The sequence below is a fragment of the Saimiri boliviensis genome, chromosome 5 (genome assembly GCF_048565385.1).
Source record: "Saimiri boliviensis isolate mSaiBol1 chromosome 5, mSaiBol1.pri, whole genome shotgun sequence".
Lineage (NCBI taxonomy): Eukaryota > Metazoa > Chordata > Mammalia > Primates > Cebidae > Saimiri > Saimiri boliviensis.
Window position 1 is genome coordinate 139,069,617 of NC_133453.1, and position 144,179 is coordinate 139,213,795.

The window sequence follows — 144,179 nt, forward strand, 5'->3', positions numbered from 1 at the left end:
CTAGCTTTGTCACAGCAAATGCTCCCAAGAGAACTCTGAAGACAGATATTTAGTGTGAGGTTTCATTTTTCCTAAGTACCCAGGCTCTCCAAGTCTTTTAGTCCAATGGCATAAAACAGATATTTTCTCAAGAAAAATTCCACATCACTTAAGAATTTATTAACAATTTACATAATTGCTTAAGTAATCTGCATAATTGACAGAAAGTTTAATTTGACCCTAGTTCAACTGTAACACTTATGGTTTTAAACTGAAATTGGTATAATTCATTTATGAGAGTAATTAAGCCATGGTGTCTAATAAATACATCACATGCTGCCTGAGGCCCCCAAGACCAGAACATGCTATTAGAATGTTTTATTTAAATACGTCAAATCTGTTCATCTCCTCAGTCACCCATGTTAAACTAGAGCAAATGGCTTATTTGACCTTGAGCTTCATGCTTTTGAGAAAAGGGTATTTGAGGCACACAATTCAACTATTTTTCTAGTCGATTCCAAAAGCCAAAGTGCCTAAAGAAAGGCTAAGATTTGCTTATTTTTCACCTTTGGAAAGTGTTCACATTCTATGATAATCACAAAAGTTCTTAAACATAAATTTTTTATAATAGCAAGGCAAATAAAATCCCCCAAATAATGAATTCTTAGGTTATAACAAGATGACTAATATTCACAAGCATTATAAGTGGTGAACCTGTCTACCTTCCCTGAAATCCATACTTCTTATATTGAAATGCTTAATTAATTTAATTAATTGAAGGATAGTCATCTCAAACAGACAATAATAGTACTGCAAAGAGCCACTGCATACCCCTATGGAATGGCAGAGATTAATTTGACCAAGAGTTGGTCGTACCTAACATCTCTTCACTTGGAAAACATCAGATCTCAATTTCACTTTGTCGCTGCCATTGGTGCAGTGTTAGGGACCTGAAGAATACGGATGTGGGCCGGCCTTCAGGGCATGGTTAGATAGACAGAATCATTCTTGGGAACACTCAAGGTGTATCCTTCTGAAACACGCCCATGAATATTCCAAAGAAAATCCTATAATGCAGCATCATGCTGGGTAACAGATTCCAACTCTCTAGGCATCTTCAGTCCCTATTCCATTCCATCCCTTGGACTTTTTTTTTTTTTTAATGTTCCTTTTTGCTCAGTGATCCTTCAATCTCTTGCTCAAGTTTTCCATTGCCTTCAATTCTCATTTTATCTCAGATTATTCACTTCCTTCTGAATCTAGATTCTCTACCCCGCCCTTAAGTTCCACTAGTTAGTTGATAGTTACAGTTATCATTCAATGAGCATTTCTCCAATGCCAAACGCCACATGAGGTATTTGGCATAATTTATCTTGTTTAGTCATCACTGCAGTTCTGTAGTGTTTATTGTGAAGATGAGAAAGTAGAGACTGTAGGGGAGTTAATGACATGCCCAAAGTGTATAAACATATCCTGAGTTGCACCATGATCTTGTAACCATATACACAGTTGGAGAGTTCTACTCTGTTACATAACATCTGTGATTATGGCATCATTTCTATTTTATTGTAAAATAAAATAGGCCAGGTACAGCGGCTCATGCCTGTAATTCCAGCACTTTGGGAGACCAAGGCAGGTGGATCACCTGAGGTCAGGAGTTGGAGACCAGCCTGACCAACATGGAGAAACTCCAACTCTATGAAAAATACAAAAACTTAGGTGTGGTGGCACATGCCTGTAATTCAAGCTACTTGGGAGTCTGAGGAAGGAGATTAGCTTGAACTCGGGAGGTAGAGGATGCAGTGAGCCAAGGTAGTACCATTGTACTCCAGCCTGGGCAACAAAAGCAAAACTCTGTCTCAATAAATAAATAAATAAACAAATAAATGTAATAATTGCTATTATAGTAATTTAAACAAATACAAATAAGGAAAACCACATAAAATAAACTTACAGCTTAATAAATGGTTGTAAGTTGAACAGCCTTCTATTTATCCTCTTCATCAAGAAATAGAACATTAGTCAGACACACGAGAAATCCCTTCCATGTATTAGGCCCAAACACAGTCTCTCTCCCACACCACCACATCATCACACCACCTTCTGACTTATAAGGATCACTTCTTTGAGTTTCTTTACAGTTTTATCATCCAAGTGGTTATCTTTATATACTATAATTTCTTTTAAAATTTTATGTCTTTTAAATTTCTTTTAGTCTATTGATTTTCTTTCTATCTCTTACTCTTAAACTATTGAAGACTTAACAGTTTCCAACAGTCTACATGTTGCAGGTTGCATATTCACAGTATGGCATTTCAGGCTTCCATGTCCTCTGAATTTTGAAAAGTGTCAGGTGGACCCACAGACGTGATGAGAGTCAGGATTGATTCCCTTGGCAAGAGCAAAAGTGATACTCTGCTCTTTTGACAAAAGCTTTCTAGTCTCTACTTGTCTTTTTATGATGTTACCAATCATTGATGATCAATGTCCAGATTCATTCATTCACTGTAGATTTACAATATGAGAGCTATTCTAATTCTTTTATTTATTTTTTTATGTGTTATCTAAAATATTCTTTATAAAGATATATTTTTTCCTTTGGTCATGTAATGGAACCATTCATGTAATAAAGCAGGATAAATGCTTGATTCTTTCTCTTTATCACTTTTTATAAAATGAGTATGCTCTTATTCTTTTGAAGCAACCAATTACTTTGTTTTTAATATCCCTATGAACTAATAGATTTAAAACTATTTGATAGGTTTCAATCCATTGTATTTATTATCTTTGCTGATGCTCACATTTTCGCTTCTTTGGCAGTGTGAGTTTTTAAAAATTGACTCTGCAGTCCCTTTGACTCAATCTTGGTAATATTTAGTGAACTTTAATAATTTTCATATTATTTGGCAAAGCAAAATGTTTGAGACTCATATTATATATTTCTTGTCCCAAATCTGGAATCACCCATTTTTCCTTTAGTGAGTGTTATGAATTTGTTTCCACCCACAATTCATGTGAAATCCTAATCCCAATGTGGGTGTATTTAGAGGCAGGACCTATAGGGAGGTAATTAAGACTAAATTAGGTCATAAAAGTGGGATCCTGATACAACAAAATTAGAGTCCTTGCAAAAAGAGGAAGAGACACCAGTCTCTGTTTCTGAAAGACCACGTAAGGATGCAGTGAAAAGATGGCCATCCACAAGCCAGGAACAGAGCCCTCACCAGAAACCAAGTCTGCTGACACCTTGATCTGAGACTTCCAGCCTCCAGAACCATGATAAAAATATATTTCTGTTGTTTGAGGCACTCAGTTTGTGGGATTTTATTATGGCAGTCCTAACAGACAATCACAGTGGGAAAAAAATGTTTCAACATATGATCTGTGTATTCAAGATAATTACTACTCCTGGGATGGTCACTGTTTCAAAACCTGTTCGGTGGACAGAGCTAGACAAGCTGGAGAGGTAGGTAGGTAGGTAGGTAGGTAGTAGGTAGAGAAATACATCAATTCATATTAATAATTCCAATTAAAATCTAGCACTACGAGATTTTACTTAACTGATCTTTGCTATTATATCATTCTACCTTTTTTACAAAACAAAAATTATGGCTCCTAAGGGTATAAGAAATGACAGAAGTGTGCTGAGTACAATAATTCACATCTGTAATCCCAGCACTTTTTGAGTCAATGTGGGCAGATTGCTTGAGTCCAGAAGTTCAGGACCAGCATGGGCAACATGGCAAAACCTCATTTCTACAAACGCGCACACACACACACACACACACACACACACACACACACACACACACAAAATAGCCAGGAGTGGTGGCATATGCTTTTAGTTCCAACTACTAGGAAGTCTGAAGCTTGAGCTCAGGAGTTTGAGGCTTCAGTGAGCCATGATTGTGCCTCTGTACTTCAGCCTGGGCAATAGAGTGAAAACCTGTCTCAAAAAAAAAAAAAAAAAAAAAAAAAAAAAGGTGAAATTCTCTAGATTAACTACATTATGTACATTTTTCTCTCAAAATAATAATACAAATATCAACACTCATATGATTACTGAAAACAGTTTGTATTTTGCATATGTTCTTATTTTTCCCAGTTTTTATTTTTATATGGTACTGCTTTTATAACATTTGAGCATATTTTTGTTACATACTACACTTTCTGCTTTTTAACTCTCATTAGTCATGGTTATCCAATAACTGCATATTTAATGCTCACAGCCAGTCTTACATCAGCACCTCTCTAGTAATTCTAGACATTTTAAACTCAGTTTCCAGTCTACTCAACAGGAAGATTTTATTAAAAATTTCCTGAGTTCTTGAATGTTAGTTAAAGATTATTTATGCCACTTGTTATATGTATTTAAAAGGTAATTTCTCTGGAAAATGGAAACTTTTCTTTTTATCTTTTGAATGATTACCCCATTTCCCTCTGAATAAGCATTGATTTTAAAATGATAAGAATCTAACTTTATTTCCGATGGAAGTGACTTGCAACATTTTAGTTTTTAATTTGATTCCTCTATTCTGTATTTCATGTTATTTTTAAAATGTTAATCTTCTTGTGAAATAGTAGAATATAAATGGAATCTCTTGTGAACATATCTTTCTGATATACTTTAATTGTCTATAGGAATGCTATTACTTTTCTTATGACTTTTTTTCTCTCTGCATTGCATGGTCTTCAAACTAGATAATTTTGTATTATTTACTTTTATGTGACACTGATTTTATGAACATTCAAAAGGAAGTGCAGTATAAATTTGCTGAGTCCAGTATCCAAAATATATAAAGAACACTTAAAACTCAACAATAACAACAAAAAACCCCCCACATTATTTAAAAATAGGCAAATTTGACTTCAAACTATACTACAATTCCAAAGTAACCAAAACAGCTGATACTGGTACAAAAACAGACACATAGACCATTGGAACAAGTTAGAGAATCAAGAAATAAAGCCGCAAATGGACAACCATCTGATCTTCGACAAAGAAGTCAGAAACAAATCATGGAGAAAAAACTCCCTAGTCAATAAATGTTGCTGAGATAACTGGATAGCCTTATGCAGAAGATTCAAACTGGGCCCCTACTTTATACCATATAAAAAAATCCCTACTTTATACCATATAAAAAAAATCAACCCAAGGTGGATTAAAGATTTATATGTAAAACCTGAAATTACAAAACGAAATAAAGGAAAAGGAGAAAACCTAGGAAATACCATTTTAGATATCATCCCTGGAAAAGATTTCATGACAAAGACTGCAAAACAATTGCAATGAAAACAAAAATTGACTAGTTGGACCTAATTAAATAAAGAGCTGCTGCATAGCAAAAGAAACTATCAACAGAGTAAACAGACAACCTATAGAATGGGAGAAAAAATTTACAAACCATGCATCTAACACAAGTCTAATATCCAGAATCTATAAGGAAGTTAAACAAATCAAGCAATAAACAAATGACCCCATTAAAAATACAGGCAAAAGATATGAACAGACACTTCTCAAATGATATTCAAATCCCAGCAAACATATGTGCTCATCATCACTGATGATTAGAGAAATGCAAATCAAAACCACAGTGACATACCATCTCACGCCAGTCAGAATGGCTATTATTGAAAAGTCAAAAAATAACAGATGCTGGCAAGGTTGCAGAAAAAAGGGAACACATACACACTGCTGGGGAGACTATAAACTAATTCAGCCACTGTGTAAAGCAGTTTGGAGATTTCTCAGAGAACTATTTGGTACTATACTTATTACCTATACAATGAAATAATCTGTGCACCAAACCCCCATGACATGCAATTTATCTATGTAACAAACATGGACATGTACCCTTGAATCTAAAAGTTGGAAATTTTTTTTAAACTAAAACTAAAAAATGAGCAAATTAATTGAATAGACATTTTTTTCAAAGAAAGTATACAAATGGCCAATTAGCACATGGAAAAAATGTTCAGGATCGTTAGTCATTAGGGAAATGCAAATCAAAACTGTAATGGGATACCTATTTAGACCCACTAGGATGGTAAAAACAACAGGAAATAGAAAGTACCATGTGTGAGCAAGAATGAGAGAAACTGGAACCCTCTTCCATTGCTGGTGAGAATGCAAAAGATGCTACCGCTGTGGAATACAGTTTGGTGGTTTCTCAAAAGCTTTCTCATAAAGGTTCTTGAAAGTTTTCACTCTTGCTTTCTAGTTGCTCTGTTTGTAATGAAGGAGTTTGGGGGAGGTCAAGAACTATGCCTCCTAAAAAGAAGATAATCTGTCTTCACTCTTTGAATTTAGTGCAAGTTTCTTCCCAAATTTTTTCTTACCTCTGCCTCTCTTATGTGCAAGCATTTTCACTGACTTCTCTTCCTCTCAAGTGTTCATGCTCATCAAAGCACAGTAATCATTTATATATGTTTAATACATACATTATTTTCTTTTTTTCTGTATATTTTCACATCTTTCCAATTGTTTCCTTGCATACACATTCCAATTTTTATGTGTTTTCTCGTGGTTTTCTAACAACATCACATACTTTAATTATACACAAATGTTTTTAGCTATGACCGTAAGCTTAATACTTTATCTCTCAAAGCTTTTTAAAACAGAAGTAAAATTTGACAGCTAAGAGGACACTTAAATTCTACCTCAAATTCTAGTTCCAATACTTTTTTCTGGCAACCAAGGTTACCAGAATTAGTTGCTTCAATTTCATTAGTCTCTATTTAATCTGTAAGTTGAGAAAAATCATCTTCTATTAACAATCTATATGACTATTTCACGTGTAAAAAAGAATTTACTCTTATTTTCAACTAGCTCTTCGTAAGCTCATCACATTAACACCAGGTATGCCGGGCTATGTATTGGTAAGTTTATACTATTCTATGTCTTCTTTGTTCTCTCCTGTATTGTGGGGCTGAAAACATGAGAACCACACCTCCCAGAATCATTGAAGCAAATGTGGTTTTAGAGTCAGTCAGAAAAATTAAGATGCCACATAGAATATTTGGAAGGAAGAAGTAAAGCAGAAACAGTTTTTCAATGGCAGCTGGCAGGTAAGGGGCTTTGGTAGAAACAATCAGGTATTAGGAATTGCTGATGGCTTACAGGAATTCTGCTCATCAACCACGTCAGCACAGAAGGGTGCTGAGATCATTGGTGACTGTTTCCTTTAGTTTCCACTACTTCTTAAACTGAAGACCAAAGAGTGTTTCTCCTGAGATTTCTTTCCACAAATCTTCTAAACGTTTTGTAAGTAACTACAGTCATGCATAGCATAATGATGTTTCAGTCAACAACAGTATAGATGTCTGTGGTCCCATAAGATTATTTTTATTGTACCTTTTGTACATTTAGACGTGTTTAGATATGCAAATATTTTCCACTGTGTTACATTGCCTACAATATTCAGTGCGATTACATGCTATATACATTTGGAGCTTGGATGCAATAGTGTACAGCAGACTATACCATCTCCATTTGTACAGGTAAGCACACTTGATAATGTGTGCACAATGACGAAACTGCCCAACGATGCATTTCCAGGAACATATTCCTATCCTTAAGTGACCCACGACTATACATCCATCTATTTAATATCTTCCTGCCTGGATCATCTAGGGAACTTTCTGTTTCTGTAAGAAATTCAAATGGCACACACAGCAAGCTTTTCTTCTGGGCTGGTACATTTCCATTAGCCTGCATTTTACCAAACAGACCAGTTTTGTTAACACTGGAAATCAACTGAAGCATGCATCCCTCTTCTTTTGTGAATTCCACAAACTTTATCAGCAATGTGTTAACAGCTACAGCTTCCCAATTGGTGCTTTCATCAAAGCAGTTTCACATTTAAAAGGGCTTTGAATCTGTAAAACTTTCACTGTTAGTCTTTAAGTTCTCAAATTCCAGATTTCTCCAGAATTATCATCAGAAAAGCAGACATCCAGTGTTGAAACTGACTTTCTAGTCACACCCTTAGAAAGTTTTCTTTTTCCTTTTTGAAAATCCCTTGTTTATATATTTTTTTATTACTGGCTGTTGCACAGATTAACACATTTTATGTGTTTTATGATTTGTGTCCTTCAAAATATTTCTCGTCACTTTTCAGCTTCAAATTATGTCTTGGAGGATTTCAAAATACAACTGAAAGCCCTGGGCATTATGTAGAGAACAAATAAAAGAAGACCCTGAAATGTCAGAGTGGAAGGTAGACAGGCTAGGAACCTCAGGTCTTAAGGAACAGTACATTGGGGAGCTCCCTGAGTTTTCTTTTTGCTTCATTATCACAAACCAGGAGCTAAAAACACCAGCAACCCAGAAATGCCAAAGGTCCAGAAAGTAAATACTCTAACAAAGCCCTTGAGATGTCAAACTGAATTCTAAAAGAATAGCCAAAAGAACTCATTTAAACAGAAAAAGCAATAAAGAAGAAACATTAAATATAAGAAAAGAAGAAAGTATATGATAAGCTAAAATATGAGTACGTTCTACGGATGTGCTTTTTTCTGTTTCCTGTGTTATTTCTCCTTCCTGCTTGTGTGTTAAGAAAATATTTTTCTTAAGAAAATATTTAGGATAATTATATTCTAAATGGGAGAAAGTAAAGAAATCTAAAGATAGGCAAGGTTTCTATAATCAATGTCCTAAGATCAGTAGACTCCTATTAATCATGTATATTTAATGTAATACCTAGAGAAAACACTTAAATAGCTGTAAAGGAGACATATTCAAAACACCATAAGTATATCAAAAGGGAATTCTAAAATATGTTCAAGTAACTCACAGGAAGATAGAAAAGCTATAACAGAAACAAAAAACAGAACGAAAAGAATGCAAAACAACAACATTTCAGACATCATCCTAACATACCAATAATTACATTAAATATGAATGATCTAAATGCACCAGTTAAAGTAGAGTGATAGTAAAAGGAAGAAAAAATAGATTATACAAACGTTAATTAAAGTAAAGCAGTAGTGGTTATATCAATATCAGATAATGTCAATTTTAGAGCAAGGAAAACTACCAGATATAGAAAGGGACGTTAATAATAAAAAAGTTTATACAAGACTCTTAAAGAGTCAGTACAAGAAGATATAACACTACTAAATGTGCATGTATCAAATAGCAAAGCTGCAAAATATGTGAAGCAAAAACTAATAGAACTGAAAAGACAAAGACAAATTCACAATTGTAGTTAAAAAGCTCAACATTCCCCTATTCAACAACTGATAGAACAGCTCAACAGGAAATCAGCGATGTTACAGAATAACTCAACAATGTCATCAACCAACAGAAGTTTCTATTGACATTCATAGAAACTTCATGAAACAGCATGATATACATTCCTTTCAAGTACTCACAGAACATACACTAAGATAAAGCATATCCTTAACCAAAAAGCAAACCTCAACAAATTCAAAAATAATAAAATCATATGTAATGTGACATAAGATTACAATAGAACCTAACTAGAAATCAACACAAGAAAGATGACAGTAAAATCTTCAAACACTCAAAAACTAAATAATGCATTTCTAGATAGAGGCTTGAAGAGAAAGTCTCAAAAGAAATTCTTTAAAAAAACTAAATTGAACCAAATTAAAATGAAAAACAAAAAAATCAACCTAATGGGAACAGCTAAAGCAGTATTGACAGGAAAATTTGTAAATCTAAATGCATACATTAAGAAAGAAGAAAATTCTCAAAATAATAATCTCATCTCTCACCTCAAGGACTTGAAAATACAAAGAGCAAAGTAAACACAAAACAAAAGGAAGAAAATAATAAACATAAAAATAGAAAATGAAACTGGAAAAAAAGACGATAGAGAAAATCAATGAAACATAGCTGGTTCTTCACAAAAAGTCAAACAAAACTCTAGCATGACTAATAATGATAGAAGAGAGAAGACACAAATTACAAATATTAGGAGTGGAACAGGAAATATTACTACAGATCCTACAAATATCCAAATAATAAGGAAATATTTTCCATAATTTTATACACATAACTATGACAACTTAGTGAAATGGACCAGTTATTGGGAAAACACAAACTACCGGAAGGTACTCAATATATCATAGACAATTTGAATAGTCCTATAAATATTAATAAAATTATCTTCAAGTTAATTAACTCTCAGAAAAGAAATAGCTAGGCATGGATAACCAAGAGAGGTTTATTCTAAGGATACAGAGTGGTTTAGTATTCTGACATTAATCCATGTAAGCCATCATATTAACAATCTAAAGAAGAACATATTGCATGACTGTATCAGCCCATGCAGGAAAAAGCATTTTACAAAATTCAACACCCTCTCATGATTAAACAGATAGACAACTCTCAGATTAGTAGGAATAGAGGAAAAATTTCTCAATTCAAGATCATGTACCAAGAAAAAATCTACAGCTAACATTTTACTTCGTGATCAATAAGTCAGGGCAGAGAACTCAGAAATAGACCCACACAAATATGCTCAATTAATTTTTGACAAAGGTGCAAAGGGAATTCAATGGAGGAAATATAGCCTTTTCAAGAAATGGTGCTAAGGAAATTAGCATACAGAGAGAAAACAGAAAAATGAGCTTTTATCTAATTCTCACATCTTATACAAAACTTAAATGGGTCAAGGATTTAAATGTGAAATGTAAGACTATAAAACTTTTAAGAAAAAGAAACAGGAGATTTTTGGAATCTAGGGCTAGGCAAATAGATCTGAAACTAGACACTAAAATCAAGTTTTATAAAAGAAAAAATTGATAAATTGAACCTCCCAAAAATTAAAAACTTTTTTTCTGTGGAACATCTTGTTAAGAGCACGAAAAAACAAGCTTCAGATGGGAGAAAATATTTGCAAACTGACAAATGACTGGTATCTAAAAATATGTTAAGCACTCTCAAAACTCAACAGTAAATAATAATGATAATCCATTTACAAAATGTTGGGAAAAAATATGAAGAGACATTTTACCTAAGAGAATATATGGATGGCACAAACATATGAAAAAATGTTCAGTTTGATTAGTCTTTGGGGAAATATAAATTAAAATCACAAGGTAGCCACTGTAGACTTGACAGAATGGCTAAAACTTGAAAACTGTATGTGTGTGTGTGTAGACACAAACATATAGATATATACACACAATACACATATATGATGATTGTGTGTATGTATATATTCAAAAGCAAAAGATAGTCAAAAGCATATATATATAGAGAGAGAGAGAGAGAGAGAGAAAGAGAGAGAGAGAGAGAGTCAAAAACAAATGTATGTATATATTTTGACTAGGTAGAGAAACAGGGAGAGAGAGTGTCAAAAGCAAATACTGGCAATGCTGCAGAGATCCTTGATCAGTGCCAGTGAGAATGTTAGATGTTACAGCCATTCTAGAAAACATTTTGGTACTTTCTAAAGAAACTAAACATGCTATTAACATGTGAACAAGTGCTGGATTTATACCAGAAACAGGAAGACTTATACTCACACAAAAACCTGTACATGAATGTTTGTGGCCAATTTATTTATAATAGATTAAAACTGGATATAACCCTGAATATTCTTCAGTGAGTGATTAAGCTAACTGTGGTTTACAGATACAAAGAAGTATTACAAAGCAATGAAAAGGAATTAATTATTGACACACTCAACCTGGTTGAATTTCCACAGAATTATGTTGAGTTTTAAAAAACAAAACAAAACAAAAAACCCACAAGCCGGGCACAGTGGCTTATGCCTGTAATTCCAGCACTTGGGGAGGCTGAGGTGGGTGGATCATCTGAGGTCAGGAGTTTGAGGCCAGCCTGACCAACATAGAGAAACCCCATCTGTACTAAAAATATAAAAATTAGCCAGACGTGGTGTTGTGTGCCTGTAATCCTAGCTACTTGGGAGGCTGAGGCTGAGGCCGGAGAATCGCTTGAACCCAGGAGGCAGAGGTTGCCATTATAAATCTTTTAGTGATGAAAATGTTCTACATTTTGACTGTTATCAATGCCAGTCTCCTGGTTATAATATAATAGTTTCCAATATGTTACCATGGGAGGGAAACTGGATAAAAGGTGCAAGATATCTCTCTGTATCTCAACATTTTTAAAAGTTTAGTTAAAAAATAAAATCCTTGATTTTTGTTATTAAGAGTATTTTCTTCACCGGTAGTTCCACTACTCGCAATGCTTTTGCACTTCTCACACATGAGAAGCTTAAGAATGCTAAGAAAATGCTTCACATCTAAGCCCAAGTACAATGCACATGCTATAAACTAGAAAGCACGACAGACCCACATAAAATTGCTCTTGCTGCCTGTGAGTGGTAGCCAGAGGTGGCAAGCTGTTGCTGAGGTAGAGCTTGATGTATACAACTGACTGATTTCAGTTTTTAAGTGTATGATCTTTAGTGTATGTGAAATGCTATTATGCCTAGTGCAGACTGAATTTCAAAAATGGGAGTATTATTACTATTATTGATTATCAGGAGTCTCTTAAAAGAAGCAAATAATACAAAATGTGCTTAAGGTTCCCATCATTATGTTTAGGAATTTCTCTGTCTATGCACATTCAATAAATAGCTTTCTACTTGCTGTTCTGGGTCCCCCACTTGCCTCTCATGGATCCATTTCCCATTCTTCTGGCAGGACTTCAACTCCTAGGCACTCTCTGTAATTATCTTATCCTTGGTAAATCCTTTTGATCATCTGTGGCGATGTGCTCCCCTGCTTCATTTGCTCTGCTTACTACCCCACCCCACATTCCCAACCAACACACACATGCCCAAATGTGCACACACATACACCACTTACTGCCAACCCTGCTTTACGTGACTATCCTTTACTCATATCTCAGGGCTCAGGTTATATGACTTCACAACAGCTACCTCTTTATTAGGTCAAGTGTTCCTGATAATATTTTAATTATGGATTTTTATTTATTTATCAGATGAGGTTTTGCTCTTGTTGCCCAGACTGGAGTGCAATGACACTATCTTGACTCACTGCAACCTCTGCCTCCCGGGTTCAAGTGATTCTCCTTTCTCAGCCTCCCAAGTAGCTGGGATTATAGGCATACCTCACCACACTCAGCTAATTTTCGTATTTTTAGTAGAAGCAGGGTCACCATGTTGGTCAAGTTGGTCTCAAACTCCTGACCTCACCTCCCAGGGTGAACTGCCCTCCTCACCTCCCAGAGTGCTGGGATTACAGGAGTGAGCCACCACACCTGCCCTAATTAAGGGTTTTTATATGACTTCTTTGCTAGAGTGTAAGCTTTTGGAGGGTAGATTCCATAACTCTTCGTCATCACTGTGTTCCAAGTCCGTACGTAGGTCAAGGTCTGTCTTAGAAAGGCAGTCAACATGAAGATACCCAGTGATGTATCACGCTATTCTGCAGAGGATGAGGGTGACATGATGCTGCGGTGCCAGTGGTTGGGAGTGAACCATGAGTAGTTTGAAAGTGTCAAAGGAAAAAAGTTTAGTTCACATACCACAGAAGTTTAAAATGTAATCTTTATTGTTCTTTCTATAGAAATTTTGTTGCCTTATTAATATGTTTCTTATCATATGAGTGAATTAGTAGACAATGTTTATTTGTATCAATTTACCAAGGTACAACTCAACCCTGCTAACATTTTACAAGTCATTTGAAGTTTTATTTTCTCTGTTTCATTAACTACATAGGTTTTAATTTTTGCCATCATAACTGCATTAGGTTGTTCTTGTGAGGCTATAAAGACCTGGGGCTATATAATTTAAAAAGAAAAGCAGCTCAACTGGCTCACAGTTCTGCAGGCTATGCAAGCATGGCACCAGCTCTGCTAAGCCTCTGAAGGCTTCAGGAAGCTTTTTACTCATGGCAGAAGGCCAAGCAGGAGGAGGAATAGAGCAGGAATGTTACATTCAAAAGCAGGACCAAGGGGGTGCCACATATTTAAACAACCAAATCTTGCAAGAACTTACTCACTATCAAGAGGACAGATCAAGCCATGAGGAATCTGTCCTCATGACTGAGTCACCATCTTCAACACTGAGGATTACGTTTCAACAAGAGACTCAGACGAGGACAAATATTCAAACTATATCAATGACTATATTGCCTTGTATCTTCAACTGTCCAAAATAGATATTTGGCTAGTTCATTGAGATGTAAAAAGTAGTGAAGTAGTACAATCTAGAATAACAGCATAAATAGAAACAATACCTGGTTCTCCAGTGTGAATACATATTGTGAACCTATATGTACTGCTATCACTGAATTTGACCCAGTGGCCAAAAAGAAGTGTGATTAAAAGCATGACAATGAATATCTGAAATTTGAATTTTATAGTACAAACTAACCTTTCATTGGTCCCCAGAGTGTTAACTAGTGCAAAGTTCAGTCAACGAGTAACAAGAAACAGGAGCTTTGTGGTCTTAGAAAACATAATCTATAAGCTTTACGATAAGCCAATCTAGTTCTGTTATTTTTCTCTCTAAAATAAGCACAAAATACCTGTAATGCTTTTTAGTAAAAATAAAGAATAAACTGGAACGACAGAAGGGTCTTTTAAAGTTATGCAATTTTCACCTTGAATAGCTAGTAGTTACATAGGAGACTTGTGAAATTGATCACATGTAAAAAATTTATTCTTGGAAGAAAAACAAAACTATCAATTGATATTTTTTTTTTTGAGATGGAGTTTCGCTCTTATTTCCCAGGCTGGAGTGCAATGGCACAATCTTAGCTCACTGCAACTTCTGCCTTCTGGGTTCAAGTGAGTCTCCTGCCTCAGCCTCCCTAGTAGTTGGGATTACAGGTGCACACCACCACACCCAGCTAATTTTTGTATCTTTAGTATAGAAGAGGTTTTGCCTTGTTGGAAAGGCTGGTTTCAAACTCCTAATCTCAGGTGGTCCACCCTCCTAGGCCTCCCAAAGTGCTAGGATTACAGGCATGAGCCATCTCGTTCAGCCCATAAAATTATTTTATCAAGTAATATGATTGTTGTGTAGGTAACACTGCTCATGAGGTGGGAGCTGCAGTTCTAGTGGGTGTTCTTGCAACTCTGCCATGGGCATATATAACTTACTTGGAACCAGAAAAAAAAAGTTTATTCTCTCACACCTCCCTCCATTGTCTTTCACCCCTCCAAACTCAAGCAGTGGGCTTGCTATTTCCTGGCCCCTGAATTGAAAGCTAATTTGAGTCCTGTAATTTTCAGACTTGAAAAACATCCTCTAATCTTTAAGATTTAAATAATCTTTGTTCAGGAATTAAGTGCCTAGTCAATAAGTAAAAACACATTTCAAGTAAGCTCCTCTACGCTTGGTTTGAGCTAGCTGTGATAGTTTCACACAGAATTCGTGGTATGTGGCCACTACCTCTTTATTCCCTTGATGAGTTTTTCTTCCTCTCCCTCATCGTTGTGAGCTGAGGCGGTGTTTTATTTTGGCTGCGGTCAGTATGATTTGCTTTCCTCTGGCCATGGTGAATTGATTTCCTCTAGCCATGGTGGATATTTTGAGCTAACTTTGTTTGGTCTCTAATGGTAGATAAATTCTACTCCTTGTCTGGGGCCGAGTAAGGATTCTGCTATTAGCCCCCACTAGATCTTAGAGTCTACTTCTCATAATAAGAACAATTTAGTTTCTTTCAAGAAGTCACTCAGGTGTCTATCAGCTATACTGTGTTTCAACCAATGTTAGTTCAATATTTCCTCCAGGCAGTTCATCTGGGAAAAAATATGACTCCAGGCTGCTCCCTCTCCCTACCTAACCTTGTCCCTGTATAGTCTGTAAGAAAACTCTCACTGATTCTGGTGGCTTTGTGAGTGTAAGTGCAACAGGCTTCCAACATGGGCCATTTATTTCCCCTTTTTTCTCCTTTGGCCAGGAATGACAGACTTTCCTACCTAGATTTTCCTCCTGGTTAATATGTACTTAGCCTCTTATTTTTATATTTAGTCTACTATGTCCCATCTTAGTCTTCAAAACTTTAAGAATTATATACCAAAACTCTAAGTAATCTCTTTGAAGCCTACCTCAACAGATTTAAGATAAGGAGAATTCTTTCATTCATCTGCCCTTTAGGAAAAGGAATGAAAAAACTAGGCTGTAGCATTAAAAAAAAATTCTCTAAGAAATCCTCCAATTTCTATCTTAGATTTTATAGTCTGGAGATAGGCGATAGGAGAAGGTTGTAAAACCAGTTTTTATGTATACTCTTTGCAAATCCTGAAAAGATTGCCTAATATCTTTTTTAGGGAATATGGAGTTGGTGGATGGTATTTTTAGGGATGGGTAAGGGGGGAATTGGCAAAAATTGAAACAAAAACCCAATTTTAATACTCCGTTCTATATAGTGCATGTGTGAAAGTTAAGTGCTTGATGAAGTTGTGTTTATTGCTGAAAATCTGTGTTCCTGAAGATGTGATTATTTAATTAATTATTGATCATTGGGCAAAAGGCATAAGACTAGAAAAGTCACATTGGAACCAGGAACAACAGACCACCCTCTATGTGTGCAGCAATAAACATCATTGTTATAAGAATAAGTAGGTTGTAGGAGACCAACAGAGAATAGTTGGCCAACAATTTTACTCCAATCTGCATTCAGTGTTAAGAAGTGCTATAGAAAGTTGTTACTATGGTAATATTGAGGCTAGCCTCTTCAGTGTCCTAGAGGAAGAAATTATTAGTGAAGCCAAGAATCTGATTTTCCAAAGAAAACAATATTTCATCCATGCTAATGAAACTTTATCACTTGGGTTTATTAACTGTAAAATTATATAAAAATGCTTTTTTCATTACACGGATAAGGCCAGAAGACTCTTTTTATGACTTCAAGTGATAAATCTTAGTTATTCATTATTTTGAATTACCTGAACCTAATTATAGAGTATTCATATCATGGTTGTTATTTTTGAACAGAAAAATAAAGCATTAACATTTTAAGTAGGCTCAATGTTTTTCATTTTGACAAAAATAAACTGATGATATATTATTGAGGCTATTAAAAATATTTTAAATTCTGTACTACACATAAAGAAATATTTTCCAGGGCTGAGTACAACCAAGAGATGATTAAGAATCCAATGCAGCCATTTCCCATTCTGGCTTTTGAATGTCAGACGAGATTGAACATGGCATCTGATGATGTGCTAAAAGGAGTCTTCAGTGAGAAATGTCTTCATAATTCAGAGCACATATTAGATCCAAATTTCCAGAATTATCTGGCAGATGCCACCAAACAGTTGCTGCCATTACTGATAATCTACAATTGTGACCTAAAATATTTTCTAATTTAGTAAAAAGAAAAAAACAATAAAGTGATAAGCAAACATATGATAGTTGAGCTAGCTGTAGTTTATAAAATATTTTCCATAGCTTTGAGATTGTTATTTCTCTTTCCTTGTTCTATGTAAGAGAAATATTTCAAATGTTTTACTCTTGTTACTAAATGGGTTATCATGCATTTTATTTTATGTAGTTTCCTAAGGTTTGTGGTCATTGCTAAACACCCATTATATGACATGAGCTCCAAGATCACCACTAATGCCCTTTCCCACCTTTGTAGACCCATCTCCAAGTACTCTGGGAAATGTGTAATTGCGCAAAATTTGTGTCAGATCCAAAGAAGCAGAGAAAATGATTTGCTCTTCAGCCACTGAACATAGTAATGCTTTTTGCAAAGATCTCCTCAATTATTTTCAGTTAATTGTCATCTTTGGCCTCAGTTATTCCTTTCAAAAATCTTATGTCATAGGTTGAGTAAGTTAAGTATTTCTGTACTACAAATGGAGCAATTGAGGGTGAGGGAAACTGAGTGACTTGCTGCTCTCTATGCAACAAATTATAATTGAAACCAGGCTCCTGTGCCTTATACATTATCACCAAAACATTGAGAAGCACAAAGATCATTGGCTCTGAGAGTGAATGAGTCTTAGCATGGTAAGAAATGTGTAAAGTACAAAACTCTTAACACATTTTAAAAACTCATCTTCATTCTTTAAGAATTTTAACTTACTGCCCATCATGTTCATAAGCCTCCCCTCCCCACCCCCTTTTTTTTTCCCCCAATAGACTACATAAAATTAATCTGTAGTTTTAAAGTTAGGAGTTTCATCTGGGGCACCAAATACCAATTATACACAGTTCACTAAAATGAACAATTAGTGTCTAAAAATGTATATATCCATCTGTATATTTATGAGTATTATATTTAAATGAAACAATAGGAATTTACTGATTTTATTTTAAAAACTGGCCATATTCCTCACACTCATTAGAATGGCTACTGCCAGATAAAGCAAAAAATAATTGTTGGCATGGATGTGGAGAAATTGAAATGCTTGTGCACTGTTGGTGGTTGCCACGGACTGAATTGTATTTCTGCAAATTTATACAGTTAATCTCTAACCCCCAATGTGACTGTATTTGCATATAAGATTATCAGGAGATAGTAAATTTAAATGAGGTCATATGGATGGGGCCCTAATGTTATACAGAACTTGTGGCTATAGAAGAAGAAAATGAGAGTCTCTCTTTCTCTTTCTCTCTGCATTGTATACACAGTGAGAAGATGACTGTCTGCAAGTTGGGAAGAGAACCCTCACCACGTGAGGAACAGGTGAACACCTTAACCTTGGACTCTTCAGCTTCTAAAATGGTAAGAAGATAAATTTCTCTTGTTTAATCCACCCAGGCTCTGATATTTATTATGGCAGCCTGAACTGACAGATAGAGTAGGAATTTAAAATGATACAGTCACTAGAGAAAGCAATTCAGCAGTTGCTCAGATAATTAAAAATAGAATTACCACAAAATCCAGCAATTCTCCTTATAGGTATACGTTCAAAAGAATTGAAAGCAAGGTCCCAAAGAGATATTTGCACACCCATCTTCATAGTAGTATTTATAATAGCCAAAAGGTGAGAACCATTCAAGTGTCCATTGACAAATGAGTGGATAAACAAAAAGATGGCACATACCTACAGCTGAAATGTTATTCAGTCTCAAAAAGGAAGGCACTTTTGACACATGTTATCACATGGATGAGCATGAGGACATTATGCTGAGTGAAATATACCAGTAACAAAAAGACCAATACCTTATGATTCCACCTATATGAAGTATCTGGAGAAGTAAAATTTATAGAGACAGAAAGAAGAATGGGTGTTCCCAGAGACTGGAAGAAAATTGAATTGGGAGGTTGTTTAATGAGTATAGGATTTCAATTTTCCGGGTGAAAATGTTCTGGAGATTGCACTACAATGTGAACATATTTAACACGACTGAATTGTACACTTAAAAACTTAAGTGTTATGTGTATGTTACTTAAATTAAAAAAAAATTTAATTCACCAAATTTACTGTGGGGATCTGCCATGAGCTTGCCCCTTGGCAGTACTGAGCACTTTGTAACATTTAGAAACATCACTTCTTAACCACAGTTGACCATTATTGCAAAGGTCCTGTAAGTTTATACATTTATCTGCATTCAGTTTCCAAATGGTCTCGAATAATGGCTTTAGCTCCCTATATTTTGCTTGTGAAGGACAATTGCGTTTATTCTTCACTTGGGTGGAAATGGGAGTTACAGAAAGAAAATAATGGGACGCCTCTCCACCAGGAAATTAAATGCTGCCTTCTGCATTATTTGTGGGTCCAAGGTCCTTTGGCTTATATTATGGCATATGTTTTTAATATGTGTACATCAGCAGACACTTTATTCTTTGTATTTTTTGTGCTGGAGATTTCAAAGCACTTTGTGAATAACAATTTCCTGAGATGCAAGCTTCTGGAATCTAAATTTTGTTTCTGAGAAGAGAGCATGAGCTTTATCTTGAAAAGGGTTGCGAGGTTGAAAAGAAACTTCATCTGTGTGTAGGTGCAGGTTGTAGAGTGTGAGTTGTGAGGGAAAGACAGAGAAAAGGAAGATCTAGGTGTCTTGATGTGAAGTTTATAAAAAATTATAATAATAATTATGCTTTTTGTAATGGGATTTAAACATGATAACTCATTATTACCTTCCTTGAATAAATTAAAGATTCAAAGAGCATACAACCATGAAAGCACTGAACACTTGTTAAGAATTGGGAGTTGTGAATGAGGGTGGGGTACAAAAATGCAGAAATACTTTTAGTTTCTGACATTGAAGAACTTCTCATCTGTATTAATTTTCTGTTGCTGTGTAATAAATCACCACAAATGTAGTAGTTTAAAACAACACAAATTAGGTAGTCAGCCCTGGCCTCAGCTTTCCAGCAGGACAGTGTGGTTTATTGTCACAGTCTCTGCATGGACTCTCCTCAGTTGCTGATGTCTGCTGCAAACACATCATACCTTGCAGTCTCCAACTTCAGCAGGGCCTCAGTGTTACCTGTTAGTTCTAAGACTTACTGGCCTCCTGTTGGCCAGGATTTCTCACATCGTTGACTCTGGTCTAGAGCTTCTCCTCCGTGCATCATGGCATCCAGAGCATACAGCTCCCAGCGCTTACCATTTGGAAATGGCACCTTATCTAGAGATGTCCCTCTCTCCCTGACAGATGGTGTGGTGGGCAGGATTCTAAAATGGTCCCCAAGGTCCATGGCTTATCTTAGTTCCTCCTTGTAAGTGTTGGGGAAACTTTTGAATTAGAAGGGCTATCACTGTGACTATGTAACCTTACATGGCCAAAGGATATAGCAAATATAATTAAGGTCACTAATCAGTTAGCTTTGAGTTAATCAGTAGGATAATTATCTGCTGAACCTGCTCTCATCACCAAGCCCTTAAAAGGCACAGGCCTTTCTGAAGCGAGAAAAATTTTACAGGAGTGATGGAGGGGCTGGCTTTGAAAATGGATGCATCTTCATCACATGAACTTAAGACCTGCCTGTAAGGGTTGAGAGCAGTCCTAGGTCAAGAAACAGGACTTCAGGTCTATAGCCACAAGGAGATGAATTCTGCCAACAACAAGTGAGCTTGGAAGATGAGGTCGAGATGAGATTAGAAGCACAGCTAGTCCACAACTTCGTGAGACCTTGCTGTAAGGCCAAGGCCAGGGATGAATTCGTTTGTGGCACCTAGTGCAAAATGAATATAGGAGTCTCTTCTTCAAAAAGCAGAAAAGGCTGGGCACAGTGGCTCATGCCTATAATCCCAGCACTTCGGGAGGTCGAGGAGGGTGGATCACCTGAGGTCAGGAGTTCAAGACCAGCCTAGCCATTATGGTGAAACCCTGTCTCTACAAAAATACAAAAATTAGCTAGGCATGATGGTGGGTGCTTGTAATCCCAGCTGCAGAGGAGGCTGAGGTCGGAAAGCTGCTTGAACCTGGGAGGGAGAGGTTGCAGTGAGCCAAGATTGTGCCATTGTACTTCAGCCTGGGTGAAAGAGTGAAACGCCAAAAAAAATTTAAAAGGCAGAGAAAAGGTATTTTCTTTTCTTCCATGATCTCTCTCTTCACTTGTGAAGGTACTTTTTTATTGGCTATTTACTGCCAAGATGCTCCCTTTGGCTCTAGGGTAATCATGAGGTTGGTGTAGACACCCATAGCTCATGACTTAGGTGCAGATGCCCAACCCTGATCCTCCTGTGTGTTCCTCCAGGACTCAGTGCATGTGAAGGGCAGCTGTGATTGTTTAGTAAAGGTGATGGAGAAGAGAGGTAAAAACTCATCCCAAGGTGGTGAACAGGTGGTATAGCAGGTGGGTCGAGTCATGAGCAGAGGGTCTCAGCCCTGACATGTGTTCACTGACCCATTGGACTTCATCTGCAAAATACAAATGCAAAGGTAGTTAAACAAAATTTAAGATTATGTGTAGAAAACCATAAACCGCAAATGAGGATGTGGCACTGTATGGCTGTATGGTCTCATCCCTTGAGGCTGGCCACAGCAAAGGCAGAAGGTAGAGGGTGTGAGACCATGGATAACGCCGGTTTCATGATATTTGGGATATTATCCATAGAGTTCTAGGCTAAGCACAGAAAGGCAAAGACACCAGGAGTGTTCTGAGAGTAGAAGTGCAGGGATCAGGCACTAGAAGTTTTAGTGAAGTTGAAAAGTAGGTGGAGTGTGGTGTATCACATGAGAAAGAGCTGAAGAGCTAGGAAATGGTGATCTAAGATTGAAATGTGAGTCTGAACTTTTTGTGGTTGCGGTAAAGGGGGCTGAAGTGGAATGAAAAGCAAATAATTCTGTGTTGGGGGCAATAAAGTAGCCATGAAGCTGGGTATCCATAGAGGCTGGTCTTCCTCACACCTTCCTCCTTCTCCTCCTGCCCCCATATCTTGCTCACCCAGATCACCACAGAAAGTCAGGGGAAAATGGAGTCACAGGGTTTTCATAACATTAGTTTCCAGCTGTCTCATACAGCTCTCAAAATATACATACCCAAATTATCAATTTGTGCGAGATGAACATGTGAAAACTTCCCCTGGAGCTAAAACATCACAGAACGACTTTATTTTACTTTATTTTTTTTTCAGAAAAGAAATCACAAATGTGGTATTGGAGACACATCAGTACAGTCATTTGTTATTTGTGTGACCTTTTTATATATCTCTCTCTAAAGGCAAAACGGAAATTTAAACATGCATACTCAATGTGGCCTGTGCATTTAAGAAAACAAAAATGCTTTTAAATGATTTGAACTGTATAATGGAATATCATGCATTAGTATAAACATCTTTTGTATGGAAAGAAAGAAAAGAGTATAGGGTAATGTTATTTTCTCTGGTTATGTTTTGTGTTAAATTTATTTTAGGCATAATTGATTAGTATTGAATATGACAATATCCCTAACTAGAGAATGGGCCATTGAGCAAACATTGTTTCTGATATGATTCTTTTAGGATATTTTCTTATTGTCTGTGTCCATAAAATTAACTAGGAAGGAAAATGCTGGAAAGAAGTCTCTGGAAAGAGAATTAAATACGAGGCAGACTACTACCTAACTGTAAGAAACAAGTGAATATTAAGGAACTGTAATTTCCCTACACTTCCACAATTTTTAAAAAGAATGCCTTGGTGGGGCTTAGTGGTTCACACTTGTAATCCCAGCACTTTTGGGAGGCTGAAGCGGGTGGATCATGAGGTCAAGAGATTCAGACCATCCTGGCCAACATGATGAAACCCTATCTCTACTAAAAATACAAAAATTATCTGGGCATGGTGGTGCATGCCTGTAGTAGTCCCAGCTACTTGGGAGGCTGAGGCAGGAGAATTGCTTGAACCTGAGAGGTGGAGGTTGCAGTGAGAGATCGTGCCACTGCACTCCAGCCTGGACGACAGAGCAAGACTCTGTCTCAAAAAAAAAAAAAAAAAAGAATACAGCATGTTGTTCAGAAAGGGTCCCTTTTTATTTCATAAATGCACAAATTGCACCTGGCTAGACTATCTCCCAGTAGCTTCCTATGAAACATAGAATTTTCAACTGGAAATTTTTATGATAAAAAGAGGGTAGTGGAGGAAAGAAAATAGTGAGAAGGGCCCTGGAGCATTTGAATGTCACCTGGATTCCTAAGTGTGATCTTGAGGTGAAACTTCTGATACTATAAAAAACCAGTAGGGACACACTAACAATCTCTGGTCTTCCATAATTAGTTTCACTGACTCTCCTAATGCTGTGGCTGAATTCTTGGTAAATTCTAAGTATCAAATTGTTGTTGGAGTTTCGATAAAGATGTTGTCATGCACAGCTCAGATTAAAATAAAAATAACCTGTTTACCTGTTGCATGGAGGTTCTCAGCGCTAAAGTTTTCTGGGACTCTGTTCTGCTAAATAATAGTGTTTTTGTAGAGGAAAAAAAAATCCCATTCATGTTTTTAATGAAAGTGACTTTCATGGTATTCAGGTGATTAAAAAAATTTGATTCTGGAAAAATGTAGGTTTGTGTATTTATATCATCAAAACATCATTCAGAAACAGGTTTTAAAAGTATGTGTTCTTGTAACCTACGTAACAAACCTGCACATTCTGCACATGTATCCCAGAATTTAAAGTAGAATAATTTTAAAAATATGTGCTCTAAAGAGTTTGTATCTTCTTGAAAGAAGCACAAGGTTTTTTCAGTGTACCATTTCAGCCTGAAGCAATATTCTTGCTGTTCACCTAAGAAAAGCAAGAAAAATCCATCAAATCATCTGACATTAGGGGTTTAAGTGCAAGTGAATCCTTTTCAGCCCATTCCAGTGGCTCCAACCAGGCAATGAATTTGCATCTCAGCACCATTAGATGGCCTGGAGTTCTTAATTACGAAACAAATGGAAAGTTGCTGCCTAGTGCTGACAGCTCCTTTGTGTATCATTATTCGCAGAACATGAATGATTAATGGAATTTTCCCAACACAGTCAAAGTTGTTTACTGTTGGAATTAAAGCTGAAATTGGCAAGGTCCTAGTGGGAAGACTTTTGCTATAATGTCATGGACCTGCCAAGCTCTTCAGATGAAAAATAGGAACAATTAGTGATGGCTCTGAGCAGTTCTGGATATTCTTAAGTCCTTGTCCCCAGTGAAATAATCTTTATTTGGATGTTGTATTGGGGATAGGTACTGACATTTAATCTCTCCATGTGGATTATAAACATCAGTGACGGGGTCTGTGTCCTGATCAAAGCACTGTGCCCAGGTGGGCAGCAAGTTGGCATTATTCCAAAGCCTGAGATAGAATAATTGAAATGCAGATCATCCATTTCAACTCCACTATTCTAGAAATCCCAACACCTTTCTGCAGAGGCTCAAGGGTGGTGGCCAGGGTATCAGGGGAGGTTGGGGACAATTGTCAATGCCTTGCTTTATGAAGAGCTGTGGCTCTGGAGACAGAATCTTCTTAGTGATTTAGATAAGGAAAATAATAGCTATGAAAAGCAAGGCACAGACTAAGAGCATAAATAGGCAGGCATAATTAAGGAGAATCCTAAATCTGTTCTAAGGTTTTCTCTCAAACTCTGCCCAGAACACATCATTATATACTTGTAATTCTCTGTCTAGTAACTCTATCCCAAAGTACTGCAAAATCAAAATTCACTCTGACCCAGCTTTGCACATCCATATTTCTGTCCCACCTTCTTAATGAAGATCACTGCAAGCTTTCTTTTTCTCTGCCAATAGTAGCGTGCAAATAATCCTTCCTCTTTAATTATTTCCAAAATTGACAGTGTCTTCTGTAGCATGGTGGTGAATAAGGAATGATGAGTTCAGTGTTACAGACAGTTGGCTGTGACCATGCAGATGGCATTGATCTTGGGCTTTAGGGCCAGAAATTTGCCTCGTTATTAGAAAGTGGCTTGTGAATTTATTGGTATTGTCTCTGTGATATAGATCACACCAAATATACCTAGAACTGACAATTTCTCATTGTAATTAATCAATGCTGCCATTTTGCCATGAAGGAAGATCTATTTGGTAGAGCATGCAACCTCTTAATCACCATGTAGATGAAAGTTGCATACACCTCTTTTACGGGTTTTGATTGGGCATTATTAGCCTCTGACTTGTGATTTTTGGCTTCCCTTAGAGATATGAGTGCATGGTGTTATACATGTAATTTATAGATTGATATTGATTCTGTATATATTCTACCTGACGATACAGAGTTTAAACCTCTCTGAATGTGAGTTTTGTCACTATTGCCTGGAGTAAATACTGGTTTCTGAATATTATATATGCGGCATCATGTAAAGTACTGAATCAGTATAGAGTGAAAGCCTCTAGATATAGTCAACCTGCTTAGTTTTCCCAAATAGGAGCTTCTGAGAAAACAGCTGTCACACATCACTGTCTTTGCAACACTTAAATCTGCAAGATAAAATGAGCTCACTTGTGAACATAAATAATACTTTGTATTCACAAATTAAACAGTCTGGCATTGTTAGGTTGAGCCTTGGACAAGAAAGCAAATACATTCTTTGAAGAAGATGGCTAATTTGTATGAGATAACACCAACTAAATGCCAGGTAAGACTTGTGTTTGGTAAATGTTACTGGTGGTGGTGGTGTGAATAACAGGATAACAGATAGTGTGCTGTTAATTCCAATTGGCAGTAAACCCTGCCAAAAATACTGGATACTGGTCTATGTTGTTTTCCTGTTGCTTGCTCAAATCAGCTTTAAGTGGGTAAAGCAAAGGGCGTGTTTTGATTTTCTAAGAGCTCTCTTTAGGAGATCTGAAGTCTGCGATCTGCAGAACTCTGAGTGAGCCGTGCAGTTTCACAGCTTCACCTATTCTACTAAATGTTCTCTGCGTTGTGCAAGCAGGCAGGTGATCAACTGGAATGCCACATAGTCTAAGCCCTGTATGTGTATTTCCAACACCATCAGTGACATATAATCATTCCCTGGAGAGGAGAAGAAATAACAGACCCCTACATGTCTCAAGTCACCAGGAGAGTAGTTACTTCATAATAACCACATTCTTCTTTTGCATCATTCTACTATTTGTCCATAACAATGAGTGACTTGGACAAAGCAGGATGTGGAGCACAAAATCTTTTCAAGAGAAAATATTTTACATTTTTTTTCTAAGTCAAAATTTAATTGTTTTTATCATTGGCCTTACTACGTGGTTCCTAGTTGGAATGAGGTGAGTATACACAACAAATCAGGCATAAATTGGAGGAGCATGTAAGTCTGATTTCTTTCCTTTGGATGTGTAGATTCTGGTGCGTAGTAATTTGTGGAGATGATGTAAAAATCAGAGAATATCCTACAGAGCATAAATAAATGATGGTCCACTAGTTAAGTGGTATCTGCAGATAATATCGATACATTCCTTGAGGTATGCATATCAAGCGAAACTAATATGTGAAAACGTTGATATAGCACTTAAGAGCGTGATGTCCAACAAAACTGAACATAGTTCTACCACTTAATTTCTGGATGACTTGCAAAGCTTATTTAACTCTTTGAGCTTTGATTTCCTCAAATCATAAATGCAGTTAAATGTTGTAAAACTTGAGATACAATTATGGTAGGGGTTAAACAAGATAATCTAGGTAACTGCAAAGCACAGTGCCTGGAACATGGTAAACACTCAATAAATCGGCAATATTACTGCCATTCTGATAGCATTCTCATGATTATGGTAATGAAACCTCTGATTCTTCAATAAATATTCCATATTGAATGACCTGGAGTTTTCTTGTGTAGAGGTGACCAAGTAGGCTGAATGCTACATTTAAAAGTACGTGGGTGTGTAAGCATGTGCATTTGCCAGGTCTGAGACAGAACTTCAGCACCTTTCATGGTTCAGTTACCCTTGTGATAGAAAGTTGAGGCCTCTAGAGTTAAAAGCCAATGTGTTATTGTACCCAGTGATTCCATAAAACTTATGAGTCAGAAAAAAAGGAGAATGAGTGCTGCTTTGAACTTGTGACTCTGTGAGATAATTACTTACAATTAGCTCTACTATTTTTCTTTCTGCCACAACCAAGTTTTTACAATTGTTTTATAACTGTGAGTCTCGTCTCTTATTTCGATGCTTGTTTGTTTACTAGCAAACCTAAAATCTCATGATAATATCTACAATGAGGGATTAAGGCTACGTGTGAGTATGTAGAAACTACTCATCCACCAGAAGAAAGGCACCTAGACAGGAAGTGCTCCCTTCTTACCCAGTCCTAAATGGAGGGAACTCGCTCAACAAATTTTGTAGGGAGACACAATGAGGTAAAGAGAAAAGAAATGTTTGTTTTTATTTCCCTCTCTCTCTCCCTTTTATTTTTTATTTTTTTTGAGACAGGGTTACACTGTGCCACCCAGGCTGGAGTGCAGTGGTGTGATCATGCATCACTGCAGCCTTGATCTCCCAGGCTCAGGTGATCCTCTCACCTCAGCCTCCCAAGTAGCTGGGACCAAAGGCATGAGCCACCATGCCCAGGTAACCTTTTTGTATTTTTTGTAGAGACCTTGTTGCTCAGGATGATCTTAAACTCCTGGGTTCAAACAATCCACCCATGTCAGACTCCCAAAGTTCTGGGATTACAGACATGAGCCATCACACCTAGTCAGGAATTTTTCTTATGTCAAATTTTGATAAAACTTGTTGGGAATAAAACTATTACTTAGCTCTGTGAACTTGGATATGCTATATAACTCCTTGTGATTCGACTCTCTCATGTCTAAAATAAGGATAATAGTACATAACTTATTAAGTTGTTGTAAGGATTATATGAGTCCATTTCTGTAAAACAGAACAATGTCTGCCACAGGTAAAAGCCATAATAAGCATTTATAAAAAGTGATAAATTAATGAATAAAATTGGAGCATAAAATTGTTTTATATGTCATTGCTTTTCTTCTTGCAAAACTATATGTGTAAGTTTTATATCCATTTGGCCCCCCCCATATCCATGCGTTTTGCATCCATGGATTCAACCAAATAAAATTTTTTAAAATTCCAGAATAAAAACTTCGTCTGTAATATGTGCAGCCTCTTTTCCTTACCATCATTTCCTAAACAATACAGTATAGGCAACTATTTACAGAGCATTTACATTGTATTATGTATAGTTTTTAGCTTAAAGTTGCTTCCTTACAAATTCTAAATTTAGCCTTACGTCTCCATACATAGGTGAGCTCACCTGGATGTGTAAGCTGACTATAAACCTACTCCTATGCCAAATACTAAGTTTTGGCCAATCAAAGGTAGCTGACTTCTCAAATCGCATTTAAGTAAAGAAAATTCTGAGCTAGAACCATTCCAGCTGTTCCTGGACCTCACTTCTATTTTCCGTCTGCCACGTTCATTTTTCTGTCCCTAAATCTTCAACCATGTGGCAGTACTGGAATCTCTCTGAACCTATTCTGATTCCATAATCATTCATTGCTCATTTCAAGTCTGTTACATTTGATTTGTAAAAGATTTTTCCTCTAACAGTATCGTATGTAATATACAGATAATTTAAGGTATATGGGAGGATGTCCATAAGTTATATGCAAATATGCCATATTGAGTATCTGTATAGTTCGGTGTCTGAGAAATATCCTGGAACAAATCCCTCACAAAGACTGAGGGATGACTGTATATAAATATGCACACATACACACACAGATGCATACTCACACACACATACACATACACATGGATACCAAAGATATATGCATTGAGTAAATATTTTAGTCAGAAAATTTATGTATAATATTTTGGTCAAAAAATAGATATGGAGTGAGTTAATATTTTAGTCAGAAATCAAAATGATAATTTGATTGATTTTGGTTTTTATTCATATGTAAATGTTTCAATGCACTAAATTTGATAAGCATTTCCAAAATCCTCTTTAGAACTCTTAAGCATGTGTGTCTTCTCTCTGAACTAAGTTTTTTATCTTTGAAGCTCTGCAGGCCTTTTCAAGTCTACATGTCTTTGATGGTTAACAACCTTTATTATACAGAATGCCACTTTTGCTTTATTTCCTGGCATGAAATGATCGGTTATGACTCTGCCCGTTAGTGTCTGTGGACTTACTGTACAAAGGCACATATGCTGTGTTATCTTCTATGAGCTGATTGGTTATTGCTCCTGTCTAATTAGTAAAAGTGATAACGTGAGATTCATCTTTGTTTTTACATTTTTACCTTCTTTAGAAGTTGGATTTGTGGCATTTCCAAAGCCAAAATGACATGGGCATTTTAGTTTTATTTTTTATAAAGAAACTAATCAGAAAAAAATCAGTGATTTCAGTACCCAGCTATCAAGGCTCACCTCATCACCTTTCTGGCTCACCTTTCTTGTACATTCCTCCCATGGGCCTAAACAGCTGCTTCTCAGTCTTGCTTATCATAGTCATATTTTGATAACAGCAGTAAGACTCCATCTGGATTAATATCAGAAATAGAGCCAAGGAGAATCTTAAGGGCTCCTGATTTCATGCAGCAGCTACTAGGAGATCCTTTGTTGGTATGTCAGGGGAAAGGCCAGAAGTGAGGAACAAAATGAACAGTGGCAGAGAAAATGCTCTCCATTACCATCCTTGAGATTATTCTGTGGCCCATAGGAATATCTTCTGAATCTAGGACTTTTTATAGCAGGTATGTGATTTCCCTCCCAGAACATTGTCATGCTATTTTAAACATTTAGAAAAATGCATCAACAGACATTACTAAAAAAATAAGCCAACAGCACATTCAAATGTCAACCACTGTGAATCTGTCTACCCCACTGTTTTTTTGTTTTTGTTTTTGTTTTAATGAAAAATTGAGGGAAAACAGAGACAATTGGTAATAGGAAATATACAAACAAACAAATTCCTATTAGAATTCAGACTTTCTACCCGGGCAGGAAAGACTCCAAAAAAATAATTGCCTCCTGGATTAATAATCCAGAACTGAGCTGATGGTTTCATCTCACAATAATGTTTGACCTGATATTCACTTTTAACTCACAGTGGTAATCGTAAAGTGAAATCTTACAACTCCTGTCAAATTCTCAATTTTAATCCCCCAGTAACTGGTTTGGTACCATTTTGGAGATGTAAGATAGCGTATCAGCTGCCCTGGGTGTTGTTAGTGCTCTATTAACACTCTGCTCTTGGGAGATTGTAGGGGTTGAGGCTGATGTTTAGAAACTTCTTCCCCTTAGGTACTTAGGAGAGAGACCTACTAATGTATCCACAGAAGACACAATGTACACATTCCACAGTAATAAAGGAATGTGTTTCTTTCCAAATCCCATTTCAGGCTGGCACTTCAGAGGCATGCTCTTGGGAGTGTATCCCTAGCTGGACTTGATTTTTGAAATGCAGCTGCTAGATTGCCATTCAAGTTTATGCTGTGCTAGTAGGTTGGTGCAAAAGTAATTGTGATTTTTGCCATTACTTTCAATGTTACTAGGTTGGTGCAATTTTATTATGTCGACTCAGTGTGCTTAAACTCTTCATATGTGATGAGTAGATATTACATGAGGAGATTTTATTATATTCAGTGGAGTCTGTCAAATGTTTACTGTTGGACTTAGAAGGAGAGGATTGAGCGAAGATTTTGGATTATTGGATCCATTAGTCAAAGGCTGTAGCAGAAAGTGTGATAGTGTCCATTTTTCTTGAGCTGTGTATTATTGGAGACTTTAGATATCTCTGTTTGTTGACATATTTCCCTTTGAAACATGTATTACAGTGAAAAACAACTTTAGCACTTAGGAGACCAGAGCATCAGGTGTCACTCTGCCTCTAACTATATGACCTTGGATCAGTCTTCTTACCTCTATACTCAGCACTCTGAAACTGTAAAATGGATATACTGGATTAGATGATTTCAAAGGCCTCTTTTAGCTCTGAAAGCAATAACTATCACTCTAATATATGTGTTAATGGTGTAAAATAACTGAGTTACATTCATGAACTTCTAATAATGACTGGACAGTATAGACTCAAAAAGTATATACTGGACAGTATAGATTTTTTCTTTAAATTAAATGATGTTAGAACAACACAAGGGAAGGGAAGGGAAAGGGAGGAGAGGGGAAGGAAAGGAAGGGAAGGGAAGGGAGGAGGTTGGAAAAAGAAGGGAAGGGAAGAAGAAAGGAAAGGAAAGGGAAAAAAAGCAAAAGAAGAAACCTTTCCAGCATCACTAACATTGCCACAGGGCAAGATAAAAGGATGTGCATTTGCGCCTGGATGTTTGTAGGATGCAGTCAAAAGAATTGATTCAGAAAGCAGACTTCTTAGGTCCACATCCTTCCTACCTACAAACTGAATAACTTTCAGCAAGTTACTCATTTTCTATGCTTCAGTTTTTTCATCTGCAAAATGCTGATAGTAATTTTATCTACCCCATAAAAATCATGATGTGTGTCAGGTTAAGAACAAAGAATCCACTCTGATTTCTAGGATATATTTTTAGGTAAAACAATCAAAGTATATCACAGTAGTGTGCTACTTTAATGTAAGAAATAAAAGCTGATACATGAGTTCACTTGTTTTTTGAAAGAGAAATATTTGAAGGATTATCACCAAATGCATAAGAAGATTCTCAATAGAAAGGGAAACAGGGGCACATGCCTGTAAGGGCCCAGCTACTCTACTCGGGAGGCTGAGAAATGAGAATCTCTTGAATCCAAGAGGACGAGGTTGTAGTGAGCCAAGATCATGCCACTGCACTCCAGCCTCAGTGACAGAGTGAGACCCTGTCTGAAAAAAAGAAAAAGATAAAGAAAGGGAAGCAGGATGGAGTGTTTGTGATGAGGGAGAAACTTGACTGAGGACATCTTTCCTGTAGGTTTAACTTATGAATGATGGAAATATTTTACATATTCACAGCACGACATTAACTAAAAAAAAGGCACCATCAAATTGAATAGAACAGAAAATGAACCTAACTTTTTATAAAATTAAAACATAGCAACACGGAAGAAATAATTATTTCAAGTAATATTTGAACACTACTCTGACTATAGGTTTTTAATGAGGTATATACTGAGAAGGGAGAATCGAAAGTCAATCTTAGATATACACAGAAGGATCACTGCTGATTGTAATTTTGAATCTATTTTTTCTATATTGTAGGATTAGAAACGAAGAATTTCACTGTCACAAAAAAGTACATTTAAGAAAAAAATAATTCTTAAAAATTAAAAATTCTTTAAAAATTAAGCAAAAACCTACAATATTAATATTAAATTTGAATTGAAAATATCCATGTAAACTCATTATTTATACATGATTATGTTTATCTATCTATCTATCTGTCTATATCTATCTATTTCTAGCCTAAAAACCTTAATATCCCAGTAGCAGTGACACACCTACACTTAAATCTTGAGTTCTGAGTTCCATTGCTGTCTTTGAATACAGGGGTGAGGGAACAGCTGATTTCAGGTCTCCTTCAGAGAAAAGTGCAAGGTGAGCTGGAACATGTGCTTGTGATAGAAAATAAGGACATATCTCGGAAGGACATAGGATCTTGATGTAAGGGACTCCCTCTGGCCAAATTTGGTATACCAAAACCAAAAATGGTGATAATGTATTATAAAAAAAATACTTCTGTTACAATGGACAAATCCAGAAGTTATAACATTAACAAAATTAACAGATCAATTTATTATAATAATTTTAAAATTCAAGAGCCCATAGTGATATTGAAAAGGAAGACAGAGGAGGTATGCAGGGCTTTTCTTTAAAGAATAATACTAGCTTGTAACTTTAGAAGGAATAATATAATTTGATCACCAATGTTTGCATCAGCCAATTACTGACAAAACCAAGGATTATCAATGGAAGTTAAAACTATTCAGTGATATGTTGTTGAGAAACAGGTTATTTGCACAATGCTGAAGTATCATGTTGAAGGTAGAATCATGCCCCGCCCCCCCCCCCCAAAAAAAAGTTTCTGTCCCAATCCCTGGAACCAGTGAATATGTTAGGTGACATGGCAGAAAGGAATCAATATCATAGATGGAATTATGATAGCTTGTCATTTTATTTTAAAATACAGAAATTAAACTGGATTATACAAATAGACCCGTTTTAACCACAAGGGTTCTTAAAATTGGAAGGAGGCAGAGAGATGGTAAAAGTGTTGTGATTTAAAAAGGACCCAACTGCCACTGGCTATGAAGACAGATGAAAGAGCCAAGTAATGTGAGTGGCCTCCAGAGACTGGAAAATTCAAAGAAACTGCTTCTTTCCTATAGCATTTAGAACGGAATGCAGTCCTGCCAACACACTGACTGTGGCCTACTGAGATCTGTGTTGGACTTCTAATCTACAGAACTGCAAGGTGATAATTTGTGTTGTTTTATGCTTCTATATTTGAAGTCATTTGTTACAGCAAGAGTGGAAAGTGAATACAATCACCCTACACAGCAATTACAAATTACAAAAGGAAAAATCTACTGTTAAAATGGATAGATCCAGCAGTTATTAAAAAAAAAAAAGTCAAACATCCTAATTGACAAAAAAGAGCACTTGACATTACATAGTTCCTCACATGATGCCACATGAAATACATGTTATTAATGGATTACACTCACCTAAATTATTGAGCACAAATCTAATCAATGCTCTCTATCTAATTTCTAGTTTATAGGAAATACAGGGAATAGGAGAGGAAAATAAACACGCTGAGAAAGTTAATTAAATAAATAAAAAAATGACGCATATTTTACAGTCAACTGGCCTGGAGTTTTCAAAATGTCAATGTCTTAAATGAAAAGGTGGGGTAGAATTCATCAAATGCAATTTGTCAACATTGATTGAACCCTAGCTCAAAAATTAATTTATGGAAGGCATTTTTGGGTAATTAGATAATTTGAATATAGACTAGAAATTATATGTAGTACACTTTTGTAGATTCTTAGATGTCGTAATAGCATTGTGGTTATTAGGAGAATACCCTTATTTTTAGGAGATGTATATGAAAGTATTCAATAGTGAAGTGTCAATCTCTTTGAATTTTGTTTTCAAATGATTCGGGAAAAACCAAAAAAGTGAAATGTGACAAGAGGTTCACAATTGTAAAATCCAAGTGAATAATATATGTGTATTTATTGGGCTGTTCTGTTACTCTGTTTGCTACTCTTCAAAGTAAGTGTTAAAGCTGGGTGCAGTGGCTCATGCTTGTAATCTCAGCATTTTAAGAGACTGGGTGGGTGCATTGCCCGAGCCCAGGATTTTGAGACCAAACTGGACAACATGGCGAAACCCTGTCTCTACAAAAAAATACAAAAATTAGCCAGGCACAGTTGCTACTAGTGCCCACTTAGTACTAACTACTGGAGTAACTGAGGTGGGAGGATCACCCGGGATAGTTGAGGCTGAAGTAAGCAGTGATTATGCCACTGTGTGCCATCCTGGGCAAGTAAGACCCTGCCTCAAACAAAAACCACACAGGTACACACACAAAGACACACACATACACTGAGAGAAAAAAGTAAATCCTTTGAAACAGTAGGTTGATCAAACAGAGACTTGATCTAAAAGATTAGAACGATCTGAGGAACCTGGAGTTTAGGTTGCATTGACAATTAATCATGAAACTAAAGTGCTTAGAAAATGTTCAGGCACTAGTAAGCCTTGATAAACATAAATCAAGGAAGCTTGCAATTCCATACCACACCTGTCTGTCGTGTGCTTTGTCAGGCCACTGAGGAGTTCCTAAGACATTTGGGCAAAGAGCACCCAAGTAATAGCAATGCAAATGGTGAGGCAAATCAAGTACAAAAGACCCCAACAACAACAAAAGTAAAATATTATTACAAACTTAGCAGCAATTAAAAACCAAGAATAACTCAATAAGGCATGAGCGATGCACTGATAACAAAGCTCGCTTTCTGGAAACTGGGAATTCCAGCAATCAGCTTGGCTCCCTAAATGGCAGGACCTCCACAGCACTGCTCAGCTTTTTGTAGCAGCCAGGCTTCCTGGCACAATACTAGGTTAAGGTCTGGAGTAAACTCCCTTAGCATGCTAATTTTAGTTTATCAACATCACATGTTAGTGACTCTTCATAACTCTTTTAATAGCTACCAACTTCCAATGGAATTTCGTGTTATTTGCACATGAACAGTGCAGAAGGGGATCAAATTTGAAATAAGGTCTTGGTGCGTCTAGAAGACCTTTACAGCCCCACTAAAGGGCGGAAGACTTAACTTTGAGAAACACTTCTTTGGAGCCCAGTCATTCCAACAAAATATGTGTTACTCTCTATTTCTATGTAACTCACCTTTAAGATCAACATTGAAATATAGTTACAAGGATTCCAGTGATGCATAAATAATATTTAAGAGTTCTTCTTTTGCTGAAAGTTCTTTCAGTGTCCCACTCTTTCTTACATTTGTTAATTTTTCTCTTTAACCTTCCCCATGAATCCTAAATCTGAAAAGCTGACTAGCATTAAATCAGAAATAACAGAAAGGATCAAAATGAGGGAATTCATTTGCTTAGAAACAGAAGCCCACTTATCCCAGACAAAAGACAACTGAGCATAATTGGTATCAACTTCTTTGACCCATTTTAGCAAACATTTTTGTATTGTTTTAACAATCTTAATGAACTCCCTAAAGGCCTTGCCCCTGTTGATACACAACCCTTCCCAGATTAGGAATTCTATTTTGAAGAAAACAGCCTCCCCAAGCAACTACCACATCCTTTCCCTTTTAAATTACAATCCTGCAACACTTGAGTGATTGTAACATACTCAAGGCCTCTAAAAGGAATGGGACTATTCTGGCATCACAATTCGCTGGCTAGCCTCATTTTGAAGAATTCATCTCTCCTAATGTTGTTAAAATAAGGTGAGGCAGCCGTAACATATGTCTGCTACTTTGTAAAGGAGGAGCTTAAAGTAAACCAGGAAAAAACGCATGAGCAGGCTTGAAGAAGTAACTGAGTCAAACAATGTAAGGTATCTGCTAGACTCAGAGGAGTCAGCTCTTGCTTTTTTTTTTTTTCTTTGAGACAGAGTTTTGCTCTTGTTGCCCAGGCTGGAGTGCAATGTCTCAATCTCAGCTCACCACAACCTTTGCCTCTCAGGTTGAAGCGATCCTCCTGCCTCAGCGTCCCGAGTAGCTGGGATTACAGGTGCACACCACCACACACAGGTAATTTTGTATTTTTCATAGAGATGGGGTTTCTCCATGTTGGTCAGGCTGGTCTAGGAACTCCCAACCTCAGGTGATCCACCTGCCTCGGCCTCCCAAAGTGCTGGGATTGCATGCATGAGCCACCATGCCTGGCCAAAGTCAGCTCTTTCAGTTACTTGCTATATTCACCAAAGACAAGAACCTGTGATGGTGAGAGAAAGAGAGTTCACAGTGTGCACTGTTAGGGATGCACATATTCACACCTGCCCACTTCTGGTATGGTCAACAGGGAGCAGAGGACATTCTTGTACTTGATTTAGCAGCCATTCATGTCATATCTACCATGTAGCAGTCACTGAATTAAGTCAAGAAATGCATTGTAAATTCTATTCTTGGGTTTATTGACCAGTAGGGAAGGGAGTTCAAAACAATGTCCAAATGCTATAATTGAGTATAGTGTCAGATTTAGTGCAGAGTAGGGGTTGGGAAGGAGAAAGTAGAAAGAGACATATACTGATGCTTAGGTAGAGGATGAAGATGCAATGCTCAGGCATACGGAACAGCCTGAGCACATGATGCTGTCAGGTGGCCAGAAGGGAATAAGTATAGCGTGGGGGAGGAGGCTATGGGAGCTGATGCTGAAGTTACTGTACCTTTGTGTGCCAGGCTGAAGGATTGGGTCCATGCTGACATGGGCAGACTGGCCTTTTAGGTACCCCCTTGAGACATCAGTGTGCTAGCAACTTGCAAGGGGGAAGGTGTTGGAGGGAAGAATAAGAATCTGTTGGTGGTTATGAAAATCCGGGAGGAGACCTCATGAAATACTGCATTGAAAGCAAAGGTTGTGTTAATATCATGCAGAAGTGGGTGCAAATCGAAACAAAAAAGTTATGCCATAAAAAGTTATACCATAAGCTCAAGAGTCTACTGTCTCCGACCGGATAGGAGTCAGGATGGGGCTGTGAACACAAGCTGTGTTGTATTTATATATTTATTTGTCAATTTATTTATTTACTTAGAGACTGGGTCTGGCTGTGTCACCCAAGCTGGAGTACAGGGGTGCAGTCATGGGTTACTGCAGCCTTGACTTCCCAGGATCAAGTAATCCACTCACTCCAGCCTCCCAAGTAGGTGAAACAACAGGCATGCACCACCAGCCTCAGCTGATTTTTTTAAAAATTTCTTTTGTACACATAGGGTCTCATTATGTTGCTGAGGCTGCTGGTCTCAAACTTTCGGGTTCAAGCTATCCTCCTGCTGTGGCCTCCGAAAGTGCTAGGATTGCAGGCATAAACCACCCACCTGGCCTGTGCTGGTATTTAACAGTCACAACTAATGGAGTGCCAGTCACTCTGTAGATGTCTTCATTTTGTTTATCTATTAAGAAAATAGTCCTTTAAGGCGTCATCTATCAAACATTCAAAAATGTGTAACAATTTTTTGACACACAGAATAAACTGACTCCTGGAAGAGGTGCTTTTTTATTCTCTGTACAGAGGTCATATCACTTGGGGTTGGATTCTCTGAGGGGTTTTAGGTAATTAATAAACTACTGAATGTTTAGGTAACTAGTGTTGAGGGACATAAAGGAGTCACACCCATCTTAGAACTAATACTGTAACATTTGTGGATATGATTTTATTCTAAGTATCTCCAAAGGTATGCTATCCAATGTCAAGGCATAGTTTGCATCTACTGAATAACTGCAAACAAATTTATGGCTCTATGACATGGATATGCTTGCAAATCCCACTGAAAGCTGAGAGATATTCTGATGACACTCATTCAAGAAAGGATGATAAATTTTGTAAAGGTCCTGATTCTATCATCAAAGCACTCCAGACAGAATGCACAAAAGAGAAAGAAGAGGGTCCAACTTTGAGATTAGAATCAACTCCATGTGTGTCAATCTCTTCTTTAAAAAGGTACATATATTTTCATAGATACTTGAACAAATATATTTCATCGATAAAAATGAAAATTTAAAGCAAGCTAAATATGCATCAAGAGGAGAATATTTAAAGCATCATGAACTGTACTATGAAATAGCATGCAGCTGTTTAAAAAAATCAAGAATCTACAGAATCTGAAATAGAAAAATATCAGAGATGTATTTCTCAGTAAATAGGGCAAGCTACTTTTCAAAATATACGTGTGATAACAAAGGATATTTCTATAAATGCACAAAAGACATCTGAAGAATCTATACCAATCAGCTGTGGGAGCTGATGCTGAAGCTACTGAACCTTTGTGTGCTAGGCTGAAGGAGTGGGTCCATGCTGACATGGCCAGTGCTTTCCACTAGTTAGTGATTTCTGTGTTGGAAATGAAAGGGGATTTCCATTCTAGACCAGTGATGCCTAACAGAGTTGTCCATGAAAAGACCACTTGAAAAGTGACTAGTGAGACTGAGGAACTGAGTTTCTAACTTTATTTAATTTTAATTTCTCTAAAAACTAACATGTATTTCTTTTGTACTTAGAAACAATTTATTTACAATTTATGGAAATAAAAAGTAAAGGAGTAGTGAGAAAGGCCCAATGTGATTTTTAAATCTCTAAGTTTTAATTCCTACATTTTAATCATGGAACACATAAGTCACATTGCTTGTAAAGTGCAGGAATAGGTAAAGATACTTAGAATATGTGTAAATGAGTTAAAGGGACTCATATAAATTCTTAGATGAAGAAAAAATGGCTAAAGTCCTAGAGTACGGTATTTTTCTAACAACTATCACTAAAATACATTTTTTTTTATGTCACCGCACAAAGATGCCTTCGAATTTTGCCTAATTTTCTAACTAAGGCAACTGATAGAAATGTATTGGAATAATCTGATGTTAGAATGGGGATTGAATTTTTCTGATGATAGATAAGTCCACTTTGACACACAGATTCTAGAAAAGCTGAGTCCCTCAGTTTTGAATCTGAGAAAAGTTGAATCTCAGAGAGTAGAGATCTGGAGTCCTGCAGCTCCCTAATTTTTATGAACATTATTACATTTGGCTCAGTAGCATAAACATCTGTCTGCTGCTCTCAGTCCCTTTGATTGTGGCAAACTCTTTGTTTTTTCATATTATAAAAGGTAGTAGTTCACCACTGGTTTCTTGGTATCAGTGGACTGATCAGAAAGAAGAGGGAGGTGTGGCCAGGATCCCTTTGGCAGACAATTACTCTAGCCCTGGCACAGCCCAGTCTGTGCTAAGTGGGTGTCTATGAAGCTCTGATTCAGACAAGTGGAACTTTCAGAGCTAAAAGATCCTTCATAAAATCTATCAGTACATGAATATACGTTGCAGGTGGTTACCGGAAGGAACCCTTGCATATTAAAATGTGATATGATTGAAAAGTTTCATAACCTAAATCATAAAAGTAAGTTGCATTTTCATGTGGAGCATGTTAAGTTGAGTTTAGTGTTTATAGCAGCAGGCTGTGTCCATGTTACTCATAAACACAAAGGAGATATAACCCTGACTTTAGAGTGAAACTGCTATATCCAAAAGCTTTATTTCTAAATAAAATGATGCAACAGAAAATAAGTAGCCATTTAAAGAACCAGCTACCTTATACATTTTCAGAAACAAATTACCTCACTGAAACAAGTTTATTTCTGATTTAGATTTAACATAGCGTGCTGTAACATTTGAAACTGCTAATAAGTCCCTAAAGCTGTTTTATACATGAAAACAAATTAAATCTGACTATTGTAAAGAAATTGCACCAATATATGAGATATTCCAAGATACAATGTTTCTGAGTACTTTTTTCAAGGCTGTCTTTTAGGAATATATGATAAAGGATGTAAAGTTTGTTGCTTTTTTTAGCCTTAGCAAAGCCATTTATATTTGGAAATGCCATTCTGAGTAGGCTCTGGAGTAGATATGGCATCTCCATAGCGTTCTTTTTTTTTTTTTTTTTTTTTTTTTTAAATAGCCTGCATCCATGGATAGTAAAGGGTCACGATGCTGAGAGCTTTTTATCTACCATAGCAGTTATTGGGGATAATAAACCTTTTTCCATATTAGGCCTTGGAGAACATGCACATGAAAAATTATATTTGAGGGAATTTATCATTTGTATAATGGATCAATTTAGCACATTTGTTTGTCATATTTAAAAAAAGAGAATCCTTATAAAGCTGGAATTGTAAATGTTTTTCAGAAAATCCCATGTTTAATCAGTCATTGAAATGATGCATTAAATTTGAATCTGCTTTAACTTGCATGACATCATGGTCCATGCGAGAGAGCTGAAATTAATCAAGATAATTCTGTTGTATGACCTACTTTGGCATTTTCATCTGATGGAGCCAGGAAATGGGCTGGCTAATAGTCCATTTTGGAGTATTCTGAGATCTTAGCAATTCCATATTTAAGGAGGTTAATAGGATACTAATTGGGGCCTAGGTGAAAAGTTCACAAGAAAAATGAACTCACCTGGATATGAGGAGTATGCACAGCCCTAAGCCCTCCCCTTTACAATGGCTCTTCCAAAGGGTTTCACCTCCTAACTCAGAGAGAAAGCAAGCTCCCACCTTGGGAGACTTGCACAGCCAGCATTCTGTCTCCTGGTCCCTGGATAACAATGGCTGGCCAGATGCCAAGGTTGCAGGCCACTAGCAACATCAGCATTCTGCTTCTGATGAAATGAAAGTAAAGGGAAAAAAATCCCAAAGGGGAAAATAAATGTCAAAAATCCAACCTTTCTAAGAGTTGATGTGAACTTTCAAGAAAAGCACGTTATTAAGACTTAAGAAGCTCCATTTTAAAAAAACCAACTTTTATTCATCACTTTTGCAGAAGTAAAGGTAAACCCTGTTTTATTGTTTATTTTTTAACAAACATGACAGTCTGAGCTTGTGTCATTATTATTGATTAGCTTGTGGCTCTATTCATCAAGACCAATAGAGAAGGTAATATTCTTTCTCAATTTTCTCTCCCGTAAATATTTGTAATAACTCCTGGATGACCTGGAAAATTTATCAACATAAAATTGCAGTGCTCTGAAATATTTCAGACTTTCTCTGTTGCGTTATGGGCCTCCCCACCCCTGGCAATGTTAGACTGTCCTAACGATGTCCCCGCATTGTCATTCCTCACCTTGTTCTCATGATAGTCTACCCATGGATAGCACATTGTGCTTTTCTTAATATTTGCTTAGCCTTCTATGTACAGAAAGAGTTAAGGATTTTTCTACCGTAATGGCTTATGGCATGTCTTTCCATCTCCCTCTCAGTGTACAATCCATCTTCCAAGTTTCCAGAAGCTGCTGAGATTTTTAAAAACAGCTGTAATCTGTGGTCATTGATGGTGGAGTAGATTGTTTGCCAAACGATTACCATAACTGTCAACCGAAATCAGAAAAATAATCTCATTGTGCTGGACAGATGCGTTTCCTGCATTATTGATATAGTCACTCTGGAGTAATAGAGAAATATAAAGCATTGTTCTATTTACAAAAGGAGATTGGCCAAGTCCTTGAAAGTGAGTATGAGGGACAGGCACTTACAGGAAGTGAGATATAGTCAACTCAGTAAAAGTTATGTGTCAGGGTCAGGTGACCTCTATAGTCAGCAGAAGAATCTCAGAGCTCTCTCTCCAGTCTCCCTCCTCACATCCAGGCCAGTTTTGTGGTTTATCTAGAAATTCTGAGAACTCTTTCAGACTGAGAGTAGAGACCCGTGGAATCTGTTACACATTCTTTATCCCACATCCCAACAGTTTCCCTGAATATGCAAAGTGTTCTAATGGGTTAATTACACACCTCTGGGTAGTAAGTGAATTGCTCCAGACCACTACATTGCAGAATAGTTTAATTTGTTTATTTCAACCAGATGATCCTCAACATCCCTCTGGAGCAATGAGTTAAATATACCTTATGCCAAGTGGCTTTGCAAGAACGGTCAGTAGTCTTGTATGCTCAGCAATTGCTTCACCATAATTTGAGCTGTGAGTAAAGCTGTGTGATTCTATTTGTTTAGCACACATACCGTGAAATACTAAACACTACACATTTATTATCTCTAATCCATAGAACACAAAGTCCAAGGTAGGGATACCTTTTTAAATCTCCATTTTACTGCTGAGGAAATAGATTAAAGAGGCTCTATAGATTTCCCAAGGTGACAGACCTCTTAAATGGTTGATCCAGGATTTGAACCTAGGTCTCACTCTGGAGTCCATTCCTGCTAGATCATGCTCCCTTCCAACTTACCGAGATATAGACAAAAATATATTATGCATTGGAATTATGCATTGGAATATTTGTATCTAATAAACCTTCCTCAAATATTTATAATAGCCCTGCATACACACACACACACACACACACACACACACACACACACACACACACAAGGACAAAAAGCCATTTTTCTTATGGAAACAAAGGGCAATATCATCTCTGTCCTGTGCCTGCACTAAAGGGCATTTAATGAGACTAGGGTGGATGTGGTGGGCAAGCAAACTTACTAGTTCCTAAATACGGTGCAGCACAAGCACCTAGACTTTAGCAAGATAGTGCCCAGTGTCTCTGAACAGTAGTTAGTGAATTCTGGCAACTCCATTCTGAGTACAAGGCAGAGGGCCAGGAAATCTAAATTCCAACCTGGGCAAGTCAAAGCCTTTGTGGCTTAGTTTTCTATTTAGGAAAATGCATAATCCTGGCATGCTTCTGAGAAATAGCATGCCAGTTCATATATTAACATCCCATAAATACACTGTAAGCAAAAATTTCTGTGAAATGTTGTATAGTGTCCATAGTGGAAATTTAAATTCATATTAAAATTAAGGGCTGTAGGATAATTCACATCCAAAAGATCTGCTATGGTTCCTGTTTTTTTATTTTGTTGATTATGATTTCCAGGGAAATGGGTCAGCATTTTGAGATTCTGAGAGAAAAGTGGCAGGGAGTATTGAAGAAGTTGGTATGGCCATGTAGCACTCTTATTGAGAGGGTTATTATGCTGTCTTTCTGGTCTGGGGAATAGGAAATAGGATCAGGATATATGCTGAAACTGTTTCTGGGAAGGGTGGGCTGTGGCATACGATGAAAACCTTGGGAGAGGAAAACCTAGTCCTCCAGGGCCAAGACTATCATCTACACTTCTGGTTCTGATGTTCTACACCCAACCAACCTGCCACCCCCATTCTCATAGAGAAAGCACAGTTCACTGTTCCATCTGGGGAGGCTCAGTTGCAAGAATTCCACCTTGGCATCATCCTGCCTAGGTTCTACACTGGGATCACATATAAACCCACAGCAAGAATTTGAACACATCTCTCCCCATATTGAATTGCAGTTCCTCAGCTATAAAATGAAGGAGATGATTTAACTGAGCTCCAAGACAAGTGCAGATCTGAGATTCAATGATTCCCCAAAACAACATTATATGACTCTTCTCAAATTATTTAATTCCTCCCTGGGTGGTGATGGTTTTCATCCAGCCAACAGTCATCCTTGCCTTGCACCCTTGTCTTGGCATCAGGATCTCCTGAAATGCAGGGCATACTGACTAGCCTCTGGTAGAGAGTCTCAAGCCTGTGGCCAGAAGCAGCTGTATGAATGAGCCACTGTGATGATTTGGAATCACTGATACCGCTTTGGAAGTAAGGGTCTCCAGAAACAAAAGCATGGGCCATGGGTCTCTGGGAAACTGCAGCAGGTTAAGTTCTGACTGATCTGGCTGTTTCCTTCTTGCTGATCTATTGTTTTTCAGTTTGAGCATTGGTTATCCTGAGGCAAAAAAAAAAAGTAAATAAAAAAATAAACCCCACAAGTCTGAAGGGCATAGAGCAGGGACAGAGGAGCCATAAGCAGGGAAGAGAACAAGAGCACACAATGACGTTGCATATAAATAAATAAATACAATTTTGAATAAGAAGCTTCCCCTTCCCTCCTACACACATACTTTTCTCAGTTTCACACTGAGGTATCTTTCCTTTCTTCTCAAAATATCTTCTTAAAACAACATATGAAGAAGGAGCGATTATTTAATATCACTTATTTCTAAAAGTGAACTTTCTCCTGTACACACAAAAATGATGGAAAATTATACAACCAGGAAATGAGATGATAGCAAGTCTTTTTAAAAACTTGTTCTGTCAATTATGTAGCCAGGGTATATTTTGATAATTATGTTAAAATCTCCAAGGATTTATCTGTATTTTTATTTAAGATCTGTTAATTTTTGTTTCACTCATTTTTGAAGTTTTTGTTAATTAGATATGCATTTAGGATTATGATGTTTTCTTGATGAATCTATTTCTTGACCACTGTGAAATTTCTCTATCTACAGTAACACTCTGTCTTGAAGTCTTTTTTTTCTGATACTGATATATTAATAGTTGCATTATGTTTCTTGAAAGTATTGATGGAATATTGTTTATTTGCACTTTTAGTTTCCAGCAGACTGTATTTGTATATTTCAAGTATGTGTCTTATAAGCAGCATGTAGGTGATGATCTTGTTTTAAAAAAAAAAATCAGTCCGAAAATCTTTGCCCTTTAAGTGGAATAATTTATCCATTTGCATTTAATATAGTAACTAACATAGTTTTTTAATCTCACCTCTTTGTTTTCTTTTAGCCCATTTGGTATTTTTTCTTTGGTTTGTCTCTTCCTGCCTTCTTTGTGTAGGTCCTATAATTTTTAATATTATATTTTAGCTTTATGTTTACTTTTTAGCTATTTCTCTTTTTAATATTTGTTCTAGTGATTATAATAATCAGCTGTATGTTATGGTCTACATTTGAAACACATCATGCTTCATATATGGTATCAGTATCTTACCATTGTATAATTTGACCTGGCTTTATTTTTAAACATATTTTTCTAGGATGTTAGATGCAAATTCTATAGAGCAGCAGAACATAACTTTTATTTGGGGTTGTGGAACCTTTGAGAAGAAGAGGAAGGCTCTGGGTCTCCAGTTTATACGTTTACACAGAAACAACTTTGCATGTAACTTCAGATTTATATCCACCTGGAGGCCAGTTTGTGGACTCTTTGTATAGGACAAAGTCTATTTTTTCAGCTAGCATTAGTCTGGAATCTGAAGTAGAAACTTATTGATTGAACTTCAAAAACAAACCAAATAATGGAAATGCCATGAGAGGATGAGGGTTAAAAGAGGGTTAGGGTCAGAGGAAAGAGACAGGAAAACATAAATTAAGAATTACTCCCAAATTACTTGAGTAAGGTATTTTTATAGCACCTAATTATCATCCTGTTACCATGGGCCACACATGATGCTAGTGTTGGAGCAGTTACTTTAAAAAGTTAACATAGGCTGGGCACAGTGGCTCATGCCTGTAATACCACCACTTTGGGAAGCAGAGGTGGGCAGATATCCTGAGGTCAGAAGTTTGAGAACAGCCTGGCCAATATGGTGAAATCCCATCTCTACTAAAAACACAAAAATTAGCTGGGCGTGGGGGTGCATGCCTATAATCCCAGCTACTCAGGAGGGTGAGACAGGATAACCACTTGAACCTGGGAGGCAGAGGTAGGTTGCAGTGAGCCAAGATTGTACCACTGCACTCTAGCCTGGGCAACAAAGAGCAAAACTCTATCTAAAAACAAAACAAACAAAACACACAAAAAAAACAAAAAATGATATTGTACAATCTCTTAAAACCCACGAGTTGTTGAACTTATATGCATTTAAAACATACAATATAGTTATTTTTAGAAATTAAAAGTTGAACTGGCTTCCAGATAGTTGATCCCACTTGTTCACAATTAAACAGCACATACATAGATCCAGAATTCATATGGCCCTCTGCCTGATTCCCAGCTATCAGTCTTTCCAATTCTTCAGGTGGTCAGAAGAATTTTCTATCATCTTGTTGCCTAAAAATACATTCATTCAGAATAAATAGATTATAATGCTACAAGTATAATTCAGGAAACCTTTGATGTTGTTAAAGTGGTTGAATTATTCCTCCTAAAGGAGGCCTGGAAATATGTTTCAGTGTAAGCTGATTTCCAGAGCTTGTCTTCTATCCTAAACACTTGGTACCCTGAGAACACTCAGATAATATAAGTAAAGCAATTGTTGATATGGAATGAAGACAAATGAACTCATCCTCCAGGTGAGGAGGGAGTTAATTGCTCTGCTTATAGGCACCATAAATTATTACTTAGTAAAATTTCTGAAAACCTGTAGCCAAGAAAAGGATGTCCATCTAATTGATAAAATTTGGCTTGTTCACCCAGAGACATGACATCTTGTTTATATGTGTGTATATAACTGGGCACTGGGTTAAGAGTGTTTTCTACTGACTTACTGGATGGCCTTGAGAGAATGCTATACACCTTAAATTGCCTTCTTTGTTTAAACTGAAAATAATGCCTTCTCAAAAGGTAGCTAACATTTACAAAACAGCTAAAAAATACTTCCTTAAAGGAGTTGTGATAGGAAAGTCCTATTTGTTCGCATGCCACTATTTCCAAAACATGTGCAGAGACTCAAGGAAGTTACCAAAACAATTAAGAATTCATTTAATTAACCTTTGCATCTTAGTCTTGACCCAGCCTTTATAACAGGCTCTTAAACTCTGGAATACCCCAAGTCCAGAGTGTAGTTTGTTTGCACACGCACACGCACTCACACACATTCACACGCATGCCCAAACACATATACTCTTGCGCAGATACACCAATTGCAACAGCATTTTAAATTGAAAAGCATAAATTTGGACTGCTAAATCTATTAACGATTTGTTTTAATTAGGAACCCAGCTGCTTCCTGAGATTTTGCAGTCTGGGTCTCAGAACTTTTGCCATACTGAGAACGAGTCTCAAGTGAGTTGCTTCGGTCTTCCAGATCAGCATTTTTAAAGACTTGTTGGAAGGGGGAGCTGCAAATGCTTCTGTGCTGTAAAATTACAGCTGCATTTGTTCTTGGATGAGGACGGGGCTGCTTTGTTAGTGCAGCCAGAACCTTACCCCTGACCTCTGACTTGGGCACGTTAATTCTAGCAGGCTGCCTGATCTTTGGATCACCTTGCTTTAGACTGTGCCAAGTTGGCTTACAGATATGCAGCATCATGGTTGTTTCTGAGGTCCCTACTTATCCCACCATCAGTAGGGGGAGCTGTTACTTAATTGAAGTCTAAAGCATCTACTACGTCTCTCTTTTTTTTGCTTGACAAGCTGAAAAGGTAGTTCTCGAAAGTCAGTTAAGGGAAGCAGAGTCTGAGGAGCAGTAACATTTTTATGTGTCTCTTTTCTGATGTTCAGCTAATGCCAGCCATATAGCTTGTTATTTGGATTACATTAAATGGAGTATAATACATTCTGTTCATCAGTGAGCGTGGAAGCCATTCATTAGTCTATTCACACACTCATTTGCTCATTTATTCATTCAATCTTTCTTGATTGCTTACTACATAAAATGCATGGTGCTAGGAATGTGCAGATTACTAAAACATTGCTTCTGCCTTTCAGGAGTTTAGAGTCCAATGGATGAAACATAGAAGCAGGAAAAAAAAATGCTGTAGATTATGATAAAGACTAATAGAGGAATATACAAAGTACATTGAGGATAAGGGGCAACAGTAGTCATGATTCAGACGGAGGGAAGGGAGTCAGGAGGGACTTGCTTTCTGTGGTACTTGGAATGTGTTTACTGAATATTAACATTTGTTAAATGAATATTGGTAAATGGCTGATGGATGGATGAATGAATGGATGAAGAGAAAAACAAGCTGACAGGAAAGTGAGGTCAAAAGAACAGGCAGTCTAGGAAAGCATTTTGAAGAAAAACTTAATGAAAGGGTATGTTAAAGTTGGAAAGCATGAGAAGAGCAAGGTGCCATGGAAAGAGCCTTAACGTGGTGTTGAGAGGTGAGGATTATGAGATGAGAAGAGAAAGCAAGTGTTCATGGAAGGCTTTTTGTACCATGCTAAGGAGCTTGGACTTGATGATCAAGAAGCTGCTGGACCAGGGGAGAGATGAAGGGAGAGCTATAGTATAGAAAGGTCATTTGGGCAATGATATACATGATGGTGTAGAAATGTAAGACTAGAGGTGGAACAGAAAAATATATTTGAAGATATTTTTAATGCAATCAAACTTTTCTAGGAGTCTGAATTAAAGACTGACAGATTGGGAAGATACTTAAAAAACAAATCAGCAGGACTTATCAGGTTACTGAATGTAGGACACTGGCATTTTTGAAGAAAAAATAATGTACATGGTACTCCTTTGTAAGTACAGACATGCTGCTCTATGGAGAACCATTTTCTTGAAACTGATATATACAGATAAATTGCAATGGATTGCCTGCTAGCTATTTGGAGAAGTCACCTGGAAAAGTCATATTGCCACTTAAATATCATAATGATAGAGTTTGGACTGGACAGTATCAATATTTGTATAAATCAATTATGAATGAAATACTTGGAAATATTTTCTAATTTTAAATAGATGTGTTAATTCATTCAAACGTATTTATACTGAATTTATCAAGAAAATTTGTTCAACATTGATACAATAGGAAATAAGTATAGAATGGATGTTGGTAAATGACAACTCATGGAGCTAATCCAGTGCCCACACTTCCCCACCTGTTTTTTTAAATAATAGTTTATAAATAAAGTTTTATTGGAATACAGCTATGCTCATTCATTTACATATTGCCTGTGGCTGCTGTCATGGTACAGTGGCAGGGTTGAGTAGTCATGAGAGACTGCAAGCAGTTCATTTGTTGATGTAAGATAAGAGGTAGATCATGCATGCGTGGCCAGGAGCACTCAGTATACTGAGTCTGGGGTGACCTACTTAAAGGGTCACTGGAACCCATAGATATAAACCAAGACCCAAGCACCCCAAAAAGCAGCCACAGGAGGGCAGCAAAGTCACATGACATTAAAAATACCTATTCTAGAGCAACAGTGGCCAGCAGTGTGTGGATTACAAACCATTTGGTATTTCATGTGATAGCACCAAGGTCCAGTGGAAATTTGTTTAGCTGAATGTATATCTCAGTAGTCTCTGTTGGACCCAAATTCAGAAGTATACAGAAATAAAATCTGCTTTTGGGAGAAGCCAATTTTTTTAAAACAAGAAAGAATTTTGATTAGGATATGTGTCAGTGCAGGATACTGACAATTTTTACTTCATAGAGAACATTGATACAAGTCCATTTAAATAACAAGCTTTCCCATTTTAACTGACTCTTTCACAAGAAGAGCAAGTCCAACACATTGTAGTACATAGTTCTTCCATGAAAAAATACATGTCCTTTAAAAAAAAATAACACTAAGAAATAGCATTTATTTATATTTTTCTGCCTTTTCTCCACATTTATTTATTTTTGTAGCATAGTTGGGCCAAACATTGTACGGGAGAAGAGGGACACAGCCTAAGAATAAAAAGAGAGCAATGACTTTTAAAAATAATTTTAAAGTTATACTCATCAAAATTAATAAACATCTCTGGGAGGAAAAGCGTGATTTAAAATATTAGTCTTGGTTTACTTTCTGTTTTCTTGCCTTGTTTTTGGCCCTATATTAAGCCACTTCTCAATTTCAACAGGTAGAGAGACAGCTTAAAATTATGGCTTGGTAAACAAAAGTTCTTAATTTGAATATTGATGAATTTACCTAATTATTCTGTTACAGTTTGTAACTTTTGACAAGGATTTTTTTTGAAATCAATTGGGTTTAAAACATTAATAGTAATAATTTTTTCAAAATTACATTAAATGTTTCACTACACTTCTAAGTCACCAGAATACTGATATCTATATTAGTGCTAACAAATCGTCTCTTGAAAGTGATCTGGTTATCATTGATCCTTTCCTCACTGACTTTCGGTAACAGTAAATATTCCTTGTTTGCACATGGTGCATCTGCAATAAATGTTTGCTAAAAATTATTTTTACATCTCTTGTATTTGGGGATAAGTTAATAATTTGCAACTTCTTAATCAGGATCTATTTTGGACAGGGTCTTTCCAACTGAGGAGAAATATTAGTAGCCAGCTGTAACAATTAAAAATGTAAAATTTTTATTCTTTGATTGTTTCAATAGTTAAAACCTTAGACTTTGGGAACTAGAAAAAAATTTCAGTAAATATATCTAACTTGGAAAAACTGTATATGCATGTGTGAGGTGTATGTATCTCAGGTTTGGTGTAGCCATAGAAAGATGTGCGTATGTATTTATAGCTCTTGTTTTTTGGCTATAATACATATAGTGTCTAGAGCAGGCGTCCCCAAACTACGGCCTGCGGGCCGCATGTGGCCCCCTGAGGCCATTTATCTGGTCCCCCGCCACACTTCAGGAAGGGGCACCTCTTTCATTGGTGGTCAGTGAGAGGAGCACAGTATGTGGTGGCCCTCCAAAGGTCTGAGGGACAGTGAACTGGCCCCCTGTGTAAAAAGTTTGGGGGCACCTGGTCTAGAGTTTAAAATGTTGAATAAAATAGCACATTTGAATGTTAAATACAACTCTCCCTTCACTTTAAACAATTTTTCCAGTGGAGCATGACTTTCTCATCTTGATTCCTCTGAGATTCACTTACAGGATATTTTGTCAGCCTGTCAAGAATGAAAAACTCTTAATTTAGGCATGATCTCCCACTACATATTTGGATTCCCCAAACCAAGTCACATTTAGTAAAAGGATCCTTAAGCCATACAGGCAGACAGAAACTTCAATAAACACATGGAAGATCTAGCATTTTAGCTAGGTAGCCCCATATTTCAAAGAAACACATTCCCAGCAGAAAACACAGTATTAGGTAGTGATCTTGACAAAAAAGTCAGTTTATCAACATATGGCACAACATATAATTTTCCTGGTTTTCTGAAATCTTGATGTTTTCCAAAATTCAGTCTTCTGTTAGAGCCACACATTGAATTACAGTCATACTGTCTCTGATTAAGAACAAAAATGAAACAAAAATCAGATGAAGAAGTGAATAAACAGAATGGAAAACAAATAGGAAGATGATTTCTTAGGAATGTGTGTGCCAGTGTGGCACCCCATTCACAATCTAAATGCTTCTTAAGCACCTTCAGATAAGAACGTGGGTTAGAATAAAATTGAGCACTCTTGCGTTTGAGAAGTTTACATTTTAAATCATGAAGAAAGAGTGACACTTCATTATGTGGTGGTATGTGGCATTTGGAGTTTAAAAAAATGTTCCTGGGCTCTAAATCAGAAAAATGATATAGCTATTAGGGAAAGGGAGAGGCTTCTTTCCCTAGCAGCTCATCAGCAAATGATATATGTATATGTTTATATTGAAGATAAAGATACAATGTCCGTGTTTCTACACGTAACTGAATTCAAAAGCTTCATGTGGTTGTTTGTGTTGTCCAAGGGAATGACTAAGAAGCATTATACAGATTTTAAAGATAAATTTTAGTAACATTTAGTTTAACTGAAAAAAAATTCCATTAAGTTGGATTTAGATTGCATTTTTTAAATAACTAGAAATACTAAAAAATTTAAATTTTTTTCTTTCTAGTTGAGGTCAATCTATTTCTTCCCATTTATTCATGTTTTATTTTGTGGTCCTTAAAAGAGGTATAAGGTTTTCTTAATTTTAGGTTTATTTCCAAATATCTTATTTATTTTTGTTGCTGCTATTATTGATTTCGGTCTTATACGTTCTATCTGCTTATTTGTGTTAATTTCATTAAAAATACCTTAAGAATAAACAAGATATTATTTAAAAGAAAATATAGTAAAGCTTGAATAACATTAGCATATAGTAGAATATTTTATACAGGTACAATAATTAAAGTAATGTGGTAGTGGGACTAAAGAATACACAGATCAAAAGAATAGAGAGTCCAGAAATGAATCTAATTGCATATGGGAATTTAGTCATTTACAAAACTAACATTTCAAATTAGTGGAAGGAAATGTGTTTCTCCTTAAAATGCATTAAATCAACTCAATTGCTATTTGTGAAAAATAATAAAGGTAGATCTTCACCTTATCTCCTAAACCACAACAAACCTAAATAAATAAAAGATTTAAAAGTTCAAACCTTAAAATGAAGAAAATATTATTAGGTTTTATTATAAATTAAAAGACAGTGCTTTCCTAAGCATAACACATGTACATGAAAGGAAAATATAAATCTAAGCACATAGAGTTTAGAATTTTTAGATGGCAAAATATCACAAAGTAGAAATACAAATAATAAACTGAAAAAAAATCATGACAAATCAAGAATAATTTCATCAATGTACAGTGAGTTTTTAAATAGTAGTATAAAAGGCAACTAAAAAATGGACAAAACATTCTAGAAGGTAAACCTCAAGAAAACAAAACAAATGGATAAACAAAACAAAGGATGTCAACCTTGTTCATTTTAAACATGCAAAAGTCAACAGAGTTTTATAACTTTTTTTGCTAGGATTGTCAATGTTATAAAGTTTTATTATACTCATTGTTAATGAGCACATGGAGAGAAAGGAACTTGACTCTTGTAGGAGTGAGAACTGGGGTAAAATTTGGACAGTATCTTGGCTATAAATATTAAAAGCATAAATTCATATGACTTTTGACATAGAAAATCTAATTATCCTACATTTATATTAGTACAAGTGTTGGATGACTGATTTCAATATATGCATTCAGTACAGCTTGAAAAATCTAGTAAAGATCATTTTATACATGTATATAGGACCAGATAAACATATGATGATGGAAAACTAGGCTTTCATTAAAATATCAAATGTGTACACATGTACTGATTTACAGTGGTGGCTAGGATACTGGCAAGTACAAAAAACAAGCTGCAGAGTAGTGGATACAGTATGAACTTACTTTTGTATACTATATACCTGCATAGTTGCCAGGGTGTATGTGTGGGATGGACAGTGTGATTAAAAGGAGACAATATAAGACAGTTGACTAGGAGGATGGGATTTTTCTGAATTCTAACTGTTTTGTGTTCTAATTGTTGTAGTGATTACACAAACATAAATACATACACGTATGTGTGTATATTATATATTTAACTCCATATAACTGAGAGTAACATAAGCAAGACTGCAGACTTGGAAGCTATGGAACCTTATTTCCCCATGGAAACACTAAATAAGAAACTACAAACTAAAGTAACTTTACAGGTGTTCAGGAAATCAGCCAAAGATCTATAGCAACCAAATAGACACTTAATGAAGGAAAAAAAGCAACATTTGAAATGGTAGGAAATTTTATGGCATTTTTTCTTACCATTGCCTGTCCCTTGTGTGGCATGTAATAGAAAAAAAAATAGACTTCATGTTAAAACTGTTACATGACACGAAGAAGGACATTATATAATGATAAAAGGATCAATTCATGAAGAAAATATAGCAATTATAAACATATATGCACCAAACAGCAGATCTCCTAAATATATAAAGCAAACATTTATAGAATTGAATGGAGAAAAATCTATATCCACAATAATTAGTAAGAGACTTTTTTAACAATCTATTTTCAATAATGAATATAAAAACCATAGAGGAGATCAATAAGGAAATAGATAACTTGAACAGTACTGTAGACATAATAGGCACTTAAAAAACACACTATGCAAAAATAGCAGAATACACATTCTTCTCAAGTGCACATGGCTAGGATGTGGAGAAACTGAAATTCTTTTGTACTGTTTGTGGGAATGTAAAATGATACAGTTACTATGAAAAATAGTATTGTGGTTTCTCAAAAAATTAAAAATATAATTATCACACTATTCAAGAATGCCACTTTTGGATACTACCCAAAAGATTAAATTAAAAACAAATACTTAAACAAGTATTTGTACACTCATATTCACAGCACCATTATTTGCAATAGTCAGAAGGTGAAAGCAACCCAAGTGTCCACTGACAAATTGCAAAATTAACATACTAGAATATTATGAAACTTTCAATATTGAAAAAGTTTGGACACATGCCACAACATGCATGAAACTTGAAGTAAGTCAGTCACAGAAAAAAATATTGTATGATTCCACTTGGATATGTAGAGAAGTCAAATTTATAGAAGCCAAGCTAGAATGGTGGTTTCCGGGGACTGAGGAAAAGATGTAATGAAGAGTTGCCACTTAATAGATAGAAAGTTTCAGTTTAGCAAGATGAAAAAAGTTTTGGAAATGGATCATGATTATGGCTGCACAACACTGTAAATGTACTTTATGGCAGACTGTACACTTAAAAATGGTAAAAACAGTAAATTTTATATGTACATGTTACCACCATGAAAAAGCACAAAAATCGTAGACCTATACAGTTGAAGACAAAAAAAGAAATTTATTGCATAACAATTAAAAATATAAAAACATATTTATATACATATTGCTAAAATACAAAACTAAACTACCGTGAATAGTAGTATCTCTCCAGTAGGAAAATAGACCTGAGATGGGCTTAGATACCATTACTGTTCATTATAAATCTTGCTCCTTTTAAAATTATTGTGAACATATTTTATTTAAGAATAAAACACAGTAATTTAAAATATCCCTCCCTCAGCCAGGCATGGTGACTGATGGCTGCAATTCCAGCAGTTTGGGAGGCAAGGAAGGAGGAAATCAAGAGTTTGAGATCTGTCTGAGCCGCAAAGAGCACATCTATACAGAATAAAGAAACAAAAAAAGCTGGGTGTAATGGCACATGCTTGGGTCCCATCTAAGTAGGAGGCTGAGGTAGAAGGATGACTTGAGCTCAGGATTTGGGGGCTGAAATGAGCTGTGTTCATGCCACTGCACTCCATCCTGGGTGACAGAGGGAGACCTCATCTCTACAAAAAAAAAAAAAAAAAAAAAAAAAAAAAAAAAAAAAAAAAAGAAAAAGGAAAATAAAAGGTGATATATGTCTTAGCAATGTGCATTATTCTTATTTGCACTGAGCCAGAAGGGGCTCAGTGTGAACTCCACTCTGAGAGGCTGCCTTTCAAATGATGGAGCACTTAGGAAAATATTTTTTTTTCTTTCTTATTGGTTTAGAATAGAAGTAATGCTTGCTATGAGAGATGCGTGGGATTGTGCTTTGTGTGTGTTTCTGTGTACCTGTGCCTCCATACATGCTTATTCATGTGTGCATGTGGGCTTCCATGCATCTGTGGAAGCCAACAGTTATCAACTAGAAGTTGGAAGACTAAAGACTAAAGATGTTTGTCTGCCTCTAAACTGGGTGAAAACACCCATGAAAGGACAGAATATAAATTGCGTATTCTGCATTCTTCTGCCGAACTTAAAATAGATACTCCAGCACCTCACCTCTTCATGGCATTGAGTTGCAACCACAGAATGTTCTGTTAGAGCCTCCTTAGGCAGTGTTCTAGACAAAAATTTCAGACTTGGGCAGACATATGAGTAGCAAAAGGGTAATAGATTTTGAGTTGAGGCCAGTTCCTGCTGGATGGGGCTTCTTGAAAGGCAAATGGAGATTTGCATTGCAGACTATATTACAGTGGTTTCCAGGACAATATTTTAAGGGAAAAATTTGTAACAAAACATAATAATCGTGTAGCAGTTGAATTCATGTGTACAGTCCATATAGAGGCAATATCATTTGACAGTATTGATGAGTTTCTTGGGCCAGCACACAGCAGCCATTGCCAGGCTGGTCAGATTCAATAAAAAACATTCAGTTACAAGAAGGGCCCTAAGATAGTCTTGATGACAAGACTCACATTCATTGCTGTGTCTTTGCTGCTTCACCTGATGGACTGCTGAATTCCTGCTCCCGATTCCTCTGATAAGACAAGGCAGATCTAATTCCTTGGGGATTACAGGCTTCCTGGACATAGCCCACTGTACTGTGACCACTATCAATGGACCACATACCATGCTGCCGTGGCAAGGACTGTGACTACCTATTCTTTTTTAGGCTCGTACACCCTCATGCTCTTCCTCTCTACTGGCCTAAAGTTACCCAGGATGGGTTAGTAACGTTTCTTTTTGTTTTTACTCATACCTCATTAGTCTTTGTTCTCTTTAGTTAGGAAGAGGGAAATGCTGCTTCAAATGCTACCTTTGAAAAAAATTAAATGCATGTTTAACCCATATTAAAAAAAAAAAAGAGAATCCTTGAGGCCAAGATAGCAACCTTAGGAACTAGGGTATGGCATACAATGCTGTTTTGTTGTTGCTGCTATTGTTTTGGTCACCTTGGGGGATGGTCTTTATCCTCAGTATTAACCCCTTGACTCCACAAACTCTTATGCCAGGAGTGAGCTCTTGATTCTGCCTGGGTAAAGGGTAAACATAGCACCCTTTTCCTCTGAACACATGATTCAGTGTTAAGATTATATGTGTTTACTTTCATTTATTTAACAAACGTAAAGCATGCTTATTATGTGTCAGGCACTGTTGTAAGCATTCTCCAAATATTAACTAATTTAATACTGAAGAAAGCAGAAAGCTGTATCCCGTCCATGTGGTACAGGGTACTCTAATGAAGAAACAGCAAATTGTGGATAGAGCAAAAGGGAAAAATTAGGGACATGAGGCACTCAGAGACTGGCAAGAGTGGACAGCCTTTGCCACTTCCTAGCCTAAAGGGACATGAATGGAAGTTGTGTTAGCAAATCACAGTGAGAGCTGGGGCCATGCAGATGGGTCCCTCTTTGGGAGCTGTGTTCCTGGAAGGACATAGCCAGTGCCAGGAATCTGGCCCACAGTAGGAAGAAAGAAATAACAAAGTCTCTGCCTCCTCCTGGCCTCCAGTCTTCTCCCAGGACTTCCAGTGGTCAAGCCCGATTGGAAGCCAGTTGGCCAGGTAGCCAGGGTGATACAATCCATAGGAGTCAGCCTCTCTGAGCACAAAACGGAGTAAAGAATGGATCTGTGGCAAATGAAAATAACCAGTGAACATTCAAATCATTTTAGTAATTAAGCAGAGACAAATAAAAATAATAAGTAAACACTAATTATTTTCATTCTACCTCTGACTTTACAAACCACCCACTTCCACATTAACCCTTATAAAAAACTGAAGTTGTAAACTAGACAAATGTCTAGATTCCTGCTGTTAGAATTCAGCAGAGCATCCAAACATCCCAGAAAGAAACTCAAGAAGCCAGCTGGTTGGGTAAAGACTTCATTTACATTTACTGCTTCCTTTTGTCAGATAATTCTACAGTAATCCCACAGACTTCCCTCACACCAGCCCATCCTGTGATATTGATACTAAAGAAATACAGAGCTGTTTATATTTTAGTGGGGAGCTCATACTATCAATTTGCACATTAGCGAGACCAGCTATTGCTCTCTTCTTGGGATCTGTTGAGTGGCGGCTGGAGAGATATCTGCTGAAAAAAAAAAAACTCAGCTGTCTGATGAAATGTTTTAAATGCATAGGGTTCACCTTGGGGTTGGCTGCTGTTCAGATTTTATCCATTAATAACACACAGGGCTGCCTCTGTACTCTCCAGGGCTGATAGGAAAAATAGTACTACTTACAGGTCCTTGCTTTGCCTGAGGGAGGATATTCCAAATGCTGGTTGTGCTTCCATGTACACACACACACACACACACACACACACACACACATTTGTGTGCACATCTACTTGGTTCACATGTAAGCAATGGTGCTTCCTGATTTTTTAAATGAAATGACACAGAGAATTTTCCCATTACACAATATTTTTTTTTGAAACATTTTAGAAAGGACAATATGTGCGTCAATGTAAATGTGTAAGCTTATGTGTTTTATTGTGACACTCAGAACTCTAAAGCATCTTCATTCATTTTAAGTCATTTGATAATATGTTTGGAAACGGAAAAGGAAGAGAAAGCTTCAAACTGTTGTCTTCTTTCAGTTTTTGCCGTATTCAACCTCCAGCTGACATTTAATCCTAAAGGGAAAAAATCAGAATTGCTACAAGAAACCAATATAAATGCATTACTTTTAAGTGTTGGCTAGCATTTATTTTATTTATTTTTTTAACAAACTGTCCTCTTTATTTCCTCTCTTTCTTTGAAACATTTAGAGAAAAGGGTGTTTAAATAAAAGTCACTAATTAGGTTTCTGCCACAAGTCAGCCTTCAGATGCAACCTGCTGTTAAGAATTTGGCATCATTTTGTTAAGAAAAGATTCCCAGCACAATTGTCTGAACATAGATGATGAAGATGTCTGAATTTTGTAAATCAACTATTTGCTTTGGAGAAGGATCATTTTAGTGTTATTTAAGATTATGAGCCATTATTGTATAAATCCAAGTAAATGGAAAGAAATACATAGATGAGGGGTTGGAGGGTATAGAAGATCCCTGAATTTTTGCTTGAAGAGTTTTGCTACACAATTACATTTAAAATAAGAAAGGGAACAATAAGAAGTGGACAACATTAGCATTTAATAAGTAAGAAGTAATTTGCTCATTTTTTTCTGTCTCCAAAACTCAGCTGCTTCAAGTTGAATAAAAACTTTACTATCAAGTCATTCCATACTGAATCTAAACTACTCTATTAGCTTTAAAGGAATTCGCAGCTGGAGCAAAGAGGTGTCTCTACTTCCATTTTCAGAGATGAAATTGATTATCTTAGAAAACTGTATCAAACACTAAAGCAATTGTCAACCTTCAATAATCTGTGTCGGATTAAGTGTTTATATTATTTACTCTGCAATATTAGTCTTGAAGTGAATTACCACCATTTTACAAAGATAAGTCCCTGAATCCACAGGGGCTAAAAAGAATTGACTCCACAACCAAAATTGCTGCTGAGTCAAGGCTTAATTAATGCATATTCCTGGGACTTCCGCCAAGATGGCTGAAAAGGAATAGCTCCGGAGCACAGTTCCCAGTGAGAGTGATGCAGAAGGTGAGTGATCTCTGCATTTCCAACTGAGGTTCCAGGTTCATCTCAATGTGACTGGTTGGATAGCAGTTGTAGCCCAAGAAAGGCAAACTGAGGCAGGGTGGGGCGCTGCCTCACCCGGGGAAGTGCAGTGGGCTGGAGGATCCCCCACTCCTATCCAGTGGAGGCCATTGGGGACTTTTCCAGCCACTCCGGCACTCCAGTGCAGATACTGCGCTTCTCCCACAGTCTTTACAGCCCACAGACCAGGAGATTCCTGCCGGGCCAACAAGTACTGCAGGTTTCCAGAGCAAACCTGGGCAGCCATTTCAGCTGGTGCTGGGGGTTTCCAGCATAAATCCCAGTGGTGATTTTAACTGGCATCTGGAACACCTGCGAGAGAGAGAGCTATCCATTCCCCTGAAAAAAAAAGGGGCGGAAGGCAGGGAGCCAAGTAATCTGGTTCAGCAGGTCCCACCCCCACAAAGACCAGCAAACTGAAACTCACTGGCTTGAGAGATTTGCAGCCAGCAAAGCAGTTTAAGTTTGATCCCAGACAGTCAAGCTCAGTGGGGGAAAGGCTGTCCACCATTACCAAGGCAGTTCTAACCTTACCTGTGTAAACGAAATAGCAAGGAAGTTTACACAGCAACTGGGCAGAGCCCGGGGCAGCTCAGCAATGCCTCTGTAGGCAGACTGTGACTAGACTCCCTCCTTGATGGGCAGGACAACTCTGAAAAAAGGCAGCATCCCATCATGGACTTGTAAATAAAGCCCCACCTTCCCGGGACAGAACACCTGGGAAAAGGGGCGTTTGTGAATTCCACTGCAGCAGACTTAGTAAATGTCCCCACCCAGCAACTCTGAAGGCAGTAACAGAGCTCTGAGCACAGCACTTGAGCTCTGATAAGGGGCAGCCTGTCTCCTCAAGTGACTCCCTGATGCCCCATATATCCAAAGAGACATATCATACAGGAGAGCTCTGGCTGAAATCTGGTGGATACCCTTCTAGGATGAAGCTAGCAGAGGAAGGAACAGGCAGCAATCCTTACTATTCTGCAGCTCCCGTTGGTGATTCCCAGGCAGACAGGATCTGGAATGGACCCCCAGCCGTCCTGCAACAGAGGGTCCTGACTGTTAGAAATAGCTTCAACAGCAACAGAAAGGATATCCACTCAGAGACCCCATACAAAAGTCACCAATTTCAAACACCAAAGGTAGATAAATCCACAAAGATAGGAAGGATCCAGCACAAAAAGGATGAAATCCCCAAAACCAAAACATCTCTCTTCCTCCAAGGGATCACAACTCCTCACCAGCAAGGGGATAAAACTGGATGTAGAATGAGTTTGATGAATTGACAGAAGCAGGCTTCAGAAAGTGGGTAATCACAAACTTCTCTGAGCTAAAGGAACATGTTCTAACCCAATGCAAAGAATCTAAGAACCTTGAGAAAAGGTTAGACGAAATGCTAACTAAAATAACCAGCTTAGAGAAGAACATAAATGACTTAATGGAGCTGAAAAACACAGCATGAGAACTTCCTGAAACATACATAAGTTTCAGTAGCCAAAATGATCAAGCAGAAGAAAGGGTATCAGATATTGAAGATCAACTCAATGAAATAAAATGTCAAGGCAAGATTAGAGAAAAAAGAGTGAAAAGAAATGAACAAAGCCTCTAAGAAACATGAGATTATGTGAAAACACCTAATCTATGTTTGATCAGTGTACCTGAATGTGATGGGGAGAATGAATCCAGCTTCACTTTTCAGGATATTATCCAGGAGAACTTCCCCGACCTAGCAAGGCAGGCCAACATTCAAAACCAGGAAACACAAAGAACACCACAAAGATATTCCTCAAGAAGAGCATCCCCAAGGCACATAATTGTCAGATTCACCAGGGTTGAAATGAAGGAAACAATGCTAAGCGCAGCCAGAAAGAAAGGTTGGGTTACCCACAAAGGGAAGCCCATCAGACTCACAGCAGGTCTCTCAGCAGAAATCCTTCAAGCCAGATGAGAGTAGGGGCCAATATTCAACATCCTTAAAGAAAAGAACTTTCAATCCACAATTTCATATCCAGCCAAACTAAGCTTCATAAGAGAAGAAGAAATAAAATCCTTTATGGACATGCAATTGCTGAGAGATTTTGTCACCACCACACCTGTCTTACAAGAGCTCTTGAAGGAAGCATTAAATATGGAGAGGGACAACCAGTACCACCCACTGCAAAAACATACCAAATGGTAACGACCATTGACACAATGAAGAAACTACATCAACTAATGTGCAAAAAACCAGCTAGTATCAAAATGGCAGAATCAATTCACACATAACAATATTAACCTTAAATATAAACAGGCTAAATGCCCCAATCAAAAGACACAGACTGGCAAATTGTATAAAAAGTCAAGAGCCATCGGTGTCCTGTATTCAGGAGACCCATCTCATGTGCAAAGACACACATAGACTCAAAATAAAGGGATGAGGGAAGATTTACCAAGCAAATGGAGAGAAAAAGCAGGGATTGCAATCCTAGTCTCTGATAAAATGGACTTTAAACCAACAAAGATCAAAAGAGACTCAAAAGGACATTACATAATGGTAAAGGATCAATGCAACAGACGAGCTAACTATCCTAAATATATATGCACCAATACAGGAGCACCCAGATATATAATGCAAATTCTTAATGACCTACGAGGAGACTTAGACTCTCACACAATAATAGTGGAGACTTTAATACTCCACTGTCAATATTAGACAGATCAATGAGACAGAAAATTAACAAGGATATCCAGGACTTGAACTCAGATCTGGACCAAGTGGACCTAATAGACATCTACAGAACTCTCCACCCCAAATCCACGGAATATACATTATTCTCAGCACCACGTCACACTTATTTTAAAATTGACCACATAATTGGAAGTAAATCACTCCTCAGCAAATGCAAAAGAACAGAAATCATAACAACTACTCTCTCAGACCACAGTGCAATCAAATTAGAACTCAGGATTAAGAAACTCACTCAAAACCTCATAACTGCATGGAGACTGAATAACCTAATCCTGAATAACTACTGGGTAAATAATGAAATGAAGGCAGAGATAACGATGTTCTTCAAAACCAATGAGAATGAGACATATACCAGAATCTCTGGGACACATTAATAGAGAATGTGTCTATGGAGAAATTTATAGCTCTAAACGCCCACATGAGAAGCGAGGAAAGATCTAAAATCAACACCCTATTGTCACAATTAAAAGACCTAGAGGAGCAATATTCAAACAAATTCAAAAGCTAGCAGAAGACAAGAAATAACTAAGATTAGAGCAGAACTGAAGGAGACAGACATACAGAAAACCCTCCAAAAAATAAGTAAATCGAGGAGCTGGTTTTTTTTTTTTTAAAGTTCAACAAAATAGACCACTAATCAGACTAATAAAGAATCAAATAGATGTAATAAAAAATGATAAAGTGGCTATCACCACCAATTCCACAGAAATACAAACTACCATCAGAGATTACTATAAACAACTTTATGTACATAAACCAGTATATCTACAAGAAATGAACAAATTCCTGGACACTTACACTCTCCCAAGACTAAACCAGAAAGAAGTTGACATTATCTATTTATTTAATTGACAAAGAGTAATATATATTTACTGTAACCAATAAATATATATTAGTTGGTCAATTAAAATAAATAGATAATGTTAAAGAAAAAAATATCAGAAATAAAATGTGAGTGGTGTTTACTGTTATTAGTGGAATTCTTTTCTCATCCTTTTCCGGAGTCTCATGAGGCACTGGCAACACCTCATTTATTCATTCATTCTTTCACCCACTCAAATATTTATTGAACACCAACTAGATGGAACTGGTTATGTTAAGGATACAAATCTTCAGCGGTAATGACAAACAAGAGCAGTGGCTGTAGACTGTGACTAAGTCAAAGACCCAGACAAAATACTGAGCAGGCAGAGAGAATGTGTCAGGTACCCAGAACCATAGGGTTGAGCTAGCTATGAGTAGCATATGGGAGCGTAGAGCCCAGCGCAGTCTTATCACTGTAACGCTTACACACTCTGATTGACTTCCAAGTTGGGAAGGCCTGTGCTATAGTCCTGGGTAATTAATAAAAGGGATGCATGGTGGTGGTTTTAGAGAGTTTTGGTGGAACTCAGACTGGGAAGCAACAATTTGAAAAACATGGCATAGCATCTTACAGCAGAGGCCAGATAAAAAAAAAAAAAAGAAAAACCGAACAATGTGAGAAAAACTATGTGAAACACAGATTCCCTCTTTTCTAATCTTCACTCACATTTGATGACTCTGCATTGTCCCTAAAAATGGTAGGTAATTTAATAATTGTTTTAGATAGAAAAAATATTAACATTTTATGAGACAAGAGAATCTTGAATCAGCCCTTAAAATATCATAATTTGGGCAAAGCAAATTCTGACAAATTCAGAATAGCTATAACCAAGTTGTCATTAGTTCTGCTCAGTGTTTAGAATGTCTGCAGAGTGCTATTACTTTAAAAAAATAAAAAACTGACGTTTTTGGCAAGAAAGTAATTGTGAAGTGTTTAAGTAAATGAAATGAGCTATCTTTGCATTGAAATGTAAAGCTCCCATTTCCTCTCTTTAAATGTTTAAGGGATTTTTTTTGTCAGTTTCAGCATGAAGAAACATTAAAATTCTTCTCATCCAAAACCTACAGTGGATTTTTAAAAAAGATTTTAATATCAGCAAATGGATCTGATAATCTGCAGAGTATTTCTACTGTCAAAGAAGGACCATGGAATAAAAAACACATGTTCTTGATTTGACATCCCTTGGCATCTTGTAAATAGCCTCCACGAATCCATACCTTAAAACTGCCAACACCAGCAAAAGTGTGCCCAAGTTTCTAGTAAGTTAAGCAAGCAAAGCAGTGAGAGGAAATGTGGCTAGATTGCATATAAAAACTGAGGGACCCCGAAAATTGACCTCAAAGTTATTTTACCAAAAGATACTCTCTGCATTTCTGCAGAATTGTCCTTTTATTTAGAATCAAACAACATTTTGTGATACGTATGCATGTCTGAGTAAATAAGAACACAGAGAATAGGCATGTTAGGTGGGGCAGGGGAAGATGATGAGGTAAGTGGGAAGAATTTTTCATGTGAAAAAATAAACTGCTGAGTAATACAAAATAGACTTTTCTTATGATTAAAGGTTTTTTACCTCAAGAGGATATTGAAATGATCCTTTAGCCTGGATTTCTAACACTTCGGTACTACCTTCCGCATAGGGGGAGGAAAATCACATTTATCAGTGTGTTTTCACATTCAAAACTCAAAAGATGTTTTTGTCTCATAGAGTTGGGAAGTGTCTTCTCTCGTTCTGTGCAAATTGCTAATGCAGAGGCTGCAGGAGACTAAGCAAAGGCCACACAGTACGCCCTGTTGAGCAAAGCTTAGGGTGACTATCACTACAAACCTATTGCTTTGTTTCCCCTCAACATTTGAGAGATTTGTTCCATAAATTTGAGAGATTGGTTCCATTAACCATTTCCATTAAGCAGTAGTATACTCTTTTCCTGAAATTATAAGTCAAGAGAATAGGCAATTAGAGCTTCTAATTAGCATAATGTATGTTGACATTACTTACCACTAGTTATTATTCCAGACCAAACCCAAAAAAATCATCTTTTTATGCTGCCTAAAATTTTACCGAGATAAATATGATGCATTTCCATACATCAAAAGTGATGATGGCATTTATTGAGAATACACTGTATGATTTATGATTTATAAATACAATTTTATTTTATTCCTATGGCAAGTCTGCAAGATCAGATTAAAAAACATTGAGGTCCACAAAATAACATTGTCCAAATTTCATATTAGAGTTGGAAAGCTAAATTTTGAAATCCTATTTGCAGGATGCAAGTATCTATGGCTTTTTTCACCACTCCCTGAAGGCTTTTTGACAAATAGCTCAGTCAGCTATAACTTATGGTCCACAAAGTTTCTGGAGACCCCAGCTTGGACATATATTGCTTCTCTAAACCTTCCTTAGAGCAAAGCACACTGATAAAAATGCACAAAGACATATTCCACTATCAGTTCCAATAAACACAAATAAAGAAGCAATGTTTACAAGTAAAACCATTTTTGCATCTTACATCTTCTATTAGTATGTATACATCAACCTCATTACTGTCAATGGTTATTACACTTTACCACAATTTATTAAATAGTCCATTACAGATGAACATTTTGATAGCATTTCTTTTTTTGCTAGGCAACAATTCTGCAATAAATACACGCATTTATATTTTATGGGTATTCACTAATGTTTCTAACCTCTGCCATTCAAAATTATGGGCAAATGAATATGTACATATTAACGCCAGAAAGCCACTGCTTAATAGCCCATCCAAAAGTCACAGTGGTGGATTGCTGAGCAAGATGGCTGACTTACTGGCACTCATCCTCCCTCACAAAAAAGAAACCAAAACCAGTATTTTGATTTGACTGAAGTTATTGCGGCAGTATGTGAGAGAGCACAAGGAAACCAGCAAAATCCCTGTGGATCTTAGACAACCATGACAGCATCATGGAGAGGGAAGAGTTATTTTGCTTCTGCTATAATATCTGCCCTGCTGGGATTAACTGAAAGTCAGGGTAGACTTTTTATTATGGAGAAAGGTAAGCTAGAGATCCCCTGCAGTCCTCATTATTACCTCAAATGCCAGCAATCCTTGCTACAAGAGAGTCCTCCAATTCTGACAGGTCTGGAATCTAGTTTGGAGTAGCCTGAAGTTACCACTACTGCATTGCCTGAGTAGAGGCCTGCCTTGGGCATTCCTCGCTTCTGTGATCTAAGCTGTAATGGCATGCTGTAATCTTGAAACTGAACCTATTGCCAGAGTGTATCCTGCACTGGGGACCAGTAGCCATTGCCTCTCTTCATCCTTGAGTCTCTGCCATCATAACCTAATTTTAACATGAGTACCTTCAACAATAAATCTTTTACTGCTTAGACCCTAGGGCAGATGAAACAAAACTACAATGTTCAAACCCATGTGGCACCCCACTACTTTCAGGAAGCAGCCAGATCTGCACAGAGGGAAGCTCCTTTAAAGTTGATTGGCCAACCTCGCCTGTGCATACCCATGTAGCACAGCCAGCCTGATAAGCCTGCATGCACCCATGGCCAACCCAAGAGCTGATCCTGACCCCTTGACAGACTGCCATAGAGTGGTCTGGCTCATTATGTTTAGTTCAATAATCAGCCAAGTGTCCTCCCCTACAATAAAATAATGCTATTTTTATCACAAACTTCTTCAGCTTAGACTACTGAGACAATCAACACACTGGTGACAAAGATTATAGCAGAAGAAACTGCATGAAGTCCATGCAACTGAATCTAACCAGAATCAAAATTAGTGCACCACATCATACTGATATGGCAGGGCCCATCAACCCATAGGGAAAATGTTTCTTACTATGAAAGCTAGTCGATAAAATTAAAGAATGCAACTATTCCACTAGTTGTACAGGTATCAATAAAGGGACACAAGAAACATGAAAAACAAGAAACCATGACACTCACAAAGGAACACAGTAAGTCTCCAGTAACAGACCCCAAAGAAAGGGACATTTACAAAATGCAGAAAAAAATGCAAAAGAATGATCTTAAAGAAACTCAATAATATAAAAGATAAATAATTTAATAAAATAAAATTTATAATCTGAATGAGAAATTCAGTAAAGATAGATATTATATTTAAATATAACCCAACAGAAACTTTGGAACTAAAGAATTAATGAATAAAATAAAAAATAAATTAAGAGTTTCAACCACAACTTAGTTCAAGTTGAAAAAATAATATTTTGAACTTGAATATAGGATTTTTCATATGACTCAGAGGGGAAAAAAAGACTTAAGAATAAAGAAGAATGAAGAAAGCCTATGGGACTCAAGGGACAGAGTTAAGCAAACAAATCTTTCAACTTAAGTGTGCCAGAAAGAGTTCAATAGTGACACAGAAAACTTATGTAACAAAGTATTAGTTAAAAACTTTCAAAGTATTGAGAGATATATGGATAACCAGATCCAAGAAGTTAATAGGTTCCCAATAGATTCAGTGCAAAAAGATTCTCTCCAAGGCACAGTATAATAAAAATGTCAAAAGCATAAAACAAAAAGAATTCTAGAAGCTGAAAGAGAAACACATCAAATTACATATAAGAGAATCTCCAATTGAACGTGAGCAGATTTTTTAGAAGAAATTATGGAAGCCAGGAAAGAATGGGTTGATATATTCAAAATGCTGAAATAAAATTTTTCACCAAGAATATTATATTCAGTAAAGCTATTCTTTAAAAATTAAGGATAAATAAAGACCTTCACAGTCAAGCAAACAATGAAGGAATTTATCACTATTATGCTGGATCTACAAGAAATGCTTAAAGGAGTATAACAACTCAAAATAAAATGACAATAATTTCTGTCATGAAAACACAGGAAGTTTAAAACTCAGCAGCAAAGGTTAAGTTCATTAATCAAACTCAGAATATTCCAGTGTTGTAAAAGTATTATGTAAATCTTTCAGTCCTATAGTATGGAGTCTTTAAAGACAAAATAATCAAAAACAATAGCTATAATTAGGAGCTAAGAAACATACAATACAAAAAGAAGTAAATTGAGGCAATAAAAGTATCAATTGTTGGGGAGGATAAAGTCTAAAGTATTTTTAAGCAAACAATGTTAAGTTACCATTAGTTTAAATTAATCAATTATAACTACAAGACTCTTCATGTTAGCCCCATGTAAATCACAAATAAAGAAATTACAGTAGATACAGAAAATGAAAAAGGAAAAGGAAATAAAGCTTTACACCACAGAAAAGCACCAAACAAAAGAGGTAAGCAACAAGAGAAAAAGAAACAAAAGATCTACAAATCAATCAGAAAACAACTAACAAAATGGCAAGAGTAAGTCCTTGTATATTAATAATAATCATCATCAATGATTTAAATTCTCCCATTAAAAGATAGAGTGGCTGAGTGAATAAAAAAAAATCCAAATATATACTGTAATAGAAACTCACTTCACCACTAAAGACAAAGATAGAATGAGAGTAAAAGAGTAAAGGAAGATATTTCATGAAAATGAAAATCAGAAGCAAGTAGTAGTAGCTATAATTTTATCAGATAAAGTCTTTAAGTCAAAAACTGTTAAAAAGAAAAAAAAAAGACAAGAAGGTCATTACATAACAATAAAGGGATCCATTTAATGAGAGGGCACAACAGTTCTAAATCTGTATGCACCCAACACTGGAGCACCAAAATATATAAAGTAAATATTATTTGCTCTAAAAGAAGATATAGCAATACAATAATAGCAGTTGATTTCAACACCTCACTTTCAACAATCAACATATCCAGATGAACAACAACAGAGAAACCGAGCTGAAACTTTACAGACCAAACAGTTCTAACAGACATTTACAGAATGTTTTATCCAACAGCTAGAGAATACACATTCTTCTTAACTACACATAGAAAATTCTTCAGAATAGATCACATGCTATGCCCCTAACATGTCCTAACAAATTTATTAAGAAGGAGATTATATCAAGTATATATTTTTATGATACACAGTGGTATAAAATTAGAAATTAGTAAGATAAACTTCAGAAGCTTTACAAATACTTACAAATTAAACAACATGCCCCTCAACAACCAATAGATTAATGAAGAAATCAAAAGGTAATTTAAAAAATAAATTTCAGGCATGTAGAAACACATTATACTAAAACACAGCAAAAACAGTTCTAGGAGGGAAACTTATGGCAATAAAAACCTACATCAAAGAAAACATAAGATTTCTAATAAATAATCTATTAATCTCAAGAAATTAAGAAAACAAGAACAAACAAATCCAAAATTGGTAGAAGGAAATAAAGTTAGAGCAGAAATAAACAAAATAGAGACTCACTAAAAAATTAAAAAAAAAAACAAATAATTGATTTTTTCTTCCCAACTTTTGTTTTTGGTTCAGGGGATACAGGTACAGATTTGTTACATGGGTAAATTGTGCACCATGGGGGTTTTGAGTGCATATTATTTCATCACCTAGCTAATAAGCATAATACCTCATAGGTAGTTTTTCAATTCTCACCCTCCTCCCATTCTTCACCCTCAAGTAGGACAAAGTGGCTATTTTCCCCTTCTTTTGGCCAGGTGTACTCAGTGTTGAGCTTCCATTTATAAGTTAGAAAATGCAGTATTTGTTTTTCTGTTTCTGTATTAATCTGCTGAGGTTACAGGCCTCCAGCTCCACCATGTTGCTCCAAAGGACATAATTTTATACCTTTTTATGGCTGCATAGTATTCCATGGTGTATATGTACAACATTTTCTTGGTCCTGTCCACCACTGATGGCATCTATGTTGATTCAGTGTCTTTGCTACTATACATAATGCTACAATGGGCATATGTGTTCATGAGTCTTTATGGTACAATAATTTATATTCCTTTAGTTATGTACCCAGTAATGGGATTACTGGGTTGAATGGTATTTCTGTTTTAAGTTCTTTGTGAAATCTCCAAACTGCTTTCCACAGTGCCTGAACTAATTTATGTTCCCACCAGCAGTGTACATCCATTTCCTTTTCTCTGAAGCCACATGGGCATCTGTGTTTTTTTTGAATATCCATTCTGACTAATGTGCAGTGTTATCTCTTTCTGGTTTTGATTTGCATTTCTCTGGTTATTAGTGATGTTGATCATTTTTTCACATGCTTGCTGCCATGTGTGTGTCTTCTTTTCAGAAGTGTCTATTCATGTTTCTTCCCCATTTTTAATTGTGTTGTCTGTTTTATGTGTGATAATTTGTTTAAATTCCTTATAGATTCTGAATATTAGACCTTTGTCAGATGCATAGTTTGGAAATATTTTTCCCTATTCTGTAGGTTGTCTGTTTTCTCCATTGATAGTTTCTTTTGCTATGCAACAGTTCTTTTTTGAATTAGATCTCACTTGTCATTTTTTTGTTTTGGTTGCAATTGCTTTTGGAAACTTCTTCATGAAATCCTTGTCAAGTTCTGTGTCAAGAATAATATTACCAAGGTTTTCTCCTAGGGTTTTTACAGTTTTTGTTTTTACACTTAAGATCTGTAGTCCATGTTTAGTTTATTTTTGCATATGGTGGGAGAAAGGATCCAGTTTCAATCTTCTGCATATAGCTAGCTAGCTATCCCAGTAACATTTATTCAACAGGGAGTTTTTCCCCATTGCTTGTTTTTGCCAACTTTGTCAAAGATAAGATGGCTGTAGAAGTGTGTGGCTTTATTTCTAGGTTTTCTAACCTATTCTATTGGTGAATGTGTGTGTGTGTTTTTTTGTAACATCATTGTGCTGGTTTTGATTACTGTAGCCTTATAGTATAGTGTGAAGCCAAATATTTTGATGCTTCCAGCTATGTTCTTTTTTGTTTAGGATTGCCTTGGCTACTCAAGACTTCTTTATGGTTGCGCATTATTTTAGAATACTTTTAAAATAATTCTATGAAAAATGTTGGTAGTTTTATAGGGATAGCATTAAATCCACAAGTTGCTTTGGACAGTATGGACGTTTAAATAATAATAATTCTTCCTATCCATGAGCATAGAACGTTTTCCCATTTGTTTGGGTCATCTCTGATTTCTTTCAACAGTGTTTTGTAATTCTCATCATAAAAATAATTCACTTTCTTGGTTAGCTGTATTTCCAGATATTTTATTCTCTTAGTGGCTATTGTGAATGTGATTGCATTCTTGATTTTGCTGTCAGCTTGGATGTTATTGGTGTACAGAAATGCTATTGCATTGCTATATTGATTTTGTAACCTGAAACTGTTGACGTTGTTCATCAGATCTAGAAACCTTTAAGCAGAGATTATTGTTTTTTTAATGTATAAAGTTATATAATCTGTGAAGAGAGATAATTTGACTTGCTCTCTTCCTATTTGGATGCCTTTTATTTCCTTCTCTTGCCTGATTGTTTTAGTTAGGACTTCCAGTACTATGTTGAATAGGTGTGGTGAGAGTGGGCATCCTTGTCTTACTCTGGCTTTTCAAAAGAAGTGATTTTAGCTTTTGCACATTATGATATTGGTTGTGGTTTGGTCATAGATGGTTCTTACTATTCTGAGGTCTTCTCCTCTGATTCCTAGTTTACTGTGGTTTTTTTTTTTTTTTTTTTTTTTTTTTTTTTTGAGACAGAGTGTCGCTCTTGTTACCCAGGCTGGAGTGCAATGGCGCGATCTCGGCTCACCGCAATCTCCGCTTCCTGGGTTCAAGCAATTCTCCTGCCTCAGCCTCCTGAGTAGCTGGGACTACAGGCACGCGCCACCATGCCCAGCTAATTTTTTGTATTTTTAGTTTCACCACGTTGACCAGGATGCTCTCGATCTTTCGACCTTGTGATCCACCCGCCTCGGCCTCCCAAAGTGCTGGGATTACAGGCTTGAGCCACCGCGCCCGGTGACTGTGGTTTTTAAATATGAAATAATGTTGAATTTTATCAAAAGCCTTTTCTACATCTATTGAAATACGTGTGATTTTTATGTGATAAATCACATCTATTGATTTGTGTATTTTGAACCAAACTTACATCCCAGGAATAAAGCCTTCTTGATTGTGTTGGGTTAGCTCTTTGATGTTCTCCTGGCTTCAGTTTGCTAGTATTTGTTGAGAATGTTTGCATCTCTGTTCATCGAGTACATTGTCTTGATACTTTCCTTTTGTTGTCTCTCTTCCAGGTTTTCATATCAGAATTATACTGGTCTCATAAAATGACTTAGGGAGGAGTCCCTACTCTTCAATTTTTAAAGATAGTTTATATAGTATTAGTACCAGCTCTTCTTTATACGTCTCAGAGAATTCAGCTGTGAATTCTTCTGGTCCAGGGCTTTTTCTAGTTGGTTGGGTTTTGTTTGTTTTCAGACATAGTTTCGTTCTTGTTGCCCTGAGTGCAACAAGGCTGAGTGCAGTGGTGTGATCTTGGCTCACTGAAACCTCCACCTCCTGAGTTTAAGTGATCCTCCTGCTTCAGCCTCCCAAGTAGCTGGGAATTACAAGAGCCTGCCACCATGCCCAGCTAATTTTTGTATTTTTAGTAGAGATGGTGTTTTTACCATGTTGACCAGGCTGGTCTTGAACCATTGACTTCAGGTGACCACCCACCTTGGCCTCCCAAAGTGCTGGGATTACAGATGTGAGCCACCATGCTCAGCCTCTAGTTGGCAGGGTTCCCTGCCCCCCAACCCACTGATTCAACTTTAGTACTCATTATTCATCCTTTCAGGGTTTCAATTCCTTTTTGGTTTAATTTTGGGAGAAGAAATGATTTCATCGAGATTTTTATGTATAAAATTATATCATCTGTGAAGAGAGATAATTTGACTTCATTTCCTTTTTCCATTAGGCTTTATTCCTGGATGTAAGGTTGGTTCAAAATACAAAAATAAAATGATTTCATTTCTTCTAGGTTTTCTTTTTTATATACATAGAGGTGTAGATAATAGTCTCTGAAGTGTTTTTTTGTATTTCTGTGGGGTAGATGGTAATATACTCTGTCATTTCTGATTATGTTTATTTTTATTTTCTGTTTTTCTTTATTAGTCTACCTGGTGGTCTATCAATTTTATTAATTCTTTCTAAAACCCAACTTTTGGGTTCATTTATCTTTTAAATGGTCATGTGCATCTCAGTTTCTTTCAATTCAGCTCTGATTTTGGTTATTTTTCTTCTTTGTAATTCTCTTGTAGAGATCATTCACCAGAATTGCAAGCTTTGGGGTTGGTTTGGTTTGCTATTGTTTTCTTAGCTCCTCTAGGTGTCATGCTAGGTTGTTAGCTCCTCTAGGTGTCATGCTAGGTTGTTAATTTAAGACTTTTCTGCCTTTTTCATATGAGCATTTAGCTCTATGAATTTCCCTCTTGACACTGCTTTAGCTGTGTTCCAGAGATTCTGGTATGTTTTATCTATATTTTCTTTATAAGAATTTTTTGATTTCTGCCTTAATCTTGTTGTTTACCCAAGTCATTCAGAAGCAGTTTGTTTAATTTTCTCATGTAATCATGGCTGAGAGGCTTCTTCTTGTATTGATTTTTTTTTTTTATCTTGCTGTGATCTTTGAGTATAGTTAGTATGTTTTTATATATGTATTTATTGAGAATTGCTTTATGGTTGTGCATGTAGTGAATTTTAGATTATGTGTCATGTACACAAGATAAGCTTGTGTATTCTGTTTTGGTTGGGTGGAATGTTCTGTAGACATCTGTTAGGTCCATTTAATCAACTATCGAGTTTAGGCCCCAGATATCTTTGTTAGTGAATCTTGTTTGTTTTGTGAATCTTGGTGTATGTGTCTTAGGTGTATATATATTTAGGATAAAGTTTTCTTATTGAATTGAACGCTTTATCACTATGTTGTGCCCTTCCTGCCCTTTTTGATCCCTGTTAGTTTAAAATATGTTTTGTTTGGAATTAGAATAGCAACCACTGCTCTATTTGTTTTCTGTTTGCTTGACAGTTCTTTCTCCATACCTCTGCTTTGAGCCAATGGGTATCATTACATGTGAGATAGGTTTCTTTAAGAGAGCATACAGATGGGTCTGTCTTCTTCAGCAGCCTGTGAAGTTGATGGGTGTGTGAAAGCAGCTTTGCCTGTCCTGGAGCACATGCTCAAGGGCAATAGAAAAAACTCTTTGACTGAGTCCCGGGACTTGCGCCTGAACTGCCTGACTGTATCCACCCCTGCGTCTTCCCCACTCTCTGTGGGTCAATTATCTTCTGCCCATGCAGCAGCCTCTTGCATTCCCCACTCTTGCTCCTTGGATTTGAGGTTCATTCTTTCTCTGCCTTTCACTCTCCTAGCACCTCTCAGCTGGGTATTTTTCCTTCTGTTCTGACAGTGTCCCAAGCTTAGCTCAGGGGGTCTTGCCAGCCTGAGTCCCCAAACTGTGCTTGGGCCAATTCTTCTATTTTATCTTTGACAGGACTGTAATTCCCTCCTCTCTTCTGAATTTCTCTTTGGATATGGTCCTCAGAATCGCAGGCCTGTGTCCTTGTCGTGCTCCCTGATGGCACAGAAGTCTCGATTCAACAACAAACAGTGGCACCGGGTGCCCCCAATATTTCCTGATTTTGCATGATTTCATTAAAATATACTTATCTACTATATCTAATCAGGTAATCTGCACAAATACGGTAATTGGAGACAGTGGTTTAACGTTGTTCCGTACCCACAAAGAACAGATAGGGAGTCAACAGGACCCTTCATCAGAGAACGCTTTAACCCCAAAGAATGACTCATATGGTGACAACTGCAGCTTCCAACCTAGGTGGGCATTGTGATGTTCATTACGTGACACTGGATAGGTGAGCCACCCACTGTCTCTGCCTGAGGCTAGGTCTAAACCTCATATTTATGTAGGTCAGAGATTTTTTGTTCTCACTCTTATATCACGGATGAGAACTGCTCCTCTTCTGTGTTGCATGTGTCGACGCCAGAAAAATGTCCATAATTCTCTGTTCTGCATCACTTGTTACACAACTACTCAACGCAAAATTTGATATGTGAAAATTGGTTTTTTAAATTTTTATTTGTATTTTTTTTGGCAGGCTTTGGAAAAGGCCTGTTTCCTGGCACTAAAAGTAGCCAGTCTTGGCGTGAACAGCATATTCCCAGCATATGGTAAGAGAAGACGCTTCTGCCCACCCATCAGGTAGATGTCATCTTTCTGACTGGAGCAATGATAGATGTCGTGCTTAGAGAGCAATGACTGCTGGGAAAGATGCCAAGCAGCCAACTGGCCAACACTAGTGAGCAGGTCAGAATGTACCAGGCCTCTGGGTGAGGCAGGCCTGCTTGTCCCCAGCCATGCGGAGGCCATACACTAGAAAAATGAACACAGAGACAGGTCTTGACTGTGGCTGCAGAGTTGAATATTATTATTTGTTTTTGCTAAATAAGCTATAGAGTTTTCAATAAGAATGATGGCTTTGCAGACTAAATATACTTGCAGAGTACATCAGCTTCTGCTTTTAGGCCAGACCCTGTGAGTCAGCCTTCTTCTGTATAAAATAGACTTAGTCATCTCAAAGAGGAGGGATCTAACAATCAAAGTTTTTGATACTAAGTTTATCAAAGCATTTTGTCTTCAGCACTGACTGTCAATGTCAGTCATTTGACCGTTTTCATGCTTTTGGAAACCACTTTGCTGTTTTATAAAAAAAAAGTATGCTCTATGTAGAAAAGTCTAATGATCCAAAAAGTACAAAAAAAAAACAAACAAACATGAAAGTTATCCACATACCACTGCCTAGACATAATCGTAGGTAATACTTTGAAAAATAGTTGAAAAATAGTCTTAAAGATGGCTAAGCACTGTAGCTTATGCCTGTAATTCAAGCATTTTGGGAGGCCAAATCAGGAGAATCACTTAAGGCCAAGAGTTTAAGACTGGCCTGGGCAACATAACGAGACCTCATCTCTACAACAAAATGTAAAAAAGTAGCTATGCATTGTGGTGCATGCTTGCATCTCAGTTACTCTATCTAGGTGCTGAGGCAGGAGGATTTCTTGAGCCCAGGAATTTAATGTTTCAGTGAGTTGTGATTAGGCTACTGCACTCCAGCCGTGGTGACAGACTAAGACCCTGTCTTTGAAAAAAACAAACAAAAATAGTCTTAAAGAAATACCTATCTTCCTAAATACAGTATTTTATGAATGAGATTACACCATGAATGCTTGCCTATAACCTGCAATTTTTTATTCAATAATACATTATCAATATTATTTTTAATGCAGTATCAGAGACCACTGCATGTATGCACTCATATTTACTTAACTGATCCCCTAGGGAGAATATTTAAATAGTTTCCAATTTTTTAACACTATAGCAATGCTGCTGATTATATCTTTTTGTTCTTGTGCAATTATTACTTTAGGAAAATTTCCTAGAAACTGAATTGTTGAGACAATAGTAGGAACATTCTTCTCTTTGATATATACTGACAAACTTTCCAAAAATTACCTTATTGATTTACATATTCTTAATATTACATTGTATAAAACTTTATATATTTCTGAATTAATTTTTATTTGCAGTCTAGGAAAAGATAGCATCTGGTAGTTTTCACATAACTGGAATAAAAGTGCTTGCTATGGAGAGGGAGTAGGAGCCCACTTGGAGGATATTGGTGGGTCACTGGCGAGAGGCTGACCAAAATCTCTGCTACAGTTTTTTTTGGAAATAAAAATATAAATACTTCCTGATCATCAACCTCAACCATAAATGAATGCGACCCATAATCATGCTGTTTTGTCTCTCATCATGTTCTCACTCTCGCTAAGACACATCTCATATTTTTATCTCTCCCCAGAACTCCCATCCATGCTTTTTCCTTCTCCTTGACTTCAGTAAATGACTTCTCTTAAAACTCTTCCAAGATAAGATAGAAGCCATCAGAAAGGAATGTCTTCTTTGCAAATAAATTCACAGCCACAAATAATGGAAGGTTTGATGTACATGTGTCTTGTTTTATTTTATTGCATTGATTAGGCCATCTAAAAGAATGGTGAATTATAAAATTCAGATGCATAGATGTTAGTTGGAATGGTTTAATAGTCCAACTATGTTTGATGTGTGCTCTAAGTTTCCAGTGGGTACCCCAGACCAGTGGTTTTCACCACAGGCACTGTTGTCACTCTCACCCTGGAGACATTTGGAAATGTCTGCAGGGGTTTGCTACTGACATCTATTGTGTAGAGGGTATGACACTGTTAAACATCCTATAAGGCACAGGACAGAACCCCACAACAATTATTTGGCCCATAATGTCAGCAGTGCCATTGTTGGGAAAGCCTGCCTCAGCTCATGGTCCAGCCAGTCTTTACAGAAGTGTCCGCTAGAGAGAGATTGCCTGGGTTGAAATCCTGACTCTACTTCTTACAAACTGGAGTTTGACCAAATGAGGTTAAAATTTTAATAAAGCCTGAATTACGTACACATAGACCATCATTGCCTTGGGAAATCCTTCTACATGCTGATGACATTATAATGAGAAAATAGCACATGTGAAGTAAGTGAAAATTAAAAGTGGGGCTATTTGTTGTCTGTCTTGATACTTAATGGGAAATACTTTTGTAAAGATCTTGGAATGGGTTTGTTTCTCAGGCTAAAAAGTTAAGTCATAAGGAAACAAATTGGATCGTGTTTAGATTAGGGTTAAATTGAACTTGTGTGGAGACCTTTTAGAGTCAAACCTCCTGCACATTTTTCCTCCTCCTGAAAAAGTTATTCTCTTGTGGACTAATGTGAGTTGGCTTGGGATAGGAGCATGCAACAGCTTGATGCTGATCTTTCTCCCCCCTACACTTAACCCAGGAGGGTTAAAAGGGAAGTAAGAAGAATGTCATCTGCATCTTCCAAGTTGCTTCATTTTCTAGATGTTTCTCACATTCTTTGATCTGTGTTCTGAAAGAGTTCCTTTGGTTTTCAGCACACTGACAATTGTTCTTCACCTATGTTCAGACTGTCCATCCCATTCACTGAACTTCTCAGTGATTAGGTTTGTATTTTTTTATTTTGATCATATTTGTCTTTTTCAAGATCTTTAATTCCATAAAGCTATATACAAAACCTATTCTTTTTTAACGTATGTGATAGTCTCTCATCTGTATAAAGATATTAAATTATCTTTTAACCTGTATCCATATAAAAGGGTGTGTGTATGTGTGTGTGTGTGTACATACTACACTCTTAGCTCTGATCATCCTCATTGGTTATTTCAATACTCTCCAATTCTTTTTGCTTTGTTTGAGACTTAGTCTGGCTCTGTAGCCCAGGCTGGATTGCAACGGCAGGATCTTGGCTTACAGCAACCTCTGCCTCCCAGGTTCAAGCAATTCTCTGCCTCAGACTCCCAAATAGCTGGATGCCTGCCACCATGCCCAGCTAATTTTTGTATTTTTTAGTAGACACAGGGTTTCACCATGTTGGCCAGACTGGTCTCGAACCCCTGACATCAGGTGATCCACCCACATGGTCCTCCCAAAGTGCTGGGATTACAGGTGTGAGCCACTGCTCCCAGCCAATACCCTCCTGTTCTGAACCTCTACTTTCTTTCTTGCCAACCTTCAATTGCCAGAGAGTGGCCCAAGATGGTTTTTTAAATGTCAACCAGATGAAGTCATCAAACTAGTTTAAATATTTCAGTGGGTTCTTTCGGCACCTTCCTCTTTATGATGGCCCTAACACAGCATTTGCCCATTCCAGAGAGTGAATTTTCCTCAGCTTTTCAGATGCAACAAACTATTTTTCTCCTCAAAGATTTGATTCTTTTTGCTTCCTCTTTAATTCTTGGCTCCGCCACCTCCTATTTCCACCTCATGTCTAAGGTTTAAATGGTCCTTCATAGAGGAAACTTCCTTAAATCTTTACCTTAAATCAGTCCCTTATTATTTTATCAATAGCACCTTTTGGTTTTCCTTATGACAATTTATAAAAAAAAATGGAAAGAAAAGAGACATGTATTTGACAACTATGTCTAATATCTTGTTCTTGCAGGTAGCTCTGTAAGGGTATGACCATGCCAGCCAGGTGCACTACTTTATCTTGAGCTCATAGCTCAGGCATGGCCAGGTATTGACCATGAAGAATTCTGTGATAAATATATGAATAAAAACAATGGTCACATTGGCTGTTCCACTCCAAAGTCTAGTTGTGGGGTGCATTCAATCTCCTGGAAACACATTCTTGACTCCTTTACTCCCAGATGTCCCAACATGGCATTAATATGTTGTGTAGAGTACGTTTGCTTGCATTTTGTTACTAAAAAGAGCCAAATTAGAAAGGAATAGTTCACTGTTGCCTTTTTTTTGGTCATCTTTGGGTGAGGAATCATTTCAGGAAACCTCGTTGTAAGGGCATAAGACACTGCAGCTTTTGTGTGCAGGAGGCAGCACACATGGGCAACTGAAGCAACATGTCCTCAAGCCCAGTGTTGCTGACACCTTGGCGGACTCTAGTTCACAAGAAAAAGGAGTCTGTTTTTTAAGGCCCCTCTGAGCTCAGCCTTTCTGCAGATCTCATCAGCAGAGACACCAATTAGGGCTCATTAGGAAGGTGTTAGGAGGTTTTAATTTTTTTGTTTTCCTGATGTGGATACCAGGCCTGGAAAGAGTGAACTGAAAACTAATGTGTTTTAGGAAAACGACATATTGCTGGAAGACACCAGCTTTCCAGACACTGCAGAGCAAGGCTACCATGGGCCTTAATGAGGACCGTACCACACAGACCTTCTCCAGGAGGGAAAGGGAGGAGAGTGGTGGGATGCCTTTTTACCTGGGGGTCCTGGTGCACTCTGGCTATGTAGATCATCCTGCCACAGATCATTGACACTTCATAGGGATTCTGAGTTGACAATGCATTGTGAAGCTGGGAAGTTGCTAAACTACTTAAACTTTTTTGGGCACTGGAGGATAAGGTAGTGCGAGTGGTTTTCTGAATGTGATTCCATATGCCTTATGGATTATGGGGGAAAAGTAGGTGAGAAGCACTGTGCTGGGACTATGTGGAATTGTATTTTTTAATGCATATCTGCTGCCTACTTCTTCCATCTACAGTCTTTTACAGAATAAGTCCTACTTTTTCTTGTATAGTTTGTGTTTTGCATGAAATAGCACTACATAGATACATATGAAAAAACCAGAGGCCTCCAAAGAGCAGGAGTGTTAAATCAGAAGATGCTAGTTCCTGTCCAAGCTATCCAGTTCCTAGTTGGGAGGCATTGGGCTAATAATGAATCACCCTAAGCCTCAATTTCCTTAACAGTGTAGCAGAGGTAGTAAGATGTGCCCTATTTATACCACATGGCTACTGTACATACCAGCAGGACGCTTTATATGTGAAATACCTGGTTCTGTAAATCTGAAGGATGCTATGGATATAAAACTTTCTACAAGGGTGGCCAGTTATTCCACCACTGGCAACTGGCTTTACAGCTCAATGAAGCCAATATTACCCTGATACCAAAACAGTATAAAAAAGAAAAATGAAGACCAATACCTATCATGAACATAGATGCAAAAATTCTTAATAAAATGTTAGCAAATGCATACATATATATAGGTCAGTGTAACTCAGTAGTTTCATATATATATGAAACTACTGAGTTACATTGACCTATAAAAGACCAGTAACTGATTTTTTTTTTAGATGGAGTCTTGCTCTGTCACCCAGACTGTAGTGCAGTGGCAGGGCCTCGGCTCACAGCATCCTCTACCACCCAGGTTCAAGTGATTCCCCTGCCTCAGCCTCCTGAGAGGCTGGGACTACAGGTGAACCCCACCACACTTGGCTAATTTTTTTAAAAAATTTTAGTTGACACAGGGTTTCACCATGTTGGCCAGGATGGTCTCAATCTCCTGACCTCATTAACCGCCCACCTAGTTCTCGCAAAGTGCTGTGATTACAGGTGTGAACCACTGCGCCCAGCCAACCAGTAACTAATTATGACTGCCAGTGGCAGATAAGGGAGTCCAATGTACACAGATGAGAGGCCTGGAGGTGCAGCTGAGGAAGAGAAGAGAGAGCTGTAACAGGCATGGGAAATTGCCCCAGAAAAGAAAACCTAGTTATGGAACATGAACCACCTATGTGCAGTTTTGCCTCTGATAAACCCTGATGGTAATCATTTTTATGGTATTTCTCCATTTGTTTACACTCATGAACCAGCAAGTTTTATTTATTTTTGAGACAGGGTCTCACTCTGTCAGCCAGACTGGGCGCAGTGGTGCCACCTCAACTCACTGCAACCTCTGCCTCTCAGGCTGAAGCAATCCTCCCACCCCAGGCCCTACAAATAGCTGGGACTACAGGTGAGCACCACCACACAGGCTTATTTTTGTATTTTTTGCAGAGATGGGGTTTCACTGCGTTGCCCAGGCTGGTCTTCACTACTTGGGCTCAAGCAATTCTCCCCCTTCAACCTTCCAAAGTGCTAGGGTTATAGGTGTGAGCCACCATGCCCAGCCACCAGCAAGTTTTATTAAATATAATTGATACTTGCAGTATTATGATCTAGTAAACACTGTACTACATAAACCAGCCTTCTGCTTTCAAGTTTATCCACTAGGGAAGAAAGAGACATTAGAAAAGTTAAGTGTAATACAGAGTAGTGAGAGAGAGTGAGACAAAACTACTCATGCTGCAAATTTCAGAGAAGAGGTTTCCAAGCTCTGGATTGCAGATTGTGTCTGATTTAGGTAAATGGAGATGGATGGTAAGGGTGTTCCAGGTGCAGAAAACAGCATGTCTTAAGAGTTTTATCTGTCTTACAGATGGGGCCTTCAGTAGGGCACTTAACTCTCTGCTCAACAAATCTCAACTGATCTGACAAATCCTTTCTTCCTGCTTCTTCCTCATCATCTTCTTCTGGAGAAGCTCAGGCTACATCCAAAGTGCAGCTGGTTTGGCCTATGCACGGAAGAGCAAGATTGTCATCTTGTCATCCCCTTCTCTCTTTTCACTAGTGAGGGGTAACTTAAGTCCAGGTGTTTTCACTTCAGAGGCCCCAATGGCTACATTACACTCAGCACTTGGAAGGTAACAAATTTGCTATGTCACAATTGATAATCAACTCTAGTAAAAGAATGTCCAAATCAATTGAGTTTTAGCAAGGGCAAACTGGCTGGATGCAGGCAGGTTCCCAGCTAGAGCTGGCCAGGCTTGATAAATTTGCCCTTATTATGGCTATTGATGTTTAAATTTCTTCAGGGATGTTGTTACATGGGTGCCTGGTGGTGACAGAGGTACGGTGACCTCCTTCGATCCTTAATCTACACCTGTTAGTTGGCTCCTTGGTTGCCTCTGAGTATACTCAGGCTTAAAGGTTAACAAAAGAAAAACAGGCCAAGTTTACGTGACGGCAGCAGTGGATCAATGCAAGTAAATAACCTTCTCTGTCTTATTTCCCCAAGCATTATTGATCCAAGTTCTTTGTTCTTTGTCATGTTTCTGTCTTCTTTCCCCAAAGGACACTCAACAATCAGCTTCTATTGAACATGTTAACTGGCACATTATGACAGCTACCATTTTGTCACTCAATGTGGTAATATATACGCACACACATACACACACGGAAACAATTTTACTAGGCCGTCTTCTAAGCTGTAGACTATGAAGTAAATCTCAGATATAAACTCCCTTTGCTCTGATTTTTCTTTTTCTTCTGTAGCAAGCAGGAGGAATCCATGACCTAATCTCCCATTAACAAGTTTATTTGTTTTAGATATCTATTATAAGGGACAATGATCTGATGGTTTAAAGAATCACATAGTGGCAGGAGCTTGGGGCATATTTCTGGTGAGTTGTGCACGCTGATTTCTCGTCTGACCCCAAACTTATTTTTCTTTGGAAACTGGGTCCTTTTCTTTCATTTTCCTGGCACTTTTAAAGGCTATTGTCATCTTTCCTTAGTTTTTTCTGTGAAACGCTAAGGAGTTACAGTGTTTGCTCTGGCCATCTTGAACTCCATCTTTTTCCTAGACAGGTTCTGCTGGTGCCTTAGCAAGATTTGCGCTCCAAGTGAAGAGTGCTAATTTGAACATGTCTAGCTATCGTACCAAATTCGTTGGATTCCATCCATATGTATATGTTGTATGTATATCAATTGCAAAATAGAATTTTCTACATAAGTCTAAAATTTAAAAATGTTCTACAGGGGCAGGAAAGCTCTTTTTGCTGAAACTCATTATACTTTAAGGCACATATGTCTAGTTGAAAAGAAAAAATAACTTCCTCTTTGAGTTACAAAATAAAGCTGAGTGAATGATAAAATTATGACAGTGAGTGTTGTACCCCTTTCCGTGGATCTCATCAATTGGGACAGATCGTTTATTTCTGAAAAAATATGTGAGAGAATTTAGGATAATGTTAAATGTTTTCATGCTCATTGTTCTGGGAGGTAAGACTCCTACTTTTAAAGTAAAAACTAATTTTAACGAAAAAAAGAAAAGAATCCAGTGTTTGCATTTGTTGTCCTAGAACTGAAAACGTATTATGTCAAAATAAGGCCAATACTAATCACTTTGCAAAAGAAAAAATAGTCTATTAACAACTAGATAGTGCCAGTATTTCCCTTATAGACGAAACAATTTAAGCCAATATTGATGGTTTAATGTGAAACAGTGATTATCCATCATCTTTGGGGTCAAACAGAATAGAATCTTGGTTCTTAAATTATTTGACCAAACAAACTTTACTTGCTCAGAGATGTATGTAAATTGTGTACTTCTCTCTTTCATTTGTCAATCATTAAAATGCCCATGTATATAATTAATACCGTTGCAAACTCCCTTGCTTCCCAGTTTTCAATTTTGTATTCTGTTTAATCCACTGAAGAGTCACTTTTTAAGTTATGTGTTGATGAAGTATGAAAGCTTATTTCTATCATTTCTCTACATGCAGAAATCACTTCAGGCATTGCTGAGGAATGTGAAATTGGTTATCATTAATGTTTAGAGCTTTTCATCTTTGGTGTGCTTTGCAAACACTAATTAATGAATCCTCATATAACATCCCCACCAAATGAAGTTGCTGACAGTTCTATTCAACAAATAAGAACCCTAGGCCTTTGGCAACTTATTCAAGGTACCTAAAGCTTTTTGTGAGTACACAGAACAGGTAATAGCACCAGGACTATATGCTTCTGGTTCTATGTGTGATATGCCAGGGTGCTCTTTGAAACAGCAAATGTGGATTTTTTTTTTCTCAGATACTTGTACCTTAGAGCACCCCCTCTTGTCTTTGTTTTTAAGTTGTGCCATGTCTCTGTTTCATACAATCATGGCATTGAAATGCTGTTAGAAACATTTTATTTGCATATGTTATTCAGGATTTTATACCATATGTTGTAGGCTTAATTTTGGAATTAGCCTTTATTTTTATTTTGAAATTTTTCCAACCACTGGCCCTCTCATGAAGGTCAGTGCAGTTTTAAGCAAACATGGTCAAACTTCAGACAGAAATAAAAATGAAGTCAACTGAAAGCATTTCAACCTTTTGATTCCTGCCAAATAACCTCTTCTTTTCTAGCCCCCAAGCTGTCGTTAGAAGTTAAGGAAGACTGAAAAACTATTTCAAAGCTTTAAAAGTATTTGGTTTTATAGGAAGAGTCTGTTTGGGAATTGTTTATCCCCCAAATGAGAATTTTGTCAGTTTATGCCATACTTCTAAAAAGCCAAGTATTTTCCAGAAATGGTATTCAAAGACACCTTTAGGGTAGAGAATGAAAACATCATCATGACCACTTTTACACTTTCCAGATACATCTTTCTTATAGAAGTTTTCACTGTAAAAAATAAGCTCTGTAAAGTGTTTAGGTATTCCCCGGGCTTACCCCAGTCAAGAAACAGACCCACAGTAGCTTTGCTTAGGGGCCATGCCAGTATTAAAAATTAGAGAAACTGATTCAAGGCAGTCTCACTTATCCAGGGAAATTGGAATAATTTTAATACAGAAAAATTAATCTCCCCAAGATATGTCAGTAATATACACGTGCGCGCGCACACACACACCCACACAATTTATTTTAAAATGTGTTTTAGGTTCTGGGGTACATGTGAAGAACATGCAAGGTTGTTGCATAGGTACATACACGGCAATATGGCGTTCTGCCTTTCTCCCCATCACCTATATCTAGCATTTCTCCCCATGTTATCCCTCTGCAACACCCCACCCCTCGCTGTCCCTCCCCTAGTTTCCCCCCACATACCTCAGTGTGTGATGCTCCCTTCCCACTGTCCATGTGCTGTCACTGTTCAACACCCTCCTATGAGTGAGAACATGCAGTGTTTGATTTTCTCTTCTTGTGTCAGTTTGCTGAAAATGATGGTTTCCAGATTCATCCATGTCCCTAACAAAGGACATGAACTCATTGTTTTTGATGGCTGCATAGTATTCCATGGTGTATATGTGGCACATTTTCCCTGTCCAGTCTATCATCAATGGGCATTTGGGTTGATTCCAAGTTTTTGCTATTGTAAACAGTGCTGCAATGAATATTCCTGTGCATGTGTCCTTATAATAGGATGATTTATAATCCTTTGGATATATACCCAGTAATGGGATTGCTGGGTCAAATGGAATTCTATCTCTAGGTCCTTGAGGAATCACCACATTGTCTTCCACAATGGTTAAACTAATTTACACTCCCACCAACAGTGTAAAAGTGTTCCTATTTCTCCACATCCTCTCCAGCATCTGTTGTCTCCAGATTTTTTAATGATTGCCATTCTAACTGGCATGAGATGGTATCTTGATGTAGTTTTGCATTTCTCTAATGACCAGTGATGATGAGCATTTTTTCATGTTTGTTGGCCTCATATATGTCTTCTTTTGTAAAGTGTCTATTCATATCCTTTGCCTACTTTTGAATGGGCTTTTTTTTTTTCCTTGTAAATCTGTTTTAGTTCTTCGTAGATTCAGGATATCAGCCCTTTGTCAGATGGGTAGATTGCAAACATTTTTTCCCATTCTGTTGGTTGCTGATTCACTCCAGTGATTGTTTCTTTTCCTGTGCAGAAGCTCTAGAGTTTAATTAGGTCCCATTTGTCTATTTTGGCTTTTGCTGCCAATGCTTTTGGTGTTTTAGTCATGAAGTCCTTGCCTATGCCTATGTCCTGAATGGTTTTGCCTAGATTTTCTTCTAGGTTTTTAATGGTGTTAGGTCTTAGGTTTAAGTCCTTAATCCATCTGGAGTTAATTTTAGTGTAAGGTGTCAAAAAGGGTTCCAGTTTCTGCTTTCTGCACATGGCTAGCCAGTTTTCTCAACACCATTTATTAAACAGGGAATCCTTTCACCATTGCTTGTTTTTATGAGGTTTGTCAAAGAACAGATGGTTGTAGATGGGTGGCATTGCCTCCGAGGCCTCTGTTCTGTTCCATTGGTCTGTATCTCCAGTTTGGTACCAGTACCATGCTGTTTTGATTACTGTAGTCTTGTAGTATAGTTTGAGGTCAAGTAGTGTGAAGTCTCTGGCTTTGTTCTTTTTGCTTAGAATTGACTTGGTTATGCGGGCTCTCTTTTGATTCCATAAGAAGTTTAAGGTGGTTTTTTCCAGTTCTGTGAAGAAGGTCATTGGTAGCTTGATGGGGATAGCGTTGAATCTATAAATTACGTTGGGCAGTATGGCCATTTTCATGATATTGATTCTTCCTAACCATAAGCATGGCATGTTTCTCCATCTGTTTGTGTCCTCTCTTATTTCATTGAGCAGTGGTTTGTAGTTCTCCTTGAAGAGGTCCTTTATATTCTTTGTTAGTTGTATTTTTAGGTCTTTTATTCTCTTTGTAGCAATTGTGGATGGCAGTTCGTTCTTGATTTGGCTCTCTTTAAGTCTGTTATTGCTGTATAGGAATGTTTGTGATTTTTGCACATTGATTTTTTACTCTGAGACTTTGCTGAAGTTGCTTATCAGTTTCAGGAGATTTGGCCTGAGACTATGCGGTTTTCTAAATATACAATCATGTCATCTGCAAATAGAGACAATTTCACTTCCTCCTTTCCTAATTGAATACTCTTTTATTTCTTTTTCTTGCCTGATTGCTCTGGCTTGAACTTCCAATACAATATTGAATAGGAGTGGTGAGAGAGGGCATCCTTGTCTAGTGCTAGATTTCAAAGGGAATGCTTCCAGTTTTTGGCCATTCAGTGCGATACTGGCTGTGGATTTGTCGCAAATGGCTTTTATTACTTGGAGATACATTCTGTCAATACCTTTTAAATGTATTTGCATAGTTGCCGTAGAATTTGCATGGTAAATACAACTTTCCAACACATCCATCACAGGTAGATGCCTCTGGTTTCCCTTGCCCAGTTTTCCCATGGGAAGGCAGACTGAAGAATCCCAAAGAAATAAGATGCTTTCCTTCAGGCATGTAGAACACATACAACAGTTACAACTGTGCTCCCACGGAAAGATAATTCACAAATACTGGACACTGTTTATTAGAGCCACATACACATGGAACCATAATTCATCTGCACATGATACATATTAGAAGTTCATTATCATGAACCGTCTCACTGATCATGACCTTATTATTAATGTCTACCATTTAGTGCTATTTTTTCTGTGTTAAAGGCTACTATGAGCCTACTTATTTGTTAATGTCAAGCAATACCTCCAAAATGTTTATGAACTTCTTGAGAATAAGGCTGTGTCTTGATCAGTTTTGTATTTCCAATACCTTGCCTCTTGTCTGCACAGAGATGTGATTTAGTGAAAGTGTGTTGAATGAAGACTAATACTGAAAGCCACCAGTATTTAATTGTTATAATGATTTACCACTTGTTGACAGTTACTGCAACTGGTATCTGGAACATCAGAAATATACTAAGCCATGAGACCAGATTATAAAGGGTCTTGAATTACATTCATGAGAGCTTGGGGTAGCTCCAAGCTCCAAGCATGGGCCTCAATTTTCAAGGCCACAGACAAAAGTTACCTTACTCCCTAGAGAGATTTCATACTGGGCATGCCCGGGACAGAAACCTAAACTTTCACTTCTATTTTATGTTAAAGTAAACCTCCTAGATGGCTGAGTGTGGACTCAACTTTTGAGGTCCGTGGCATGCAAACAAATTCCCCCAAGTCTTTGAAAGAAATAGCTGAAGAAGAAGAAACAATTTTTCTGAGATGTACACTCAAGTTGGTTCTGAACCATTATCAAGGAATAATTGGCCCACATGAGGTTATGGAAAGGTTGTGTGGTATAATATAGTGATTTTTAAATCTCACTGTATGCACAAATCACCCACTATAAAAATATAGATTCTAAGTCAGTTAATATAGGTCTGGGATTGAGATAATGCCAGCCAAATAGCCACATACCTGGAGTCTTCTACCACATTAAGACTTTGTTAAAAGGCAAGATCAGGATTCTGGCCATCTTTAAAGTCACAGGGGGAAGAGATGATGCCTACCAGAAATGTGTTTGGGGGTTAAACCCCACATGGGGTAAACTCTAGCCAATGACAAAAATAAAATTTTCTTCTTTGTTACTTTCCAAAAAAGACTCTGTGGTTTTACTTTGCACAATTTCCAGAGGAGTCCCTGATGTTTTAGTAGACAAGCCTGCTGAGAAAGCTGCTATATCTCACTGTGATACTTCACACAGCAGCAGCTGGAGTCATATGCATTACTTTGAATTGTTTCACATCTTCCCTTGCCTCAAGTTTCCTTTTCTTCATCTTGACTGACCTGAGCTTGCATTGGGTAAACACATATGCTTTAGGTCCTGCTTTTACATGGTATTATTATAGATGTCTCGCCACCTTTAATATTTCTGACTCAACCTGGGGTCAAACTAGGTCATGTTTTTTTGGGAGGTGATATGCAGTGGACCTCAATATTGTGAAACTAATGTTTTTGGTGAATTTCATATTTGGCATCTTGGACAATAAATGTATTAAATTATGTAAATAACCAATTTCATCATTATTAAAATCAAAATACTACCTTGGCCCTAATGACTACCTTGTTGTAGGGGAATGCCATGTACATCTTAGGGTGTTTAATGGCATCCCTGGAATCTATTGACTAGATTCCAGTAGCACCCCCAGTTGTGACAAATAAAAATGCCTCTAGAGCTTGTCAAATATGCTTTGATGGGCAAAAACCAGTCCTGGTTGTGAACCACTGCCATTAACATTTTGGTGGCTTGAACTTTTCAAAGTTAAGCTGTGATTTAAAAATACTGAAATGATCTTCCATATATACACTTCCCACAAGATACTGTCTATATGAAATGGGTGTTCCAGCGAGTTTGATAATTTATTTTCCCCAATAAATAAATGCAATTAATATGAAAAAAACATGGGAGGGTGCCATTATTAATTAGTGAAGATATGAACTTTAAGAGTTAGATAAGGCAGAAAGGTAGACAAATGAACAGATAGATAGATAGAAAACACATTGCACCAAGAGTATTTCCAAATACAAGTCATGCTAAATATACTTTCTCTGTAACAGCAGGTTATAGCTCTTCATTGCATAGTCACTACATTTGTGTACACACAAATAACACTAAATTTTTGAAAATTGTTTGTTTTATTCATTCTTTACATTGTACTCTGAGATCATGTTGGGCTTATTTATTTCTTTCTGTTGGGAATTTTTCTTTCAGGATAATGAAGAAAGTGTACCTTGTTCAAATTGTCATGAAATTCAAATGAAGAAGTTTAAATTAATGAGGGTTTTACTAGGCTTGAACATATGCTGGGGACTGATATCAGATAATCGCGAGATTCTGAACCAATAGCAATTATGCTTGTATCTTCAGTGGTGTCAACCTGAATTAAAAATTGGTCAGCTTTATTAAGAATACGTCTAACAGACTTCTTAATTAATTTGGAGATACTATCAAATAATGTAGTTCAGTGCAGTTCTTAAAATGATAACATGAAATACCTCTCCCTATTACTTTATTATAAATTCAAGGTTTCTTAAAGGAACATTATAATTACTGAACATAAGCTAGATCCAGTGAGAAAAACTCATGTTACAGCTCCTTTGTTTAAACTATTGGTAAGTCCTTTATCCCATAATAATTGCTCCTTTACTGTTAAATTTACACTAATTAATTGCATAATCTATGTGTTCTTCTACCTAGTTTTCTTCAACAGTGAGACTGATGTTAGGGGGCTTTAAAATTAATTCACTTGCCTGAGTCACTCTTTGGATGTCTTGGTCCCTACTTTAAAAAGCTTCAAAATAAAACACACTCATTATCATGTATGTAAATATATAGTAGGATATCTGAAAGAATGTTCCCTAAAAGATTAACAGTAACTCTCTCTGAATGGTGAGACTCAATAACCCTTTTTCTTTTTTCCTTACATTTTTCTGCTTGAATTGTTTACAATAACTTGCTATCATTTTTTACCCCAAATTTTTAAATGTTTTCAAAACATGATTTATACTTATTAATACATTTTTAGTGAATAATGTTTTCAAAATTCCTAGTAGTTTCCAACATACGTGTAATTTCTCAAAATATTCCTTAAGGAGTAAAATATGATACTGGATATTTGAAAATACTATGTATAAGTATCATGATAAAAGATTTTTTTTTTTTTTGAGACGGAGTTTCACTCTTGTTACCCAGGCTGGAGTGCAATGGCGCGATCTCAGCTCACCGCAACCTCTGCCTCCTGGGTTCAGGCAATTCTCCTGCCTCAGCCTCCTGAGTGGCTGGGATTACAGGCACACGCCACCATGCCCAGCTAATTTTTAGTATTTTTAGAAGAGACAGGGTTTCACCATGTTGACCAGGATGGTCTCGATTTCTTGACCTCGTGATCCACCCGCCTCGGCCTCCCAAAGTGCTGGGATTACAGGCTTGAGCCACCGTGCCTGGCCCATGATAAAAGATTAAAGTAATTTCATCCCATGCTTCTATTTAAATTTGAAATATTACTATTTATGCAAAAAATAGGACTTAAGGAAAAATTAAAATGCTACTATTTATCATTTTTTGAAATTTGGCATTCTAGTTTTCACTTTTTAATTCTTTTTGAAGTCTATCATTTCCTTCTATTGAGATTAATTTATTACATAATATATACATGTACACTTACACTTTGTAAACAGCAATGATGTAATCAATTCTTTTAGGAAATTTACAATTATATAGGGATAATTTATTTAAGAAATGATTATTACCTATATGTCTATATTATGTAACACACACTCATATATGAGAATTCAGTAAACAAATTAAGTAAAGAAGACATAGCATTGATTTAAGTCATTGTTATAATGTTATTAAATACATATAGATGTAACTAGATAGAAAATATTTATGCTTACAATTCCTTTACAACTAGGAGTTCTAAGCAAATTTATGTTCAATGCATGCAAAACCATAAAGCCAATAAAATCCTATTAAAACATTACCTTTAATATGGTGGATTATTTTATTTTACTAAAACCAAAAAGTTGAGGTTTCTAGTAGAAGCATGTAGCCTCACATATGTCTATGCGAAAAGTCTGTGTATGTATTTCAACTTCAATGTTATTATTACAGAATTTGTATGTGGTGTCACTATATAGTTATATATTACAATTGTATAGGGATAATTTATTTAAAAATGATTATTTATATGTGTATGTAACACACACTCATATAATCAGTAATGAATTCTTAGAAGACAGCATTGATTATGTATACATATAACAATTTCTCCTTATATAAAGCAACTGTTATATGTATATATAATTTTGATACACACACACACACACACACACACACACAAAACAAATTTTCTAAGACCCTGCTTGCTATTCTGAGATTACTGAGCCTCAAATTGTATCCAGACTTCACATGACCTACCTCCAAACACCAGTTTTAATGAATCGTTTGCTGTATTTGTAAGACTTTCTTATTCACTTTGAATATAATGTTGGTGTTATTGCATTAGTGATAACTGTATTAAATGGGCATGTAATTCACTCAACTGTTGCTGAAATTGAAAATAGAAAAAATTCTTCATTGTCTTTTTAGCATTACACCTACTGCTAAGGAAATGGCGCATGCTGTTATACATAAAAACATGATACATGCAATATGTCTGTCTTGAAGGTGAATATGGCATTCATCTTAAACACAGTTTAGTTTAAATAATGAACTCAGATGCAATTTGGCCTTGATTTTGGCTTAATACATCAAAAACAAAAAAAATGTAAATTATAGCACTGAAAATGAGTGGCAGAACTTAATTTACAGACAGTCCAGAATATGCTCATGGTTCTTTCATAGGACCATTAAAAAATTACAAAGTAATTGTAGATAACTGCAATTTCCAGAAAATGGGCCTGTAGAATATGTCCCGGGTTGAAAAATCTTAGTTTCATGGCAGGCATTAAGTTTCAAACTCAACTCCTTTTTGTTCATAAATTCAAAAATTTTAATGTATTATTATTATGTCTTAAGAGAATGCTAGTGCTGGATAAACACAACAAATTTGCTCCAAGCCCTCCTGGAACTCACAATAGGTGTAGACAACAGTGTAATAGGGGAGAAATTAGACCCTATCCTTTATCAAGTGACCTTAAACAAGCTATGAATTAAACTCTCTGAGACTCAACTTGATCAGCTCTAAGAAGAAGGTGGTACCTACTCTAAGCATTAGATGATAGTAGGTGAAAGTGTTAAAGTACTAGACAAAAGGAAAACATCAGTCACATTCACTTATACTAAATTAAATCACATTCAAGGTAACGACTAGTAAAACCATTTCTGGCCGGGTACCATGGCTCATGCCTGTAATCCCAGCACTTTGGGAGGCCAAGGCAGGTGGATCACTTGAGCTCAGGAGTTTGAGACCAGCCTAGCCAATGTGGTAAAACCACGTTTCTACTAAAAATATAAAAATTAGCCAGGTGTGGTGGCTATAATTCTGGCTACTTGGGAGGCTGAGGCAGGAGAATCACTTGAACCCAGGAGGCAGAGGTTGTAGTGAGCTGAGACAGCGGCACTGCACTCCAGCATGGGCGACAGAGAGAGACTCCATCTCAAAAAAAACAAAAAAGAAAAAAAATTCTAAAATAGTGCAACTTCCATCCTAGTACAACCATTACAGTAAGCAATATTAATAATTTTATAGTTATAATTTCCCTGGAAACTAGACTGTTTGGACGCTGAATCCAAAATAACGATTCCAATGACATTGTTAGGCCTATTACTGAAATCAGTCATGTCTGGAGTGTGACGTGGCATCTGTCTAGCAGCTGTCTGAAGCACTAGAAATACATGGGGATGGTAACTGAAAAGCAACTTCTTCAGCTCAAATTTCAGGGGAATGTTCAAGAGAGGTAGCACATGGCTTCCTAGCTTGGAACACTGCCAGGATCATTAGAACTAACAACCATCCTGTGCTAGTGGAACATACCATGGGTGCTTTAATGATCATCTTGACTTCCCATCTGAAAGACGTCATCTCTGACAACCAAGGGTCTGCTCTTTACAGCACAACACATGAAGAATTAGTGGGGTTGTAAATCATTGCTACGCTTTCTGTGAGAGAGGGCTTGCTGTAGCCTTTTTGCTGTGGAACTGGAAGAACCTGGAGAGTTTGAACTGCTCATGCCCTGAGATTACTTTTACTCCAGAGCCACTTCCTCTACCATTAGTGGATTTGTTTAAAAACAAACCCTAAAGGGAGTGCTAGCTAATTTTAATATTTGCTTAAGAAAAGCATAATTAGAAAGGTAAACCTGCTGAGGGACAAATTGTATCGTGTGTGTGTGTGTTTGTGTGTGTGTGTGTGTGTGTGTGTGTGCGCGCGCGCGCGCAGGTACACTTTAACCAGATATTCCAAAGGATGTCTCTTCTCCTAGCACAGTACTTAGCACACAGTAGGTTTACAATGAATATTTGAATATATCTATTCAAGACAAAAGATAAATTTGAAGGCTATGCATGTCTAAAATTTGCCTGAAATCAGTTTTGGATCAAGGCAATATATACATAATTTCAAATTATATGTATTTTAAAATTTTAAATAAATTTGTATTACTTTTTCTGACTTCAAAAGCAAAATAAATTTTTAGTAAAAAAATTAAAAATATATAAAAAGCCATAATCAGGCAGACTAATAGCTATCAGGAATCTGTTCATCTGTTGATAACACTAGAGAATTTCTCCATCTTTTATTCACATAGATCTATAATTTAAATCGCATGTGTTTGTAGTAGTATTCTAATGTTATCATTGATAGCACTAGTCTTTTCTGCTGTTGTTGCTTTCTAGCGCTAGTAAAATTGGAGTCTGTTCTTACGAAGAAATGAGGGAAATATTTTCCAGAATAAGCCCAGCAAATACATTAAATTAAATGTTTAATATAAAAGCAAATTAGCATGTTTTATCTTTAAGAAAAGTCCACTAAGCCAATTTAGTGTTGGGTCAACACAATTCATCAAGAAAGGGCATGCAGGACTAAAAATGCTGTAAAATGGTTTTTCCCCCTTAATATAAAATGTTGCTCATTTATGTTCCTTTTTATTCGCTATCATTCTTCTGGTTTTTCAGTATAAAGCAGATATGCCTGGAAATCTTATTTAAAAATTTGGGAAAAGAAATGGAGAAAAGTGTAATGATATTAATGTGTTTCATTAATTGTAGAGAATGTAACCTCATTCACTCAACTGCCCTAGGGATATTGTTGCTGCTTTAAATGGAGAGCAACTGGTAAACTGGGAACTAAGAGTCTTAATGCTTAAAACAGAGCTTCCAGCTCAAAGACGGAAAGTCATGTTCTAAAGAAAGCAGAGGCTCTGCTTTGCCCATTTAAAACTGAACAAAATGTAGTGCAACTGAAGAATGCAAGGAAACATGAAACAGCTGTGAAATCCTGGGAAAAAGAGAAGCTGAGTGAAAGTGGAATTTTTGATAACCGCATCAGCATTATCTTTCCCAGTGGTGATTGCCAAAACTGTATTTGTTTATAGTTACTTGAAGATAAAGAGCTAACTTTGGGCTGAGGGAGGAATACTGTATTTCCTTGAGAAATAAAAACCTTTGAGATTCTCTTGCAAAGTCTGGAAAGCATGTCAGACAAGCCTGCTTGTGGGATATTTCCTGACTAATTTTGAAGTTCTGGGGGGTCGTGGCATGCTTCAGAAAAAAACATCAATATTAAATTGTGCTATTAAAGTTTAGAGGTGGGAATGATGCATTCGAATGCAGTTTGCCTAAGTAGAACTGAACATGCAAGCTAGGGCATCTTTGTCAAGCTGGGACTCTTCTTATCAGCTCTGTGGTTTGAGGTCAGCATTGATGGCACCTGGTTTGTGAACCTGTAAATCTGTCTCTTGTGAGTCATGAGGTTTCGATCATTTCCTGTACATTATTTTATGAGTTTTGCATGGAAACAAATGAAAACTCTTGGATATGGCATATGGGACCCTCCATAATCTGGCTTTTGTGACAACAACCTCTTTCCTTTCCCTTTTCCAGCATCTTCCTCATGAACCAGTTATTCTAACTTGGTAATTTGCTTTTGTGCTTTAATGGGAATGTGCTCTCTGGGTATGCAGATCAAGGCTAACATTTTGTAACCACTGCACTGAGCACAGATCTTTGCACTTAGCAAGCATCCCATACATGTTTATTTACCTCCTGAACTTCCATGCTACTGCAGGTAATAGTGAAATGCTCATTGTCAAACACTGATGCAGCCCTTATGGATAAAAATGGCTTCCTTTTCCTTTTGGAAGTATTTCATAGTACCTGCTTTTCTTTCATATGAGTGAAAAGAAATTGTCTCTCCCTGTGATTTTCAAAGGGGATGATTTTAATAATATGGAAAGATACTTAGGGTGTGAAATCAAGCTTTGAATAAAAGAGATTCCAGATTTCATAGTGAACTTTCATTGAAAGTCATGCACAATGTTCAATAACAATGAGTAAGAATTCATTATTTCCCATATGGAGCTTACAGGATACTAGAAAAACAGACATGCCAAGGACAGATGAATTTTTATCAGATAAGATAGTGATAAGGATTGTGCAACCCCAAGGAAAGGTGCTGAATTCTTACAGCTTTCATGGAAATATGGCAGTTAAGTTTGGATCTTGATGAACAGATTTTGATAGGTGGAGACAAAGGACAGGGAATATTAGGGGAAAGAGATAGGGTGGGCAAAGTTCCAGAGATGAGGGAAGCTATCTGTAGCTAAGGGAACCAGACATTAAGGATGGAGACTATCAGAAAAGAAAAAAAAAAAAGGCTGAAAAAGTAGGGAATAGGCTGAAAAAGTAGAGAGTAATTGCGCTCTAACTCTTCCACAAGCACTGTGGGAATACTGCAATAATGAACACAAACCATTGATGAAATGGAGGAGACAAAGCTGGCAGAGCTTACTGTTTTGTGATTTTGATGAGTGCAGAAGTAGCTCAGTCACAACTCCAACCTAGGAAGTGACCAGGAGGACTGAGGAGTCCAGGGCTGCCTGGCAGTCAGGCTGTACCTGGAGCCTCCACCTCACCGCTAGAAAGCAGAGCACATCTCCTATGATAACACTCAGTTAACTGGAGCCCAGGGACAGCTAATTCATATACAACATGATTAGGTGCCACAGGGAGAAGAAAACAACAGTATACAAGAAATGTACAAATTAACCGGATTACATTCTAGGTGGGAAGCTATAATACTCAACATAAATTATAGGTCACTTGTTTTCTCAGCACACAGCTGCTGAACCTTTACTGGGTGCAGGTACTGAGCTAGGAATGAGGAACACAACATTAAATACAGCACTTGTCTCCAGGGATCTCCTAGAGAGATGCAAATACAAATATATGCAGATGTGCATATGCAAATAAATTACAATATAATAGGATAGTGATTATCAAACTGGGTAAATGGACTCCCTTACACTCTTAAAAAGTATTGAGGACCTTCAAAAGTATTTTGTTTATATGGATTATATCTGCCAGTATTTCCTGTATTAGGAATTAAATTTTCAAAAGTTTAAAATATTTATTCACAAAATTTATTTTTTGTTTTGTTTTGTTTTGAGACGGAGTTTCGCTCTTGTTACCCAGGCTGGAGAGCAATGGCGTAATCTCGGCTCACCGCAACCTCTGTCTCCTGGGTTCAAGCAATTCTCCTGCCTCAGCCTCCCGAGTAGCTGGGACTACAGGCGTGTGCCACCATGCCCAGCTAATTTTTGTATTTTTAGTAGAGACGGGGTTTCACCATGTTGACCAGGATGGTCTCGATCTCTTGATCTCGCGATCCACCCGTCTCAGCCTCCCAAAGTGTTGGGATTATAGGCGTAAGCCACTGCACCTGGCCTTTTTTGTGGTTTTTCAATGTATTTATTTGGTTTCGTTAGTAAATAAAAGTTACATATATTCATGGTGTACAACATAATGTTGGTATATATGTATGCATTGTGGAATGGTACATCAAGCTAATTAACATATGAATTACCTCACATGCTTACCAATTTTTTTTGTGTGGTGAGAACATTCACAATCCATTCTTCCAGCAATTTTAAAGTGTACAACATATAGTTATTAACAATAGTCACCATGATGTCCTGAACTTACTCCTTCTGTCTGAGATTTTATTCCCCTTTGACCATCATCCCCCTAATCTCACTTCTCCCCTCCCCAGCTCCTGGAAAACATCATTCTACTCTCTACTTCTAGAAGTTCAACTTTTTTAGATTTCACATATTAATGAGACCATGGGGTACTTGCTTTCCTACGTCTGGCTTATTTCACTTAGCATAAAGTCCCCCTGGTTCATCTATGTTGATGCAAATGACAAGATTTCCTTCTTTTTAAGGCTAAATAGTATTCCACTGTGTATATGGAATGTGTACATGTGTAATGTTACCACATTATCTTTATCCGTTCATCTGTTGATGGATGCTTAGGTTGATTCTATGTCTCGGCTATTGCGAATAACACCACAATGAGCATGAGAGTGCTCATTTATAAAAACTTATTTTTAAATGGACAACTGTAGATCCATTGCATGATAGCTTTAAGGTGATGATGTCATCCCATGTGTTCTCTGGAAAACTCTACTGTACAGTTTTGAGAGAATGATAGTAGGAAAGGTAAATAATATGTTGGTATTGCTATGAAAATAGTATTGACCTCACAAAACCCTGAAAGAGTGTCAGGGACTCTGACAGCCTCCTAGCCCACATTTAGAGAACTGCTGTAACAAGATGGAGCTCTAACAGGAAATAAAGGGAAGGAAGGGGGTGAATAGCTGTAGTTAGATCCCAAGCTGTATCAGATTTATACTGTCTAGATAACAGAATATTTCAAAACAAATGTTACCAGATGTTGGCCCCATATTATCTCATTTAATATTCAAAAAAATTTGCTATGGTCTGGATGTTTGTGCCTTTCCCCTCAAATTCCTGTGTTGAAACCTAACCCTCAATGTGATGGTGTTAGGAGGTAGAGCTTTGGGGACGTGATTAGGTCATGAGGGCAGAGCCTTTATGAATGGGATTAGCACTGTTATGAAAGAGATCCTAGACAGCTAGCCCCTTCCACTATGCCAAGACCCAGTGAATAGGTGCCATCTATCTATAAACCGAAAAGTAGGTCCTCACCGGACAGCTAACCCACAGGCTGTTACCTTGACCTTGGACTTTCCAGAACTGAGATATAAACATCTGTTGCTTTTAAGCTCCCTAGTCTATTGCTTTGTGTTATAGCAGCCTGAGCATTCTAAAACACAATCATAGGAGGTATGATTTAACATCGATATTTAACAGTTGAGAAAAATTAGTCTGTAAGGGTTTCAATAAGTTCTACAGCAACTTAGCAGCAGGGCTGGAATCCAAACCAGGTCTGTCTTACTACAAATCCACAAACATGAGGCTATTCAGCAGGCGAGAATATAATTAAATAACAAAATCCAGTTTTTAGTCAGCCCTTAGTATTTGCAAGTCCTTGGGCTAAACCTGTCATGTCCAACATTCAATTCCTATAACAACATTAAAAAGTGCCATGATTATCCCCATTTTATATAGGCATACTCCAGTTGTAGAGGTTAAGTAACTTGTCTGAAGTCATAAACTTGGGAGAGTAGTACAAATAACATTCGTACCTAGATCTTTTTATGTCAAAACCATATTCTCAACTCCCAACACTGCCTTCTATAAAAATAACTATCCTTTGGGTTGGTTCCAAGTCTTTGCTATTGTGAACAGTGCCCCAGTAAACATATATATGCATGTGACTTTATAATAAAATGACTTATAATCCGTTGGGTATATACCCAGTGCCCATCAATGATAGACTGGATAAAGAAAATATGGCATGTATATACCACAGAATACTATGCAGCCATAAAAAGGGATGAGTTCATGTCCTTTGCAGGGACATGGACATAGCTGGAAACCATCATTCTCAGCAAACTGATACAAGAACAGAAAACCGACCACCACGTGTTCTCACTCATAAGTGGGTGTTGAACAATATGGATACAGGGAGGGAAACATCACACACAGGGGCATGTCAGCGGGTGGGGGACTAGGGGAGGAATAGCAGGATGTGGGGGTGGGTAGGGGAGAGACAGCATTAGGAGAAATAACTAATGTAGATGATGGGGTGATGCAGCAAACCAACATGGCACATGTATACCTATGTAACAAACCTGCATATTGTATACATGTATACCAGAACTTAAAGTATAATTTAAAAAAAGAAAAATAACTGTCCTAACAAAATAACAAGACAATAATAGCTAAGATGTATCAAGCACAAAGCCCTTTCAATACAGTAACTTATTTAATGCTCAAAGAAAAGTCTTCTATGTTTATCACCATTTTGTACAAGAGTGCTTGTTAAAGATTTTAAATGATAGAGGATTACAGGAGTGAGACATCTGAATGGCACATAAGAATTGAAAAAATAAGTAAGTAAAGTCTTCCAGAAGACACAGGTCAGGAAAAGGCAGTCCGTAGGATACATATGCACAGGCTGGGCCTCAGTTTGGGGTTGGAAGTCAGAAGGCAGAAGGCTGATCTCAGTACTAGAGGAAAAACTAAACTAAAAACAAACAAAACAGTGACCTCAATATTTCAAAAATCAATATTCTTTGTGTCGTTCAAAATCAGAGTGGTCCAATTTCTGCCCTCCCTCTTCTTGCGTTCCTTCTGCACTCAATTTGGCTACAAAGTGGATTTCTCCCCCTATAGCTCTCACAGAGAAGGATGCCTCAGGTTCTGCTTCCAGTGGTGAAATGTCACCACGTTTGGCTATTTGCAATGCAAATCTCCAGGCTTTGGCATCTGAGATTGATGTCCCTAGCATGAATGTACTTAGTTGCTGGGCTGGAGCTGAGTGGAAACGACACAGGTCTCTTCCCAGCCCCGAGTGGTTGTCAGAGGTAACAAAGCGGGGCTGGCAGAGATAGGAGCCTTGTGTCCTTTCGGTACCATCCATTAACCGCACGTGGTATTAATGCATCTAAATTTGGTTGAGGCCACCAAGGCTGGACTGGGGGCAGATGGCATACCCAAGTTGGGGCAGAGGGCAAGGGGACTTTCCACAAACTATTCTGAAGACCAGTGAGAAGGCGCAAAGCCCGTGTCTAGTCTGACTCCCCTGTGCATTTCCAGCATTTCTGGGCTTTCAGGATTGTGCTATTTGGCCAGGCTCCTTAGGTGCAAGAAATTTGCAGGAAAGCTTGGAAATGCCCTGGAAAAAATATAATCCACTTGAAAGCGATCTTTTCCTCTATGTGGTACTTGCTGCAATTAAAGACATTATTTTATTAAATGTATTACTATCTGTGGAGAGTTTGATTTACTAACAACAAAGTGGGAGGAGACTTTCCTTATTCAGGGCCCTGGAGATCCCAATTATGTGACTGTGTCTTGGTTGATTTTTAAGTGAATCTTTCTTAGATGTATGTTTCTGAGTGCACTAGGAAAATAAAACATACAATGAGAAGTAAAGCATAACCAGGTATCTCACTTAGTAAATTATAAAATCAATACAGAAAACAAAATATTGATGGGAAAAAATAACTTTCTGTAGAATCTGCAAATATCTAAATACCTAGACAAAACAGCTGTGAACATTTTGTACATGGCTTTCCTAGGCATACGCACACACACACACACACACACACACTCTCTCTCTCTCTCTCACACACACACACACACACACAGAGCATGAATATGCTGTAATTGCAAGAAGCAGGAAATAATAATTTTCTGTCATCACTTTTATCAGCTGCTGAGTATTCCATTGTACACAAGCACCATCATTAGACTTAACTAATCTGGAGTTATGCACTTAGATTTGACTATTTTAAAAAATTGCAATAAATATTTTCGTGCTTTAGTTTTTAGGCATTTCTATGATTAAACATTCCTACTTCTAAATCTAAAAAAAAGGTCTGGATCATTTTTTACTGTGTTATTTTTGATTGATCCTTCTCATCGGCCTTCATACTCTCTATGCACCTTTTAAATAAAATGATTTGGAAGAACTGTTCTCTTTTTTTCAACTAAACATGGCAACATTTCTACCAACATTCAAATTTGGGCCACTTTGGGAACAGCTAGAAACAAAGGGATGACACAAATGATAAGATCCTGGCATTGCTCTTTCTACTCTTTGCAGGTTAAGCATCAATATCTTTCTCTTAGTGTAGATAATGTATGATGCTTAAATGTGTTGTCTGGAAACTCATTTACAAATTGAACACTTGGCAATGGAAAAGTATTTTTCTATATACATAACGTTAAAACTACAAGAATATTTCCCAAGAGAGTAGAACAAAGCTTACAGAACTCTTGTTAATGACATTTAACATTACTGAGCAACTTCTATATGCCAGGCAATTTATATACATCACCTTTAATCCACATGGACCCTGAATTATTTATATTTGTAATTTTGTCATTTTTCACTGAAGGCAGAATGATGGAGTATTTTTTTTTCTTTTTAACATCATAAGTACATTTACTTTATCAATTCATAATGTGTTAAGCATTTTGAAATTTGTTATACCATTGTTTTCATTTTGTCATACACATAAAAAACTAAAAAGAGAAGTCAATGAAATTACATGGGAAATGGACTTTATTTATTTTAAGAGTTGGTGTTTGAGAGTAGAAGGTAATCTTGAAGAGGCCCTGAAGAGGCCCTCAAAAATATTTTCAAAGACTTTACAGACAGCCAGGACTCTAAATGACCCTGATCCTCCACTATGTTGAATGTTTTTCATAAAAAAGTTTATGGAACTTTTTTCTTGATTAACATAATTAATAGAGGTCTGCAAATTGTCCAGTGTGATGTGAGTTTTCTGAGATATGGATTGAAGGCTGATTCTCTTGGATTCAATACAAAAAAAAAAAAAAAAACAAACTTCTTACATAATGAGATTATACAAGGTCACTTAACATGTAGTAAACTCCCATTAAATATTCACGTTTTAATTATTTGTGAATTTATAAATGCATGTATATTTAATTACTATCCGTATCCCACAAAATACTCTGCCTTTGCTCTCTTTAATTCTTTGGTTTCTCCTAGTACCTCCCAGTGTGTCACTACTAACACTGCTTACCTCCTTTCTTTGGTTTAATGTTTCTTAGTGTCCATACTGAGTAGTGGATTCACAGCTTTCTACTCTGACATGGCCACCTGATTCAGCAGAGAAGGCAAAGGAGATAGGATAAAATGATCCATCCTGACAGTTTAAGTCCATACTCTAGGATGTCTCCCAAACTTCTCACCTAAAGTAGAAACCTCTTCTCTGACTCTGGAGTTAGTATTGGCCTTTCTTTTTCTTTTTCAAAACTCATTTAAAATAAGCCATTATTCACCTGAGGTCAGGAGTTTGTGACCAGCCTGACCAACATGGTGAAATCCTATCTCTACTGAAAATACAGAAATTAGCTGGGCATGGTGATGCACACCTGTAATCCCAGCTACTAAACAGGCTGAAGCAGGAGAATAGCTTAAACTTGGGAGGTGGAGGTTGCAGTGAGCTGAGATTGAGCCACTGCACTCCAGCCTGAGGAAAAGAGGGAGACTCCATCTCAAAAACATACAAATGAAAATACATGCATACTACTTAAAACACCTTATTTTTATCTCAAACCACAGAAATTATCCCATGAATGAAGAGCATAAACTATATCTACAATGTATCATAGATTATTTTTAAGTTCCTTACAATGGGCAATAACATAAGGCAGCAGTTCCCAACATTTCTGGCACCAGGGACTGGTTTCATAGAAGATAATTTTTCCATATGCCGAAGTTAGGGGCAGAATGGCATTGGGATGAAACTGTTCCACTTCACATCATCAGGCATTATTTAGATGCTCAAGGAGTACACATCCTAGTCCCTGGCATATCTAGTTCACAATAGGGTTTTTGCTCCTATGAGAATCTAGTGCTGCTGCTGATCTGATAGGAGGCAGAGCTCAGGCGGTCATGCTCACTGCCATCCAACCTCCCATCCACGCCCCCACCACCCCTGTGCTGCCTCCTTCCTAACAGGCCAGTCAGCGGCCTGGGCATTGTGGACCCCTGACGTACAGCACTTGCTATAGAGTCTTGATTTTTACTATTATTTCCTAAGAGTTTTATCATCTCTATTGATTGATTGATTGAGATGGAGTCTCTCTATATTTCCCAGGATGGAGTACAGTGGCACAATCTCGGCTCACTGCAACCTCTGTCTGCCTCCTGAATTCAAGCAATTCTCCTGTTTCAGCCTCCCTTGTACTAGGGACTACAGGTGCACATCACCATGCCTGGCTAGTTTTTCTGTATTTTTAGAAGAGACGGGGTTTCACCATGTTGGCCAGGCTGGTCTCAAACTCCTGACCTGGTGATTCACCTGCCTCAGCCTTCGAAAGTGCTGGGATTACAGGCATGAGCCACCGGGCCCAGCCATCCCTACTTAATTTCTAAAAAATATTTCAATGCTTGTATGGGCTGCTCCTCCCCCAGATTCCTATGTTGAAACCTATAACCCCAATGGGATATCATAAGGATGTGGGGCCCTTGGGAGATAATTACGTTTAGAGGAGGTTGTGAGAGTGACACCTCCATTATGGTATTAATGTTCTTACAGAAGAAAAGAGAGTAGAACTTTCTCCTCCATATGAGGACATAGCTGGAAGACATCTATCTGCAAACCAGAAAGAGGGCCTACACCAAGAATAAAATTGACCAGCCTCTTAGCCTTGGACTTCCCAACCTCCAGAACTATGAGAAATAAATGTGTGTTGTGTATGCAACCCAATCCATGACATTTTTGTTACAGCAGCCCATACTGGCTGAGACAATGATTCTACTTTACCTCATCTTTCCAAAGCTTGTAATTTAGTTTTTATGGTGGCAACAACTCATACAAATGTATTATCCATTTACATATTAATTTAAGTATATAATTACAATTACGGTAAACATGGTATGAATATAATTTGAACAAACTTAACTGATTCTTGATAAGCATCATATTCAAGAAACATGTTGTTGCAACTTTTGCTATTAAGCAGAAGTGCATTAGCCTACTGAGTTGTCTCCCTTGCACAGAAATGTATGTACTTATGCTATAATGAGAGAATGGAGAGTGTTTGAGATGCTGTAATTCATTAGGTGGAGGCTGGTTCAAATCTTCTACTCTGCCTTTGATTTGGAGATAGCAGAGAAGGGAAGACTCTTTTCTCAAAGAGGAAGAGATGAAGCAAGGAAATTAAGTCCATGGGCATGAGGTGACATATATTTTCCCCTGTTCTCAGCAGAACAAGATGTATATAGTGAGAGATCAAACAAGCCTAGAGCGTATCCCTGAGACAGGTCTGTGGTCAGACCAGAAATGAAAGTGCACATTTCAACCTCAAACCTGTGTCAGGTGGAAGGTAAGTCTTCAGGAAAAGGAAGATAAAAGGAAGTACTGATAAGTAGCATTAACAAATAGGTTGGATGGGACCAGTCCTTCTATGATGGAGATCAGAGAATTCCTATAATAAAACCTTACCACAAAAAGAGAGTTAAGCTTAAGTGATTCTAGAAAATGTTCAATGACCAGAGAGAAATTAGGGCAATGAAAAAAATGACTTGAAGCTGACTTTATAAGACCACATAATGAAGAACTGTGATGAGTTAACATATAGGTCCTGACTCTGAAATCCCTTTAGAACTTTATTTTCCTTTAATACTCAGTAATGGAATAATAAAAGCAACATGCATGAATTACTGCATGCCAGATAGGCTACTTTAAATTGACATGCCAATTAATAATTTTGATAATTTCATAAAGATGGGTATAATTATCATTCATGTGATCAATTGATGAGTCTGCAGCTTAGAGAGTTTTAGTAACTGAAATTCCAACCAAGGTCCATGGCTCCAGAGCCCTTATAAGGAACCATTGCCAAGACTTTTTATTGCTTATGCTTGCATGTACTTTCAGTGCTTTCGCTTTGTTTTTAACTCTTTGGATGGTAGGAGGAATAGAGGAGTGTCGGGAGAAGAAAAATTCAGAAAAGTAGATCTGGCAGTCATTTGGTACACAGCCAAAGCCATTCCCCTTCTGCCTGGCAGAGAAAGTGGGTTCTAAATTCCTGTCCACACTGTCTGTGGTCTCCTTTAGAGATTCCAACAGTTACTAGATAAAGTTAAAGACTTGTGTAGTGATCTCCACACTAATAGAACTATAATGTATACCCTCGATCAAGCACATCTTTTCCAGCCCTCCTCTCCGCAGATGGCAATCGAGCGATTTACTAAAGATGCATTGGCTGCAGAGACCCTGGAGTAACCTTAAGCTGTGCTGGTCTTTTGGTGGAAAACACAATTTTGATACTGAAGGGCAATTAAGACTCGGGTTGAAATAAAAATCTTTTGGAACATAGAATGTCAAAGATTGGATAGGAAATGTTTTCCCTTCATATATTTCAGAGGCCCACAAGCATAACAGCCTCTGGTTACTCTAACTTGCCAGATTCTCATTTCATTTCAGTAAATGTGAATTGAAATGAATAGCAGTATTAGCTGTGTTGCCATTCTGAAATGAATAGCAGTATTAGCTGTGTTGTCATTACTTACATCAACTATTTTACTAGCATTAGCTTTGAAAAAACGTGTGCCTGGACACCTGTTACATCCATACACTTGTAGAACACAGGCTTTTAAAAACACATGCTCACAACCATGGATAATACACCATGTGTTACAAGTTGCTCTAGCTAATTGCAGTGCAGAGAAACTCTTCCTAGAAAAAAAAAATGTTTTTGTTTAAATAAAAGGACATTCCAAAAGGAGGGGAAGGCTGACACTGTTACGCATCACTTACAGAAGCAGACACTTGGTAGTTGTATGAATATTTGAAAGAAAAAAGTGGAGTAGTGGAAAAAGACTGGATGTGCATCCAAGCTACACTGGGCCACTTACTAACTCGTTTCCAACTACCAGTCAGTCAGTTCGCCTCACTCAAGTTTATTATTCATGTGGGTTTTCTTGTAAGTGAATTCTATTTTCATATATTTTTCCATTTTTCTAACGGGAATAATTTTTTTGACTTGTGGGAAATTTTACTAAAGTATATTTGGACAGGGATTTTTGAACATATATATGCACAGAAACTACCTTTTCTTAGACTGGGTTGTCTATGCCAATATAATTAGAATGGAAGAAATGTTGGTGGAAATGCACCTTGATATCATCAGTTTGAACTGGATATTATATGTGCTACAATCCAGAAATTTTATGAGATATGTATAAGGATGTTTTCTGCAGCATTGTTTATAGGAACAGTTAATTCATTCCAAAGATTAGCTGATTTCTGAGAACTAGTCTAAACTTTGTATTAGTTAAAAACAATACATTTCAGCCTGGATGACAGAGTGAGACTGTCTCAATAATAATAGTAATTTAATCTTCCAAATTACTATGTGGTCATACAGTGACATAGAGTTATTCATACTGGAACAGTATAAGTAAATGAAGGCACAGCAATCAAATAATTTTCCCAAGATCAAATAAACAAGAAGTAGCCAGATAAGGGTTAGACCTCAGAAAGTCTAGCTTCAGGGCTCACACTGAGAACCACTATGCTTAGTTCTCATTATTTTAAGATTGAATAAATAGACTTCAGTTGATCATTCAATAGAATATCATTTTGTTAAACTGTAGATTTACATGTGTGACATGGTAAAAGCCTAGAAAACTGCATACCTTAACCATACCTCAGCTTTCTATTGAAACTGCTCTCTGTGACCCTAATGTGACAGACAAGCAGTACAAACCCGTGCCATCTTGGCTCCTGCGACTTGTAATAAGTAACCAAGGTCTGTAATTCCCACCACTACCCAGACAATGTGTAAACTAATCCTTATCTTGACTTCGTTAACCACTTAAGTAACAATCGGAGTGACAAAAGTCCCCTGGCCCTTGGAATGTCCGGAGCCCCCCACTCTCATCCCCACCCCAGAGGTGATTTACAGAATCCACTAGCCCGCAGAATGTCTGAAGCCCCTCATCCCCATCCCCGCTCCTCACCCTCACCCCCGAGGTGGTTTTAGGGGTATAAAAGGTCTTGACACCCTCCTTTCTGGGCCACAGGCTGGAGAGACACGAATCCTCTGTGGCTGCCGGCAATAAAGACCCTGCAATTTGGCATACTTTTTTCTTGGTGTTGACTTGCTATGCTTGTTCCACTACAACATCTGGAGGCCCCAACGAGATTTATCTTTGTCCATCACCAGATAAAAGCTGTCTCAGTCTCGCCCGGATGGCCGCTCCCACCTTGGGGACCTCTAGGTGAGGTGCCCCCTGAGCTGTTCCAGGATCCCAGAGTTCTGGCCCCATGGAGGATAAGTGACTACCCAGCTGACATTCACCCAAAATTCCTCAGGGTCCCGGGAACCTCCGGAGGTAAGTCAGGTCTGGAAATCAGAGGACCGGTCCAACAGGTGGGCCTGAGTTGGGGGACCGGATGCGGTCACTGCAACTCTGACCAGGCAAGCCCAACCGTGAGATGTCACTGGAGGCTCAGGTTGCCTCACTGGAGGCTTAGGTTACCTCACTAGAGGCTCAGGTAATTTAGTTTTTGGTTATTTTCCATAACCTCGGTGTGACTGAGTGAGTGAGTGTGTATATATGATGTCCCATGACTGGAAGGTTACGGGGCTTGTGTGGGCCTCCACCTGAGTTTCCACGGGGACGTCATAAGGCATAACAGTGATTCACCTCAGGAGACTAAAAATTCTGAGGTGACCAGGCCCAGGGTTTATATGGGTACGCCTTAGCCAAGATGCTCTGAAACATCCCTCTGGGGACATGGCTGGGCAGGCATCAGACTGGTCTCCCATCAGGGGGCACCCATCCTTTGTCTGTCAATCCTATATGTGGTTCTGTCTTTATTGTAGATTCACCAGTTTTGTTAGACTCCTGTTGGCTGATATGCAGTGGTTTAGGCTTGCTTCCCTTGAAGTGAAAGATATTCTACAGTGGATAATGGACCACTGGCTGCAAGAGACCTTTACTGAATTCATCCCCCTAGAAGTAACTCTGTTCTCCTATTCTTCTGCTACTAAGGCCTCATTTCTTCTGACTCTGCCATGTGGCAAATAGCTTTAGCCCTATCTCGTTTTGTTTTCTTCATTATTATAATCATTGTGGCCGAGAAGTTCTCTCAGGCACCCCCTTCAGGATAGGAGTATTTCTGCCCATGTTGGGTATAATTTCCTTTTCCCTTCATTAGCTGATGTCCAAAAGGGAATTCTGCCTGCGACTCCTTGGGTGTAGTTTTTTTCTCTGTCCTGGGAAATCAACTCCTAGACAAAAAGGTGCCAACTCTTCTTGGCCATTTGGGGTGGAAACAATATAATTGTCTGTTTTGTCAAGAAGATATTAAGTGTTGTTATGGCCAGTGCTCTGAAGCCTACCCCTATACAGTTTTTTGGCACCACCCTGACTGGGAGGTGTGGTGTCACGGCTTAATAAGAACAGACTGGCAAATCCCTCGTCAACTCTGTACACTGTGGTGGATTCAAAATTCACACCCTGTGGACCTCCTAGTTCATTTGTTTTGCCATTCTCCAACTTTCCCAAGGCCACTGGACGTCAGGTGTCATTTAAGAGAAGACCACGCCCGAGTGGCACTAAGCCTATACAAGGCCTATTACTGGTCCCCCTGGGGCTTCTTAGGGGAATCCTATCCTCACTCTTGGCCCCTTCCACCTGTTCCCCTGGACCATGCAAAAGACAGACCCATTAAATTAACTGTACTTTCCTTACAAGATTTAGCTGTAGAGGCACTTTATTTTTTTAATTTTTTTAATTGCATTTTAGGTTTTGGGGTACATGTGAAGAACATGCAAGATTGTTGCATAGGTACACACATGGCAGTATGGTTTGCTGCCTTCCTTCCCCTCACCTGTATCTGTCATTTCTCCCCATGCTATCTCTTCCCACATCCCCACCCCCCCGTCCCTCCCCTATTTCCCCCCAATGGACCCCAGTGTGTAATGCTCCCCTCCCTGTGTCCATGTGTTCTCAGTGTTCAACACCCGCCTATGAGTGAGAACATGAGGTGTTTGATTTTCTGCTCTTGTGTCAGTTTGCCGAGAATGATGGTTTCCAGGTTCATCCATGTCCCTACAAAGGACACGAACTCATCATTTTTGATGGCTGCGTAATATTCCATGGTGTATATGTACCACATTTTCCCTGTCCAGTCTATCATTGATGGGCATTTGGGTTGGTTCCAGGTCTTTGCTATTGTAAACAGTGCTGCAATGAACATTTGTGTGCATGCGTCCTTATAGTAGAATGATTTATAATCCTTTGGATATATACCCAGTAATAGGATTGCTGGGTCGAATGGGATTTCTATTTTTAGGTCATTGAGAAATCGCCACAGTGTCTTCCACAATGTTTGACCTAATTTACACTCCCAAGAACAGTGTAAAAGTGTTCCTATTTCTCCACATCCTCTCCAGCATCTGTTGTCTCCAGATTTTTTAATGACTGCCATTCTAACTGGTGTGAGATGGTATCTGAATGTGGTTTTGATTTGCATTTCTCTAATGACCAGTGATGATGAGCATTTTTTCATGTTTGTTGGCCTCCTGCATGTCTTCTTTTGTAAAGTGTCTGGTCATATCCTTCACCCATTTTTGAATGGGCTTGTTTTTTTCTTGTAGATCTGTTTTAGTTCTTTTTAAATTCTGGATATCAGCTCCTTGTCAGATGGGTAGACTGCAAAAATTTTTTCCCATTCTGTTGGTTGCCGATTCACTCTACTGACTGTTTCTTTTGCCGTGCAGAAGCTGTGGAGTTTGATTAGGTCCCATTTGTCTGTTTTGGCTTTTGTTGCCATTGCTTTTGGTGTTTTGGTCATGAAGTCCTTGCCTACGCCTATGTCCTGAATGGTTTTGCCTAGATTTTCTTCTAGGGTTTTTATGGTGTTAGGTCTGATGTTTAAGTCTTTTTTTTTTTTTTGAGACGGATTTTCGCTCTTGTTACCCAGGCTGGAGTGCAATGGTGCGATCTCGGCTCACCGCAACCTCCACCTCCTCGGTTCAGGCAATTCTCCTGCCTCAGCCTCCTGAGTAGCTGGGATTACAGGCACGTGCCACCATGCCCTGCTAATTTTTTGTATTTTTAGTAGAGACGGGGTTTCACTATGTTGACCAGGATGGTCTCGATCTCTCGACCTCGTGATCCACCTACCTCGGCCTCCCAAAGTGCTGGGATTACAGGCTTGAGCCACCGCGCCCGGCCTGATGTTTAAGTCTTTAATCCATCTGGAGTTAATTTTGGTGTAAGGTGTCAGGAAGGGGTCCTGTTTCTGCTTTCTGCACATGGCAAGCCAGTTTTCCCAACACCATTTATTAAACAGGGAATCCTTTCCCCATTGCTTGTTTTTGTCAGGTTTGTCGAAGATTGGATGGTTGTAGATATGTTGTATTTCCTCTAAGGCCTCTGTTCTGTTCCATTGGTCTATATCTCTGTTTTGGTACCAGTACCATGCTGTTTTGATTACTGTAGCCTTGTAGTATAGTTTGAAGTCCGGTAGTGTGATGCCTCCTGCTTTGTTCTTTTTGCTTAGAATTGACTTGGCTATGCGGGCTCTCTTTTGGTTCCATATGAAGATTAAGGTGGTTTTTTCCAGTTCTGTGAAGGTCATTGGTAGCTTGATGGGAATAGCGTTGAATTTGTAAATTACTTTGGGCAGTATAGCCATTTTCACGATGTTGATTCTTCCTAACCATGAACATGGAATGTTTCTCCAGCTGTTTGTGTCTAGAGGCACTTTTAAAACCAGTGCTGGAAAGGGCAGAACATGAGTATAATGCCTGCCAAAATTGGAAATACTATAAAAACCACAATACCTGTGTCACTATCAGGAGACAGAGAAGAGAATGGAGAAAGAGGAGAGAAAAGACAGAAATAGGGAGAGAGAGAGAGAGAGGAATTTAATGCTTTTTAGGGTCGCTGTGTCAAGGTGACCAAAAGCCTCACGGGTGGGGAACTTGCAGCCGGCCCAGCAGCTGCGAGCTTCATTTTAAACTGACACAAAATGTGTGTCTTTTTTTCTGCTGGCTGTGAGCCCCACCTGGCTTTCAGGCAGGCCACACCACCTCAGGGTGCAGCATTTGCAACTGCAAGTTGTTGGTTTAAATCCTCAGTAAAGCCAGTTTTAAATTAGTGAAATCTCTTGGGGGGAAATTTGGCATTCAATAGAAAAAAAAAAAAAAAAAAACCACACAAGTGGGGTAGTCTAGCTCCCGGCCTTGTACCCCTCTCCAATGCATGACAGCCAACTTCAAAGTTGAGTTCTCAGGCCACTATGGGGTGAAATTAACCCTTGGAAAACTCCGCTCTTTGTGTGAACTAGAATGGCCATCTTTTGGAGTTGGGTGGCCAGATACTGGGACCTACAACCCAAAAGTTACCCAGGCTGTATGGAAAATGGTTGCAGAAACTCCTGGATACCCTGACCAGTTTCCATACATCAACCAATGGTTGGATTTAATCCAACTGCCTCCCCCGTGGCTAAAGCACTGCATAAAACAGGCTCAACTTCAGGTCATGTTAGCTGGCCCAAAGAAGGCCCCTACCGTGCTGGCCATTCTCCCCGCCCCAGAAGAGGATCTAGAATCACCTCTGCCTTACTTTAGACCCTCTGGACAGAGGTCTCAGCACCCCTCTCCAGATAGCACTGGTAGCCAGCCCTTGTCTCAATCCACACCCATAGCAGGGCTCCATACCCACCAGGGTATTACCCCTTGAAGAAGCGCCCCCAGTGGAAGGAGGTAGCTGGGGCCACCCTTTCTCCATCCATATCTCCTTCTCCTCTAGTGACTTATACAATTGGAAGGCTCAACACTCTCCCTTTTCTGAAAGGCCCCAGGCACTCACAGGGCTCCTAGAGTCTGTCTTACAAACCCACCGCCCCACCTGGGATGACTGTCAACAATTACTCCTAGTGCTATTTACTGCAGAAGAAAGGGGCAGAATTAGACAGGAGGCCCATAAGGCCATCATTGGAACAGGGAGAGGCTCGGTGGAGGACCACCAGGAGTAAATTAATGAAACTTTCCCTTCCACCTGACCCCAGTGAGACCCAAACACCTTGGCAGGTCTACAGGCTCTGAACAATTTTCACTAGTACCTACTAGAAGGGGTTAGGGGAGTGCCCCGAAAGCCCAATAACCTCTCCAAGGTAGGGACTGTAACTCAGGGCCTGCAGCAGTTGCCGGCTGCCTTCCTAGAGCATCTACAGGATGCTTATTGTACCTACACTCCTATTGACCCTGAGGGTCCAGAAAATCAGTGGGCCATCAATCTGGCTTTTGTTTCCCAGTCAGCCCCTTATATTAAAAGAAAGTTACAGAGTGAGAGGGATTCCGGGGAATGAATTTGTCCCAATTGCTGGAAACTGACCAAATGGTTTTTTACAATAGGGACACTTTAGAAGCCAAACAGGATAAGAGAATAACTAAAGCAGTAATTGTAGCTCTTCAGGAAACCCGAGTTATCCCATGGGGACACAGAACCCCACCGGGGAGCCCCTGGTATCCCCAGCCCAGGCTAGGACACAACCGGTGCACATAGTGCTGACAGAAAGGCCACTGGAAGAATGAGTGCCGGGAGAGAAGAAGGCAAGAAACAGCTCAGGGAAAGCCACTGAGGGCCATTCTCAATTGAGAAAGCCAGGATTGACGGGGCCGGAGCTCTTATTGATTAAGCCCAAAGGAGCCCAGGGTCACTTTAAAAAATTGGGGGCACACCTGTCAGCTTCCTAGTCGACACCGGGGAAGCCCACTCAGTCCTTACTCAGCCTCTAGGACCACTATCCAGTAAAAACACAATTATCCAGGGGGCCACAGGAAAAACCATGACAAGCCCTTGGACCAACTGATTTGTTGATCTGGGGAATGGCACCGTCACCTACTCCTTCTTAGTCATTCCAAAGTGTCCGTACCCACTCCTAGGATGGGACTTACTCCACAAACTTCAAGCAAATATTTCTTTCAGTGAGGGTCAGGCTTGCCTCTCAATTCCTCCTCCCTTGGCATTAGGGCCACCTCAGCAAATCCTCATCACCCATGCTCTGTCAGACGAGTACCTCTTGCAGGAAGCTCTATCCTCAGAGGCAGATCAACCACTAACATCGGTCCTCCTCCACCAATTCTAAGAGAATGTACCTGGAGTGTGGGTTGAAACAAATTCCCCAGGCTTGGCAAGTCACTGTAGCCCAGCCGTGGTTCAGCTACTGGCAACGGCCAACTCCAGGCCAGGTATGACAATATCCCATGAGCCAGGAAGCCAGATGGGGAATTGCTCTACATATAACCAGACTCCTAAAAGGACGGATCCTTACTACCTGTAAGTGCCCCTGGAATACCCCCTTGCTCCCCGTCTTAAAACTAGGCACAAAGGACTATCGACCTGTACAGGACTTAAGGGAGGTAAACAAACGAGTGGAAAGTGTCCACCCTACGGTTCCAAATCCATATACCCTCCTAAGTCTCTTGGGCCCGAAATATCACCATTACACTGTCTTGGATCTCAAGGATCCATTCTTTTGCATCCCACTGGCCCCTGTTAGACAGCCCATATTTGCTTTTGAATGGACCGACCCCAATACTAGGGTTTTGGGGCAACTGACTTGGACAAGACTGTCTCAGGGGTTCAAAATCTCCCCTACTCTGTTTGATGAGTCACTTAGCCAAGATCTTGCCACCTTCCAAGCTGAGTTCCCTGAGTGTACCCTACTCCAATATGTGGATAACTTACTATAGGCTACAAAAACCCAGGAGGCCTGTAAAGAGACCACCCAGTCATTATTAAAGACCCTTCAGACTGGGCTACCAGGTCTCAGCTAAAAAGGCCCAACTCTGCCAAATGAAAGTTACTTACCTGGGCTGTATCATAGAAAAGGGCAACCTGGCACTGGCACCTAGCTGAGTCCAAGTGGTGCTGCAAATACACACCCCCACCACAGAACGCCAAGTTCGAGAATTCCTTTGGGCGGTAGGGTACTGCAGGCTATGGATTTTGGGATTTTCTGAGATAGCCAAGCCCCTCTATGCCTGCACGGGAGGAAATCAGCCCTTCACTTGGACAGAGATAGAGCAACGGGCTTTTGACAAGCTCAAAAGTTCCCTGACTACAGCCCCAGCCTTGACCTTGCCAGACATCTCTAAACCCTTCCGGTTGTTTGCGCATGAAAAACGGAGTTGCTAAGGGGGTGCTCACCCAGACGTTGGGACCATGGTCCTGGCCAGTCGCCTACCTTTTAAAAAGACTTGATCCCGTAGCCTCTGGGTGGCCAGCTTGTCTGAGGTCGGCGGTAGCTACAGTACCTGTTAGTCAAGGAGGCAGACAAACTAACCTTGGGGCAGGAGTTAAACTTAGTGGCACCCCAAGCGGTGGAGTCACTACTCTGTGGAGCTCCGGGAAAATGGATGTCAAATGCCCGTATAGTTCAATGTCAGGCCTTACTTTTGGACCAGCCCTGTATAAAATTTTTAAAGGCTACAGTTTTAAACCCTGCCATGCTGCTACCAGACAGCGAGCCAGAGGAGCCCATACATGACTGCCAATAGATGATGGACGTCCTCCATGCAGCTCGACCTAACCTCACCGACGTCCCCCTGCAGAACCCAGAGGAGGTATTGTATACGGATGGCAGCAGTTTCATGGTCAACGGAGTCAGGTATGCCGGGGCAGCCGTAGTCACCCTAGAGTGAGTTGTCTGGGCGCAGGCCCTTCCACATGGAACCTGGGCCCAAAAGGCAGAACTCATAGCTCTGACAAAGGCCTTAGACTATCAGAGCTATAACTTGGGTGGAGGGAAAAACTGTTAACATCTACACGGATAGCCGGTATGCCTTTACGATGGCTCATGTACATAGAGCCATTTATAAAGAAAGAGGACTACTTACCTCAGAGGGAAAAACCATAAAAAATGAAGAAATCCTAGGCCTACTAGAGGCTATATGGAAGCCCAAGGCAGTGGCATTAATACACTGCAAAGGACACCAGAAGCGAAATTCACCAGAGGTGAGGGGAAATAGGGCGGCTGACCTATAAGCCAAACAGGCAGCCTTGGGACCAGTAAAACCTCTAACTTCTTGTGACTCTGCCGGCCCCAACACTGCCCCCTACCCCTATGTACTCACCTGATGAAGAAAACTTTGCTAAAGAACAAGGGGGCACACAATATTCCACAGGATGGTGGATTCTACCAGACACAAGGATTGTGGTCCCCAAGGCTCTAGGATGGGCTCTAGTTAAGGACACATACCAGGCCACTCATTTAGGACAGACCAAACTAAGTGAGCTTCTAAGAGCCAAATACTACATTCCCCACTTACGTGAACTTATCAAGAAAATTACTACTCGGTGTGATGTATGTGCCCGAGTAAATCCAGGAGGGAACAGGTCTAGCCAGGTAGGGGTAAGACTCAGAGGGACTAGCCCTGGGGAACACTGGGAAGTAGATTCCACTGAAATAAAACCCCCAGCAAATGGCTATAAATACCTCCTGGTGTTTACAGATACGTTCTCTGGATGGGTCGAAGCCTTCCCCACTAGGTCCGAGACTGCTTTCGTGATCACAAAAAAACTATTACAGGACCTTGTTCCTCAGTTCAGCCTCCCGCTAACACTGGGGTCAGAAAATGGGCCCACCTTTATGGCACGAATTTCTTAGGGCTTAGCCAAGGCCCTGGGTATATCCTGGAAATTACACTGTGCCTATCGTCCCCAGAGTTCAGGGCAAGTCGAACGAATGAACAGGACCATAAAGGAAACCCTACCAAAGTTTATCTTAGAAATCGGTGAAAACTGGGTTGGCCTGCTTCCTTTTGTCCTCCTCGGAGTCTGGTGCACACCCTATCAAAAAGCTTCTCCCCTTTTGAAATCATGTTCGGCAGGCCCCCTCCCTCACTCCCCAGAACTGCAGATACCGTACAGGCTGAAGTCCATAACAAATCTCAACAAATCTAACCCAGATTTAGGAAAAGACTGTTGGCTCCCCATCCACACTCCATTTAACCCTGGGAGACACAGAAGGGTCTGGGCACTGCTACCATTCCCCAAATTACATCCTTGCAGGTTCTCCCTATGGGCACTATTGTAATGTTTCCTGCAATGTAACATATAATGGTAAAAACCTTTACAATCGGGCCCCAGATACCACTTGGTTGGCCTGCACTTTTGGCCTCACCAACTGCATTTCCACATACCAGTTCAGCAACTCTGAGCCTATACTCTGCAAACCGGTACACATCCTCCCCAGAGTTGACATTTATGATGGCCAACAGGAACTTAACCTTCTGGCCCCATCAGAATATTATTACTGCCTGATGGAAGCGAGTCCCTATCATTATCCCTCTACCGGTTGGATTAGGAATTGCTGGCTCCACCGCAGTTGGAATATCCGCTCTTATAACTAGGGACCAAAATTTTAAAACTCTCTCTCAGCACATAGTACTGATCTAAGCCACTTGGAAAACTCCATTTCCAAACTCACTGATCAGGTTAAGTCTTTGGCTGAAATGGTCCTCCAAAACAGGCAAGGACTAGATTTACTATTCTTAAAACAAGGGGGGGTTATGTGCTGCCCTTAATGAACAATGTTGCTTCTATGCTAATAGGTCAGGCCTCAATCGAGAGAGCCCCTCCCTCGTTAGACAGAATCTCGAAACCAGAAAACAACTTCGAGAGGCTTCAGAAAGTTGGTATCAAAAAATGTGTTCCTGGTCCCCTTGGCTCACTTCTCTTCTCATGGGCCTGGTGGGACCTCTGGCCCTACTCCGAACATGGTGGGACTCATGTTCAGCCCCTGACTCCTAAACCAACTGCTCAGGTTCATAAAGTCTAGGGTAGACTCTGTAAAATTAATATTAAGGTCTCAATATGAGCCCTTAAAACAAGCAAACAGTACTAACCTGTTGGAGGAATCGATGATTTAATTCCTGTAAATAAAACAAGGGGGGAATGTGACATGGTAAAAGCCCCATAAAACTGCATACCTCAACCATATCTCAGCTTTCTATTGAAACTGCTCTCTGTGACCCTAATGTGACAGACAAGCAGTACAAACCTGTGCCATCTTGGCTCCTGTGACTTGTAATAAGTAACTAAGGTCTGTAATTCCCACCACTACCCAGACAATGTGTAAACTAATCCTTATCTTGACTTCGTTAACCACTTAAGTAACAATCGGAGTGACAAAAGTCCCCTGGCCCTTGGAATGTCCGGAGCCCCCCACTCTCATCCCCGCCTCAAAGGTGATTTACAGAATCCACTAGCCCTTGGGATGTCTGAAGCCCCTCATCCCCATCCCCGCTCCTCACCCTCACCCCCGAGGTGGTTTTAGGGGTATAAAAGGTCTTGACACCTTCCTTTCTGCGCCACGGGTTGGAGAGACACGAGTCCTCTGTGGCTGCCAGCAATAAAGACCCTGCAATTTGGCATACTTTTTTCTTGGTGTTGACTTTCTATGCTTGCTCCACTATAACACATGCATCACCATAGATTAATCTCAAAAGATTAATGCCAAGTAAAAGAAAGGTAATTTCTTAGAGCATATATTTATCATAAGGTATTTTTTAAAGAATATGCAAAACTGTACACACACACACACCCTTTATGCATTCATATGTAAAAGAAATAAGTATGATTAGAATTAACACATACCAGGCTGGGCGCGGTGGCTCAAGCCTGTAATCCCAGCACTTTGGGAGGCCAAGGCGGGTGGATCACGAGGTCGAGGGATTGAGACCATCCTGGTCAATATGGTGAAACCCCGTCTCTACTAAAAATGCAAAAAATTAGCTGGGCATGGTGGCACGTGCCTGTAATCCCAGCTACTCAGGAGGCTGAGGCAGGAGAATTGCCTGAACCCAGGAGGAGGAGGTTGCAGTGAGCCGAGATGCGCCATTGCACTCCAGCCTGGGTAACGAGTGAAACTCCGTCTCAAAAAAAAAAAAAAAAAAAAAAAAAGAATTAACACATACCAACTTCAAAAGAGGATCAACCTCTTCAGAGGAAGAGAAAAAAGGGTGATAATTACTTTTTTTTTTCATTGTAAATAGAGGAATTTGAAGAAAATGAAGAAAAATATGAACATCTTTGAAATCTGGGTATCTGATGTATTGCTTTTTCTGTAATTATTTAAAAAATATTCCATAGATCAAATTTTAAAAGAAGCAAAGAGATAATATGTAAGGTCCCTTTTAAGAGCTATTCTATTCAAATCAGATCATTTATGTTATAATCATCAAAAGCAAAGCAGAGGAGCTTGATTTCCAAAATGGCCAAGTAAAGACTTCTGAAATCTACTCCTCTACAAAAGCATATAAAGTCTGGAAATTAATTAAAGCTTGCAACAATCTGAGAAGTGTTTATTGAAGAAGTTAGCCGAATTTTAATAAGAACACTAAGCTATCTTTTAACTTGCCCTAATTTCATCACCCTATCCCCAGTTCCATAATGGCCTGGAAAACCAACAGTATCATAACTACAGCAGTAATGAAAGTAGTAAGTAGGCTACTATCCACTTGAAGGCCCAGAATAGTTTGGAGCTCTCAAAAGCCTCAAATAAGTGTTTCCAGAGAGCAGCACTCTTTGACCTCACTGCAGCTTGAGAAGTCCACTTACAGAGCCTGCTTTCACTTGACCTGACTTGAAACGCTGTGTGTATGACCACTGGGTATTTGCTAAAAACAATCAGCAGCAATTGTTTAACAACACAATTGCCAGAACCATGATATATGTTCATTCTAACAATACATTGACCAAAAAAGCTGAAAGGAGAAATTAGGAAATAATAGTGGAAAAAGGTCTTTAAAGAGCTATAACATATTTCTGGAAATCTCTAAAGCCATGCATATGTGGAAGATGATTGTGCATCTTATCTGGATTGTATGTATGCTCAGCAAAGACCTGAGAAGGCCTTCACCTTGTGCCTCTGGCTGACTCTTAGGATCCTCACAAGAAGTGAAGATTAAGACACAGTGGTAGACTGTCAGAACACCTAAGGCATGCTCAACAGAGCCTCTCAGAAAAGAGTGGGAGACTCATTGGGTCAATCATTTAAGGTAATCTCTGTCTACTCATTACCTTATACTAAACTAACTGAGCAGACATCAGGGGCCACACATGACAAAAAAAAAAAAAAATTACTAAACAATAACTATAAAAAAACAGCAACAACAAACTATACTGAGAGATAGGATATGATTTCTAGAGGTAACACATTACATTCTTTTAAATATGTAGTTTTCAATAAAAAACTACAAGACACACAAAAACCAGAAAACTATGATCCATGTGAAAGGAGAAAAACAGAGACTTACCCTAAGGAAATTCAGATGTTGAGCCTCTTCCAGACAAAGACTTTAAATCAGCTATCCAAAAGATGTTCAAAGAACTAAAGAAAACATATACACAAAATTAAAAAAAATAATCAGAGCTATATGTCATCACAAATAAAGATCAATAAAGAGACATAAAATAAAAAAAGAAACAAATAGAAATTCTATATTTGAAATGCAAAGAAGTGCTATAACTCATTCATTCACTAGAGGGACTCAACAGTAGATTAGAACTGACAGAATAATGAAACAACAAATACAAAGACAAGTAGGTTGAGATTACCTAATCTGAGAAAGAAAATTAAGAAAAAAAGATGAAAAGGATCTCAGAAACTGAGGGACACCATAAAGCATACCAACATAGGCATACTGAGGTATTCAGAAGGAGAGAAGAGAAAGAAAGGAAAGAATATTTGAAGATTGAATTGGGTGACTATGACATATCAATGTAGGTTCATTAATTTTAAGAAGTATACTACAGTAGAGGATGTCAGTAATGGGAGAGGCTGTAAATGTGTCAGGACAGAGAGTACATATAAACACTCTGTATTTTCCTCTCATTTTGCTGTGAATCTAAAATTTCAATCAAAAATATTTTAAAAAGAATAGCCAAAACCTTCACAATGTGACACAAAAATATTTGTCTGCAATGCAAATAGTTCAATAAACTCTATGTAAAATAAACAGAGACCTATACCTAGAGACATTTAATCAATCTGCAGAAAGCCAGAGACAAAGAGAGACTCTTGAAATCTGAGAAAAGCAACTCATTGCATAACAGTGATTGTCTATGAGATTAATATCTGACTTTTTATTAGAAATCATGAATTCCAGAAGGCAATGGGATAGCACACTAAAAAATTCTGAAATAGAAGACTGTCAAGCAAAAAAAATATATGTCCAGCTAAATTACTCTTGAAAAATGAAGAATGGAGGAGAGATGAAGAGACTCTCAAAGAAACGAATCAGAATTCATGCCTGGTAGATCTGGTTCACAAGAAACACTAATGAGATTACTTCAGGTTAAAATGAAAGGGTATTAGTAACTTAAACTCACATGAACAAATAAAATGCACTGGTAATGGCAAATCCATAAATATATTTTCATTCATAATACTCATATTCTATATTAGACAGTAACAACTGCATAAACAGTCCTTATAATACTGTGTTGATAGGATTATAATGTAGAAAGATGTAATTTGTATGTCGGTAAGAGTAGAGAAGACAGGATATGGAGCTAAAATGGAGCAATTATATTGCATACCACTGAATTAATAGCAAATAACTTGGTATTAATTTAAACTAGATTGTTTTAAGTTAGCATGTTAATTATGTCCCCAGGGCACCTGTTAAGAAAACAACATAAAAACATATAGTAATAGTAAAAGATAAAAGGATACGCTATAAAATATTTAACATAAAGAAGGCAGAAATGCAAAAATAAAGCAAGAACAAAGACATAAACCATGAAGAAAAATAAACAGTAAAGTATGAAAGGTAAATTGTGCTTTATCCGTAATTATATTAAATATAAATAATGCTTGTATTAAATCAAGATTGGCAGAATGGAGAAATAAACATAAACCAACTATGTGTGATCAGTAAGAAATACATTTTAGATTAAAATGCAGAAATAGCTGAAAGATAAAGCATGGAAACAGAAATACTATAAAAATAGTTCACAACAGAAATCTAGAGGTACTAAACCAGTATCAGAAAAACTAGACTTTGGTACTAGAGACAAAGAAGGATATTTTATAAGTATAAAAAGGCAACATATATGTACCTAAGGAGAGTGCTCCAATATATATGTTATAAAAACGGACAAAACTGAAGAGAGATATAGACAATTCAACAATTGAAGACTTCAATATTATGCTTTTAATAATGGATAGAACAACTAGGCATAAAAACAAACAAAGATATGGATAACTTGAACAACATCACAAACCAACTACACTAAACATACATCTATAGATTATCCCACCTGATAAAAGAAGATTATAGATTATTATCAAGTGCATATGACAGTTTCAAGAGCAGAACATATTTTAGAAAACAAGCTTGAATGAATTTAAGAGAGATGACATTACACAAAATATGTTCTCTGATCACAATAGAAGGAAATTAGAAATCACAAAAGAAAATTTAGAAAATTCAGAAATGTGTGGAAATTTAACAATGTGTGTCTAAGTAACCAGTGGGCAAAAAAGAATAAAAAAGAAAACTAGGAAATACTTTGAATTTAATAAAAATGATAACTTACAGAATAAAGTTAAAACAATCACTAGAGGAAAAATTTATAGCTATAAACATCTCTAGTTAAAAATTTCAAATTGGTAACCTAACCTTCCACCTGAAGAAAACCTATAAAAAGAAAAGAAAACTAAACCTAGTGCAATCAGAAGGAATAAAATAATAAATATTAGAGCAGAAGTCAACTTATAAAAGAGAAAAACAATAAAAAAAACTTAAAAAACTAAAAACTGGTTCTTTAAAAAGATAAACACAGTTAACCAACCATTATCTAGATTACCTAAGAAAGAAGACTCAAACTACTAAAATCAGGAGTAAAAGAATGGATGTTGCTACAGACCTATGCAGAAATTGGAAAGATTATAAGGGAATATTAAGAACAACTGCAGGTCAGCAAACTAGATAACCTAGATGAAATTGATAAATTTCTATAAAGACATAAACTATTAAATCTGATTTAAGAAGACATAGAAACTAGAAATAGGCCTATAACAAATGAAGATATTGAATTAGTAATTAAAAAAAATTCACTATGAAAAACCCAGGCCTATATGGACTCTTGAGTGAATTCTATCAGACTTTTGAAGAATTGACATCAATCCTTCTCGAACTCTTCCAAAACATTCAAGAGGAAATAACAATTTCTAATTCATTGTATGAGGCCATTATCGGCAGCATATATAAAGACTTAAACACTGTAAACTGTGGAATATGTTTTAAGAATTCAAGGTTACTTTAACCTAAGAAAATCAATCAATGTAATACACTCTGTTGGTAGAGGAAATCATAATCAGCTGAATAGATGAAGAGAAAGCATTTGACAAAACTCAACACATTTTCACAATGAAAATAACAAAGTAGGAATAGAATGAAATTTCCTCAACCTAATAGAGAGCAGCTACCAAAACCCCACAATTAATATGACATGTAATGGTAAAAGACTGTACACTGTACACTTGCCCTTAAGATCAGGAACAAGACATAGATGTCCACTCTCATCATTTCTATTCAACATTGTACTGGAGGTTCTAGCCAGGGCAATTAGACAAGGAAATGAATTAAAGACATCCAGATTGAAAAGCAACGTTAAACTATCCCTATTCGCAGATGACATCACTGTGTATATGGAAAATCCTATCAAATCTTCCACAAAACTATTAGATTTAATAAATCAGTTCAGTAAGATTGCAAGATACAAGGCAATGTACAAGTTTCAAAGATGAAATTTTAAAAACTCCATCTATAAGAACATAAAATACTATACTATTGAGAAGTATAGCAAAAGAAGCGAAACATTAACACATTAAAAACTGCAAAACATAATTGAAAGAAACTAAGGAAAACAAATGAAAAAAACACAAAATAGAAAGACTCATACTTTCTGATTTTCAAAACCACTACAAAACTTCAATAATCAAGACAGTGTGGTGCTGGCATAGGATAAATACACAGATCAATAAAATAAAATTGAGTGTACTGAAATAAACCTTTACATTTATGAGGGACTGATTTTTTGGCAAGTGTTGCAAGAAAACTGAATAAGAAATAAAAATCTTTCCAACAAATGGTACTAGGACAACCACACAACAACATGCAAAAAAAAACAAAGTTGACCCCTTACCACATACCATACGTCAATGTTAATGCTTATTAGATCAGAAGCCAAATGTACATGTTATTAGAATTCTTAGAAGAAAGCAGTTGTAGATCTTCACAGCCTTGGAGTAGGCAATGTTTCTTTGATATAACAACAAAAGCTCAAGCAGCAAAGGAAAAATAGATAACTGAACATTATAACAATTTAAAATGTTTGTGCTTCAAAGGGCACCATCAATAATGTGAAAAGACAATCCATTGAATGCAAGAATTGAATGCGTATTTAGAAGTCGTATATCTAGCAAGAGAACACTTAGCAAATATTTAATGAACTGATTAAACTCTGCAATAGAAAGACAACTCAAATATAAAATAGACAAAAGATCTACATAGATATTTCTCCAAAGATACAAAAATGGCAAGTAAGTACATGAAATAATGCTCAACATCATTCCTGTTGGAGTAATAAAAATAAAATCACAATGAGGTATCACATCATACCCAGTACTATGACCACAGTGAAAAATGGTGGGCACTAAGGAGTACTGAAGAGAACATGGAGAAATTGGAACATATATACAGTGCTGGTGGCAAGGTAAAATAATGAAGCCACATTGAACATCAGTTTGCCAGTTCTTCAGAATGGTAAACATAGAGTTATCATGTGGCTTAATAATTCTACTATTAGGAATACACTCAAGAGATATGATAATGTGTCCACACAACAAATTATACACAAATTCTTATAGCAGCATTCTTCATAATAGCCAAAAAGTAGAAAAAAATTTGTGTTCATTCTATTGCATGTTTACACCATGTTTGTTTATCTGGACAGATGCAATAGAATGTTACTAAAATAGAAGTTCTGACACATGCCATAAACATGGGATAAACTTTAACAGTGTTAAGTGAAAGAAATCAGACAGAAGTATGTTATGTGATTCCACATACATGAAATGTCCAGAAGAGGCAAATCCAGAGAGACAGAAATTATATAAGTGGTTTTCATGGGCTGGGGGGAGGGGGAATGAGAAGTGACTGCTAATATATCTGAGTTTCTTTTGGGGGTGATCAAAATGTTCTGAAATTAGCCAGTGCTGATCTATACATAACTGAACGTTTATGAATATACTAAAAACCACTTACTAGTACACATCAAACTATTACACTCTATGACATGGAATTAAATCTCAATAAACTTATTAGTAAAGATGTAAAACAGACATATCTTACATTGAGATGAGATGCCTGTTTATGTTGTCAATATTAATCAAATTAATTAGACAATCACCAAATCTGTCAGCAACCTCAAGCCATGAAGTCACAGCTACAATCATACACCTCATGTTCAACCATAAACTCATACTACTTTGCGGTGCTTTCAAATGCATACTTAAGAGACAAATGATATAAAGAGTCATGGTGTTGTTATCTCCTTGGTATATGAAATTTCCACAGCAGAGTTGAAGGTAAAGTCTCCAATACACTGAGGAAATTCTATAATAATGATGAGTTCAGAAATAAGAAGCTATCATAATTGTTAAGGTGAGATGAAAATGATAAATATCTGAAGCCCCAAACCTGTCATTAAAAACTCTGTCAGAGTAAGGAGACAAAGTTTCGAGGCCTCATCCCTCACACACTAGGCCTGAAACACAGGCTTTGCATCCTCGGAAAGCCATTGAGATTCAGCACTAAAAATCTCTGAAAAAACATGTTCTCATCAGTCTGAATACCATCTCACTCCATTATTTTTGGTCTTAGAATTGTGGTTACAACAGCCACGAAAACAGATATATGGACACCTGTCTGCAAGTGTACATTTTCATGTTCAAACTAGAGCCTCATATTAATTCTCTATACAGACCAACTTGCAAGATTAAATGAATATATTTGTATTAAGATAATTTAAAGTCAGGCTAATGAAAAAAATGCCTTGTACTAGAGGTCCTTAAATTTAGAGTATGAAAGAGCTACTTCTTGGTATCTTAAATAATTGACATTACAAGGTGCAGGTAGTGAGAGTATAAAACTAATTCAGGGAGATTACGAAAGGGTGCTGTAATACGATGCATAAGAATGATATTTAAATTATTGTTATTTATCATATTACCTTTATTCTTTCTCTCTCCTCAACAATATACTTGAAATTAAAAGAGGCATTAAGAAAATCCCCCTAGAATATGTGGAGGGACTATGGCCTTGCCAGTACCTTGATTTTTGACTTCCGGCTTCCAGAGTTGTGAGGGAATAGATTTCCGTTGTTTGAAGCCATGATTCTTGTGATAATTTGTTATGGCAGCCACAAGAAACTTAAACATTTTATTCAATGTTACCAAATAGCTTTCTACACATATGTTCTTTTCAATTCTGTGGTATTATCATTACCACTGACATGAATATTGCACCATCTGGTGACCCAAGGTGGCATCTTCTCAAAATCTCCCTCTAGGTGGCTAGGGTGTCAGGTATGCATTCTGTTTCAGCCATATTTAGTTTTTACAGGTCTACATGGATTCATGTACCCATTAATACAAGTTTTAAAAACCAAAGTGATGACCTTAATCATTTCTCACTTAAACAAGAGAATATGATTTTAATCAGAATGACACTTGTTACAGCAGCAATAGTATTGTGTGGTATTAAGGTTTGAATTCTGACTGTAATCCCTTTTTGCCTGTTTACTCATCTAGAAATGAGGATATTAGCAGAGATGTAGTTGGCACTCACTGTCTCAGCTGCTTGCTGAGGTCTTTAGTCTTGTTCTTGCTATGGCAAGCTTTGGCTCTCAATACCATTATCATATCACTAATTGAAAAAGCTGAAGAAAAGGACTAGAACTAATTGATACTGTTCTATGAGTTCATCTGCCTCTTTGTGCCAGTGTAAAAGGGCTCAGCCTAGAGAGTACTTTTAATAGTAAAAATAGATTAATGCTGCACTATTCTTGATGTGATGATATTATCCACTAAACACAGGTGACTCCCACCACCAATGTCACGGTCCCACTTCTCAGATTTAAAACACAAATTTTGTCATGTTTCTCCACCCCACCTAAAATCCTTTCAAGTCTCACCCTGTCATTAGCAAGAAGTGTATGCCAGTGACTATGCTGACTCTCTATGTCTTTGCTCATGCTGTTCATTCTATCTAGATTTAGGTGCCCTTTTCTTCTTGCTAGAGAATGCTACTTTTAAATTTTTGGCCAATTTTGCAATTAGCACTCCAGTCCTGCTGGCTGGTAGACTGTATCTGCTCTTCATTTTTAAATAGACTTTAGTTTTTTTTTTTAAAAAATGCTTTTATATTTATAGAAAAAATAAGCAGAGAGTATAGTGTTTCCACACCACATATTCAGTGTCCTCTATTATTAACATCTTAGATTATTATGAGATATTTGTCACAGTTAATAATACTGATACATGGACTAAAGTCCATACTTTATTCAGATTTCCTTAGTCTTTCCAGAATACCCTTTTCTGTCCCAGGATGCCAAATGACATTTAGTCCTCATGTCTCCTTAGCCTCCTCTTGGCCATGACAGTTTCTCTGACGTTCTTTGTTTTTGATGACCTTGACAATTTGGGGCATACTGTTTAGATATTGTGTAAGATGCCCCCTATGGAAATTTATCTAATATTTTTCACATAAGAAGACTGGTTTTATGAGTTAATTGGGAAGAAAAACACAGGTAAAAGGCCATTTTTACATCAAGAATACCTACTATCAGCTGGGTGAGATGATTCATGCCTGTAATTCCAGCCCTTTGGGAGGCTGAGGTGCACGGATGACTTGAGGTCAGTTTGAGACCAACCTGGCCAACATAGAGAAACCCCATCTCTAAAATATATATAAAAACTAACCAGGTGTGATGGCCTGTGCCTCTAATCCCAGCTATTCCAGACAATGAGGCAGGAGAATTGCTTTAACCAGGGAGGTGGAGGTTACAGTAAGGCGAAATAGTGCCACTGAACTCTAGCTTGGGTGACAGAGTGAGACTCTGCACACCCCTCAACCCCCCAAAAAAGAGTACTTACTATCAACATAATTTATGACTACTGATGTTGACCTTGACTTTTCTCACCTAGCTGAGGGATTATTTGATGGTTTTCTCTACTACCTTTTACTCACTTTTAATACTCATTTCAAATGTTACCACCTTTTTGAAGTCCTCCAGAATTCCTTCAGCCCCTAGTAGGCTATTTAATCTATTTATTAGTCATTAATAAGCATTTTAAAATCACTTATTATGTGTCTAGCATGGTGCAAGGTACTGAGGATGCAGCAATTTAAACATGCAATAAACGTTTCATAAAAGAATAACTACATGAACTGGTGGTTTTAAATAGAAGCAGAATACTTTCCTCATATTAGGTCACATTTATATATTGCGCACCTCTAGTTTATACAGTACTGTGTTAGATGTGTTAAGGACAACATATATTTAAAATATAGACCTTACTCTGAAGCAAGGGCTCGCAAAATCCAGCATTCAGGAACAAATCCTGCCTGATGCTTGTCTTTGTAAATAAAGTTTTATTGAAACACAACCACACCCATATATTTACATATGGTTTATGATCTCTTTGCTCCAGAGCAGCAGAGTTTAGTAGTTACCACAGAGCCTATATGACTTGCAAAGCTTAACATACTTACTATCCGGTCCTTTATAGAAAAAGTTTGTTGATTCCTTCTCTCAAGCATTAAACTTCACAATATACATGGAAACTTATGACATTTAGGTACTTGTAAAAATGAGATAGATTTAACTCTAAATGAAAGAGCTAATATAAGAGCTTAATATATTTTTGTAGGCACTCTTTGGTTTAACTGTAAATCCAGTGTGAGAATTGATCACCCTGAACGGGAGTCAATGAACACATTTGTCAAACACTTGTTATGGGCAAGCATAATGTTGAAAGCAAAGGATGTATTGATGAACAAGACAGACCCCTGCCACTAAGAAGCATACACTTTAATGCTATAGGGCTGCATTAACTAATGTGGTAGCCATTAGGGACCTGTGTTTGTTGAGCACTTGAAATCTCAGTGGTTTCAACTGAGATGTCTGAAAATATAAAATAGAGATTTCCAAAGAGATTTTTCAAAGAATTAGTGTAAAAAAAAAAGTCTGACAAAATGTTAATATTAATTACATGTTTATTTTATTATACATTAAGAGTGCATAACATGATTATAAAATGTCATTAAAATAACTTTTACTTGCATTTTTTTCTTTTTTTCTTAACTTTTTAATGTGGCTACTAGAAATTTTTAAATTACATATGTGGCTTATATTATGCTATCTATTGGACAGCGCTTATCTAGACTTCAGAAAGGTGCCTCCAATACAGTAGCCACTAGCAACCTATTGCAATTTATATTTATGTTAATAAAAGTTAAATATGCTTTAATTATAATTTCAGTTTTTGAGTTAAACTAGCCATATTTCAAGTGCTCAATAGCCACATGTGGCTAAAGGCCATCATATTGGTCAGCATCGCACAGATATAAGTCATTTCCATCATTGCAGAGAGTTCTTAATGTAGTTTGGCTGTGTCCCCATCCAAATTTCATCTTGAATTGTAGCTCCCATAATTCCCACACATTGTGGGAGGAACCTGGTAGAAGATGATTGAATTATAGGGGCTGTTTTCCCCAAACTGTTCTTGTAGTAGTGGATAAGTCTCACGAGATCTGATGATTTTATTAGGAACTCCCTTTTTTTTGGCTCTCATTTCTCTCTTGTCTCCTGCCATGTAAGACATATATACCTTTCACCCTTCCACCATGATTGTGAGGCCTCCCCAGCCACACAGAACTGTGAGTCCTTTAAACCTTTCTTTTATAAGGTACCCAGTCTCAGGTATGTCTTTATCAACAGCGTGAAAACAGACTAACACAGTTCTAATGAGCAGGGATGCTCTAGAGGAATATGAAAAAGGCTTCCCATTTCTTTCATTGACAAACAAAAATTGTATGCATTTATTGTGTACCATGTGATGTTTTGAAATATGTATATATTATGGAATGGCTGAATTGAGTGAAAACATATACATTACCTCACATACATATCATTTTGTGTCGGTTTTGGTAAAATCACTTAAAATCTCTCTTAGCAATTTTCAAGAATACAATTTGTACAACTATGTGTACAACAGTTTGACTGCTGTACAATAGATCTCTTGGATTTATTTCTTCTAACTGAAAGTTATGTCCTTTGACCCACCTCTCCCCAACCCGCAATCTTTTTTTTTTTTTGAGACGGAGTTTCGCTCTTGTTACCCAGGCTGGAGCACAATGGCGCGATCTCAGCTCATGGCAACCTCCACCTCCTGGGTTCAGGCAATTCTCCTGCCTCAGCCTCCTGAGTAGCTGGGATTATAGGCACGCGCCACCATGCCCAGCTAATTTTTTGTATTTTTAGTAGAGACGGGGTTTCACCATGTTGACCAGGATGGTCTCGATCTCTTGATTTTGTGATCCACCCGCCTCGGCCTCCCAAAGTGCTGGGATTACAGGCGTGAGCCACAACCCCCAATCTTTTTTTTACTTTTAACTGATGGTGATAAGCATTCTATCAGGAAAGAAAAGGACTAAAAATAAAATGGGAGACTGATATTGGGTCAATGCATTTACGTTTCCTGGACGTGAATTCCTTCACGTGTGTGGATCTTCGAATGGACACATCGATGTGCTTATAGAAAAAGGGCAGGAACCATCAGCAGACAGATTCAGGACAAGGAAACAGAGACAAATGCTGCTACACATTTAGCTCTAAAGTACTGTAGGGAAAAGTATGACATCTTAACTATGTTTTTTAAAATATATACTTTGGAGTGTTTTGACTGGAGGACCTATATTAACTGTGTTGTGTATTAAAAGGATGAAACATCTTTCCCTGGACACAGAAGAAAGTTTTTCTAATGGCAGGAAACTGTAATTTTCTTTATGACCACTTTTAGTTTCAGTAGCAGATATAATTCCAGGGCCACAGCCTCACAAGCAATACACTAAAAAGAGAGCATCTATGGGTGTGGGAAAGGAGGAAAAACCTGTTCTAAAGGCAGGAAACAGGCAGCACAAAGACAGATCAGATCTTGCTTCCTGGTGACAAGATTATGGGTTTTGGAGCCTCAGAGAATTTGGTTTGGATCTTATCTCAACCGTTTACTAGCTGTGGAATAAAGACATCAGCATTTACTGAGCTCTTACTATGTATCAGGCACTTCAGATTGATTATCTTACTGAATTTCCCAAGAACCTTATGAGACAGGTTCTGTCACTATCCCTGTTTTACAGAAGAAGACTGTAAAAGAAGGGAGATTAAAAATTACATCCCAATGAAGAGCAGACAGGCTCTGCAACCAGCTAGTCAAAACTCCACTTCCCACCCTTACATTTCATTGTCTACCATGAAGCCTTCATCAAGTCAGTTAACCTCTCTTTAGACCTAGTTTTCTCATCTATAAAATAAAGATAATTATATCCACCTTGCAGGGTTGTTACAATTATTCAATCAGACACAGGTTAAGCATCTAATTGGGTATGGGCATAGGATGTAAATGTTAGTTTACTCCTGCATTCGTGAGGTAAGATGAAGTTGATACAATCTGGAAAAAAATACATATCGAGGACAGGGGTCCCCAACCCCCATGAACTGGTATTCATCTGTAGCCTGTTAAGAAGTGAGCCAAAGAGCAGGAGGTGAGAAGCAAGTGAAGTTTCATCAGTTTTTACAGCCACTCCCCATCACTTGCATTACTGCCTGAGCTCCACCTGCATTACCGCCTGAGCTCCACCTCCTATCAGATTATTGACAGCATCTTATTGACAGATTCTTATAGGAGCACAAACCCTGTTAGGAACTGCACATGCCAGGTATCTAGGTTGTGCATTCCTTATGAGAATCTAATGCCTGATGATCTGTCACTGTCTTTCTCATCTCCTCCAGATAGGGCTGTCTAGTTGCAGGAAAACAAGCTGAGGACTCTCACTGATTCTATATTATGGTGAGTTGCATAATTATTCCATTATATATTACAATGTAATAATAGAAATAAAGTGCACAATACAGGTAATGTGCTTGAATAATCCCAAAACCATCTCCCTCCTGGTCTGTGGAAAAATTGTCTTCCATGAAACCAGTCCCTGATGCTAAAAAGTTTTGGGGACCTCTGTCTTAAGAAACAAAGATATTTTTTCTCATGCTCATAGCAGACACAGGTGAGAGTTTCAGCTGGCAGTCTGCTTGCCTCACATAGACAATCAGGGACCACATTCATTAATATTGCATGGTTCCATCATCTCTGCCTTCTAGCAGGTGGGAAAGCAGAAGGAAATAGGGAGAAGCCACATGCTCTATCATAAGCTATACCTGAAAGCACTTACTTCGTGTGTGCTCATACCACTGGGAACAGCTTAGTTCCTTGCTAAACCTAACTAACGGGTGGCTGGGAAGGATCATGGTTTAAACTGTCAACAAGTCCATTTCTCTTCAATGTCCCCTGATCCCTTCCTTTAGTACTTGACTTCCGTCTTGTCTCAGTTCCCTCCTCAGCTGGATTCTGGGCCTGCTAATTTTGGGTAGGAGCCCACATGAAGTTTTCTTGGGCCTGTTCTCTTTACTCCACTCCGGTGGATAACTCACTATGTACCGGACACTTTTGAGATACCTTGATCCATACTCTTGTGGCTCTCCTTAATTCTTCATTAATAATCAAGTTTCATGGCTCTATAAAGGCTTTCCAGTTCTTCCAAGGCAGTTTAATACCACAGGAATGTCCCTGGGAATAATTAAGTCTTGAATCTCTGACAATTACACTTCTAAATTTTGATGACCTTGGTCAAATTACTTAATCTCTGAGCTGAATTTTCTTTATATGTAAAATTGGGGTAATTCTTACTCGCCTTTCCTCATAAGCCTTTTATGTGGAAAAAAAAAACAAAAAAACCTGGGCTGGGCGCGGTGGCTCAAGCCTGTAATCCCAGCACTTTGGGAGGCCGAGGTGGGTGGATCACGAGGTCGAGAGATCGAGACCATCCTGGTCAACATGGTGAAACCCCGTCTCTACTAAAAATACAAAAAACTAGCTGGGCGTGGTGGCGCGTGCCTGTAATTCCAGCTACTTAGGAGGCTGAGGCAGGAGAATTGCCTGAGCCCGGGAGGCGGAGGTTGCGGTGAGCCGAGATCGTGCCATTGCACTCCAGCCTGGGCAACAAGAGCAAAACTCCGTCTCAAAAAAAAAAAAAAAAAAAACCTGAGATAAAAAAATTAAAAAGTGTTAAAATTTCCCTAATGCAACAGATAAAATTATTTGCTCTTTTTTGCTGGATAGTAAAGTTGACTCTAATTTTAGCAAAAATAAAATATTTTATATAAACTAATACTGTATTATTAATAAATGAAATTATGTATCTTTGTATGTAGTTTTTTGTTTTTTCACTGTGTTTCTCTCTTCTTGCCCAGGCTGGAGTGCAATGGCATGATCTCGGCACACCACAACCTCTGCCTCCCAGGTTCAAGTGATGCTCCTGCCTTAGCCTCCCAAGTAGCTGAGATCACAGGTGACCACCTCCACAACTGGCTAATTTTGTATTTTTAGTAGAGACGGGGTTCCTCCATGTTGGTCAGGCTGGTCTCGATCTCCCGACCTTAGGTGATCCGCCCGTCTTGGCCTCTCAAAGTGCTGGGATTATAGGTGTGAGTCAGCCACCACACCTGGGCACTGTGTGTGTGTGTGTGTGTCTGTGTCTGTGTGTGTTTTTCAGAGCAAGATGATGGAGTAGAAACCTATACCATTCATCCACACAGCCAGAACACCAAATTTTAAGGACTATCTATACACAGATAAACACTATCACAGAAACTAAAAATCTGGTACCAACTCAGCCTCAGTGGGGTAGAGCAACAAGCAGGCTCCTGGGGGCCCTGAGTCCAGGCCTAGGCTCTTGGACATTTCTGGACCTACCATGAAAGGTGACTCCGTGGCCGGTCAGCATTATCCGCAAACTGACTAAAGGGCTTTAAGTGAGCAATGGCGGTCATCTGGCAGAATCCTGTTACCAGTGTTGGCTGTGACCACGGAGAATGGTACCAGGCTCAGCCACAGTGGAGAGAGGAGGAAAGAGTGGAAAGGACTTTGTATTATACTTTGAGTGCCAGCTTAACTGTAGAAGAATAAAACATAAATGTAATTGCTAAGGTTTTTGACTCCGATCTCTGGCTCCCAGACAGCATCTCAACATATCCAAGTTGTGGGAGAGCTTGCCTTCCTGAAGGGAAGGGCTTTGAGCCAGACCCAGTGCTGTGCTAGTTTCAGGTCTGACCCAGTGCAGTCTCAGTGGTGGTGGCCACAGGGTATGTACATCAATACACCCTCAGTTCCAGGTGGCTCAGTAGAGAGAGAGACTCCATTTGTTTGGGAGAAAGTAAGGAAAAAGAATAAGAGCTTCTGCCTGTTAATCCAGAGAACTCTTACGGTTCTTATCCAAAACTACTAAGGTGGTTCCTATACAAGTCTGCAAAACCACAACATTATTGGATTTGGGGCCCAAGTCCCTTTGAATACCTAGAAAGCTCTCTCAAAAAGGACAGGCTCAAACAAGCCGAGAATGTGAAAACATAATAAATACCTAACTTGTCAAAGACCAGATACAGATGAACACCAAAAAGCATCAAGACCATTCAGAAAAACATGATCTCACAAATGAAATAAGTGAGACCAATTCTGGAGAACCAGAGCTATATAAGTTATTAGTCAGAGGATTCAAATAGCTGCTTTTAGGGAATTTAAAGAAATTTAAAATAACACAGAGAAGGAATTCAGAATTCTATCTGATAAATTTAACAAACAAAAGGATTGGGAAGAAATTCTGCAGTTGAAAAATGCAACTGATATGTTGATGCATGCATAAGTCTATTAATAGCAGAATTGATCAAGCAGAAGAAAGAATTATTGAGCTTGAAGGCAGGCTATTTGAAAATACACAGGCCGGGCATGGTGGTTTACGCCTATAATCCTAGCACTCTGGAAGGCTGAAGTGGGTGGATCCCTTGAGGCCAGGAGTTTGAGACCTGGCTGAGCAACATAGTAAAACCCTGTATCTACTAAAAATAAAAAAAAAATAATTAGTAGTAGTGGTAGTGTCCAGTAGTACCAGCTACTCAGGAGGCTGAGGCATGAGAATTGCTTGAATCTGGAACATGGAGAACCTGGGAGGTGGAGGTTGCAGTGAGCTAAGATTGCACCACTGCACTCCAACCTGGGTGACAGAGCAAGACTCTGTCTCAAAAAAAAAAAAAATAAAAATAAAAATAAAAAAGAGAATATAAACTCAGAGGAGAAAAAAGAAAAAAGAATGAAAACAATGAAGCATGCCTATAAGATCTAGAAAATGGCCTCCAAAGGGCAAATCTAAGAGTCAGTAGCCTTAAACAGGAAGTAGAAAAAGAGACAGAGGTACAAGTTTATTCAAAGAGATGACATTAGAGAACCTCCCAAACCTAGAGAAAGATATCAACACTCAAATACAAGAATTTTATAAAACACCAAGCAGATATAATCCAAAGGTGACTCCTTCAAGGCATTAATAATCGAAGTCCCTAAGTCAAGGATAAAGAAAGAATTCTAAAAGAGAAAAGAAAGAAATAACAGGATGAAGTTCTAACATATTTGGCAGTAGACTTTTCAGTAGAAATCTTAAAGGATAAGAGAAAGTGGCATGACATACTTAAAGTGCTAAAGAAAAGAACTTTTACCCTAGAATAATATATTTGGCTAAAATATCCTTCAAGCTTATGATGGAGAAATAAAGACCTTCCCGGACAAAGACTGAGGAATTTCATCAACCCAGACCTGTCTTATAAGAAATGCTAAAGAGAGTTCTTCATTCTGAAAGAAAAGTGTGTTAATGAGCAAAAATTAATCATCTGAAGGTACAAAGCTCATTGGGAATAGCAAGCACACACACAGAAAGACACAGAATACTGTAACTGTGATGTGTAAACTACTATTATATTAAAAGGATTATTCATCATGACCAAGGAGATTACCCCAGGGATGCAAGGATGGTTTGACATACACAAATTAATCAATTTAATACATTATAACAATAGAATGAAGAACAAAAACCACATGATCTTTAAAATTAATGCTGAAAATGCATTTGATAAAATTCAACACCCCTTTATAATAAAAACACTAAAAAAAACACTGAGAATAGAAAGAACATACCTCAACATAATAAACACCATATATCACAGACTCACAGCTAGGTACCATAATGAATAGGGAAAAACTGAAAGCCTTTCCTCTAAGATCTGGATGCTCACTGTCACCACTGTTATTTAACATATTACTAGAAGTCCTACCTAGAGCAATCGAACCTGAAAAAGAAATAAAGTACATCCAAATTGAAAAGAAAGAAGTCAAATTATCCTTGTTTGCAGATGATAGATCTTATTAAAGACCCTATCAAATAACTATTAGAACACATAAACAAATTCAGTAAAGTTAAAGGATACAAAATCAACATACAAAAATCAGCAGCATACTTCTATGTCAAGAGTAAACAATCTGAAAAATAAAATAATTCCATTTACAGTAGATACAAATTAAATAAAATATTTAGGAATTAAAGAAGTAAAAGATCTCTACAATGAAAACTATAAAACATTGATGCAAGAAATTAAAAGGGACACTGAAAAATGGAAATATAGACCATATATATAAATTGAAAAAAAGCAGTATTGTTAAAATATCCATACTACCCAAAGCAATCTACAGATTCAATGCAATGCATATCAAAATAACAGTGATATTGTTCACAGGAATATATATTTAAAAAACCCTAAAATTTATATGGAAGCACAAAAGACCCAGGATAGCCAATATTCTAAGGAAAAAGAAAAAACCCGTAAGAATCACATTACCTGACTTCAAATTATATACTACAGAGGTATGGTAACCAAAATAGCATGGAATGGGGATAAAAAATACATAGACCAATGGAACAGAATATAGCACCCAGAAACAAATCCACACAACTACAGTGAACTCATTTTTGACAAAGTAACTAAGAACATATATTCAGATAAAGGCAGTCTCCTCAATAAATTGTTCTGGGAAAACTGGACATCCATATGCAAAAGAATGAAACTAGATCCCTATCTGTCACCATATACACAGATCAAATCAAAATGGATTGAAGACTAAGACCTCAAACTATAAAATAAAACATTGGGGAAACTCTCCAAGACACTGGACTGGGCAAAGATTTCCTGGGTAATACCCCATAGGCAGAGGCATCCAAAGCAAAAAATGAATAAATAGGATTCCATAAAGTTAAAAAGCTTCTGCACAACAAAGAAAACAACAAAGATACAACCTAGAATGAGAGAATAAATGTGCAAACTATTCATCTGACAAGGAATTAATAACCAGAATATATAAGAAGCTCAAACAAACAACTCTAGAGGAAAAATATCGAAGTCTGATTTAAAAATGGGCAAAAGATCTGAATAGATGTTTGTTAAAAGAAAACATACAAATGGCAACAGGTACATACAAATCAAAACTACACTGAGACAGCATCTTACCCTGTTTAAATGCCTTTCATTCAGAAGACAGGCAATAACAAATGTTGGCAAGGATGTGGAGAAAAGGGAATTCTTGTTTACTGTTGGTGGGAATGTAAATTAGTACAACCACTAAGGAAAACAGTTTGGAGGCTCCTCAAAAAACTAAAAATAGAACTACCATACTGATACAGTTTGGATGTATGTCCTTGCTCAAATCTCATATTGAAATATAATCCCCAGTGTCAGAGTTGGGGCCTGATGGGAAATGACTGGATTATGGGGGTGTATTTCTCATGAATGGTTTAGTATTATCTCTTTGGTACTGTTCTCACAACAGTAAATGAGTTCTTATGAGATCTGGTTATTTAAAAGTATGTGGCATCTCTCCTCTCCCTCTATTGCTTCTGCTCTGGCCCTGTGATATGCCTTTTCCCCCTTCACCTTCTGCTATGATTTTAAGTTTCCTGAGTTCTCATCAGATGCTGAGCAGATGCCAGCACCATGCTGCCTATACAGCCTGCAGAACCATGAGCCAATTAAACTACTCTTCTTTATAAATTACCCATCTCAGGTATTTATTTATTTATAGCAATATGAGAATGACCTAACACACATATGATCCAACAATCCCACTGCTTGGTAGATACCCAAAGAAAAAAATCAGTATGTCAAGAGATGTCTGCACTCTCATGTTTATTGCAGCACTATTCACAACAGCCAAGATTTGAAAACAAGCTAAGTGTCCATCAACACATGAATGGATAAAGAAAATGTGGTACATAGACACATTGGCGTACTACTCAGCCATAAAAAAGAATGAGATTCTGTTACTCAGAACAACATGGGATGGAACTGGAGTAAGTCAGGCGCAAAAAGACAAACTTTGCATGCTCTCACTTATTTGTGGAAGCTAAAAATTAAAACAATTGAACTCATGGATATAGAGAATAGAAGAGTGGTTACCAGAAACTGGAATAGTTAATGGATACACAAAATAGAAAGAATGAATAAGTTCTTCTATTTGATAGAGCAATAGGGAAACTATAGTCAAAGATAATTTTTTTTTTTTAAATTTTGAGGCGGAGTTTTGCTCTTGTTGCCCAGGCTGGAGGTGATGGCATGATCTCAGCTCACTGAGACTTCTGCCTCCCAGGTTCAAGCAGTTCTCCTGCCTCAGCCTCCTGAGTAGCTGGGATGACAGACACTATGCCCGGCTAATTTTGTATTTTTAGTCGAGACAGGGTTTCTCCATGTTGGTCAGGCTGGTCTCAAACTCCTGATCTCAGGGTAATCCACCCACCTTGGCCTCTCAAAGTGCTGGGATTACAGGCATGAGCCACCGTGCCTAGCCAAAATGATGTAATTGTCTATTTTAAAATAACAAAGAGTATAATTGGATTGTTTGTAACACAAAGGATAAATACTAGAAGTGATGGATACCCCATTTACCCTGATGTGATTACTAAACACTGCATACCTGTATCTAAATATCTCATGTATCTCATAAATCTATAAACCTATGTATCCACAAAAATTAATAAAATATAGTTTAATTTTCAGTAAATACAGTATTACATTGCTTTACATCTATTTGAGGATATTTCAGCATATTTCTTCATTATTTATTATTCCTCCTTTGAAATGTTCATCTTTTCATACTTGCTTTTTATATACCTGTTCTGTTTTTGTGTGTTTGTTTCAGTTTGTCTTTTCCTTGAACTCTTATAAAATAAGATTCCATGGATACTTCGAATCTTGTCATGGTTGGATTTCTCTCTGGCACAGCAAGGAAAAGGCAAAGGAAGAATCAGAACCTCAGTGACCCTGTCTCCAACAGAGGTGGGTTTTCTTCCTAGGCACTCTGGGCCTTGTATCTCTCAGCAGGTCTCTTTCTGAGTCACTGCTTTCTCCTCCAAGAATTCTGCAAAGTTTCTACAAGTTGTATTGGAAACCACTAAGGATGCTAAGTTTGCACAATGGGTAGTTTATATAAATGTTTCTCTTAAAAAGCAACATGCCCAGGAAATTTCTGGGAGACATGTATAGTACAAATCACACTAGCAGCTGCCAGAACATGCTGGAACTTCCCAAGGTTGAATCTATTGCTCCCAGGGATTGATTCAATTTCTGTTCTGTCAGCCAGTGTAACTGCAGACTGCAACGTGCTCCATGTTTTCATACACAAAAAGGATATGGAAAGAACAGAAGGCAGAATGCAAGAGAAAATGTGAGCCAGTACAACACCATGCAAATGCAACATATTGATTGATATAGTGTGAGCTCTTTATATAGACAAAAGGAAGCCAGAGCCCAAGGCTGATATCTGCATTGTTAAAGGGAATATATGATCTGTCCCAAATATTCAGAGAGTTGAAGCAAAAATTGAGGGTATTTGCCTTTGCCTATAAAATAGAAAATTGTTGACCTGCCTCTGTTCCCACATCAATCCCAGCATTGCTACTAATCCGCTGTGTGAGTAAGTCTGCTAGTTCACAGCTGGTTTTTTTGTTGTTGTTTTTTGAGACTTTCTGTCATGCAGGCTGGAGTGTAGTGGCACGATCTCAGCTCACTGCAACCTCCGCCTCCCTGGTTCAAGCGATTCTCCTGCCTCAGCCTCCCAAGTAATTGGGACTACAGGCTCGTGCCAACCACACCTGGATAATTTTTTGTATTTTTAGTAGGGATGGGGTTTCACCGTGTTAGCCAGGATGCTCTCCATCTCCTGACCTCATGATCTGCCTGCCTTAGCCTCCCAAAGTGCTAGGATTACAGGCATGAGCTGCCATGCCTAGCTAGTTCAGAGCTTTCATCTACCTTTACCATTGGAAAAGTGAGGATGTTGCACCAGCCAGTTGCTGACATCCTTTTCAGCCTTTGAACTATGTTACTCTTTTAGACATTTTGACCACTAACTCCTTTTTGTTTTTTTTCTAATATTATATGAGTTTTTTGCTAAACATGAGTTGAGAGGAACCATGAGATGCCCCTGTTGAATCTTGCAGATATGGCAAAGGGGTACATGAACTATAGTAGTTGGCATTGTATTTGATTGAAATTAACAACAACATTCAACCCTAACACAGAGGCTGCAACACATTGAGAAGCACTGCTCTGGCACTTACGAGAACTCACTTAAGATGCATATATAACACAAGCCTACGTATGGGTTTCCTTATTTTATTTTTGCTTTGTAGCTCACAAAAAGTCAACAGATTCTGCAAGAAAACTAGAAACCACAGGGCTTCATAAGGACTTCTACAGGTTTTAAGAGCACCAATGGTGGGGAGGGAGGTGTCTTTGAGCTACTAAAACATTTTAAAGAGACTAAGAGCAACCAAGCCATACCATCATCTCTGTGAGGTTACAGAGATGTTTAGATGATCTGATTTTGACATGAATTATATATATTGAGTATGTCTGAAGCTGTCCTGATCTTGTCTCATACTGATCTTAAACTCTAATAGGTAGCTATATAAGCTTTCCATGAAGTAAAACACAGTTATAAAATTGGGTTTACAGGCAAAATATTTCAAGGGATAGGGCAGTTCAGTTAAGTCCCCACCAGGGGAAGGGATGGAAAGAAAGATCTTGGAAAAGATCATCTCAGTACAACATGGGGTGTTCTACAGTTGCCTTTACAGCTGGTCCTCAGGGAACACACAGAAAGGAAACTCTACCTTGCTGGTGGATGGCTCTGGCAATCATAAAAACATCTGAGGAGTTAACCTTTGAAGAAGGTGATGAAGAACTTTCCAGGAAAATGAGATCATCACTGTAAGTAAGGTCAAGGAGTGTTAAAGTCTGATGCATAAAGTTTGAGGAAGTGATGGGCAAGAGGTGAACCTGGTTGGGAGGGAAGAGGCCTGACAAGGGGAGGGCCTGCTGTGCCTCACTAGAAAGATCAGGCATGTTTGTGTAGATGGTGGGGAACCATGGAAAGGTGCTGGATGAGAGTGTGACAAGGTTGATTTTATACACTCCCAAAGTAGAAAAGAATAAAGCATCCTTGTAATTGAAAAATTTAGGAACAACTGCCCTACCTGTCCAGGCATAGAAAATGTTTTAAGTTAAGTTTTAAGTTTCATTATTTCCTGGCACATCATCTGTCACTTAATATTAATGGCTGTATAGTTCCTGCTTAACTAGATCAGGGTCAGTCTCAGCATCTTTGTATATTCACAGTTTGTTTTCTGCACGGATTCAAGATTTTCTATTTGCTGACAAGATCCTTCCTTCCTTTCGTCCCTCCCTCCCTCCTTCCTTCCTTTTCTTTTTCCTTCTTTCTTTTCTTTTCTTTTCTTTCTTCAGAGTCTCTTACTCTGTTGCCAGGTTGGAGTGCACTGGTTCAATCTCAGCTCACTGCAACCTCTGCCTCCCGGGTTCAAGCAATTCTCCTGCCTCAGTCCCCCCGAGTAGCTGGGACTACAGAAGAAACAGAAGGATGTAATTGTAAATATAGATAGGCAGTCAAAGATGAAGAAAATAGCCAATCAAACAAAGAGAAATTAGTAAAATAAGCTCTACTTCATAGTTTCAGGACCTAGGTCCTTAATTTCTGTTATTTAACTATCTGTGCTTAAGAACCAAAGACCAACAAATGAATGACTCAGGCCAATACTTTATATGCTTAAAGTGACCAAAATGACCTTACAACTATCTCCTCAGACTTACCCTCTTCCTCTGTTTAGTAAATAATACCAAACTATAGAGAAACTAAAGTGCTTTATAGAGTCAGCTCACAGTAAAAATCAAGAGTTGAGTGAGAAGGAATTTAAGTTTAAGTAGAATATTTACCACCAGATCTAGAAATTATGCTGTGGGTAGTGATGGTCACATTGTAGAGGTAAAGAAAAATCAAAGTGATTTTATTTGTGTTTATTAAACACAAAAAAGGTAAATAAATCACATATTCAACTGAATAAAATAAAAACAATGAACAGAATGTAAGGAAAGTAGAAAGAAGATAATATAGATAAAAGCAGAAATTAACAAAAGAGCAGTAAAACTTGGTTAATTTGTAATGGACCTTGAAAAGTCCAATAAGATCTCAGAATAATTTCTTGAAAAGATCTCTGTTCTTGAGAAGAAAGGACAGAAAAACCTATATACAAACTTTTTAAAATGTCCTATCTATGAAAAGATTCAATAGATCAATAGATCATTTATAAGAAAATACTCCAATTCACTAGTAATAAAGTTGAACATTTTGTTAAAATAAGTGGTTTTCTACTAAGTAACCAAACTATGCATATAAAATTTTTGTTCAAAAACTCTGGAAGGAATTTGAAAATTTGTCAAAATACAGCTGCTTTTAATGTCCACCTTATATCCAACCAAAGGCACATAAGTTAATTACATGAAAGTGTTTCACACATCAAGGAAAGTGTTTCTCACATCAAGGAATAGATATTTCTTATACTAATTTCAGGGATGAGAAAAATATAGAAAACTACCATTATTTTGGAAAATCAACTTTCCATAATTAAAGAATACCCAGGCAGTATTATATCAAGTGACTAATATCCATGCTAAATAGGGTTTATCATATAAATATGAGGATCATTCAATGTGAAGAAATCTACTAATATGCTATCTCATGAATACATCAAAGAGTAAACACCATCTATCCATCTAAAAATCTGCCAAAAGGCAATTGGTAGAGTTCAACATACATTTAGAATAAAACTTTCAAAATATACGTAAATTGAATGGCACTTCTTTAGCATTATAAATAATATATTCTGATAAAATAAGCCACTAATATTATGCCTAACTGTAATTCACTAGGTAAGTCTTATTAAAGCTAGGAAAAGAAATTCTAACTATTCCCATCATTGTGTAATACTGTTCTTAAAATTCGAACAAATACAACATAATAAAATATTATATCTCTAAACATACAATAGAGATAATATATTTGCAGATAATATTACTGTCTGGCTGGAAAACTGAAAATAATTAACTAAAAAAATGAACTAATGGAATTGATAAGAGAAGCTCTAAAATTACCAGTTACAAAGTTAACATAATGAAATAAACAGTTTTGCCTCTAAATCAACCACATCAGTTAGACTCTAACATTACAAAAACCCATTTACTCTAAGACTAATGTTATAAAATATCTAGATATTATTGTATCAATAGCACTTACAAAATTACAAAGTTTTTTCTGACACTTAAAAGGACTTGAATAGATAGTGAAACATGGAATGTTTTAATCTAAAAATTAAATGTTAAATGAACAATGCAATTCCCACAAAAATCCCAACATAATTTATTTGGAGACTGGCTATTTGACAAAATATTCTAAATTTCATCAAAACCACTTATTCTTAGACTAGACAGAATTTTTTAAGTGAAAAAATTGAGGGCTATAAAAGTTTAATTTCTTTAGTTCTAAAAATGGAAAATGACAATGATATACATGTATCTATAAGCATGTGAGCATATATATGCTATTCATTGGCTTATACATTGATGTGTTTATGTTTGTAAATGTATACATGTATTATCCATATTTATTGGTGGGAATAAACCTTGGTATGATTTTTCTGAGAAGCAGCTCATGTACCCATTGGTGCAGCATTTTCCACTCCGGGAATTTGCCCTAAGAAAATATTCATGAACATTTATAATGCAATAGCTAGAAATATATTCATGCTAGTAGAGATTATAGCAAGTCAAAATTAGAAAAAAAAATCTAAGTCTTCAAAGGTAGATTATTTTATAAAATCAGGATACATTCATAAAGTAAATATCATGCAAACATTAAAACCAATACATAAGAATATTCAATGAAAAGGATATTCTCATAAGAAATATGAAAAGTGTATTATGAGTAAAGAGGTCAAAGAAAGACTCATTTTTAGGACTATCCTTTTTCCAACTGACTTACAAGCACCCTAAGCCAATGCAAACCATGTGATTTTAAGCAACGTTACTACATCTAACAAGGTTTTTAAATTACCTCTTTTATAGTCTATTGTAGTTTCCTCACAGGAAGTTCTGATCTTACTCTCTGCCAAATCCTTGTGGCT